Source organism: Platichthys flesus, chromosome 20 (assembly GCF_949316205.1).
Source record: "Platichthys flesus chromosome 20, fPlaFle2.1, whole genome shotgun sequence".
Classification (NCBI taxonomy): Eukaryota; Metazoa; Chordata; class Actinopteri; order Pleuronectiformes; family Pleuronectidae; genus Platichthys; species Platichthys flesus.
Window position 1 is genome coordinate 15,499,398 of NC_084964.1, and position 144,179 is coordinate 15,643,576.

The 144,179-nt window shown below is 43.0% G+C and overlaps 4 protein-coding genes across 7 annotated transcripts in view; 1 reads left to right on the forward strand and 3 right to left on the reverse strand.

Moving 5' to 3' along the window:
- The window catches only part of afap1l2 (actin filament associated protein 1-like 2), a 33,880-nt gene extending 32,358 nt beyond the window's left edge, over positions 1-1,522 (reverse strand). For 3 of the 4 annotated variants that reach the window (XM_062414302.1, XM_062414301.1, XM_062414300.1), the window contains exon 1: positions 1,281-1,521. In XM_062414302.1, the coding sequence (XP_062270286.1) occupies positions 1,281-1,296 (16 nt within the window). In that variant the 5' untranslated portion in view covers positions 1,297-1,521. Of the gene's footprint in view, positions 1-1,280 lie in introns of all 4 variants that reach the window. The other variant, XM_062414299.1, reaches the window with a different exon arrangement.
- A 6,832-nt stretch (positions 1,523-8,354) lies between these two features.
- On the forward strand, positions 8,355-61,333 carry atrnl1b (attractin-like 1b). Its single transcript, XM_062413889.1, has 29 exons — positions 8,355-9,449; positions 12,600-12,683; positions 13,253-13,366; positions 13,581-13,709; positions 13,989-14,197; positions 15,164-15,338; positions 15,990-16,077; positions 16,455-16,716; positions 17,387-17,570; positions 17,696-17,850; positions 18,280-18,364; positions 18,498-18,712; positions 18,961-19,079; positions 19,379-19,511; positions 19,987-20,174; positions 23,521-23,734; positions 23,824-24,015; positions 28,317-28,541; positions 29,515-29,652; positions 31,352-31,445; positions 37,189-37,241; positions 38,651-38,745; positions 38,903-38,981; positions 40,842-40,999; positions 44,536-44,597; positions 48,134-48,212; positions 54,285-54,392; positions 58,761-58,875; positions 59,346-61,333. The coding sequence occupies exons 1-29, from the start codon at positions 9,199-9,201 to the stop codon at positions 59,468-59,470; spliced, it is 4,128 nt and encodes a 1,375-aa protein (XP_062269873.1). The 5' UTR covers positions 8,355-9,198; the 3' UTR covers positions 59,471-61,333.
- Positions 61,334-65,867: 4,534 nt separating this feature from the next.
- On the reverse strand, positions 65,868-85,495 carry gfra1b (gdnf family receptor alpha 1b). The gene is made up of 10 exons (XM_062379000.1): positions 85,002-85,495; positions 84,401-84,709; positions 83,572-83,655; positions 74,021-74,199; positions 73,597-73,769; positions 72,989-73,098; positions 70,724-70,858; positions 70,379-70,572; positions 67,909-67,956; positions 65,868-67,414 (listed from the first exon to the last, which is right to left on the reverse strand). The coding sequence occupies exons 1-10, from the start codon at positions 85,039-85,041 to the stop codon at positions 67,262-67,264; spliced, it is 1,425 nt and encodes a 474-aa protein (XP_062234984.1). The 5' UTR covers positions 85,042-85,495; the 3' UTR covers positions 65,868-67,261.
- Positions 85,496-88,544: 3,049 nt separating this feature from the next.
- Positions 88,545-90,493, reverse strand: LOC133975707 (uncharacterized). The gene is made up of 4 exons (XM_062413672.1): positions 90,167-90,493; positions 89,270-89,362; positions 89,035-89,154; positions 88,545-88,934 (listed from the first exon to the last, which is right to left on the reverse strand). Exons 1-4 carry the CDS (start codon positions 90,303-90,305, stop codon positions 88,684-88,686), a joined length of 603 nt encoding a protein of 200 aa, XP_062269656.1. The 5' UTR covers positions 90,306-90,493; the 3' UTR covers positions 88,545-88,683.
- Positions 90,494-144,179: the final 53,686 nt, after the last annotated feature.

The following is a 144,179-nucleotide window of genomic DNA, read 5'->3' on the forward strand; positions in this document are numbered from 1 at the left end:
AATGCTTTAACACCATTTCCTCTCTAGTTCCAGTTAATACTTATTTTCATTATCGATTGATTAATAATCACAGTCTCTCAGAACAACTTCATATCACTTGTTTTATCCAACCAACAAAACAAACACAACACGATTTACAGGGATATTATATAAGGATATGAGAGCTATGTTAAATAAATCAGTTCTCAAAATGTGTGTCTGGTCAATTGTTTCAGTGACCCATTCCCTCACAGAGAACACCTCTCTGTCTGGCCGGCTCACCCCACTGACTGTTTACCCTGTCAGAGCGTGGGAGTAAACAGACCAGCGTTTCCAGTCAGCCAGAGAACGGGAATGTTTGCATCAAGATTGGTGTCTCCACTTTGACTGTCTGCATTGTTTTCACCCCCGACGCGTTGCTTCACCTATAGGCTGTAGAATCTGGGGCGGGGTGCATGGTTAAGAGCAAATAAAGAGCTGGGACCTGCAGCACTGAGCTCCAAAGATAACTCCCCCCCCCCCCCCCCCTCACTAGCCTCTGTGCAAAATGTTTTTCTTTGACAGCTCAGACGGCGAGGTGCGTAAATCCCAACACCCAATTATCTGCTGACTAATTTCAACATTTGGACTCAAGCGCTTTTGTCCACGCGCCAAGCCGGAAGTATTAAACGGCCTTGTTCATCCCTCATGGACAAATAACCACAGGAATTCGAGGAATGCTCCGAGAACAATGTTGCTGCTATTGGAAATCATCAGTGGCCGCAGTGTAAACTGCTCTACAGCCAGAGGAAGAGGCCGGTAGGATGAGGACAAACATCTTATCTGCTTGATGGAAGTGAGGTGCATTCAACATAGTTTCTGTTTGTGTGTGAGGAGTCACAGGAAGCTTCCTCTGACAGGACTGTCTGGCTAACAAGCCTATACCTATTGCTCCTTAATAATCAATATTAAAAGTATGTAACCAAACTTTAAAGCCATTATATGTAAAATGTTTTTTTCTTGACAGCACAATTCACAAAAATAGAATTAGCAGACCATGTAAAAGTATTTTAATGCTTTAGTGGTGGTGTCCCCAAAACAAAAACTCCAAACATCTGGCAGCTGGCAACATGAAAAATGAGTCAAATGCATCCAATAATATTAAATGTCCTATGATGACCCGTATGTCATTTTGACCTAGCAGGACTTTGCCGCATTTTTAACAAGAATATCATTGTTGTGTGAGTGTAAAGCAGTCGTTGTCCACAGTGGGTTGATGCATTGGCTTACAAGTTAAAAACAAACACAAATCCTCCTCTTACCTTTGTGCTTCTCCATTCGCTCGCAGCGTGGGACAGTCACAGTTTTTTACGTTCCAGTCCCTCGCTCTCCTCCGCGCATAAAACCCCCCCCGAACAACTTCCCCGTCCAAAACAAAATAAAAAGTTTAAATAAAGTTTCTGAGTGCAGGCAACTGGTTCGGATTGCAGCTCCCGTTTCCTCCAGCAGCAGCAGCAGCAGTTCAATGAGTGGACTGAGACACACTGAGATCAGATCTGACCACGGAACAACAGCGCTCCTCTTCCTCCTCCTCACTTGCAGCAGTGCCGCACCTCCTCCTCCTCCTCCTCCTCCTCCCTCCAGTGCGCAGCATCCACAACAGCTGATCAGCCGCTCCGCCGACCCCAGGACCCCCAGGTGTTTGTTCGGGGTCCCGAGACAAACTGTGGAGGGGTTTGACTTTTAACCGCTAAAGAAGAAGTTGTCACACCGACCGACTGACATTTTGGTCAAAAAGCCACTCACGTAATTACAGGGAACAGTCATCGGTATGGAAGCTCATTCCTGCCACTTTGTCAGAAAAACGTTCTCAAAATAATGAGTTTGGACCTCAAAATGGCAACTTAGTGTTTAAAACGTATGAGTAAGTATCTAAAAACAACAACATAGTATTTAAAATCTTGACGTACTAACTCAAAATAGTGAGTTATCTCAGAATAAAGAGTTATCTCAAAATAATGACATAACAACTCAAAAATAATGACTAAGCATCTTAAGCTAAATGTTTGATATCCTAAAAAAATATTGACCTACTAGCACAAAATAATCTAACTATTTCAAAAATAATGACTGAATTACTTACCAGTATTTTATACCTACTTTATTCAAAATACTGGCTTTACGGCAACGATCTCAACATAAAGAACTCAAAATCTTGTCATAATCTTGTCTCATTATTTCAACTTATAAATCAACTTACGATATCTCAGAATTTCGATTTATCTTTTTTTTTTATCACAGGAGGAATTGGGCTTCCACACTTGGAGGCAAAAATTAACACAAATTTCGGGATACTGTCTTGGGTTTAGAAACTTTTTGTTTCCTGTTATAAACCCATAATTCATTTTTATAAAGTAACAAAGTCTCTGAATTTTAAGACTTACAAAAACAACCACATGGGAAAACAATCTGAAACAGAGGAAATGGTGCCTGAGGACAAAACTGTTAACATGGGAGGTTATTCGATATTGAGAATATTGTTTGTTTGATAAAAAAAAGACAGTTTTATGCTTCTGCAGCCACTACCAATAGAAAAGTGAACATTCCTGCAGCAGCCGTGGGAAGAACCGTGGAGGAATGGGAGGAATGTCAAACTGAGTTAACATAACACACTCCGGGGGATGATTAAAATGCATGAAGTGTTTCGTATTTATCCTCTTGATTAATGGTTTTTATCTCGCTGCACACACACATTTACTTTACCTGACACTGCAGCTCAGGCTATAAGGACGAGTACGTGGTTGGGTAGAAGTAAAATGCTAAACCAGTCCCCAGAGAGCCGCTTGGCCGAGGTTTGCACTGTTCAAATCCAAGATACACAGAGTGCGGTCAAAGTGCGGGTGGTGCTGGTTGATGGTGCACTTCTCAGCAGGCAGGAGGATGAGGTGGAGACTTTCAAATGGACATTTTCTCTCTGAGGCCGGTTCCTCTTGATGTGTAATTCTTTAAATTAAAGAAAATTTAAATTGCTTGCCTTTATATAATTTGTAAGTATTTAATTAAAATAACTTTATGAAGCCTCAGGGGTAAAGTTGGCTACATACACATTTCAAGGTGGCGAAACACAAAGTATCAAAGTTCGATGAGGGTGCCAAAGTTTCAATAACAGGGTCTACCCATCAATTGTGCAGGGGTTTTCTTCCACATGTTAAGCCATCTTTTTAGTTTCCTCATGTGAACATGACGTCTGAAAGGTGAGTGTTTGGGTTTGTAATTTGTTGAGGCTTCCTGACAGACAGGCAACAGCTCTTCACAGAGATTCAGTCCAACAAATGTAATGCATTATTTTGTATGTTATATATATGAATTTGTGTGAGAACATGAGCTATAGAAGCCCAAATTCCATTGGATATTTTCTCATGTGTAAGTGTTGTGGGCAGTTTGAACTCAGAGTGATTTGTGCGTTGTCATCGTTTCTTCTCTTTGAAGAGAAGTTTCAATGGTGTTAATCTTAGTATCAGACCAGGTTTATATACTTCTCTGTGGACTGTATTTTCCTATATTAACTTTATAACGTTTGTAATGTAAATATGTGCATGCACCCTTCACTTCCTCTAATAACAATAATACAAAGAGTGTCCAAATAATAGGAACACCTACAATGGTCCTAGGGCCGCAGGAATCAATCCCAGCTGGAGGAGGAAGTGGAGAACACGCAAACTCAGCCAAACCACGATTTAAGATCAGAACCGTGCCGTCCACAGATACAGCGTAAATTAAAAAGAAAAACCACCAAGACTGGTTTGTACAGTAAATCACAACCAGAAATGAAAACAGACAAGAGAGATGAGAATCAATAAAAGGCTGGCGCACAATCATGGAGCTCTGAGATGCACGGTGACAAGAATCAGCTGAGTTTGCACCGTTCTCTCTCTTTCAGGCTATTTCAAAACCAACAGGCAAACCCGCAGCAAACACTGTAAGCTTATTTGATCAGATTTGAATGGAGGACATGCAGAAACCCTTATCCTCAAGTCCACGGGCGTCGCTTTTGGATTTACTGGGCTCCACACTTCACATATATTCAAGGGACCTTAGCGAAAGTTCAAGCGGCTTCATTTGAAACTTTAATCGTCAGCCAGCGAAGCCAATAATGTGAGGCCTCAAAGGCGCCTTTTAAATCATCCATCAAGTCCTCAGAGCTGCGTTGTGATTTGTTAGCCTGACGTTGCCGATTCAGCTCGCACAATCCCAGTCAGCTGGTAAGTGTTGAATGTGCTCATGGTTACTAAGTATGTGTGGAGTTGTGTTTGTGAGAGCGAGATGGAATCATTGAGTTATTCTGCTTTGCCACAGAGGAAGCGTGTGTTTTTATAACTTCAGCAGTTTGGTCGCTCAGCTGTTTCATCGAACATCTTAAATAGGTGAAAACATTTTTAAAAAGCAAAGTGTTTCCGAGTGATGGTGGTGCAGCCCTGCAGCGATGTTGAGCTGACTCAGGTTTTCATTTTTGAAAAAAACGTCTGGTTCTCCTAACAAACGCTGACGCAAGATTTACAGTGGGGCGGCCGTACGGTTCCTTTAGGCCTCCGATGTTTATGTTATAAGCTCTTTGTCTGGCCTGCGGTTTCAGAAAAGGAGCGATTATCGTGGGATTATGACGCCATTTTTTACTTACCGGCTAAATACATAAAGCCTGTTATTGCTGTTTTTTATCAGTGGATGGAGTTGTCCTCTCGTGACCCCGGTGAGCTGCAGGAAAAAGTTAGTGGGAGAACCGTGAAGTTTTTTTTCCCCCAAAAGCCTTAATATTGTCTTTTTTTTATGCATGAATTCAAAAGAAAAGTTGCAAATCTTTTCACTTTCTTCTTGAGCAACCACCATGAACCATTCTTTTTCTGTCCTCGGCCATGAACTTGTGATTATTAGTCTGAATCTTCACCTCGGTAATTCGTCAACAGATGATGTCACTCTTCCTCTGTGGACTCAATCATAATGCCTTGAGTGAAAGGGGACAGTGTGGAGGTGAGTCAGGCATGATGGGTCAGCATGAACTGGAAACAGGGGTGGTCCGGCCTTTCTCTCCTCCACACCAGCAGAAAAACTGCCTTGTTAATCCAGCAGGGGAATTCCTATTGTGCAGCAGAGCTCTGGAAGCCCCTGGCTGTGCGGGAGGATTCAGGTCCCTCGGATTCAGACTCAGATGATTTATAATCCCCTTGATCATCCTTGTATGCGAGGCATTCGTATGTAGGTGTGGTACAAGAGAGCTAAAAGTTCACAGTGTGGTCAGACAGACACTTGAACTTTAATAGAGTGCATTTCTGGAGTCAAAGGTGCAACTGTCGACCGGGCTTCTCTCTTGTTCTTCTTCTTCTTCTTCTGCTGCTGATCAGAGCACAAAGAGCATTCCTCCACTGTGAATCAGAGGACAAAGGTCACTGAGTCAAACTCAAATTAGCACTGGACCTTCTTTGATTCAGGGGGCTCTCCCATGTTTGCACACACATATACAGACGCAGCGCACCCTGAAAAGAGACCCCCCATTTCTCTAGGTATTTTCCTCTCGCATCATCTGAGCCACCTCTCGTGTCTGGGAGTTTCCAGAGAGAGTCGGATCCACAGATTTCTGCTGTTCCTCCCTGTTGTTTTAAGAACAGTCAGACCAAGAATGCAGAGGGCACTGCCTCCAGACACGGTGCACTCTGTGAAGATGGTGCTGGTTTTCTCTGCACCGCTGAGGTGTGTGCACCTGACTAAACGCCAACAGGCTCTCCCGTGGCTTAAGTGGGGGAGTGTTAAGTCATAGCTCAATAATATTGCTTTTAGCTGGTGTGTGATCGGGTTCGCGGTAACCTCTGTGGAAAATAAACAGTGGCTCTTCAGATTTCAAAATGTGTGCGGATGACTCATGTTGAAGGCTGAGAAAATGTGAAGGTAATACTTTTTCCTCCGCAGCTCAAATCTTGCCTGCGAGGTAGGTTTTGTTTCGGGAACACTGAGAGGAGCAGAGAGGAGCCGAGAGGTATTTAAATGATTCACAAAATAAACTATATCTTATTTTGATGCTTTCAAGACAACAGATATAGTCTTTTTATAAATATTAAGATTCATATTTTAATTCAATTTAGCTGCGTCAGTTTCAGATTTCCGATTTTTAGCACAATTCACTCCCACTTCCTCCCACTGTCCAGAAATGAAGCCAAAATAATCTGGATACCATCTTGCACTAGAGACATGATCTCTGCACTGTAGCAACGGGGCAGATGGAGCCGAGGCAACAAGGTCCAACATAATTTTTCGAACATCCAATAAATCTTGAACTAATCAAAGTCACTGGAATGCATTTGGACATGCACTAGTGGGATAAGAACAACCTAAAATGACAGAAACCACCGTAGTTTGGTCCATTTACTTCCAATCCACCAACATGATGGAAGCCGGGTTTATGAGCTATACTGCAGCCAGCCACCAGGGGGCAATGGAGATACTTTGGCTTCACTTTTTGGAGTTGTCATGTTGTTCATCTTTATTTACAGTTTATGGCACAACTCTGTTATTATTTTTAAGCTGACAATTGTAATAAGTTTTTGGTTCATTGGGCCTAAACAACAAACTTCCTGAGATCATATTTTCATATTAATATGGAGGATGAAACTTCCACAGTCACGATAGAAACTGGTTAAATAGCATGAGACTGAAATTCTGTCTGACGCCTTCAGTCTCTCACTTGTGCACCTAAGCCTTACTGCTGCTGTGCAATACTGCCACCTGCAGGTGTAGTGGTGAAATGTGTGAAGCTCATGTTTAAAAATATGACACAAAGCACACTGACGTTACATTCACACTTTCATTTGTCAGGGTTGATTTGAGCGGTTTTAAACCACGACAATTGTCTCAGAACTTGAGATCAAATCAGTCCAGCTGAAGATACCAGGCTCCATCTTTCATAGAATCCCACAGTGATTGGTGGATGCATCGTCACCTCCTGCATGATAGACACAAATGGATTTCTCTCAGCTATATCACACAGCTGCGTACATCATCAAATCCAACACTTTATCAGACTCCTCATCTTGAGCCACGATGAGGAGGGCTCTCCCAGAGACATACTCCATCTGATGTCAGAGGTCAATTACGATTGAGCCTCCTACTAAAGAGATAAATGAGACTTTATTAAAAGGCGTCTGTAACCCTTACATCTTGTCACTGACTTTTTCCCCAACCATTAGTGCTGGTTATTAAAATTTCCCTGAGATGAGCCATGACCTGATGTACGATAAGAACATCCTTGACCCGGCAGCACTTGTACGCGAAACGCAGATGCAACAGTTCAGCCTCTCTGCAATGGTTGAGTTCAGAAGGGCAATTGTACATTTAAAATCATCTCCTCTAAACTGAGCCCTGCTGAATTAATCATAGGACTGACATCCATAGCTTTTTACCTCCCTCCTCATCACTTCAATTATGACCATCGAGGACCCAAAAGCACAAGATGTGTGAACATCACTTCAGTCGTGGTGTAGTGTTGAGCACCTGCATGCTTTTGATCCGTGACTGCACACAGAGGACCCTCAGAGTTTGAAACAACAGAGCCCATGTACAACAGAAACACGGCAGAGGTGCAATATGAGGAGATTTAGAGAAATGTGTGTGTTTGTGTGTGAAATATGAGTGTTTGTGTGTGTGTGTGTACATGTATACAGTATGTACATATTTCAAATAGTTTTAGTTAAAGTTTTCTTATTTCAGAAATGTTAAGGAAAATGAAACAAAAATACTATATTATCCATTCATCCATCCAGCGAGAGGCAGGTATACCTTAGGCAATATTTTATATTATATTTTAGAGACAGGATTGTGTTAAGGTGCACACTGCTAAAAAATATTTGTATGTATATCACAGTAAGGATCATTATACAATATATACAAAATAAATGTAGATCAAAAACACTATTATATCCATATATCCATACTACTTAAACCTCTATGGTGTTGATGGAGCTGGAGCCAATCCCAGTTTGTCCAGTTTGGGCGGCTGTAAAAGACAGGCCAGCCTCCGGAGGCCTGACCCCATGTAACTATAACATATTTAAATATAAAAAGGGCCAATTTTTTCAGTAAAGACAACAACAATGAATACAATTTAGATAAAGGCACACTTAGTGAAAACATTACTGGGATTATTCTATATTTAAATTCGGCCAATAGATCCCTTTCACCTGAATCCTACACACACAGGCTTTTTAAAGGTCTGGACCCTCTCTGCAAAGTGCCTCGAGATAACGGAACGGTTAATCAAATTGAATTAAACCAGATTAAATCGAATTAAATGCCGCATTGGACGTGTGCGCTGCGCCTTTAACCGGAGCCCGTGCTCCAGTGCGCCTGCGCGGCCACTGTTTAGTTTTCTCGGACCTGAGGATCTGTGTGGAGCCGCTGCCTGTTCCTGTCACGCTTTAGATCCACCGTGGGGGGGTTTTCTACCTTTTACTTTCTACAGGAGACACCGGGACCCTTCCCCGCACACGTCCGCCCACGAACACGGCATCTCGGGGCGCGTTAAAACTGCCCGTGGGGTCGATAAACAACAGCTCGGAGCGGTTGCTCAACGCCGCCGTCCCAGCTCCCAAGTCTCCACCACATCCATGGTGACTGCGGCAGCCTCCGCGCTGGGCTCACGGCTGCCTACGGCTCGACCCCTTTGTTTCCCCCGCGGACGGGGACCGGCATGAGCCGGGCCGGCTTGCCGACTCACCTCAGAGTGTCACCGCGAACATCCCCCGCGTCCGAGTGCGGGGACTGTCGACGCGTTAAAATGGCTGCGTTCGGAGGAGGAGGAGAGCGGTGTTGAACCAGCGCAGCGTCGCTTCCCAGCCAGATGCCGCGGAGAAGCTAACGTCGCGGGCTCCAGACAGCTAGCTCCTGCTTCGGCTCCGATAGATGCTGTTCGCTGGCTTCGTCCACCCAGAGCCGGGGTGACGGTGGAGGGGAAGTCCTGCCACTTGTAATCCGTGCAGCTCCTACACTGACACTGAGCTAACGCTGCCTTGTGTTAGCCATCTTCTCCCAGTAAAAAGCGGTACAAAGGGGCTTTACCGGGAGCATGCAGACCCCTCCGCGAACATGCAGGACTTCTTTGTTGTTGAAGTGATCCAGCCCGAGTAGCCGAGGAGGCTCTCACCCCGAATCAGACCCCTAAAGGCCCCGTGCCAGGTCTTGGACTCGGGGGGTGAAAACATGGATCCAGGGGGGACGGGTGAGACTCGACTCTTTCCCTTCGGACCCGCCGCCACCCGCTGCGATCTGCGGCGAGTCAACAGATACCTGGCTCTGTACGTGCTGTTTTACTTCGTGCTGTCCACGCACGCCTCCTCCCCGGCGAAACCGTGCGACAAGAACTGCCTCTCCGGGATCTGCGTCAACGGATCCTGCGTCTGTGACCGAGGATGGGTCGGGGACCAGTGTCAACACTGCCAGGGCAGATTCAAGTAAGTGGACGTGCACCCAAAAGCCTGCAGCTGCACTGAGGTCAGGAAAGGGTTGTTGTGCAGATGTTTGATTCCAGGAGCTGCTGCAGATCAGTGGCACCCATCAAATAAACCCATGTGCACCCAAAGGTTCCAGTTATCACCTTTAAATATGCACAGATAACGATGTGACAGTTGAACCCAGCTTTACTTTACGTTTGAAGCCTCTGCAGACAGTTTTGTTTGAGATGAACCGTTTAGATTGTGAGGATCGTAAACAAAAACAACAGGGGGGACCAAGCCAAGAAAGAAGAACCAGATGTCACGTGATGATGTATTTCACTATCACACACAGTACATGGCAATGCTTGTTGTGAAAGATCTGGCTCGTTGGTTAAATAATCGTCCGCAGTTTGTTTGACTTCTTTTGATTAAACAAGCTTGGGTTGACAACAGGGAACGTGACACAGCTTTGGGGACAGCGAACAAAATACAATGAATAATGCTTAATGTTATCTTTAAATAGATTGGGTGGAGAAATGGCATCAGAGTTTCTCAAAACTTTACATGACTTTTCCAAAAATAGTCTACAACTGATTCAGCTTAGTATCACAACTCCAAAAAGCTGGGACAAGCATTTGTACTTGGTTCAGTGAGTGAAATAATGAATCCTTTATCAGGATTGGAAATTTGTGACTTGATTTATGATTTGGTAAGTTTCTAACTTGGCCTGTCGCCTCCCTCAGTTAGTTGTTAGCTGTTTATCTGTCTTCCCTGGAGATATATGGTGTTGGGGTGCGAAAGTCTGAAAGTGGTCTTAAAGTTTTGTGATTCACCCGCCATCTGGTGCTTGATTCCTCCTGAACTTATTTTCGATTTTTTTATTTGACATTCTCTTCCACAAAAACAGAGAAAGTGATTTATTAAATGTCAGCGGGTGAGCAAATGAAACGAGAGCTGTTACCTTCCACGATCCAATCTGCTCATGTCAGCGTGGTGCACACGAGCAAGACTCTACCAATGTTCTTTCATATTGACATTCACAACGATGGCAAATGAAGCCCCTCAACAAATTAATTCCTGTTGTGAGAGAGAACGGAGCTCACGCTGGCACCGGGGAAACATCTGCAGTCAGTTAATGTTTTACCCTGAAGCTTATTTGGGAATAGTTCCAGGGTATTGTTCCTAAATTTGGACAATGTGCCTGTTGGTCAGTGCAAGTGGAATGACGTGTGTGACTCTGGGGAAAAAATGCAACAACAAACTAAAAGCTGAAAGAAAATTGGTGGAACTAAAAAGGAAAAGGCAAATAAACCGAAGAATAAAGGTTCAAACTTGGAAACAAATAATAATCATATTCATCATCATCTGGATTGTGACTTTTGACAACAGCATTTCGTGGCCTTTCAGTTCACCTGAGGCGCACTTTGTGGTTTAGAAGAACCATGATCACTGTAATTAAGGTTTTGTATAGGTTGTCATCAGCTGTACCGTCAGGAAATAACCCCCCCTCACCTCAAGACAACTGACTGAAATGTGAGACCGTGACTCCAAGTCTTTCCTCAGTCAGGAGAACACAGACTAAACCTGTGTTAATGCAAACTCAAATGGAACAGCTCTCAGTAGATCAGACACAACTGCAGAGGCTCAGCAGTTCCCTTAAATTCAATCTAGCCGCATCAAATTTCACATACTCATAGATATCCGTCCCTCAAATGTGCCAGATTCTTTTTCCCATAAAGAGACATGAACTGTTCTCTGAGAAATAAGTGAACGCTTCCGAAATTGACCGGGTGCTTCCCTTACTCTCACACATCCTTTCACCAAGTATCCTGGAAATCGGATCTCTACTTTTTGTGTAATGCTTCCAGATAACAGACAAACAAACGCAGATGAAAACACAACCTCCTTGGTGGAGGTAATTACAAATTGCTGCTCAGCACCACACACGAGGTGTCAGCGTATCTTCATAACAATCTTGAACTCCTGTCCTAAAGGTACAATCATGAATTCTGTGTCTCGAGTGTGAGCATCACAGGAAAGTATTTCCCTGCAAAAAGTACAAACTGCAGCATGAAAAAATTCATCATTCCTCTGAAACTCATTGCCGGCCTCATTCTGCTAATTGCTCACACTCTGTTAGTCAGCAAAACACAAAGCTAACTGTAGTCACTGTTACTGGACAAAGAATAGAGACTAACAATCAGACACACATCAAGCGTAATGTACTGGATGCTTTTCCAATGTGAGTAATCAGAGAGAACTTTATTATTTGACGTACATGTAAAGATTGATATATATTCCCTCTCTCTCTCTCTCTCTCTCTCTCTCTATATATAGATAATATAATACACACTTTTGTAATCTGAGTCTTTAGGCCTTTTAAAGTAATGTTAAATCACGATATTTATCTACAACAATTGACATGGACATAACAGGGAATATCCCTCAGTTCCTGCGTCACTCAGACCACCCATTAGATCCCAGTTTGTTTGTGTGTTTGTTTTTCAAAGTCAGACAAAAAAAAGGATGCAGAGTTTCTTGTGGTGTCGTTAAAGACAGTAATGTTTCCAGCAGACAGATTCTCTCATTGTGTAGATTCACAGATTATTAGTCTAGACTTTAACATCCAAATGAGATTAATTAAAGAACAATCTGTTGCCCACCAGAGAACGCACCACTGTGACGAGGAAACCTTTTAAAGAAATCTGTGTCCTCGTCACTGTCGATTGCTTCCATGTATTTGTGTGGCTGCAGCGATAGATTGCTGACGTGTTGAGGCTGCATCCCACCTGTTCACCAGTTTGACTTGGAATAGGGATGGAATTTCCCCCCAGACACTTATATAATAGTTGAATAGATCATTCTTTAAGAATAGTTTTGAAACCTCACTCTCAGCCCCGTCATAGCAAGGTCTCTTAAACAGAAAGCAGAAGGCGGCCGATGTGGTGATTTTCCAGTTGTAACGTGGAACACTTCTTTCCTCAGTGCTAACATCTTTTATCTGCAGGTTCACCTTGTGTTCAAAGCTTGTAACTTACATAGTTTGATCGGATGTTTTATTCAACTTGTTTTTTGGTTCCACTGATTAAAATTACCCATCTGAGGTAATGTGAGGTCATGTGTTACTGTGTTGTCCGCTCTGAATTTTGTGATTTCTGTCCCCCCCAGGTTAACGGAGCCCTCGGGATACCTCACTGATGGTCCAATCAACTACAAGTACAAAACAAAGTGCACCTGGCTCATCGAGGGCTAGTAAGTACTATTGAAAATTCAGTGTGTTCTACTAAAGCCGAGCAAGTGCAGCCACGTTTCATTGTTCTCTGCAAAGAGAATTGATGTCATTAAATCAAGCTGATCAGAGTCTCTTTTGATGGAATTATGGTTTTTACACTATTTTGAAGTGAAGCCGGGTTTGAGGACAGACCTGTTTGGAAAAGTGGAAACCAGGATATAAATGGAGGGAACCTGAGTTCATCAGTGTATTAAACAATCAAATTTACAATGTAATCGTATATTATAAGGTAATCTGGTTTTGTCAAGTCCTCTTTGTCATCTTCTCAAATGCTAATTCCCTTTAAGTGTGAATAATTTGATATGAGAACCACAACTTTACATTTTAGGATGATCTATTAATGATAGTTGAGTTTTTTTTTGGAATATAAATAAGGCAATTTATTAGGTTTTTCAGTTGTAGCAAGTGTGTGACAAAATCAATACAATACTGTTATCCATCTTCCACCTGGTTGTCTGCATCCTGTAGATACCTTCATGAAACCTGAACCTGTTCTCATTGTTATCGCCTGTTTCTCTTCCTCCCACAGTCCAAATGCAGTTCTTCGGTTGAGATTTAACCACTTTGCCACAGAATGTAGTTGGGACCATATGTACGTCTATGATGGCGACTCGATATACGCTCCTCAGGTTGCTGTTTTCAGGTGAGAAACCCCAATGTTGTGTGAAATTTATCCGATCTAGGCCAAAAATGATGAAAGATGACATACTTTACCAATGTTTTTTAGTGAAGTACATACATAATGGTTTATGTTTTTGCTGATTTTAATTTAATCTTCAATTCACGTGTATCTGCGTAGTCATACAGATTTATCAGAGTTGTAAGAAAGTGGTTTGATGTCCTGCTTTTGTCCGCAGCGGCGTCATCGTGCCAGAGATACGAGGAAACGAGACGGTTCCTGAGGTCGAGACGACTTCAGGCTACGCACTACTACACTTTTTCAGTGATGCTGCCTATAACCTGACAGGATTTGAAATATTTTACTCGTAAGTATCCAACGTCTGCATTTGAACTTAAACTAGGGGCAAAACGTCAAATAACACCTCACATTGTTTGTGTTCTTGATGCAACAAAACGTTTCTGCAGAAATTAAAAGCCACAGCAACAATCAAAACCTGGTCAATAAGTCATCTATTATTAGTCCCTCCTCACCCTTGCCAAGAGCCAGACGATCATTAATCTTCCTCATTCCACAAGTAAAGGTCACTCTGTGGCCCGAAAGAGTAAACACCGTGTTGGGTGAATGACAATGTCCTTCTGTCCAGGATCAACTCTTGTCCCAATAACTGCTCTGGCCATGGGAAGTGCACCCCCGGTAACTCGGTCGCCAGCAGAGTGTACTGTGAATGTGACAAGTACTGGAAAGGCGAGGCCTGCGACATCCCCTACTGCAGAAACAACTGCGGCAGCCCGGACCACGGCTACTGCGACCTCACCGGGGAGAAGCTGTGCGTGTGCAATGACAGCTGGCAAGGTAAGAGTTGGCTTTGTGCGAACCTCACAGCTCAGGTAGAAGTAGTGCAGCGATTAAACCGTATTTCTCATGTTCAGAGATTATGTCATTACGTGCATTGTAATGTAAAGAAGCTATAAAGTAAATGATGCTCAGTATAGTCAACTGGCCTGTAGCCGTTTGCAAGATTTGAACACATAATTGACCAAGATATTCCAGTTTTGAAACCAGTTTGTATTATCACACCGCATGTAACCTGGAACCTATCTGGAAAATTTGGCTGTGATTTGATTGCATCTAAATCCAGCTCATTCAAATATAAAAAACATTGAATGATACAGTTAATACGCTTTAAAAGATATATTGTGGTTGCATCTTTTAACTATTATAAATTAAACCATAGCAAACTCAGCTTTTGCTTAATAGATAATAACTTTTCTTTTGGCTAAATGACCAGCAGACTGAGGGCAGAGTTCCCTACCTTCCAAACCATGAGAGTTGCACTTTTGCAATCACAGGCTGCAGAACTGTCGCTCATCCCATATGCACTGTGGCGATTATTGAGTGAGACGTCATGAAGAGTGTGTAAGCAGAATAGTGTGAACTGCAGCGTTGTGTTCCGACTGCTTCTACCTGATTAAACTTGACAGTATCATAAGCGGAGACGCGTGGCTTTCAGTCCGGTCCTCATTCACACAGTTTAACATATTCACACCTCCCTGTCTGTCATGCTCATGTAAGGAGTGGTCTAGCTTCTGTTTTGGTTTGACGATGGCATGCTTGCTCTTCAAAGTTAGTGAGTAGGGAGGAAACGATTGTGTCAGATTCCATCATTAAAGGCATTTCACATTAAATATTAGCTGCGCCGTCATAAAATAAAATGTTTATTTTTTTTATATGTTTGAGATATTGAGCTGAATTCTTGAAGTAACACATATTTATGTTAAACGTGTGCCCTCAGCCATAATATCTCCTTCTGTCTCGCAGGTCCAGACTGCTCTCTGACTGTCCCTTCAACCGAGTCCTTCTGGGTCCTTCCGAGCGTCAAACCCTTTGGCACATCACTCGCCAGAGCGTCCCATAAGGCCGTGGTGCAGGAAAAGGTGATGTGGGTGGTGGGCGGATACACCTTCAACTACAGCTCCTTCCAGATGATTCTCAAGTAAGTCACGGCTTAGTACATCAACATGTCCTGAGGTCAGACTATATTTACACCAGTCAAACCAGCAGTGTCAAAGTTATATCCCCTTCCCCCCCTTTTCACTTCTCATTTGTGTGGAAACAATGATTGTCATGAGGAAGTGCTGTTTCGCACGTCCCTTGAGAAAAATGCTCAGCTCATTGTCAGGCCGAGTTCTTTCTCTTTGTGTGGTTTTGCTTTGTGAACATGTACATTCATTTGAGCTAAATCAAGGTTTTAGTATTTACTGTAGCAGGGCGGTTCTGCAGCAATAAAGCCGAACTGACTTCTGTCCTCATTCATGTAGCGGCTCAGAGTTAATTGATACTTCTCCTCTTTGTTGCTCGGACAAGAGTTTCCCATCTGCTCGGTGTTTGCTCATCACCAGGTGATTTCACCTCAGAGAGAATACTGTATCTGCTGTAGATCATCAATATGTGATGACATGACCCGGTTCCCTGTGTTTACAATTTCACATTTTGTGAGTGGAAGACTAAATTGGTATGTTTAGAATGAAGGAAATGGTGATTATATGGGAATAATACTTACAGAGTCACAGAGGAACAAGTTAATGTGTCTTGTTTTCTTTACAAATTCTCACAATGTGTAATGATCTGTTGCTTTGCTTTGTAGCTACAACCTGGAGAGCGGCATCTGGAACACAGTACCCATCAGTAGCGGCCCCGTGCCAAGATACGGCCACTCTCTCGCTGCCTTCCAGGTAAACACCGGAACACAGACGGGCCTCAGATTGTCTTGGTTCAGAAGGAATTCAGAAAAACACTCAACTGGTGGTTTGGAGAGAAGGAGAATCAGATGGGGGGGAATGAGAAATAAGAGAGCCCCGAAACAAAAGGAAACCACAAACATGTCATCTTCCAAATACCAAAATGATTTAATACAGAGGCGAGGAAACTAATCAAATCAGATCAAGTTCATTTGTATTTCACAACAACAGCACAGCGAGTGAAATGACAACCGTATGAAAGCAGCGATAATAGAAAAGAAAAACCATGAAAGACAATAAGATAAAAGGCAACATGAAAATATTTTGTCAAACAAAAAACATGCCTAAACCAGTCTTTTCTTTTTTTTCAGGATGACATCTTCATGTTCGGTGGGAAGCTGGAGGCCGGCTGGGGGAACGTGACAGACGAGTTGTGGTCGTTCAACATGCCCAGTCGAACGTGGCAGCGGAGGAACCCCGTGGTCGGCCCGCTGGCCCAGGCTCAGATTTACGCCGTGGAGGGCCACTCGGCCCACTGCGTCCTGCTGGAGGGCGGTGATGCCATCATGCTGGTCATCTTTGGCTACTCCCCCATCTACAGCTACATCAGCAACGTTCAGGAGTACAACCTGCGTGAGTCACAGCTTCTGTCGGCTCTTGGCATCTTTCTCCAGCACCGCATGACATCTGTTACCGTTTTAGAAAATGGGGAACAGTTGGAGCTTGACTCAAACACAGCTTGTTGGCTTTCATTATTGATTGAAGTATGAATAAAATAGAAAAGCTAATTTTTTATTAATTTCAAATCTAAGGAGAATCTTGCATAAACTTCAGATGATTGTTTGTTGATGTGATATAGGGTCTGTCTTTTATATATGGATATCTATCTATATGATCGTAGACTTCTGCCTCTAAGTGGCAAATAAGTGATGAATAACCATCATTTTCAGATTGGATTAGAGTCTTTATTTTAATTAAAAATCTGTGAGAACACTGACAAAAACAACCAATTTAATTGAATTTCTGTAAAAGAGAAACTAAGAAAAGCCCTCTGTTGTTCATTCTGATGTCGATGAGTTGAAACAGTTAAAGGAAATCTAAACCTAGAAATGCACTTAACAAAACCGTACTATCACTCTGCCAAGCAGTGAATGTTTGAAGCATGGTGAGCTAAGCTCTCTCCTAATTAGCTTGACAATGTTTGAATCATTTGAGTCCAGTTCTCATTCTTCTATTAAAAAAATGTTTTATATTTTTATTGAAATCTGTATTAACAGTTCCCTTTTATACACCTTCTTGTCAGGATCCAACTCGTGGCTGGTACCTGAGACCAAAGGGGCCGTTCCACAGGGTGGTTACGGTCACAGCAGCACGTTTGACAGCTCCAGTGGCAGCGTGTATGTTCACGGAGGCTACAAGGCCCTGCCTGCCAACAAATACGGCCTCGTTGACGACCTCTACCGCTACGATGTTAACACTAGGACATGGTAAATCAACACATAGACTGTTCTGCTCTCTCAGTTCATGCTGTACTCTGGTCTGTGTATATACCTCTGCGTGCCGTGTCCTCGTCAGCTCGTCCTTGACACTGTTGTCGTGCGTTATGTTCCAGGTTCATCCTGAGAGAGAGCGGTTTTCCACGATACCTGCACTCGGCTGCGCTCCTCAGCGGCACGCTGCTCTTCTTCGGTGGCAACACACACAACGACACCTCCCTAAGCAACGGGGCCAAGTGCTTCTCGGCTGACTTCCTTTCCTACGACATCGGTAGGACTCATTATTCTTGACATGGTGCCCCAGTGTCTCTCTGAGTGTCTTTATTATTGTACTTTAAAATGCTCTCTTGTCACTTCATCAAATTTAAACCTAATTAGATTTACTCTCTTAGACATTAAATTACTTCAAGCAGTTCATTTCTAAATGTGATCAGTAAGCTTGAAGTGCCTTCATACTCATTTTGTGTATGTTATATATATTTTTAAATAACACCTTATGAGGTTTTTAAGTCTATAATTAAAAAAATACATTTAGCTTTTCCCCTCCCTCTTTCATCATCACCAGCCTCTGTGTCTTCATAATTATCCACTTTAGTCTCAGCAGAACCAGTTATTATAATTGTGGAGAAATGTCATGCATTACATGTAAACACAAAGGCAAAACAGATACTTACTGTATGGCCTTTCTTGTTGTGCTCAGCCTGTGACGAGTGGAGGCTCCTGCCCAAACCAGACCTGCACAGAGACGTCAACCGCTTTGGTCACTCTGCTGTGGTCAGCAACGGGTGAGTCTCTCTAATGGAATCTCCTCTGAGACCGAAGCTGACAACTATATTAGATCTGACAATAAACTTTCAACGTGACCTGTCAGTTGTACAGTTTTATTCAGTTTCCCTTTTCGTTTGTTTTCCTCTCTAGGTCCATGTATCTGTTTGGGGGCTTCTCCGGAGTGCTGCTCAACGACGTGCTCGTCTACCGACCCCCAAGCTGCCAGGCCTTTTTGGCAGAGGAAGGGTGCGTGAACGCCGGGCCAGGGGTCCGCTGCATCTGGAGCAGAGGCCACTGTCTCCCCTGGGAGCCCAGCATGGCCAATGGGAGCATCACACCTTCCCCATTCTGCCCCCCTAAAGCTGGTGAGGAAGACAACAATACATATCAGAGCAAATCCTTTCTTCTTATTATGCAAATCGACTTTGAATGCATAATCATAATTTAACAGCCCATCTGCTCTTCCTCACTCCTATGCGGTCACTGGTTTTACTGGTTACTTTTAAACTGGGATTATACAAATATGAGTTTTCTTTATATTTTGAGGGCTTAGAACCATTTGACCAGATACTAACTCACACACTCTTTGGTCTGTCTCTCTTTCTCTTTCTAGTCACAGTGGACGAGCGGTGCTACCGGTTCTCAGACTGTGCCAGCTGTACGGCCAACACCAACGGGTGCCAGTGGTGTGACGACAAAAAGTGTATCTCCGCTATCAGCAATTGCACATCTGTGAGTGATCCAGCAGGAGGCGTCAGAGCACTTCTGGTCTTGTGTTTTGTTTTGGAAACCACTCATTCAGACACATGCAAACATTTACACTTTTCCTCTGGATTTTTGTGAGCTGAGGATATTGAATATTTTTTAGATATTGATCTCAGTGGTTCAAGCTGTCCTCACACCATGTTGCACCACAAGACAAATAGGACCATGTTTTTTATTATGTACATTGACGAATAAATGAGAACCCAAATGCAAAGCTCCTGTTAATCGTCCTCCTGTTTCCTCTATTCTCTCGTTTCTTGTTGTAGAACGTGAAGAACTTCACTGAGTGTCCGGTGCGGAACGAGCAGGTGTGCAGCAAGCTCGCCAACTGCAAGAGCTGCTCGCTGAATCTCAACTGTCAGTGGGACCAGAACCAGCCAGAGTGTCACGCTTTGCCTGGTAAACAAAAAAAAGAGTCAAAGGCTTTCTATACACATTGTCTTATTGAATGCTTTGGATTCAGTTCTCACTCGTATACAAGAAAATGGGTCAGTCTCTGATGTTGTTGCATTAACTGTAATGCACAACAACACCGACCTCCAGACCTGAAGGGAATATTCAAACACATTCATTGATTTTTGTTGCTAGGAGTGAGTTATATGACCAGTTTGAAAAGGTTATTTTATTGAAAACTCTTGGTAAAATAAATGTTTTTTGATGAAAATAAACTTTCATACATCGCACATCCTCTGCTCCCTCATCTCAAATTTGGACTGAATCTGAAACTTACATTTTTTGTCTTCCTACCAGGAAATAATTACCTAATGTTTTGATTTAATGTTTTAAATGTTTTAATAGGAGAGTAGGCCTATGTTCTTAATAACATTTAACATATCTCAGTGTGTTTTGACATCACTTTACCTCTTTCTTCCAGCCCAACAGTGCAGTGAGGGTTGGAGCCAGGTGGGCGAGGCCTGCCTCAGGATCAACTCCAGCCGAGAGAGTTACGACAACGCCCAGCACTACTGCAAGAACCTGAACGGAAACATTGCGTCGCTCACCACCGCCAAACAAGTGGACTTTGTTCTCGAGGAGCTCAAGAAGCTCCAGCTGGAAGAAATGGTAAAAAATAAGCAAATAAACAAATTAATTTAATAATAAACTACAGAAATTAGACACAGAGTGTGCGACACCTTTGGAAGTTGACAGGAGAGAAGGGGACGAGGTTATCTGCTGGTCCCTTCTGTCAGTTAATCTGCGTTATGAATTCTTAGGGGAGTTTGATCCTGGCCCTTCATTTACCTCGTGCAGTTTTCGAAACTGCACGGTTTGTTTTGACTTTGACAGAATTACAAGAAGAGGCAATGCCAGACTTTACATAAACTTGTCTCTGAGATGCTGCAACTAATGAGTCAGACTGTGACAAGCACACGCTCACTTGGTTTTTCTTTTGTTATGAAATGTTTTATCCGCACAAACATTTTGTCAGACACAGTTTCTTCTTTGTGCTTTATGTACAAACCAGGGTCAAATGACTCACTGTCTGTGGGAACAATCATGAGCACCGTCTAAGTCTCTCTCTGCCGGGTCTGGATTTGCTTGTAGAGCATCCAGAGTCCATTACAAGTTTCCGTTTGCTAATCTAGATTCAAGCACAATTATAACAACCTACTAATGAAAATCAGGGATAAAGCTCTCATCATCTCATTTTCATCCGCTTATCCGGGGTCGGGTCGCGGGGGGAGCAGCTCAAGCAGGGGGCCCCAGACTTCCCTTTCCCGGGCCACATTGACCAACTCTGACGGGGGGATCCCGAGGCGTTCCCAGGCCAGTGTTGAGATATAATCTCTCCACCTAGTCCTGGGTCTTCCCCGAGGTCTCCTCCCCACTGGACGTGCCTGAAACACCTCCCAAGGAAGGCGCCCAGTGGGCATCCTTACCAGATGCCCGAACCACCTCAGCTGACTCCTTTCTAAGTGAAGGAGCAGCGGCTCTAATCCGAGTTCCTCACGGATGGCTGAGCTTCTCACCCTATCCCTAAGGGAGACGCCAGCCACCCTTCTGAGAAAACTCATCTCGGCCGCTTGTACCCGTGATCTCGTCCTTTCGGTCATCACCCAGTCCTCATGACCATAGGTGAGGATAGGAACGAAGATCGACCGGTAGATCGAGAGCTTTGCCTTGCGGCTCAGCTCTCTTTTCGTTACAACGGTGCGGTAAAGCGAACGCAATACCGCCCCCGCTGCTCCGATTCTCCGGCCAATCTCACGCTCCATAGTACCCTCACTCGCGAACAAGACCCCAAGGTACTTGAACTCCTTCACTTGGGCTAAGGACTCATTTCCTACCCGGAGTAAGCAATCCATCGGTTTCCTGCTAAGAGTCATGGCCTCAGATTTAGAGGTGCTGATCCTCATCCCAGCCGCTTCACACTCGGCCACCAGCCGATCCAGTGAGTGCTGAAGGTCACAGGTCGATGATCCAATGAGGACCACGTCATCTGCAAAAAGCAGTGACGAGATCCTCAGACCACCGAACTGCAACCCCTCCCCACCACGACTACGCCTCGATATCCTGTCCATGTATATCACAAACAGGATTGGTGACAAGGCGCAGCCCTGGCGGAGACCAGCATCCACTGAGAACGAAACTGACTGGCTGCCGAGGACGCGAACACAGCTCTCGCTTTGGGAGTACAGGGATTGGATGGCCCTGAGGATAGACCCCCTTACCCCATACTCCCGCAGCACCTCCCACAGTTTCTCCCGGGGGACCCGGTCATACGCCTTCTCCAGATCCACAAAACACATGTAGACCGGATGGGCATACTCCCAGGCCCCCTCCAGGATCCTTGCGAGAGTGAAGAGCTGGTCTGTAGTTCCACGTCCGGGGCGAAAACCGCATTGTTCCTCTTCAATCTGAGGTTCGACGATCGGCCGAACCCTCCTTTCCAGCACCTTGGAGTAGACCTTACCAGGGAGGCTGAGAAGTGTGATGCCCCGGTAATTGGCACACACTCTCTGGTCCCCCTTTTTGAACAGGGGAACCACCACCCCAGTTTGCCACTCCTTTGGCACTGTACCCGACTCCCACGCGATGTTGAATAGGCGTGTCAACCATGACAGCCCCTCAACACCCAGAGCCTTTAGCATTTCTGGCCGGATCTCATCAATCCCTGGGGCCTTGCCACTGCGGAGATGTTTGACCACCTCAGTGACCTCCACCAGGGAAATTGACGATGAAACACCATCAACCTCGAGCTCTGCCTCCAACATAGAGGGCGTGTTATTCGGATTCAGGAGTTCCTCAAAGTGTTCCTTCCAACGTCCGACAACCTCCTCAGTTGAGGTCAACAGAGTCCCATCCTTACTGTACACAGCTTGGATGGTTCCCCGTTTCCCCCTCCTGAGGTGCCGGATAGTCTTCCAGAAACACTTTGGTGCCGACCGAAAGTCCTTCTCCATGACCTCTCCGAACTTCTCCCACACCCGCTGCTTAGCCTCCGACACGGCAGCAGCTGCAGCCCTTCGGGCCTGTCGGTACCCTGCAACCGAGTCAGGAGTCCTCCAGGATATCATATCCCGGAAGGCCTCCTTCTTCAATCGGACGGCTTCCCTGACCACCGGTGTCCACCACGGTGTCCGAGGGTTACCGCCCCTTGAGGAGCCTAAGACCCTGAGGCCACAGCTAGCCGCCGCAGCTTCAGCAATGGAGGCTTTGAACACCGCCCACTCCGGCTCAATGCCCCCAACCTCCACAGGAATGCCAGAAAAACTCCGCCGGAGGTGTGAGTTGAAGATACCTAGGACGGGGGCCTCCTCCAGACGTTCCCAGTTCACCCGCACTACTCGTTTGGGCTTACCAGGTCTATCCGGAAATTTCCCCCACTCCCTGATCCAACTCACAACCAGATGGTGGTCGGTTGACAGTTCCGCCCCTCTCTTTACCCGAGTGTCCAAAACATAAAGCTATATTTAGATAAACAATTTTTGACATAAATAATGATGTGATCCACTATGAGAGGTCCAGTCTGCCCAGTAGGATAATAAGACTGTTTGTAAAATATAACTCATAATTTGATGATATTAATTTTGAAATGGTCCTAATAGTGTCATAATGGAAATGATAAAATTCTCATCAATATCCCATCTCACTACAGCAACAAATCCTCCCACTGAAAGAAAATTGCTCTTTTCAGAAGGATTTAATTTGCTGTGAGTTTTACTGAGTTGAATCTAATTTGTTTGTTCTATACAGAAACTTGACATTTCCCATTATAAGTAATAATATCTGTGAACTTTTAATACCATCTTTGGATTCCAGTTGTAAATGCAATTACTATGTAATCATTAAGTGACAGGCTGGAGCAGAAAGGGAGACGCAGTTAAATGTTTTATCTTGCATTTAAATCCCCAGTCGCTTTCTCTGGGTCTTTTTGTTTGTTTAGCCTTTTGTTGTGTCTCCACAGCGACTGTCCCCCTGGGTCGGCCTGAGGAAAATCAACGTGTCGTACTGGGGCTGGGAGGACATGTCCCCCTTCACCAACAGCAGCCTGCGCTGGCTGCCCGGGGAACCCAGCGACTCTGGTTTCTGTGCCTACCTGGAGGAGCCCCTGGTCTCAGGCCTGAGAGCCAATCCTTGCACCGCCACAGCCCGCGGCCTCATTTGTGAAAAAGCAGCTGGTGAGATGCCAGGACTACGTTAACATCAAACAGGAATTACAACGGGATTGGTAAAAAGTATTCATCGTCCTTCTGTATTCCCGGCACAGGAAACCCCAATCAGAGTACCCGTCCATCTTGCAAGAAGCCGTGCTCGCTGCACACCAACTGTGGCAACTGCACCAGCCAGGCCATGGAGTGCATGTGGTGCGGCAGTGCCAAGCGCTGTGTCGACTCCACTGCCTATGTCATCTCGTTTCCCTATGGCCAGTGTCTGGAGTGGCAGACTGGGGATTGTTTGGGTAAGTGTCTTTTACTGAACTTAATCTAGACCCGGCCTCCTTTTGAAGTCTATAGTCTGACATTAAAGAGGCCGGCACTAAGCTTTCCCATATTGGCTTCTGTTCGCAGTCGATATTCATCACTGAGAGAGGGAAGGTTATGGGAGGAAAATCGGCTTAAGGTGGAAGCTGTTTGTGTCTGTGGGAAAACGGTGTTAGTTTCCCATGATTGGCTTTGGAGGCTGTTTTTGGTTTGTAATGGCCAATTACTCTCGCATATAGTCGCCCCAACTGTTAGATTTCCCTGCTGACCCTGCTGCAGATGGACTTTGTTCCATTAGGTGGAGTTAAGCAGTTTAAAAACAGTCATGCATCAGGGCACTGATTGAGCGGGTGGCTCCAGAAAAACTGAAAGGAGAGTATAATTGGTGCCTGCACTGCACATACAGTGATTTCAATATTAATGGTTTTAATTGAATGTCCTGTTTTAATTGACATGTTAATATGTTGGATTGCATGACTGACTTCAGTCAGTTGACCACTATGGATTCAGAATGATTTGAGTTATCTGTGGCTCTGATCCTGGTGGTCAGGATGCTTCCTAGAGGTCAGGAAGACACAAATGCATCTCTTCTACTTGAAATGTGACATTCCTATCTTTGCATTCCACCTTTTCTGCCACCGGAAAATTCAAAATGTTAAATAGTCTTGTCATTTGATTTCTTGTCGTATCGTCAAAGGTTTCATATCACAACACAATAAACCACAATAGATGCCCCAAAGCACTGAAATTGTTTTAGGAATTTAAAAGCACAAAAGCTCAATAAACACATTAAACAATTTTAATCTGAAAGATTTCTAAATAAAGAAACATGAAGACATTGTTTCTCAACACTTTCTTTAGTTTTTGCTACACTCTCCTCACGCCACCTCGCATTATCGTTTGCACCCACGTAATGAAACGTGATAACATCATCAGGATCATACAGCGTGATGAGGCGGACACAGGAAGTGGCTTTCTGCTGCAGAAAGAATGAATCCTGTAATTACAATGGATATTAACACTTCAGGAGTTGCGATTATTGAACAGTATGTAGCCAACTCATCCAGCACACGTGTTTGAATAGTCATTCTTCATAACACACAGATTTCAAGCTACTTCGCTCCAACGACAAAGAAACACACAAAGGACAAAACAGTGAATAGAGAACAAGCAGCAATAACAAAATGCCATTGCGGCACGATACAGATCATCACCCTGCAACAAAGCACCGCCTCCATTAGTATTCTCTCGATGATCCAGAAGGGAACATGGGCACGCACAGAGGTGAAACAATATTTCCACTGCCCATTGGTAAGTTGATCAGAGAGGCTCCTTTTATCTGGAGGTCGGTTTAGTCGCTCAGGTCGGTGCTGCTGTTGCTGCGTGATGAATGAATTATACCGGCAGCCGTGTCAGATCGTAAAAACATCTCTGATCAGTTTAGTGAGTAACAAATTTAGGGAGCCCAAGGGTACAGTCTGAAATTCCCGATGTCTGCCGCTGCCTGGGTAACACCGAGGCTTTTTCTGCGTCGTGTGGATATTTGTCTTGTGGAATTTGTCCCTTTTTTGGCATGAAGGGCGGAGAAAGGTTGTCCTATTAAATTCTCGCCGTATTTTCTTCTCCCTCAGATCAAGAGTGAATGTGAAGGGGCAAAGTCAGACAGAACAAAGTTTCAATCACCCACTTAGTCCCTTCCTCCTCAGGAACATGTGGCTGAGTGTGCTGCATAAACGCACTTAAAAACACAGAGCCAGGATCAAACAGTCTTTAGTATGGCTGCCTCTAGGGGCACTTTGACCGAACAAATTGTGTCATATTTGAGACTCTGTAGAGAATCATATAATTTTGCAGATCTGAGGTGTTTCAAATACCTCTTTATTTACGGTTTTCTTCTAATAATCCAAAGCTCCTCTTCATCCACGTCTTCCCACATCTAACAGACACGTGGTTATTTGTGCCAGGAACACACTGTCCATTCGATTTCATCCGCACGGGTCAAGAAAGGTGAATTCCCCGAAGCTGCATCTGGCTCAGAAAGAATTCAAAACATTCAAGGTCAAGTTGACTTTCCCTTTTTTCCTCGAAGCGCTTTTCCCTCGCTCCTTGATTTAATCTGTTATATTAGAACCGGCCCTCTCTGGTTCCCTAAACCAACTCCAGTGTTGCTGAAATGTTTCTGTTAATTGATTAACTCTTTCATGAAGAAGGCGCAGGAGTGTGCCTTCAGTCAGTTTCAGCCCTCGGACTCCAGGAGGCGCTCTAGAATCGCTTTGGCAACTCGAAATCCATTCAAGAAGTCCTTCAACTCTAAAGGCATCACTATTCTTAACTGTGCAAGGTGACTAATGGGATTGAAGCCACAGACGTTGACAGGAACTGCTTTCAATGTGCAATGTGACCCTCTCCTCCTGTTTGTTTGTGAATGCTGGCTGGTTCTCCTCTGTTGTTTTTCTCTGTGTTTGATGAGCTGAAGACACATTTCAATCTAAAACAGAAATCTATTCCATTCTAATAGGACTTTATCTCTGGCTGTCTATAAATCAAAGTAAACACACTAAAGGGATTTTTACTGCCCATCTTTCACAATTATCTTACAATGTCTTATTCTTAATAAGAAAGATAAGATCATCTTTCTAATAATTAATTGAGGAATTGAGAAGAAGAATTAGAAGACCAAGTGATGGAAGTGTGCAGCTTTAGCCTGGAGAGAGCTGTCAAAAGTGTGTCAACCCCTTGTCATTGGTTTATGAGTTGATTTTATTGCAAATGATTGCAGTGATTCCTGTTGCTATGTAATGCAAACTAATCCTAAACTAACTTCTTCCATCATGGATAACAAAGGTTTGTCTCTAAAAAATTATATTTGCCCACATTACTGTCGGATATGCAAAACCATATGTCAAAGTGGGGACATTGTCCTTTTGCTCAATGGCCTTTGTCGTCTCGGTGCAATACAATCCAGCTAAAAACAACTTTGCAAGCAGTGAGGCGTCCTCCAGACACGAGGCATAAAGTAAATGCAACAGGAAGTTCAATAAACGGATCCTATAAAATCTGACATTGCTGAGTTTAACCTCAAAAGTCACATTTAGATGTAATTTGCTGCTGCAGATAGATTTGAATTTAAATCCATTAACATGTGAAAATGGCCTTGGAAGTTTCCCCCGTAAATACATTCATACTTGTCAGATGCTTTTTTCCCGTCTGGCTGGTGGAAACTGTTTAAGCTAGATGAAACGGGACGTCGTGACCACCATCCAATTAATGGTATAGCAGCAGATTTAGTGGGGCATGCTCACGCTTACCGATTAATCTGTCAGAATCCAACGTTAAAGATCTGCGCTCTGTTGTTGTGTGGTAGATTATGTTTCTGGACTTGCTCTTGTGTTGTGGCAAGACAAGTCCCCATCCAGCTACTTATTTTCTTAGAATGGTATGTTCCCCAAGAAATGTGCCACTCTCGGCCTGTCGTCAAAACAAACTTAAATGGCCTTACTTTGCGCTGATTGCTCTGGCGTTGTCATGGCTTCGCATCCATTAGCGGAATAGCTGGAGATTTGTCTGACATAAACCGAGGTAAAAGCACTCAACGTTTGTCTCCACTTAAGTGTGTGTCTGGCAGGCAACACTGAAACTTGTCAAGCAATTTGGTGGCCCCACAAGTTTCATCCCCTAGCCGACGAAAACAACATCGCTCCCTCGCTCGCGTGGCTTTCGTGAGTTTTGGAGCAAGGTGCCACTTCACATGTCACATTTAAACCTTTTCATTGAACCTTGTTCTTAAATCACAAACATTTCCCAGGCTCCGTTTGGCTGACACGTTTTCTGTCTCATTCCGGGGCCCTCCATCTTCCGTGTAAGGCTGGAGACTTGTTTTTCTTATGCTCTTATCGGCTCTCAAATCTGTTGTCCTGACAGCTCACTAGATAAGCATTTTGTGTCACAGTACAAAGAGCATCGAAGCGCCTTAATCTACGGCTCCTGTAGAGGATAAGAAATGAGAGTGAGCGTCGAATAGGCCGAAAATCCTACAAAATAATCCTGAGAGCAACATCCTGCAGGATTTTGTTTCCTGCTTGAGACTTTCAGGAGCTGAAAGTCTCAAGGTGACTGTAAAATAAATGCTGCACTGAAAAAAAAAAATGGATAAATGTGGCTGATAAAATACTTTGACTCCGGGGAGGTTAAATCATTTTGGAACGGAGGCAACAAGAACTGCAAAGAAACACAAAACTTGCTGTTTAGATATATAATGCAAGCTTCTTTTCTCCTCCAGCTCAGAACTGTTCGGGCCTGCAGATGTGTTCCCAGTGCTTGGAGCAGCCCGAGTGCGGCTGGTGCGGAGATCCCAGCAGCACCGGGAAGGGCCTGTGCATGGAGGGCTCATACCGAGGGCCCATGAAGAGAACAGCCAAGCAGGGCCAATCCCACGACATGATTCTGGAGCCGGGCATTTGCCCCAAAGACAAGGGCTACGAGTGGGCCTTCATTCACTGCCCCGGTAAGGCCTCCATTTCCTGTCCCTCTCACTGAAATGACCCATCACATGTCCTAAGTGTGTCTATGAGGGAAGTATCGACTGTCACATCTTCAGTTTAAAAAGATGCTCTTATCAAGGATTCCTGTTAGAGTCCCCCGTGAAACTAATCCCTCCCTGATGACTTCATGAAACCTTATTCTAGTATTAATGCTCTCATCAGTCTCTGCAACCACGACATGTTAAATGATAAAACACTCCACCGCTGGTTGTAATTTGAGAATGTGAGGAGTGGTCTGTTGCTTAGTTGTTATCATTAATGTGTAAAAAACCTGGTGATATATTTCATTTTGTTAAAATTCATAAAATGCAGAAGTTGTATTTAAAGGATCTTGGTGATATTTTGCCACATATTGGTTTACATCTCCATGCGCCTCAGTGCTATTGATTTTTGTATTTTATGAAACATTACTCTCTTTTTCCTCAGAAAGACATTTTCCCTCCTAAGATATGTGTTGTTGTTTTTATGCCGAGCTTCACAGAGCTGAATTACAGTCATTGTCATGCAAATGTCAGAGCTAGAAAAATAATGTCTGGTTAATTGTAATAATTTATGAAGGCTGAGTGCCACATAATGTACCGCGGCGGAAAGATCGGCATAAACAAGGGTTTTATTTTTAAATGTTATTTTTCATCAAATGTACAATTCTTTAAAGGCAATTCAGATTAAGTAATTATTATATACAAGTTGACATAGAAGACACAAGCCACTAAAAGCCAAAAACAACAACACTGTTTGTACGATCGTGTGACACAACCGTGAAACAGTCGCCCATGTGACCTGCAGAAGGATACAGATTGTGACAGTGTGCTGGCAGAATCTCCTCGTCTTGTCCCAGTTCATTAATAATACAAATCCCTGTTTGTTCCACCTTGTGTTGGTCTCTGCTCACCCTCTGCTGTGAAACCCGCTCTGATATGTTTTTTTCATCCTCAGCCTGCCAGTGCAACGGCCACAGCACGTGTGTGAACAGCAGCGTGTGTGAGCAGTGCCGTAACCTCACCACCGGTCCAAACTGCGAGACCTGCATGCCTGGTTATCATGGGGACCCCACCAATGGCGGCAAATGCCAGGGTGAGTGTCGCATCGCCGCACAAATTACACATTCTGCACACACACCGCTTACTTGTCTCGGTTTTGGTCGACTTGTTGAGTTGTTGTTATAAACAACATCAAGTTTAAACAACATACATCTGAAATTATCTTTTCTATTTTCTTTTTTTTTTGGCACCTGAACCATAATTAATAAGAAGATCATCCACTGACTGCTTTCTAACCAGTCTGTAGTTTGATAAACTTTCAGTATTACAGCAACACAACCAAGAGAGGGCACTGTTGTGTGTCAATTAGAATTAGTGACAAATTTTCCGTCTTGTTTGATTAATGGGAATAATGCACCATGTGTTTTTATATAGATTTCTTGTCTATTTAGATTCATTTTTGATTCTGCCAGTGAATATAGATGTATTCAAAAGAAAATGTGAAGATAATCCGTGTTGTCTGCACAAACACTCCCTGTGGGTGCAGAGTAGATGTGGTGCACTGTGGGAACTGCAGGTGAAACTGAAGGTCAAACACTCACCTCTCGTGTTACTGTGGGTTTTCATTCATTGGACTCAGAGCCCTGTGGACACACCATGTATACTTTTTTGGATTAAGGGATAAGAAAACTCAGTTGCAGACATGTCTCACAGAGCTTTGTGACAGATAAAATAATTGCTTGATTGTTTTGCTAATTTCCAGTGTGTGGTTTTCAGGTTTCATTGGACGTAGTAGTGAGATTTATTATCTGCGTCTAAATTTGCTCGAGTGACGACATGTAGCATCCATCCAAAATCTTAATTTCTATTGAGGAAGGAGTTTAAGTGGACATTAAATTTATATTAATCAATACTTAAAAAAAAAGGAAATCAATTGCAGATTGAGTGGAGACTGCTAACACAGCGTTGTCAAGAAGACACATGTCCCATTCATGAATAGCATTCCTGAGAAATTACATGTAGGCTATTCACTGTCAGACATGGGACACACACACACACACACACACACACACACACACACACATCTGGGAGCTTTGCGGTCTCAGGTACCATCTGTTAATGTATAGACTATAACCATAACCTGTAAAATGAAACTACACAGGTGATCCTCTGGGATGGGAATATTCTTCCCCTTGTTTCGGAGCCCGAGGACGAAATGACCCCAAATCATTTAGTTACATTAGAACACATGCAAATACATTCACACTTTTATCTAAAGGCGTAATCCGTGTTAATTGAGGCATTTTACCAAACACCCTCTTTGGTGTGACACATACTCAGAGAGAATCATTACATCTCAGGCTGAGAGAAAGTTGAAAGCAACTGGCAGCGAATTGAAAGCAAAAGGTCACATTTTTATTTTGGAGTCCATTTTTCTCCATCGTGTTTCAGATCTCTGAAGTTCACTCACCCTTTCGAGAAAATGAACTTGTTTACCAGATCAATATCAATTTCATGTCGCTGTGCTCAGTGCAGCATAAGAAACGTTGCTAGCCTAGCTTAGCACGAACACGGCGAACAATGGGAAACTGTTATAGCAATACATTTTTTTTTTGTTCCCTCAGGACACACACAAGGACACACAAACATATATATATATATTTTACTTTATCCACATTTTCAGCTATGTGTTATCTAACCAGTAATTCCGCTGTGCCTTTAATCTCTCTCTCTGACGTTCTCCATTTCTGTCCCCATCTTATTTTCCATCTGTGTTTCTGTGCCCCTTCCAGCCTGCAAGTGTAATGGTCATGCAAGCGTGTGCCAGGTGTTAACTGGCAAGTGCTTCTGCACCACCAAGGGAATCAAAGGAGACCAGTGCCAGCTGTGAGTACACACACACACCCACACACACACATTTTGTATGTTATACACAAGGGCATATGTCCTGCGATCATCACCTACGTGGGCTGTGTCTACATGTGCCACATCTGAGGTCAGTGTGTTGTGAGTTTGAAAGGTAGTTGTCCTTAATTTAGTCGATTTCATTGCTGCTGTGATATCATTTTGGTCCAATGTGCTAAATTAACTTCCTCCTCATTCAAATATCGTATCGACAGAGGTGAACGCTAAGCGATCCTGCAAGCTGCATCCACCTCTTTTTCTTCTTCTGTTATTTAATGCCGTCTCATACGTCCTGCAATTGGTACAAAAGTCTGAGCAATTCCAAAAAGTGTTTTCACGCTGCAAATGTCTGAGGGTCTGAAAAAAACAAGTAAAGTGTAAAAATGCTCAAAAAGAATCCCAATTCGAAAAGTCTGTGACGCCTCAAGTGCCAATCCCCCAATAAGCTGATCGTCTGCTTCATAACATCCTAACTGGAAGCATTTATAGTCAGTCGACTTGTTCCCAAAAGTTCTCATCTGCAGCACAGAGGTCAAATAAGAGCTGCACCGTCAATGTTATGACTGAAATTCACTGAGTTGAAGTAACGTCGATCAGAAGCCAGTCTCTGGGCCGCCTGTCACCCGGTGTGTAATCACTTGTGATGGAGCCCTGATGAAATGCTGGGGGCGATTTGAAGGGAGGCCCATTTTGACAAGAAAGACATACATATATATATATATGTGAAGGGAAGGTGTAATGTGCTGTTCATGATATTTTGCTTTGAGCTGAAAACACCAGTTTTGGCTCCTTTATTCTGGTAGCCGCCTGTTTTTATGATGGAGTCTTTATGGAGTCAAAAACAGCGTCTTTTATGCACCTTTCGGATTTGAACTGCAACCGACAGATTAAAATATGGATCAGATTGTCTGTTAAATTATCTTTGTGATATAATGGCAATTAATTTATTTTGTATTGAAGTGCTGACATGGTTAAACCAGAGAGACGCAAACTCGGATCAGATTTTGAATCATGGCACAGTCTGACTTTCATGAACCGTTCTATTTTAATGATATAATGGGATTCACACATGAGCTCCGAGGTTCCCACATAAAAACGAACAGCCAAAGCACATCTGCAAATCAAACAATTAAAGCAAATCTATCCCAGACACTCTGCAATGCAGTGAAGTTTCTAATAACCGTGACAAATAACAGCCGGTTTTACCTTCAATGTTTAAATTGTTGAGCTGATGAGACAGATGAGGTCTTTATTCACTTCCACAGCCTGCACACATGGGAACTACACAGATTCAATATACAAACAGTTTACATATTGTCGCAGGTGGGATTAACACGTGAGAGGCTTCATGCAATGTATGTAAACCATGTGTTTACATTAGCTGGTGTGCAGGAGTAAATAGTTAGTGGCTGTGATGACATTAAGATACAAAGTGTTTTTGGAGATCCTCATGAAAGGAAGCTGTGATGGACAAGGAGATGAAGAATGGTTAAATACTACAGATAAATATAAACTGTAGTTTGATTGAAATCTGGAAATACAAGAGGCTGGAAACACCAAAGTTATCTATGTGTATTTAATAAGGGGCTTTCTCCAGAAAGGATCAACACACCGAGAGACCTAAGGATCTCAGGGTGAAGATGGAGAACAGTCAAATACAAAGATCTTATATAGGAGGACAAGGCTGTTGCCTGAGCCAGTTCAGACTGGTTCTGTAGACGTAGTTTAAGACTGGAACTACAGCACAGGAATAAATGATTTGCATACATTTCCAGTGGGTTCATTGGACAGTCAATAAGTAATGGAAAGGTCAAACAGGTATATAGAAATGTCACACAGGTTTCAGGTCATTAACATTTCAGGTCATGTACAGGTATGCCAAAAAGGGTTAGGGTTACTCTTCAACTATAAAATAGGTTTCAACCACACTTAGCTATTTCAACTATACTTAGTTCCACTACAGTAGTTACCCAGCCCTGATTGAGGTATCGTAATCATTTTCTGTGTTCAGCGCAGTTGTTTAACTTGAGCCAATTGAACAACAACTTTCTAGGTGTGCTCAGCAGTGATGAGCACATTGCTAGAACAGTGCTTCACCTCCATGTGACACTTTGAGTTTACCGAGTTCATCACTTTGGGAAAAATTCAAGGGAGCCGACAACACAGCCTTGATAGCATCTTGAAAAATATGCACAACACTCACTGGGTGAGAGAACACACGAATATGATGAAGGGGATGAGAGGGAGGGAAGTGTTCTTCAACGCCCTCCGAGCTTTCTGTTGACTTTGACGATAAATAAATGACACTTGACTCAGACGACATAACGTCACATTCATTTCGGCCGCCAGATGGAAAGCAGCGCAGGGCGACACCCGGATAGCAGGTGGCTAACAGTTGATTCAAACGACTCATTTTCCACCCTACAAAATCAGAGTGAGATATCTGAGCAGGCCAGGCACCAGCAGGCCAATCATCATCAGCCATTTAGAAGGAGGATGTGACCATACAGCCCCAGAGCCAGATTTAGGATAATTCCTGAAAACCGTTACTGATTATCGGCTTCGATTTTTTGCCAGCAGCATAAACCACCAGAATATGTTGTTAATTCAGTCTCATTTACAGAATCTCGGTAGATGAGATTTGTCATTATCAACAATCAATAATTTAGTAAAGTCTTCAATCTTAAAATCAAGATGCATTTTCACATTTATAGTAAAGTGCGATCTAATTAGTGAACGTGCGGCCACTGGAAAAAATTTGAGCAGGTGTGTTAATCAATGGCGACCTGTAATGTAATTTCTGGTATCTAATTACATGTAATCAGTGTCTCCCCCAACCTCTGTCGGCCACTCACTCGCACCATCCCCGGCAATAACCCTTAAACAAAGACCTCTGCACAAGGGTACTCTGCCTCCTCAGCAGTGTACACAAAAAAGTACACACACAAACACACACGTGGCTTTCACACGCGCATGCACCACAGCCACCGATGCCATTAGGACCACCGAATAATAGCCGCAGTAATGAAGTGAAGGGTGCATCGGTGCAGAATGGAATTGTTTTTGAAAACAATTGATGAGGTCCACACTGCGTTTCAGCGATGAGTCAAACGAGCGGCGAAGGGAAGGTTTCTTTTTATAGTGCTCGTTTGGATATGTTCATTATTCAGGATTCTTCTCGTGCTGGAGGTAGCGGGGGTTTAGCTCCGGCCACCGTATGTGTGAAGGACAACTATAGGTTCATAGTGAATTCCTCCCGCTCACGTGTGTGTCTGTGCCTTGTGTGTGTGTGTCTGTGTGTGCATGCTGCCTGTTAAATCTCAGAGAGTGCACTAGCACAGACAAAGGTTCAGGTTGAGTGTAGATCAAATTAAGATACAGCGCAGGGCCATTGCCTAGAGTTCAGATGTGTGCACACGTGCATGTAGGTGTAGATTAAATTAAGATAAAGGGTAGAGGAGCTGCATTATACACTTCATGATGAGCGTGTGGGTATGTGTGTGTGTTTAGTTCTTTTGCCATCTGTAAATGCCAGGAAGCTCAAACGCCCCAGGAGTGATGTTCTGTAATGTTCAAAAAGCTGTTGGCGCCATTACTCCTCCGTCCTTTGTACCGTGGTAAAAGAGACCGTCCTCTCGTGTTTATCCTTAACCGGGATCTGGCTCTTCCCCAGCTCGGCGTCCTGCACCCATTAGATCGGCCGGCGTGCTGATGCTTGTCCTTCAGGATTGTCTGGTTAGATATATCGTGCAGCATTCAAATCCACCATTATCAGATTAGTTGATAATATTAATGCACGAGAATCCAGTAGTGGAGAGCAGCTCAAACAAAATGATGTACAAGCGTTAAAGATGTAACAATTCTTCATTAAAACCTCTAAAAGCGACAAAGACATTTCATTGACTATCTAAAACTGTAAGGTCAAGTTACAGTTTTATTAATTTTGTTATTTATGATCAGATGTGTTCCTTCCCCCCTCAATTGCCTGATGTTTTTTTGTGTAGAACCTTCACTGGTGATGGCGTCTGTCTCATGAATCCAATTTTAGAAGCACCCCCCTCCCCCCACCCGCCCGCCCCACTCCAGCACTGTAACCTCACTAACGGGGCCACCTCCTCCTCAGTGACATTCGTCGCTCCGTGTCCTCGCTGACTCCTCGACACCGCCTCTGATATTCTTCTCCTCGCAAGTCTAATTGGAAACTGTGAAAGAAAATCGGCGCGATAATAGATATCGTAATGTTTCTCCACCTTATTTATGGAGTTCCAGTGCACACGTGTGATATTCCTCAGCCTGGTTATTAGGTGAACGACAGCAGAGTGAAGATAAACGAGGTTCAGATCACATTGTAAACAGTTAAAATGCATTGAGAGATACATTGAGAAGGAGATGGAGAACGCTGCTGTCCAGTTCCCTTATGCTCCTCCACATAACAATGCTTTGGAACGACACACTAACCCTCAACAACAACAACAACAACAGTCCATGTTGACAAATTGTTTTCTTTGTCACAACTGAATTTAAAATGTGTTTTGGCTGCAATACACAAGTAACACTCGTGTAGAAAAAGTGTGTGATTGTTTTGAGTAAATCGCACAAGAAACACTAATCACAGGCAGTTTCTTTAATCCAAGTATGAAATAACAATCTGAAACTACTTGTTGTTATATTTTCCATTTGTGAGGACTGTGGTGACATTCAAGTACGGGGCCTTTATTTTAGCAATATTATTTGTGTGTGTGTTAGGAGAGTTATGGAACTTTTACCTCAATCCATGTTTGTCTAATCATACCTTTTTTAAATGTGTTAAATAATCCACAGACGTGGGCTGAGATTTGCAAACGTATATGTGTATATGAGAGTTTGTATATATGCATGTTTAAATTTGTAAACCTGTACAAATCTCATTCCACATTTCCAAAAGGCTTTGTCAACAAGCCTCAATGAACAAGAGGCAAATGCAACTTGTTTTCGTCCAGTTTTCACACAAGGTTTGCTCCTTTGTAAAATGTCTAAGGAAGCATCTTCTATTTTAAATGAAATTTGTAAAATTTTTAAAAGATAAAGCAACATCATATTGTATTTACAGTATATAGAGCTTTGGAATCGACCTCTCCAAGAGCCTTGCAGTGCAAGACACATTCACACAGCTCTCCTGTACACAGCACTTTTACTATTCCACTCGTTCGCTGCCCTCAGGGACAATTTGGGGCTCAGCATCTTGCTACTTAGAAATGCTGACTGGAGGAGCGAGGGATCGAACCACCATCCTCCTGTTTAGTGAACGACCCGCTGTTACTCCTGACCCAACAATTGATCAAATCCAGCCCTCTTTTGAAATAACTCATTTTTTTTCCTAAATGGGATTTAACACCTCAATTTAAAACTATAGGACAATTTAAATTTTTCCAACTACATTTACCTACAACAGATCAACTTAGTCCAATACTTTGAGTTGTTGCTCGGTGCTCAGGTGGTTGCGTTACTGTGTTGCTCTGATAAACAGAACTTTTCTCTTCCCCCCCCTTAAAAAATCCAATTAACTCAGAAACTATCAGATAATTTCCTCTTTGTCAGAAGTACCAGACTTGACGAGGAGCCAGCAGCGGGAGCTAATGCGCTGGCACTCGGAGTCCACCGCTCCCCGATAAGAGGCGTTCTTCCTCTCAATCTGTTAGCACTCGTCTTCATCTTGTTCTCTCCTCTCTGTTTTTCCTCACTGCAGATGTGACTCAGAAAACCGTTACCTTGGCAATCCACTCAGAGGAACCTGTTACTGTGAGTAATTCTCCACTGGACGGCTGCTTGCTGGAAAGACGGCTCATACACAAACACATGGACACGGACAAACACACACTCATCCTCACACTCACCCCTCCTTGATTATTCTTGGCTATTCGCTCGCCGCTTTTCTTTCTGCCTCTCGCCGTTTCTCCACTACTTCCACTCTTCCGCTCAGGGCAGATGGAGCGTCTCGGCACTTTGGCACCAGGGGCGCTTGTTCGGCGACAGAATGACTTGTCGTGGAAATGTCAAGTGCATCAGAAGGAGTGAGTGATCGAAGTAATCGAGGAGACGGAGGAGTAAAAACTCTCCACTTGTCTTCTCACTCACTCGAATCACCCGCCTACTCATTCATTCATTTAGGAAGTTGACTAAATGGCAGTTTCACTTGTCAAGTAACAGAAAAAAATTATATCAATGCGAGCAACTTAACAAAAAGCTGCATAATGAAAAGAGGAAGAAAAACATACATTAAGTCTGCCCCCCCCCGGTGCAGAGCTGGTCGCACATCTGCTCCTGTATTCCTGTGTAGACTGTACATGCCGGTTTTTGTGCTGTGTGTGTTTATTTTGCATGATGATGCCGTGTCCTTCACGGTGCTGTGGTACTTAGTGATTCGTTATCTGCGTTTCAACACTCTGCTACTGACAACACAGCCCCTGCCAAGGTTTTGTCCCCTTTTTTTGAAATGCCACAGCCTGACATCGGGCTCGACGAGCGAAAGACGGGCAAACCAAAAGCCCGCAGCTTGTTTTAACCTCTGTGCTTCACTGGGACTTCTTCTTGAGCTCTGTCACACAGGACTGTAAACACAATGCTCTCACACCATCCGAAAGGCCGCTGACCACGGATTAACATGCAGCACCCATTGTGACATTATCACATTTCCTCCCTGTGTGAAGTATCCGGCCTCTCACTGTAACTGTTTGAGCTTTGAACATATAATACAGAATGCATTAAAGATGTTTATATATATTTTGAATCTAAATATTAATTGATTATAGATTATTCATTTACATTGTGGGAACTTATGAATGTCATTGTGACAATCTACCATTAATTAACAATGAAATACCTAATTAATCTTGTAGGTAATTATTTCAAGCTCTCTGTCATGGTCAGGTATTCGTACTTGTCGTCTGCTTGATGAGAAAATTGTACCCCCCCCGATCCCAGTCACTGGATTTGATTACAGACATTTTCATTTCACTTGACGGGCTGTTGCTGTGAAGTTTCTCTTGCTCACACATTTGTATTTGTATCTCATCACTTCGGGCTCTAGGAGTGTATGCTCGGCTTGTGGACACGCCCTCAGAAAGTTGCGTCTCCTTCTTGTGTGAGATCTGCTCTCTGATAATAGGAGAAAGATACAACATCTTTTCCTGTCTGATTTATCTAAATAGACAATCTCCTGATCGACTACCAGTTCACCTTCAGTCTCATCCAAGAAGATGACAATCACTACACCGCCATTAACTTCATGGCCTCACCTGAGCAGGTAACAATTTTCACAATCAAAGTTCTTTGTTCGGTAACAGAAGCAGCAACATCTTAAATTGCCCTTCTTGTTTGAAGACGTGAGGCGAGTGCAGCACTCTGTCAAATCTGCTGCTGCGTTTAAAGTTGAAGGTGTTTTTCTTGTTCTTCATCTACAGGCAAACAAGAACTTGGACATGTCCATTAATGCATCCAACAACTTCAACCTCAATATCACCTGGTCGGTGGGATCAACAGGTACTTTCACCCAATTTTACAATTCTAAATAGAGTATTGTAGAAATTTCTTGCTCTGTTTTTCTCCTCCAGACAGATTTCATTTATTGATTCCACTCACAGTAAAGCAATTTTAGTAGTTGTAGTTAAATAAGTTCACGGATTTAACCTTTAACGCTAAACAAGACATTCTCTACCTAATTCATTTATTAGATCAAATAAACAAAGATTTTATTCTACACCTAAAAATTACTTAAGTCACAAATGCTTTTTGGGGATTGAAATCATAAGGCGTCAAATTTTTTAACTTGAGCTAATCGTCTCAAGACTGAAGTCACTTTTGGGACAATTGCACCAAAATACCCAGAAAGGTCACCGAGTAGGGATTCACACCCACAACTCCACAGCATAATATTCCATTTCCACATAAAATCAAATGCTAGTAATTTAGCCCAAGCAGCTTCAGAAAGTCATTCTCATCCAGGCTGGTTTATTTGCATAGACCAGTCAGACATTAGACTGATTAGATATACTGTCCATATCTATTGTCATCTTTCTTCCACAATAATATTGAAGATACTGATAAAAGCCATTCAGGCAAAATTTGCTTTAGCTCCTTCTTTGTTTTGTGTTATTTAAAATCGTCATTAAGTCCATAGGTATAACGCAGCGTCTCTTGGTAGTGAGTCCTGTGTCACTGTTGAGTGGATATTATAGGTCCCCAGAGAACAGACACCCAAGGACACTGCAGTGGTCCAGTGCCACTGTTTATCACGTCCCCTCCCTTCCCTCTCAAGTCATCTGCCACTTTCTCCATCCCCCCCCAACCACACACAGACTTTTTCCAACCACTAAAACACTCTAAACTCTTCTGTGCCTCTCCGTCACCTCAACCTTTGCGGCGCACCGTCATTAATATTTGAAGCCGGGTCCCCTTTAAAGATATTGTGTCTCAGAAGGAACGGGAGCCTCTTCACAATTGACGAGAGCGTGCGGCGCCTTTGGGTGGGTGGGGGGGGGATGGAGGGTGATTTCAATTAAGATAAACACGCTCACATAGCCACACTCAAGCTGTCATTTTCACTTCTTTTGTTTCCGAGTTGTGGGTTGGAATGTCAATGTTGAGGACTCACTGACACGAGGAAGAATAAGAAATGACTCGAAACATCGAGGAAAATAAACTTTTTTTAAATTTACCCGGAAAATAAATAGATTAATCTTATTATGGTTTTTAGGGATTGAATTTTAACAAGACACTCTTAAAGTTTCCTCCTAAATTTGACCATGTAGTATTTATTTCAGTGAAAATATCTTTTATTATCTTAAAATCTTGTTATCTAATGTCCCAGATGTTACACATTTTATCTACCAACTTTTAACTGCACTCATGGAAAGGGACTTGTGGCAAACAGCTCGTCTTTGCAGCTTTTGCTCTTAAAGCCATCTGCCTTCTGTCCCGAATGATAAATTCTCGGTTTCAAATAAACTAATGCACTAGCTGTTAGTGTGTTATATGGATTCAAGTGATGACTAAGTGCCAGTGTGACTCACTCGTGACCCCCAGGCGGCAGCATTTCAGTTCCTCTCTCAAGCTGTGCCTTTCACAAATGTGCCCATTTAACATTAGAACATGGATGTCGTGTGTAATTATATAATATAGCTCCACCGTTTCAGGTCAACTAAAAAAACATGTCTAATGCACATCAGACTTAATAATAACTGGCCATGAGAGCTTCCCTGTGGTGTCAACTGGCTTGATCAACCCCTTAATGGATTCGTAATAATACGTTGCAGCCGATCCGGTGTGATTTCTGCTCAGAATGTGCGGTAGGTGAGCTCAATGAGCAGTGTGCTGAACACGTGGACTCTTTTGCCTCAACAGCCGGAACCATTTCTGGAGAAGAGGTGCCCATCGTGTCCAAAACCAACATCAAGGAATACAGAGACAGCTTCTCCTGTGAGAAGTTCACCTTCAGAAGCAACCCAAACATCACCTTCTATGTCTATGTCAGTAACTTCTCATGGCCCATCAAGATCCAGGTAAGGACTGTGCCTCCGACCTTCAACCGACTCGTATGGAGCCGATAACACTGTCTCATGTGGTATCACCGACTTCTCACTGCATGTACAGTCTTCAAAACAGATCCCATTTTATAAACTAGAGGGATATTCTTTATCTCCATATTGCATTTACATATATTGAGGTCAGACACATGTTTTTAAAGTAGAAAAACAATTCCCGGACTCGCCCATTCATTCAAATTTGCTCCATAACCTAAAGGGCTCTTTCCCGACCCACACAGCCACCCTTCCATCAAGTTTAAATTAAAATCAGTTCAGTAGTTTTTGTGTAATCCTGCTAACAGACAGAGAAAACGGCGATGGAAAACTAAACTCCTTGGTGTCTGTAACAATGGGTCCCAGTTCTACACATAAAGAGAGCGGGAGCAGCCATCTTTGCAGATGCAGAGCTCTGTTGTTGCTCAGGGTGATTTCAAGTGCACTTTATTCTAATTACAGGTTTAATGACCGATGGTTAGCACAGAGAGGTGCACAGCTGTTTTTTAGCAGGCGGAAGCAAAGCACCGTTTAACCTTTTCTAGTCCCGCTGAAAGGAGGAAATCAAGGTTTTGATGTGGGGGGGAGGGAATTATAACACGGTGAGAAATAAATGCCATATGCTGTTTTAGATTTGCAGGAAAACAATTAATCTGTTGTCAGGAAAACCCTCGGTAAGGCAATAAAAACAAATGGGGCTTTAGGACACACAGCGCTAATGTCGGTGACTGCAACAAAATGACAGACTCAACGTGCAGGGATTTCAAAACAAAATCACGTAGGTAATGGGAGGAGAGCAGGCTGCTCTGTGTCAGAGCTGTGACTTTGACAAAGCAAATTTAGTCTGTGCCCATCTCCTCTTCCCGTATGCAGACAGATTGATAAACGGCGATAACTGGCCGCAAATTAAGTAAACATCACTTTAGTTTATATTAATTCCAAAGGGTAAATAATAATTAATTTCTCAAATATGTGTTTGAAACGTTGATTGGTTCTTTAACTTCTGGATACATTCAGCTCCAGTCACTGTCCCTGTCTAGTAATATAAGGTATATTAAATGTGAACAGTTGCACTAAGTTTTATATATCATGTTTAATAATTAAAGTAATTTTAGTTGTTAGTTGCAGCTCCCCAAATACTGTTACTTCTTAAAACAACTTATAATTATATTTATATTGCCAATTCAAGTTCTCTGTTAAAGAAAATAAAAAAACGATCCCTCAGCCTGTGGTGCCTACAACATTTCTAAAACTCCTGGTCTCAGCATAAAGCAAAAAGCTTTTATTGAGAAATTTGATAGATGCAGTTAAAATTTCTAATAACATCACAAAATAGCCTTTTTGCTAATTAGCCCGCTCCCACATATTGATTTTCACATTTGTTCCGTCCCTTCCTTTCACGTGGTAGATGCTCGGACCGTGTTGGGCTGATAGTGTCTGTGGGGTCAGTCCATCTATGGAGGTGGCCTGGTAATAGTTTTCTATTAGATTACCTAGCCAGCAGTCTGTTATTTATTATGGAGCAGCCTGAGCTGTTAGAGCAAACAGCTCCTGTAACGGGATCAGGTCTCCACATGTTTGTCTTTATGATGCAGGGGCGAGAGCATAGACACAGATGAGATAAGGGCAGAATTCGAGGCCGCACCTGTGAACCTTTTTATATTAAATGTCCGAGAGCTTAAAATGGATAACTGTGACATCATCACCTATCAGGATAATTGTTATCCAAGAGACTGGCTCCATGTGATAAAAGTCCACATGTAATAGAAGAACGTTCTCAACTGATGGGATCGATGAATAGAAGTCAAATTAACCCCAGATATATTGCTTTGACCTCATCTTATGTGAAAAGCAGGGGGTGCCGGCACTAAATAGAATGCTCCCACATGTTAAAAAGGAGCGAAACATCTGTGTGGTGTCTTCTTTGAGTCGTGTTAGCCATGTCAGCGAGCATTTCTTCTCAGATCAGTGATTCCAAATCTTTACAAAAAGTCTAACATGGGTTTGTGAAGGTGATGAAGTTGCTAACAAGGACAAGTCCAGTGACGACTCAATCCTGCTACATAGCTTAAAAGATATAATATGTAGAAATGTTCATTCTTCATTCTAGACTCATGTATTTTATTTTGTTGACTTGTCTACTTGCATTATCCAAAGTGTTTTCAACAATGTTCAAAACCCAGAACAGGACCTTTCTTTTTAATTCCGTCATATCTGCTCACCAGTTTTAGATTTTCTGCCACTGTTTGGATTGGTCACTCGTTATGCAGGATTATTATACCTCATCCTTCAACCTGATTTTCTCCCGAGTCGCGTGATTTTCATCAGCAGTGGTGCAGAAGATAAAAGCTCTTAACAATCCCGGCGCTATTCCATGGGTGTTTGGTAACTGTTTTGACTGAGAGACCCCTAGAGGACAACATACTCTAGCTTATCACTTACATATGATGAATGTATTCAAAAGAGGAAAATCTTATTGCATAAATAAATCATGACCTCTGCCGTTGTTTCAGCGCGACATCGGCTGAATCTTTCCTCTTATAAAAAGTTGTGCCTCATCATCGTTCTACGCCCCAAACACGATGAAAACAATCCTCCCTTCAGAAAGCACAGTTTGTACCCAGCTACCCTTTGTGGTATCAATCAGAGGAGACTGAACACTGCAGCGGATGACGTTGTGTTTGTGCGTCTGAATGCTCTCGGGGCTTAATGCCTTCAAAGCACCCACAGTAGATAATGACGTGTCACTATGATGAGGCCCATCAGATATGATTTAGCTGCCAGGAGTGTGTGTAATAGCTCATTTAATGAAAGTAAAATATATTTCTCAGTGCACCAGATTTACGCCATACGTTTTTTTGCAGCTAAGTTTATTTGAAGCTCAGTGGTAGTGTATAGTTTAATATGTCCTGCAATTATACCGGATTGGGATTCTCTCTCTGTAGTTACTGTTTGTTTTTACTTTTTAACTAGAGCTATACACAAGAACTTAATTAAAATCTACAGGAATCAATTACTGCTTATTCATCTGTCTTTGGATTAGAATAAAATGAACTGGGTCAGCCTTTAATTCTCACGAAAACTATCCAGATCTTTTTCAAACTTATTAAAAATCAATTCTCATTTTGTATAGTTTTCAAACCGAAGACTTTCTGCTGTTTGTTTTTTTTTACACCGGCAGAAGCTCTAATGGAAGATCCTCCTGATAATCTTGTCGTGACCTTTCATTAAGTGCACTTGGCTCTTCTAGCAGACCTGACCTGTCCACACCATATCACGTTAACCCCATCATAATGTCACTGGTCAACTGGGAGAGCTCAGTTATTACATGAGGCACAAATATCCAAGGATGAACATTGGGCTGTAAATATATAGATGGAAAACCATCGGTTCCCCAAAGTGAAGCTGCAGTTAAGTTGTTTAATCCCTCCTCCTCCACGTTAGTGGATGGGACCAAACTAAAAAGTCACCATTGTAGTTTTTTAATATGACGTCCCTCTCTCCTTCTTCTCTAATAGATCGCCTTCTCCCAACACAACAGTATCATGGACCTGGTCCAGTTCTTTGTGACATTTTTCAGGTAAGTCCATAAAACATTTATACAACTGAGAAATACACAGTCCAGAATTTGATCCCCCTCCCTCTTCATTCTCCGCTTGTCTCTCTGGGCTTATTGAGTTACTTGAGCCTGCTGGACCAGTTCTGCTAACCAGAGTCCATGTAAATGCTTCTTGTCTCTTCAAGGTAGTGATTTCCCTTCTTTTTTTTTTTACAGCTGCGAATGAACTGCCAGTAGCCATTTATTAGGTGCATATTGCTCTACAAGAAGCATCTAAAGAGAAGGCGTGGGCGAGCGAAAGTATGACGGCTCTTAATGATTTTTCATCCTCTGAGCAGCGATGGAAATCTTTCTCTCATTCAAACGTTTAAAATTAGTCAATTAAGCTGTCTGAAAAGCACAGCGGAGTCAGAGTAAATTTAGAGGATGCAAGTATAATTGAAAGACGTATGTTTAAGTTAGATGTTGGCACACTTGAATGGATTAATTGAAGCCAACCTCTCTGAAAGGTTCGGCTTGACAATGCCTGCAATTCTGTTGTATAAGCATGTTTTAATCATATCAGAGTGCCGGTGTTAAATTGGCTTATTCTCCATGTTTTAACTGCTCCCATTCAAAATAAATAACCATTAAAAAGACGCAGTAGGTGAGAAATGAACAATCTGGCATCATGATCATTTCTACAGTTCCATAATCCACATTGCTATTCTTGCAACAAGCCATAAAATAATGAAGAATGTGCTTTTAGTTGCATGAGTATCACACTATGAAGCTGGTTGTGCTTAGATTTGGAAACGAGACACGAGAACAAATCACTTGTGGATCTTTTTTCATTTTTTTTACTTCTCCACCGTGAATTGTTTTTAATCATTAAGCCGATGTCAGTTTGAGAGACAATAGTGTTTTCCTACACACCCTGACATAAGCCACGGTGCTGTGTGTGCCTGTGTATCTGTGTGGGTTCATCTCATTTCAAGGTGTGCTGCCCGGAGTAGCTGATGGACTCACATTATCTGCGTAGGTGTCAGGGGAAGGAATTGAAGACAGTCTTTGCCCGAGGCACCTGCCCATCATTGCCCAGTCCACAATAACTTTCCCCGCAAAGCTGTCACACACTCAGTTATCGTCTGCCTGCATCTGATCAAATTACCGTTGAACAGCCCAAATCAGGAATTCTTGCAGGGGAAGGGGAGCGAGACAGAGGTTATTTTTTTTTACTAAAATGTGGGAACCATTTTTTGTGAGGTCACACCGCAGACATAGGGCGACATATTTGATTGAGAGACACCAAAAGTTTTTCTTCTGGATACGACTTCTAGTTGTTTGTCCTTCTGAGAATTTATTTGATTTCAATTGATTGAATTCTGATACTTTCTAAATTCAAGGGACATGAATCCCATCTTTCTCTTTAGCCTTTTCCATTTATGTGCTTCATTAGCATTCACTGTATCTTTCGGCTTCTTTTGTTTTTTCCCCGTTGTCGTGCTGGTTATACAAATTTGGAGTCCGGAGTCTTTGTCTGTTGTCCTTGTCGTCCGGTTCTCACTGACCCATAAACTCAGGAAAAAGGGCCCTGATGCATTCACAAGCAGTTGTGTGTCAACGTGTGTGTGTTGGTGCGTGTGGGAGGTTTGAGGAGGGACGAACCTGCAGGAAACATAATCAGCCTGACGACAAAATGTCAAATCACCCCACAGGGTTTCGAGACCTTCTTGTGCGAGAGATAGAGGGAGAAGAAATGACGCCACGATTGAGAACCAGCTCGTTTTCTTTTGTCTGTTTATTCAAACAGTGGTTCACCTTTTCTTTCTTTTTTTTTTTACACGTTTTCAGACACCAAATATTTTTCCTCTTTTCCCACGTCGCTTCACATTAATGTGCACGGGCTGCTTGAAGTTGTAATGTAGTTAGATTATGATTATTGGGTTGCATTATAAACCCCATGGTCTAATTTATATTAGTTTACAAAATCTGTGTTTATCAAAACTGTGTGTGTTTCATGGCGATGAATTCACACAGTTTATGCAGGTAGATTTTTACAGAGCGTCTTTTGGAACGTTGCTTTATTCTGAGCAGTCTGTGGAAAGCAGTTAAAGATGTTATGATCGTCTTTCCACGGTGATAACTTCCACCAACTGTTCCTCGATCTAACGAAGCTCATATTTGTATTAACCTATAGAGAACCTGAGCTTCTGTTTGTAAATGTTTATTTTTGTCCTTCAACACCCTTGGGAGCGAGAAGTTGTATTATTGTGTAAATATTCACCGCAGGAGAAGAAGCAGCAGCAAAGGACATTTAAGCTCCAAACATCAGTCTGGGGATTTTTCACTTCTGTGCCCACCCTCACCCCCCCCCCCCCCCCCCCCCCCCCTATTCCTAAAATAATGAAATTCTGCTTCTGACGATGCTTTTATCCCTACGTCCCCTTTTAGGGTTCTTTAGAACTTGTCACCTCTTTGCTTCAATCATACGTTCACAAGAAGCTGCGTTTCCTAAGTGTTATCACGTTCCTCTCGGGCCTTATCGCCTTCTCCAAAGATCCCAGTGAATGGATCAATCAGGTGCGGCAGGCGAAAGCTGAAAGGCTACTCCGGTTTAAAATATCAAACAAGTGGGGCCATGAAATCAGAGCTAGTCACACGTCTCTGGTGAAATGTCGATCTTGGAGCAGTCTCCCCCTTTTAGTGCATGGCCCGTCCCAGAAGACAAGGGCTCACTGGTCAGGTTACAGTGTGTGTTTCACATCCTTGTAGGAGTGTTCCTGAGCACAGGAACAGAGTCATCCTCCCCTGTGACACAGCAAGGAATGATTAATTAAAAGGAAATGATAAAGGAAACTGTTTTATTTTTTAGCTTACAACATTTTATTAAAGGTTTTTCTTTTAAAATTAGAGGTTTTTCATGATTTTGTAAACTGTCTGCAACTATTTGACCTTTCATCTTTTTTTCTTGCTATTTTTCTTTGCTCATAATGCATTAAAATGAAACTGGCTTGATATACTACGGATGCCGTAAGCTTTCTTGATCAGGATTTAATTAAATGTCGTATGAAATAGCTGCCATTTTAAATCACTTGTTCAAGTTCCACATGTTGCTCTGACAAGCTCTTAAAAAAATGGTCGGAATGCCTCTTTAGCACATCAAAATCTTCACAGTCTCATCCGTCACCAGGATAATGAAGTGGAAGCTCTCGATCAGTCATAGTTTTCTGTCCCAGCGCCGCTCGGGCTTTGCTGGATTTCCTTTGACTAATGATTGTACTGTTGGGTTATTAATTGAGGTAATCGGCCAAAACTATTCCGTCTTCTGAGAAAGGAATGTGGAAATGCTTCATGTCATCTCCCCTGTTTTGTCGTATCTTTAAAGTTAGTTGTTATTTTACTATATTCAAGAAGCGGGGAAATACACAAAAATGAAAACATTGATTTTAATAAAATGGCTTCTCAACACCAGACCCATGTGGAAACAATCCAACTGCTTTTATTTTGACAAACGTGTACTCTTTTTCCTGCAGGAGAATTTATCATGTTATTTTGTCTCCCATCTTTCATTCCAGTTGCTTTCTGTCGCTCCTCCTGGTGGCAGCGGTCGTGTGGAAGATCAAACAGACCTGCTGGGCGTCACGACGGAGAGAAGTAAGTCCCTCGAATATCTGACGCTCACACGTGAGATACTGTGCAAGAATTAATTATTAATTCACCAATTACCTCTTTGGAGAAAGTGTCTCTTTCCGAAAACATGAGGACTTATCATCCCCAATCCATTGTTTTTTTTAACATTTCATTCAAAGAATACACTTGGGAATTTGATTTGATTAAGGGGAAAAGCTCATATTGATGAGAGCAGAGTTTTACAGAAAAGGTACTTTTCTGCTGTCTCACTCTTTAAGTTTATTCTTTAAAACCATCATCTGGATCAGGTTGTTGGAAAACATCAGCTAAAAAATAGCAAGTAGGTCATCTGGTCACTCCCATATGAACATCGTTATTTCTTAGATGTTTTAGAGAGGGTTTGTGTCTGCTAATGGAAAACACACGCCAGACGTATGAAGAGTTGGGACTTGGTGATTTATTCAATCAGCAAATGCAGGAGTGAATATTGTTGAAAGTAAAGATGATAATACAGATGAATTGTGGGATTTAATTAAGTGGACTCGGAGGAGATGGGTAGACGGAAGCAAGGAGAGATACCGTGAATGACTTGGGAAGGGGGGGGGGTGTAGAGAGAAACATTAGTATTCAGTGATGGTGTGAAAGATGGGGCTGAGAAAAGACGAGGATGAAAAGGGGTGAATGATGAGATGATTGGCATTAGAAATTAAAGAAGAGGGTGAGAAAGAGGCCGTGCAGGAAATTGAGGATGGGAGAGAACGTATTCAAATTCCAACGACTGCCCTCAGCCCAGACTGCTCAGGCTGGTTGCTGGGTTCTGTGAGAGCTGCCCGTCATTCTCCTCCACCGCGCGGTGAAGCCTCCATTCTGCATGATACCTCAGAGCGGAAGGTTTCATTCGTGCACATCCAGCCTCGTGCCCTGCAGTTTACTCATAAAGCACTCCAGAAATGTATTCTCCCTTTGGGGATGACATTGATAATCATTGGATGGGAATTTTTATATCCTCTAATTGATATATGAAAATAAACAAGAATGATGGGTACCACGACTTCGACTGGCGCCTATCTAAAGAATTAAAGTCAATAAACATGAATGCAGACAGATGGGCTCCTGTCATTAGAATTCTGCTCACTTTTTTTGGTGTCCGCTCTTGGCTTTCCTGTCGTCTGTTTGTCTCTGTTCTTCTCACGGAAATAAATAAATAGTCAAATGAAACCCCCATCTCGTATTTTCAGGTGAAGGAAAAAAAAGTTCCCTTATTTTAGAAGATGTGAAAGCTTTGTTTTCTGGTCAATTCCTCTATGAATTATTCACTCAATCAATACTTAATATATACAAAAGGGTCCAGAAGCTAAAAGGCTTGTATTTTCATTATATTTTAATTTGTATTCAGCTTAAGTGATGATAAATTATCAACATTTATTTATTTCTCATTGAACCCTGTTTATCATAGGTTTCTCTACCCACCCTCTTCATTTATTTTTTAATATTCTCATACAATAGATGCATTTTTTAACCATTTTGTTTAATTTTATTTCCTGTTTTATTTCCTGTTTTATTTCCTGTGGCATTTCCAGGTGCCCTACTTAAGAGGAAACGTCATAAAGAGAAGCTGTGTGTTTGTAACCTTTTCCTGAAAGCTCTCACCAGCCTCCGGGGTGTTTTTCTGCACTATTGTGGGCGCCCCTGCTTGGCAAGTAGTTTTTCTGGGGAATGTTCATGGCTGAACTAGTAACAATCTACTCGTTTAGTAATAAACAAACCAGTAAGATGTTTGGTTACTACTGCTCCTCTGATCAGAGTGAATGGCTGTTTATAGGGTATATTTAGGCTTTGAAGTACAAGCAAAATCACAGTTAAATGAGAAACTGTGAAACTTCTTTTAATATAGACGATCACTACTAAACATTTCCTCTTCCATAAAAGAGGCAATTTCTTCAGTGTCCATGTTGTTCTCTCTTCGGCTACATTTTTTTAAAGTCCAGATATTTAATATAATGTCTTTATAATATGATCAGGTGCTCAGGCCCGAGGGCGTTCATCTCAAACATCAACAATCCAACTCACAAGCTCCCATGTGACGGAAGGGCATGGAATGAATGAGTCTTAATGAAATACTGATCCAAACAAGTTCCATATAGATACTGATGGCGTTAAAAAAAATTGATTGGCTTTTATTGGTGTGAAATCTTTGTTATTACTTTTGGGTTGTCTTATATTCAAAAAGAGATGTTTTAGTATAAGCTGTTCTCTCCAGATAATTTAACGTGATCTAACACATCCGACATTAGTGTGCACACGTGGTCAATTTGTCATTGTATATGATTCCTTGACATTTCTGGTATTGATTTGATAGGAGGCTTATCTTTCCCCACACCAATGCACTAATTGGATAAGAGCTTTTCTTATTGGTTGGTGGTTGAAAGGACACGGTTCCAGAGGTGCGGCTGCTGTGTTTGACTCATTTTAGCCGAGAACAGGTGATGATACTTTGATCCAGAGTGGCGGCTGCAGCCTCCGTGGCTGTAAATGCCACGGAGGAAGTCGAGGTCTGACCTCTGTGAAATACCTGTGGGGGTAGCGGGAGGGAGGGGGCGCTGACATTTCACATGACGGCAACACAGATGTTTTACACACAAACACGTGGGTGTGTCTAATGCTCTCTTTTTTTTTATCTCTCTCACACGCTCGTACAAACAGGCCCAGAGGCGCACATCGTACACACTGACCATTGTGTTGAGTGCTGATGTTTTACCGGCACTCTGAAAGCACTCAAAAGTGTTATTGAGCAACGGTTTTCACATAAAGCACGAACCCTCACCCTTTATCTGTTTATTGAAAGCTATCGTTAGCCCGTGGTGGTTGTACTGGGAATGACACTGGCTAACAGCGGTCACCAGTATCGGAAGTGGTGACTTAAACCTGCCGGCTGTGTGAGAGAAGGATAAAATGGTGATGGATGTAAAGGCTCTTCTGTGTCGTCCATAATGGAAAGTTAATGGCTCTATGGGGTAAAATATCACTTTGGTCCACACTGCGATGGTTACCCTTTATTCTGACATTCATGGTCCCCAGAGGGTAAATCGAACTGACTTCGGTGATCCTCTATCACATCGAGCATCATTCCTCGCCTAGAAAATAATTCAACACCCACTAGATCGATCACAATTCCAGACTCATGGCTCTCAGAGGATGTATCCTCATGAGTAACACACCCATTGGTTAAAAGGAGTAGTCCATGATGTATTTGTAATCCAATACACTTTGTTTTGTAAAAATACAGCGAATATCTCCTCAGGATTCGCAAGTTTACGAAATCCATTAATTGAACTCAACCGTTGTTTTGCAAATATATCATGTTTGTGCTTCTCGGGGCCGAGCTTCTGAACTCCCTTCTCTTTTAGGACGGCTTGAATTTCGACTTTGTTCAAATGTTTTCAACGACTAAAAAAGAAAAAGGAAAGCACCACTCACCTCGTATTTCTCACATGTCCCTCTTCAGACTTGACGTAGTCTCACACCGCGCTCGTTCCTCCTAAAAGCCCAATCAGCCGTCATTGATCGCTGTAATAAGATTATCCTTCTCTTAAGCCCCTGGTCACCTTGATTGTCCCTTGTTCATTTCAAACTTTGGACTCTAATAGTTTCCACCAAAGCTACAGATAAAGGAGCGTCGCTGTGATTAGGGGTTCATATCAGGTTGTAGTTTACCCTTGGAAGCTGTCTCGCTAATGAGTAGAGCAGAATTATGGAAATCCGACAAGGTAACTTTAATGAATATTTTATTTTAAAATGTACTCGTATTAATAATATGTATGAGTCAAATCTTTTGGCGAGTTCTGGGTGTTACAGCTAAAGACAGAACGACTCGACCGTACCGACCTCATCAACATTTAATACCTGCTACCTTTCCATGTCGCCTTTAAAAGACACAATTTTACTTTTCATTTTCTTACATCTGGATCTATTTCTATTCTGCGGGACCGCGCCTTGAGGTGCAGCCAGTGATCTTTGAAAAGGACAAAGTGACCGGCTTAGGTGTGGAGTTTGCTCGGAGGCAGGAGGACACCTTCCTTTTTATAAAATCCAATGACGGGAGCAAAATGGCGTATTCAAAAGAACAGATAATTCACGCGCTCACTTGCCAAATTAATCAAGTTGCAAAGCAATACACGGCATGCCCGGCCTTATCACAACGGTGAAAGGCTCCAGCTTGTATTCTCGACAAAATCAGTCTGTCATTGTGGAAACGTTAATTGGTTTTACAGAGTTCACTCTTTCCTTTTGTCGTTAACTTAGTATTCATTTCTAGAATCTCTCTGGTATTATACTGGCTCTTTTGATGAGTGTATTCCCAGAACATTTTAGATGCATGTGGAGGACACGCAGCAAACTACTAGAATTCACCGGGTGTGCTTCATGCTCCCTCCTTATGCTTTGTTGCTTTAAATGAATTCTGCAGCATGATAAATAACTTTACTGCAGTCTGACATTTAGGATGTATGTTGTTGGATTTTAAGCTTTTTTGTCCTGAAAACTGTAATAAACCTCGAGCTCTTTTATTTTTTTATTTTTAAAGCAACCCCGCCAGGCCCTCCATTCTGCTTTTATCTTTTCGTAAAGGGCAGAATTCTTCATTTTGACCTATAGTGGCCCAGCAGCTTAAATCCATAGGTCTGGTGCTGCTGGTTTTGATGTTTAATAGTAGAGATGTACAACAATCTGATACCGGCCTTCAGATTTAAAGTTTAAAAATCGGAGCTGTGAAAAGAAAAATCAATCCAGTGAGATCAATCTCAATTTCTCCTTTGGCTGGTGGTTTTTCTTTCTCCCGCAGGGAACGATTCAAACAGAGTGACGCCTTCATAAAACATGAACTTTCCTCTGAATTCATTCCCCATCAATGAGTCCCATAGTTGGAAATGCTTCAGAATCCGCTCACACAGAACCTGCAAAAGCACTGAATATTTAAAGATTATTTTCTTATTATTGTTACATATGTCCCTTGGTAAGTCTAAGCATGGAATAGTTTTTATGTTCCCACACCATGTTTATGCCACTTCAGAGATGTGGGGAGGAAGGGCAGGAGAGCCCATCGAGGCCCATCACCACAACGGCTTGATGCGCTTAGTAATCTCAAGTGCAATTAGATCTTAATGCAGCACACTTAAGCTCATCACAAATCCAATACCAATCAGTGATGTCCTTGTCGCTAAAATGGCGGCGTGCTCAGATATTGATCACGCGGCTTGTTGCTGATGAAAGTGTGGCACAAGTTGTTTTACAATATTGATCGGTGGAGAATACGTGGGAAGCTGTTTTCTGCAGAGATGGTGTCACTCCCGGGTAGTGACCTCGCCCCAGCCTTCATGTGCACGATCTCCAAGAGGCCGTTTTCTCTGTGATAAAGAAAAGTGATCTATGTGGAAATGATAATAAATCACGTGGCTGTTTAGTTGTCGTGAGTTTAATTTGTTGAATTTGATTCCAGTAAAATCTATAATCTCAACTGGAAACCCTCAAATAATGTTGGGCCTCAATGTTGGGCACCAAATATGTCCAACTCCTCAGGGTATGGACGTTTTGTGTGTGTGTGCTTTCAATGTTTCCTCGACAATATCTGTTATTGATTTTGAGCTTCACGCTGTAGTAGCCCTGGGCCCATTTGTGCCTGAACACAGTTTTTTTCAATCATCCAATCTTTCTCACTCTTAATCCCCTTGAAGGGTTTAATAGAATGTTTCATTATTTCATTATAGACATATCCTGCACATCATGCATCATTGTTAGAATATTGATTACTGATGCATCAATGGCTACATACATGTTAATACCTTTACTTATTATTGTGAGATGTTATTTTTGAGATCAATTGGATTAAATGTTTAACACATGTATACTGATATGTAAATGATTCTTCATTTCTTAGGTGCTGTAATTCAAAATGTGTACTTTGGGTTGTATGTTACAAAGATCACTGATGTTTACTATATTTACATGTATATATTGCATTAGAGCACATTTCCCAGCTTCCTTTCCACAGTAATCTGTCATGTAATCGGACGCATTTGTCATCTGTGTTTGATATTCCAGCAACTGATGAGGGAGCGTCAGCAGATGGCCAGTCGTCCATTTGCCTCAGTCGCTGTGGCGCTGGATGCCAGAGGAGAACAAACAGAAGTGCTGCAGCCGGTGGTTGATGTGAGTCCTGCACGTGCAATAAACACACACACACACACACACACACACATATATAGATGATCAAGTTAATGCCGATACAATAAATGCAGTGAATGTATCTTAAACATCATCTCTCCTTGCTGGTACGTAAACATGTTATTAATGTTATAATGTCCCTTTACCAAATCTGACCGCCATAGCACCGATACATTTATCCACGTAACCCTCCTCATGTCGACTTCGCTCTGGCATCGGATACTCGCTCACAGAACGTGATATAGTTTTGCAGTGCTCAATAATTAGACCTCATTGTGCTGTGCTCACGCTCTCTACTCACAATATGTCAGCCCTTTATCCACTGCGCACATCAGGAGAAATCTCTCTCGGTCCATTCTTCCCATGTCCGTCTCCTTTTCATATGAATTGTCCTCCGCAAATCACAGCTGCAGACTTGCTGACAGTTTTCAAGCGATGTTGAGAAAATAAGCTTTCATGTGAGATATTGTCATGAAACCAAGCTTTTAAAGATTTGAACAGATTTTTGAAAGATCTTTATGATTGTTTCAATCTTACAGCAAAAAAAAGATGATCACTTGTGGAACGTTGTTTTTTTTGCTGTTTTATGTCCTACATGTATATTTTACCTAATTTACCCTTTTTTGTTACTTACTGGGAGTATAACTTTGATTTCTCAAACCTTGCATTCTGCATATTTTGTGACGTCCTGTTGCTGCCTCCCATATAAACAGTGTTAGGAAGATGCCTGGCAATAAGCACAGTCTGGGGCTCAATGCCTCAGGTATAAAAGCCTAGTTTAAAGCAATGTGGAGAGCTCCATCCTCGGGAGTGATTCCTCAGCCAGCTATGTGTCACCTGCTGTTAAGAGAAATATTATCACTGTGGCAACCAACAAGGAGGCACTACATTAGCTATTAGCGTAGCGCTGAGTGGGACTCAACGTGCATTATGGTATTTTCAAAGGGCAATGTACAGGGAGAAAAACAATGCTTCTTAGATCTCTGAGTGCACTTCACAGATCTATTAAAGCGGTGATGTATAATCAGAATCTGAGTGGCGCCGGAAAACGCTGCTTTATCTAATCGAGTAAATTCTTCATTGCTGTGGGGACGCGTGTCCACGTGTTCTATGGTTTGATCCCCTCCGGGCACAAAAAGGTGCACTAAGGTAGATACGTGGCAGCGCTGGCGAGTCCTGCAGTGAAAAACCGTCCCAAGCTGTTTTGGAAACGATAACCGGAGAAAGACACATTTCCAGCCTCCTGTTTCTCGACCCTTTCAAGATGCAGAGTGAACCGTTGAGTGCTTGAGTTTCTCTTAGATGTCCGTGCAGCTTTTAAAGGAAGTAAACAATGCAAGTGTGGCCGCAGCAAATACCTGAGAGCGTTGTTGTTTTTGGAAGCCATTTACACGCCTGTGTCCAACATTAGTTTCACACCTATTTGTATTCAGAATGCTTTTTCAGTAGCTGCTTCTGTCTCACAACATTAGGTACATTGTTCATTCAGTATAAACAAGCAGCTCTCCTGCCTTATTGTAGTCTGAATGTATTTCTAAACAAATTCTATTATGACTGGCTTCACGCTAAAAGGCAGCAGAAATATAATTCACCAAGAGGCTTATATTTATTTGTTGCTTTGTTAATGATTTGCCCAAAAAAATCCACATTTCCACGTCCTGTCATAGCTTTTTTTCAATATATTCTGAAAATCCCAATTTTTGAAGTGTGTAGATCCATATGTTGGACAACAAGCAGCTCCATCACATGCTCCATCACATTCCCTGGTGCCAGGCGGAGGTGAACCATATGATAGGAGCCTTAATTCTCCTTTATAAAGGTTAATTGGTCAGCATCTGGCAGCACTTAGCTGTTGGAAGTGTTCGTTGATGTCAAAGAGGACACTGGCGCCACGCTGGCATCACTGGTTTCCTATTAGCTCTGTTTATACTTTCAGGTTAGACCCACTCCTTCGCTCACAAAGATATCAGCAGGCACAACAGCTGCATGTCGTGTGTGTGTGTCAGTTCGGAAATCTGACGTAAAGAAAGAGTAGCACCACATTACCGCTCACACTCGTCCCAACACATGGAAACATTGAAGCCCTTCGTCGGCGGCTGTCCTGTCCGCGCTGATCTCACTGAATTACTTAGCACCAGCTCTCTGTCACCAACTCTTTGCAGACCCTCCAGCTGGTCTGAGGGGAAAACAAATTACCACAGCTTTTGAGCCAATTTCCTCCATTTTTATGTTGGTTGAAGCCCCCCCCCCCCCCCCCCCCCCCTCTCGAGTGATGGACATAGCTTTTACTGACCAAGATGACAGCAATTTTTTGGGCAGAGAGCCGCTCGGGCGCCAACACTGCACTGATGTCACAGCTGTCTCTATTCGCCGAGGCTGGCATTCAACATATGGAACCACTAACAGACAGCGAGTATGATGGATGACACCTGTCAGCAGGGGGGAAGCGAAAGCAGATATGTTGTTTGTGTGTGTGTGTGTGTGTGTTGATTGTCTTTGCATATTTATTTGCTTCGAAGGTTATGAATGACCATCACACGGTCTGTTTGATGAATGCAGGACGTGTAAGACGTCTATGTGGAAGTGGATTGAAACTAGCTCATGTTTTTTGTTTTCCTCTGTGTTGTGTTACTGCTGTCATCCCAGCCAGCGTGAAGAAAGAAGTTGCTTTAACTCTGCTTTTAGTGCTGCCTTTCACACAAACACAAAAGTGTTGTTTATGTTGTCGGGGGGGGGAGGAGGAGACGGCAACTGCAGCATTGATGTGACAGTAGTTTCATAGTTCTGTGCACTTCAAGAAAAAGCCGAGCAGACAACGTAACAAGGTCATCTGGTCGTGTAACTGAAAGTCACTGCATCTAGTCAACATTATTTTACAGCAGAAAAAACACAGTTCTCACCGGATCAGTGCGATCCTTGGTCTGAAGGTGGCGCTACAGGAGAAGTCGGAGGACTAAAGTCGGTCGGACCGCATTATCAAAGTCCAGCTGATAAAACACGCTCGACCAAGTCCAGAGTCGATCTCAGTTGTCACTCATGACATCTCACCCTGTTTTTATAGCATCAAATGTCTAATTATGTCGTCCATCTTTGTTTACCACATAGCCAACCCTTTACCATTCATGGTGACCTCCCATATTCCACAGTGACATGTTGCAGCTCCTGTTTTAAGAACCAGTTTTGTCCGGCTTGTTTGAGACAGCTGTAATGATTTTTACCCAATGAGTCATATCCCTGTTATTTACAGTGGAATCTGCCTAAGTTCAAATTCAGCAAAGGTTCAATCAGCTCCACTGCATGAGAGTAGCTCACATTCATTAGTAGAATCACTTGAATGGTCATGAAAGCTGGGTTCAGTGTGTCGGCTGCTGTGCTCATGTCTGTCTCTGCATCATGAGAGACTCCGGTCACATGCATGTGAATATTGTTTTCTAATCGTGCGGCATAATTGTTTTGAGTAACAACGCATGCAAAACAGCAACATGTACACTTTAATGTACTACATGACTATATATATTTTTAAAAAACAAGATTCCACTTACTTTTAAAGAGAGAGGAGCTGAAACCAGACAGAGGCTGAACAGAGGAGCTGCAGCAGTGGACAGTTTAAGGAAAGTTTCCTAAACATTGGTGCGTTTAAACATTTTCAAGAAATAACACAAATTAAAAATGATCAACCTGAATATGAGCAGAATTTCCAGTTGAACATATTAATACAAATGTCTTGTGTTTTAATGAAAGTGCTGCTGCGTCCCTGTTGTCTCCCATTCCACTGCCTCTTTCATCTCCATTCTAGATTCAGGCAGACACAAAGGAGTCACTTCTATTCAGACATGTTGTTATTCCCCATTTTCTCTCCCATCATCCAATCCATGCTGTGAAACCCTCGGCATTCATTACCAGGATGACATGTTGTTCACGCTTGAGACGAGCAGTTGTGGCCATTAACTCCGGTGGCGGGTCGTTGCCCCCGCACGTGGGTTTGTCTGACAGGGGGACGCGCTCAAGTGTTTTTGTTGTGTGACCAATCAAATCATCTGTCTCGGGAGGGAAAGCCTCACCGCGTCTCAAATGCAGCGACTTCAGCAGCGAATACTAGTGACCATGGTTCTGATTGATCCAAACGAAAAAAACAAAAAGGAATATCAACATCTCAAGGCTTTTCAAGTGTGACTGTGTGACACCACGTTGATTTAAAGCAGAGGTACGACAACCAGCAGGTCCTGGATTCTTACACATATCGTGCCATCATAAATCTGAATAAACAGATGGACATTCTTCTTTTCTCCCTTTGACTCTCTTCCGTACAGAAGTGGTAAAGACTTGTGTTTTTTTCTCTCTCCGTCTCTTCAGGGTCTCCCTAAACCTGTAGCCATGGAGCCGTGTTCAGGAGGGAAAGCCGCCGTGTTGACCGTCCTCATGCGTCTTCCGTTTGGACTGTCGGACTTACCTCCACCGGGACAGTCAGGTATCACTATCATCTGTTTCTCTTGTTATGGCTGAAATGTTTAATTCCTAAGTATAAATTTGAATTCCTCGGAATGTCCTCTTTCCCGAGTTGTGAAGTAATCGAGCCGAAATTCTGAACAGTTTCGAATAGAAGCGACTGTTTAAAGCTGATTGTAAAATTTGTAAATTATTTATCTGCAACTTTCCGTCTTCTTGACTCTTTTTCCACTTTATCGCACAGTCAAGCAATAAAAAAAAGAATTGAAATGCAATGTCTCGATTCTAATTTGAATGACTTGAACTTTAATAATTCAGTGTTATGAAAATAGTGTTTTTTTATGATTCCTTTCAAAGCAAAGAGATTTAAACGGTTATAGATTCTCTGTAGCCATATGGTGAAACATGTACCTACGTTGTCCGTTTGTGTTTTCCTAACACACAAAACAATACTTTCATATAAGTTTCTTGTTTTCTTCTCCTCCTCTTCAGGAATCATCGTTGCCAGTGCGCTCATAGACATTTCCCAGCAGAAGCCCTCAGACTTTAAGGACAAGTGCCAGGCTCTAAAGAACAGAAAAGCTCTTCCCCCCACACACCAAGGCACCTGCGTTTGAGACTCGACTCACCAATCCAGCGGCTCCCTTTCTTACGCCGCCTGAGGTCACGTTTCTCCAAATCCTCAACGGTTCCTGCCGCTCTGGAAACCTTTCCCGGAGACAAGAGACGGCCACATGTAGAAGATCTCATCCAGCTGCTACCACTGAAGTTCAACTCGTCTCCTTTCTTTTCGCTCTACTCTGCATATTACAGCCTCATAAATCCTTCTCCAACCGGTGTGACGGCCTCCTCTGGCTGCTGGGCTCTGACTCCTCTCCTCGTCTCGGCACCATCGCAGACAGCTTCACCGGGGGGGGGGGGAAGGGGGGTCTGCACCTTGTGACGCCTCACTGTCCGTCTGCTCTGTCAAACTGATTTCCCTCACACTGCGTTGGAAATATAATCAGAGGGTTGGAAATGGTAGATTTCCAGATCATCCTGCCTATGAGGCTTTTTTCTTGTCTTTCCTTTTTTCTTGCTTGCCAACAAGTGGTATTCTACGGTGCTAAAGCATTTACTTTCTATGACGAGCCTGACTCTTAACTCTAAGTTTTTTGCTGTATTGACTGAATCCATTCTGCCTTTCTGTGGGGGGGAAACCTATGCGCTAGGACACGACTCCTTTTTCTAAAACCACACGACAGTGTTTCGACAACCAAGAGTATTCTGTCTCACCACGTTGCCGGCTCCCATCAGCGATCTCTCTTTAAGCATTTCCCCCGTGCGTACGGATCATCCAGCCAGCTGAAGCGAAAGTCTGTATTACCTGCGGAGGACGTGTTCAATTGCTGCGGAGACACGAGGCTGCAATCAACCCAGGGGCGGCGCGTGGGGGGGGAGGACCAATGGTCAAAGTCAGGTCATGGGAGACGCTATGGAAAGTTGGAGGTGACGAAGAAGAAGAACAAGTTTCATAACCCAGGACGACACTGAAGTTCTGGTACATTCTTTGCTGTAGTTTGTAATTGTGTAATTTGCTGTGCAACTCGGACGTGAGGCTCTTTCCGGACTCGCCTTTGGATTGATGTGGTGGTTCTGAGGCCGTTTGGTGGGGGGGGGGGGAGAAAGATGTCTAAGAGCGGGGACTTCACGCTCCTCTGGCTGTTTACTCGTTTTTCTAAGCTACGACTTTATTTCCACCTTTTGAGTACGAGGAGATGCGCTACCTTTTCTAATGCCTTGGCTTTCCATGAACTCCTCTGGAGGAGGCGGGGGTGGGGGGGGGGGGGGGGATTGAGGGGGCTTGTTGATCTGCAGAATTTTCGAAGTTGTCGATCATTTTGAGCCCCCCCTCCATCCCGAGCTGTACAGTGTCTTGTTGGAACAAACGTCAGAGTCTTTGTCACTTGAAGGTTTCGTGTGTTCGTCAGGTTTTTAATGACAGAATGGCAACAGATGATCTTTTATTTCAGGCCTTGTCCCCCCTGTTGCTATTATACCCATGATAAACTGTAAGTCTTTTGCTACACTTGTGGAAAACAAAAAAAATCGATATTTCTGTTGATATTTTGTTTTGATATTTAACAGATTCCTGTGTAATAGCGCATTTAACTCGATTTTATTCTTGACTTTAACCATGTGTTTTTAACGTCGCCTGTTATTTGTTTATAAAACGTCTTTGAGGACTCGATGGGCATTGTCTCGCTTTTTCGTTGTGGCTGTTTTTTTGATGCATTTCACGAGGAGCCAGCTAATGTGTTTTCCTTTTGTGTTTGTTTTTGTAATCCTATAACAGTGTCATTACACAGGAATCCGGGTCTCACTGTACCGTGAATAAAAAAAAAAGATGAGAAACTGCATATCAGTAATTCTTCAGTGTATTTTAAAGATGGACAAGATGCCAGAAAATAAAAAAATAAAAAGAACAGACCTGAAAATCATTTGTTCTGTCAAGTCTTCTCACACAAATCAAGTGTTCATGGGACAGGCTTTGATTTCTAAGATGCGGTTTCATATCTGTCCTCTGCTCCCGTGTGTCTGCTGCTTCCTCTGAAGCTCAACCATCCAGTTTGTAATTGGTGCCCACTGTTGAACTGTGTGTTTGTGTGTCACTGTGCATTTGAATGAGGATGCAAAGAGAAGGGATGCAGGCTGCCAAAGTGCTCCTCTACATAATCCTCACTTATACACAACATTATATTCATCAGCTGCCGGCGCTCTGTGGGAGAAAAGCCACTCGTGCCCTAAAGCGGCGCTCGCCGTGTCCGGCCCTGATGGTGACAGCAGCAAACCTGTGAAGGTCACATGTTTAGTGTTTTATTCTTTTTTAATAAAGACCATTTCTTCATAATCCACACGTCCCTTTCAGACCGGTTGTGTCACACTGACGATGAAAGGTGTGATTCAATCTGTGCTTGTGACCACAGTTTGTTATAAGTTGATCTCCACCTGCCCTGTGGGAACTTCCAGCAGACGTCAGACAGGAAGTGACGGGCGGTGCTGCTGCTGAGAAGAGACGCTGTGAGATGCTTTTAGAATTGGTACGTCACTTTTTGCCACGTGAGCCTGAACATTCCTACATAATGAGTAGATGGAACATTGCAAATAAAATCACTTGAGAGACACGAAGAAGGGTTTAAAGAACTGAATCTGTGTGTAAACAAAAACGTGTTTTGTAAGGTTTGTAATTACACAATATGAAAAATATAGATTTTGTGTTTGTGTAGCATTTCTTACTATTATTAACTAATTATTTCCACGTTGTGATGCATCTGCAACAGAGAAGACAGAGAGGTGCATTGTCAGAGCCACTTTTTTTCCAGCATTGTGTGAATTATGAAAGTTATTATATGATTATTTAAAGATTATGTTTTTCTTCTTCAGTGCATCAACGTCAGGTGGGTTTCCCCTCCTTGTTAAAAGCACGAGCTAATTCAGTTTCCTTCAAATTAATCAGATAAAGTCGGGTGGGTGGATGGGGGGGGGGGGACTTGACCTTGTCCTTTTTAGTGTAATTTGTCAGCAGGAAATTAATTAAATACGCAGGTGGCTCTACGTAAATAAATCTGCGTCACACACACACGATACAGTGAGTCTGATTTCAGAAGGAGGCCCAGTCTTAATCAGGTTGATGGTTCGTAACAGACGAGTGAATGGAGTAGATCTTTATTCCTCTTTGTCTCCTTAACGCACAGAGATGGAGGCTGATGTGTCACTTTCAGTCATAATAATTACAGGGGGATCAGAGGACGTATCTGCCAAAGCAGCCAGTATCACACTATTGGGTTGGATTCTATGCTGTAAATCAAACTGATCTTAAACAATATTCAAGTCATTGTGTTTGTGAGGCAAAGGATCAACAGGTGTTTTTTTCTCCAGATCCAGGTTCTTCAATCCTCTGTATAGGGAAATACAATAACAAATCAAACAACTCCCGTCCCACTAAATAACAATTTGGACAGTGGTTGCTTTTCTGTTTCAACAAAGATCCTCCTGAAAATAGAAACTCCCTTGGGTTAAAAACTTTAAAATCTTACACATTTAGCTTCACTGTCAAAACTGAATATTAAGCTGCAGAAATGACTTTACACTTAAATTCACAGTTCTCAAGGATCTGGCTTCTTCTGTTCTCTCGGTTTGATAAGTTAGATGATTTGTTTCCTAGCTTCGTTTTTTCTTTTACTTTTGGGCTTCTGCTGAATTCAATTAGACTTAATAGAGCCCTGAAGATCCTGTAGAAATTGACACTTATTACAGCTTCTGTGTGTTGAATCTAAAAAAATAAGTATTTCCTACATTCTCGCCCCCCGGCTCACACAGAAGAGTCCATTAGGCAGTAAAGTGAGCTGCAGCAGAGGAATACAAATATAGTCTAAATTTGTAATTTTTATCATGACACACATTTGTCGCCATTCTTTAATAACGTAAACCACATACAACTAAACTATGGTGGCCATAATATGTGTATTGTAATGAACCGGTATTGGACATGTGTTTTGGACTGAGTGAATATCTTTTCAGGCCTGGTCACCGTAACACGCCGGCAGCGTCGGGCAACACAACAAGTCGACGTCTCGCTCCTTCCACGTTGTGTTTGTTTGCCCGGGGACGTCTCACGATGCTGCTCCGGATGATTTTACAGATGTTTCGACATCTGCTGCTTATAAAATGATTTTTATGATCGCCCCGCCACATGAAAACGTGCCGGTACCTGGATTTCTCTTTTTGTGACTGAGCTAATTTTTTCTTTGACTGTTTGGTGAAAGCGCCTTTATGGTTTCATGATTCACAGAGCGGTGAGTGAGTGTCAGGAGTGTTGTGGCCTGGATGTGGTGTTGTGTTGTGTTGTGTTGTGTTGTGTTGTGTGTGTCGCCCACCACAAAGCTTATGATACAAAAATAACAGTAACAGCAGTTATTTCATATCCTTACGTTTCCTGTTCTGTGGATTAAGTGGCTGCAGTTTTAAAATGTATCTGTAGAACTCAGAGTTTTCTTTGTTAGCGTAAAAGTGTTCAATTAGTGATTAGACCGGGAACAAGAAGAGAGACTTAGAAAGTAAGTGGTCGGCAGTAATTTCTCTCTTGTGACGGAGTCGTTACTTTGAGAACAGCTGTCGTCCGACTCTCACTTTCACCCCCGGCCGCCCTTTGTGGAGACGGCGCTCTCCATGGTGCTGAACACGGCTTTCTGCTTATTATTAGTCCAAGACTCAAAGTTCCTTCATTTGTGAAAAATGTCGAAACCTCTTTTTCATCACAGGCTGAGCAGGTGAGTCATGGAACGGCGGGTCATTAACTTAATTAGAACATTTGAATCGACATTTCTAAGCATCTCAAGCTGAAGACTTAAGTTTGGTGTGTTTATGAATGAGGATAATAAAGGAAACTAGTGGATTTATCACAACAAACCTTACAAATTACAGTTCTACTTTGTTACTAGATCATATTTTGCAAATGGCAGATGTAGAAAATTAATGATATGAAGTAGCAACAATACGTTTACAAGTCTGACTACACGTCTTCGCTTCAAATTCTTCTGAAGTCCTCCGATGACTGCAGCCTCACAGTCTAGATGGTTTTCGGACCATTTAAGAGTCTGTGCACCGAAAGGTCAACTTCTCTCTGTTGTTCTTAATCCGTCCAGGGATTTAAAAAGTTCTCAGCACCGTCTGTGTTTACAGCTTATGGTGTTTTTTTTTTGCAATCAAGGCCGTGAATCATTATCTCTTATCGGTCGGCCCTTGCACCACTGTGGCGATGAAGTGAGGGGCCGGCGTCTCAAAGAAACCGATGTCACCGAGTGTTTACTGACATTTGGACACAACAAAAGAAACCGAAATAGAAGGAGAAAGTAATAAAGTGAAATTGCTGCTGCTCTCCTGGTTAATGGAAAAGTAGAAATCCAAGGAGGTGCTGAAACAACAGAGCCAGAGAGGTCAAGGTTTCAGTAATTAGACGAGGCCGCTGCCGGGCAGAGCCGCTGCGATTGCTCTGTTTTATCAGGATTCTCTTGTGTCGGTGAACACGTGGACCCGGGGTTTGTATTGTTGGTGGGAGGTGGAGTCTCGGAGCGATGTCTCCTGGTCCTCGGGGCTTAACAGCAGAGGGACACTAAACCTGTGGAGGTTTAATGACGACTAGTCTCGCCTCGCAGCCTCAGTCAACAACTCTTAAACTGTTCGATTGTAGCGTCTGTGAACGGACCGGCAGCTCGATCAGATACCACCGAGAGGTGTTGACTCCAACAAACAAACACAAGGACACGGAACAAACAATAAGCCCAAACAAGAAAACAGGTCTGTTTAAAATATTATTTTTATGATCTTGAGATAAAGAGAATGCATCAGATCGGTGTCGCATTTCAAATTGTGGATGTAAGGCTGGTGTTTGTTGCTTTAAAAAATGTAACCTCTCTGTTCTGTCTGTGGTTTTCAGCTTCAAGACCATATGTTCCCACTGATGATATTAAAATAGGCGATAAACAAATTAATATTAAAGATAAAGTTGACTTATGTCTTAATGCAGCTCCAGGGCACTCTAGTTTTTCAACTCAACTCAGCGAACGGTTCACAGGATAAAACGAATAACATGCAGAGAATATTTTGTCCCTTTATTTTTTGGGGGGGGGGGGGGGGTCTTCTGTGACACATCTAATAAATCCTCGGCTCTGCGTCTAGGTCAAGTGCTCCATCACGGTGCCAAACCAGTCTGTCCTCCATAGGCTGCGTCCTTGTCCGCCTGTGTCACTCCACTCCGGGACTGATGTGCTCTGACTGACAATGGACCGTGTGTGTGTGTGTGTGTTTGTGTGTGTGTGTGTGTGTGTGTGTGTGTTTGTGTGTCTGCCAGGTGCCGCCGTAGAATTCTGCTCTACAGGAGAGCGGTGGCCCGGTTGCCGTAGGAAAAGAAATGAGCCCAAAAAACAGACTGTATCATTCACTGTTGATTGTAGAAACCAGCACGAGTCACTCTTCATTATTTTTATTACACCTTTTTTTTCTCCGCAAAACACTGAACAGATAAAACCAAATTTGACTTCTACCTGTACATAAAGATGTCCTCCACTGAGACGTGTTTCCACTGCCTGTGATCTGACCTCAGATCAGACAAACAGTTCTTTTTTGAAATCATCGTCTCGATCGGTTTTAGCTGCGGACGTCAACAGGGATTCAACCACACGCACATTCAAGACGTTTCTTCAAATGTGAGGATGTTTCAAAACAAGTCGTCCGTGTTCATTACAGCTACACTCGTGGAATCTCTCTGATAATTACAGTGTCATTAAGTTGATGAGAACCATGTAAGTGTTTTCATCTATTCCCTCCGTTTGCATCCGCAGTAATTGCCGTCAATTAACGTGAGCTGGCTTTTGTCTTTGGGCGTCGCTCGGCTCGTCCCTGATTCGTCAGAGCTCCGTCCTCTCGCTCTTTAACGGGATATAATTAGGTGGAAAATCTAAAATAAAACATAATAGAAGAAGTCAAATGATTCCAACAACACATTTGACTTTTTTTAGCCATTAATTCTAAATGTTCTCACGGTCTTATACGGATAATTCTGGTGTCCCTGGAGGGAAACTCCCTTTAAGATAACATTAATGCACTTTGCCATTAAAATAGAATTACACAATAAAGTCGTATCTCCCGTCACATTTTATAAATCGAGGCTACCACAGAAGAAGCAGAGACGCCTCGGTCACCGAAAACTAACGTTACAGACGATATGTTACAACCTACCAGCAGCAGACTGTGGCCCGAGTTCACTTTTCACGTATTGTATGTACAAAATGGGTTCCCACAAAACCACCGTGACAATCCAATGGATCTACAAAACGACTCTACGCTCGACATGTGGAGGAGAAACGTGTCGGGTTCTCAGGGCCGATCCCTTCAGAGGGTGATGAGGTCAAATGTTTACCTGGTTCCACAGAGTGTCACTGATCAGTCGTCCCAGGTGTTAACACTCACAGCTCAAGGTTTTCCTTTTGGAGGAGGACTTTGGAAGCAGGCGCTCTCGAGACTCGTCCGCTTTATCCTCAAAAACACCGTTCAGCACGTTGGCAGTCAAACTCACATTTCATTTCAAAGAAGTGGATCAAAATTAAATCAGATTTTTTTTTTTTTCTTAAGTCAACAAACTGCTCCCACGAGGCAGGGAAGTCAAATGAGCTGATATCTCAGCAGCAGCAGCAGGTTCAGTTTCAGCAGATCAGCTCCTCAGGTATAATCCACTCTTGATTCCAGTGCTCTCGCTCTTTTCCACTTCACGACAAACAAAAGAAACACAAAGGTTTTCCGCTCTCTGGCAAATGAAAGTTCATGAGTGGAGTCACGTCTGGAGATGAGAGCGCCGGGTCGAGCCTCACTTCCTACAAAAGGTAGAACTCTCTTCCTTCTCGCACTAGAGGTGTGAAAGCAAAGGCCAGAGCCAGGAGCAGACTGGAGGTGTGCAGGCAGCCGAGCTCGGCCGGGGAACTTCTGGCGACGGCGTTGGAGTCGCTGGACTCGTCCAGTTGATGGTTCTGGGGATGGAAAGGAAAGATCGTTACAGCGACTAGAAGAATAACAAAGATATTTTTGATATGGATAATTTATTTATTTTTCTGTGGGATCCTGCATAAATCGGAGATTCGGCTCAATCAATGGAAATCAAGAACTAACTATAAGAAGGTCATAGAAGTAGAAATATTGTCAATATTAAGTTGATAATAACTGCATTTCTGTCAGACTTAAGAGATCTAAAGGTGATGCAATGACAACACAAAGTGCAATGGAAACAAACATAGTTAATAAATAATGTTGTGACTAATCAAAGTATAAAACTACTGAGCTTAGTTCATTTTTTTAGTAATATCCAGATTTAAAGTATCTGTGTAAAGATAAATGTCTGATCATATGTTGAACTGCCCTTGGTGTCTGTACTGATGTTTCTCTCTCATATATAAGTCTGATTCTCCTCTCAAAAGTTTTTATTAGATCTCATACAGGAAGCGCACAACAATACAACAAGTCTCACCACACACTGCTCAGCATCCAGCGTTTGATTGGACACCAGCTTCTGGGCCTTGAGGGAAAACAACAAGAAACGAAAGCAGAGAGAAACGTTACATTACATTCTGTGTGATCGTCTCTCAAGATCACTCAGTGGCTCATGATGGGGCAAAGAAAAACACACAAAAAACACACACAGCGGTGGCTGCTTCTTCCATGTCGTCATCATCAAGTTAAACTTAAATTTCCTTCGTTCCCACTGGTTGCCGTAACTTTGACCTGCAGGAACATCCCCCCCCCACCCCTCCAGCAAGACGTGCACAAATCCAGTTGGTGCACGTCTCAAGTGTGTGTGTAAAAGTTTGTCTCGGTGAGATCCCGGGGATTGTGCAGCCTCAAGGTTACGACGATTTAATGCGTTGAAACTTTTCTCTGGCTGCTCCGAAGCCTCTCAGCCGCACGCAAACACACACACAGGCATTTCCACACTCGCAGACACACAACCGCAGACACACACTCGCAGACACACACTCGCAGATACAGAGATGGACCACAGAAAATGATAAAGTGAGTCAACGGTGGTTTGGGGAACAATAATAAACAGGGCACACATTGGTTTTAAGTAGAGAGGATTCCATGACGCAGGATTGTGGAGAAGAATGATTAATTGCTCTATAGGAGGTCTTTCCTCCTGCAGGAGGTTTCTAGCGGCGATAAATCATATTATCACTATTAAAATCCAATATGATAGATCGTCTTGCTTAAAGTTTGTGATATCATCTCATTTTAAAAAAATAGCCCCGTGGTATTTACCCGAGGAGGAGCAGCAGAGGTCTGGAGTGTTGTTAGTGAGGCCAGAGAGTAACAAAGCTGCCGCAGCACATTCCAACACAACGTGTCATTTTACGATGTTAAATGTTTTACGTCAGCGTTTTTGCTACAATTGAATTTGATATTACAAATGTTTATAGATCAACTAATTATTTATGAAACGTAAGAAACGATAATAAGCAGAAATTGGTGAAAGCCTTCTTCTTGGACTTGAACCAGTTCTTGCAGAGTCGCCCTCTACTGGTCATCGAAGAGAAAACAGGTTTCAGGCACTAACTCAGTCTACGTCCATTTTTTTTTAATATTATATGTTATATATTATTGAGATACTGTCAGTGGTACTCAGTTCGTATATGACACATTTGAATTAGTGATTGTATGATGTATTCAGATGCAGGGGGTGGAGGTTCATTAAAAGGATGAGCCTCATGCTAACAGCCATTATTTACATGTTTATTATATAAGTTATATTCTATTTTATATAAGGTTTTAGGTAAATACAAAGTTCAGTCTTTCCCTATCTCATTAACACTAATTATTTTCTCTCTCTCTCTCTCTTCTACTCGCACTCCTTCTCTCTTTTACACACACACACACACACACACACACACACACACACACACACACACTAGCTCTGTGGGCCTTATATGATGTTTCTGTGGCGCGGTAACCTATTAGCTTTGACACAACAGATTTGGAAAGCCTGACTTTCTGCCCGGGGGGGGGAGAATCGGGGGTGGGGGGGTAGTAGACTGTGCACGCCATCATAAAACCATCCGTGATCCATCAAGGTGACAGAGCCTGACGTGTGACGCTCAGACGGATCTCAATTTGGATTCGGGTTCTTTCTCTCAGAAGGTTTCTGCAGGTTTCTAACGATGTTTGTTGGAAAGTATTTATTCTGCTCAGATTCAGGGTCCACATTTAAAATTTGGGTTATTACTTGAAAATGTTTATATGCCCTAATGTTCAGAAAACCCATCACTTTCCTCAAACACTGCTGCAGCTCCTCTTATCATCCTGTCTCTTTAAGGCTCCCCTCCTGATAAAGCCTGGTCTGCTCTGATTGGTTAGCTGGTCTACTCTATTGCGATTGGTCAACCACTTCCAGCACGTGTAGCATCAGCTCTCACTTTACCTGGCGTGGTTAGGGGGCGTGTCGTATGCAAATGTGGGGAATTGTGACGTCACAATGATGCCGTCACAGTGTTGACTTACGACTTTACTACTTTAACTTTACACCATATATAATATGACACACTAGAAAAAATGTAAAATATTTAAATGTTCAATATAATGAGTAATTTCTTTATTTTTTTTATACTATTTTATTCATTATAAGTGTTTTTTTAACTGTGGACATGAGGAACAGCCACTAGCTGCAAACAAATACCCCCCCCCCCCCCCCAGCAGCACTGCAGTGTTGGCATGAAAATGTAGCTGATTTCTAGATATGAATTGTTTGTAATGTTTTCTGGAGGCTCCTAAAGTCACACTGGTAAATGGTTTGGTGCAAAAGTAAATAACTTAAAATACATGTATGCTTTTTTTTTATATTGTGGAGAAATCTGTTTTCAAACCTTCTCTCACATCTACATATTTAATCAATGACATTTCGATGACATTTCCACTAAATAGATAAAGTGTATTTTATGAAGATTCACCTGTAAGGTTCCGCAGATGTGATATAGCGAGTCCCTGTCGAGATGCGGTTTGGTCATGTCTGCGTCCAGAGCCCCGGCGGTCCGCTCCTTGGCTCTCCGGCTGATGCTTGGATCTGCTGCCGTGGGCTGGATGGGGGGTTGGGGTTGCCAAACTCCGACATCAGTGCCGTTACCAAAAGCCTGGATGGCGTTACCTGCAAGAAACACAGAAGGAACAAGATTAAATGAAATGGTGATACTATTGAAACATGAAACTATTCCTTCCATGGAGGCGTTTAAACTCAGCGGTGCAAAGCTGGGCTGGAAATCTGTGTCTTTACAGAACTCCTGAACGTGGGGACTCACGCAGGCATCTGTTCTTGGTGAAAACCTCTGAGAATTTATCACAGTCCGGTTTGCCGTTCCCGCTGCTGCTGCAGTCGCACCACGGCGAGAGGCTGATTCCAAGAGATCGCACGTAATTGGGCGTCATCACCGTACCTGCGGCACAGAAGAGAAGAGAGCCTCAGTGAGTCACAGCTGGAACCTCCAGGACTCGTCTGGACTCAGCCGCACACATTCAAGGCTGTGCACACTTAGAAATCTGATCAGGAGCCTTTTAAACCCCATTTACAAAGTCTATAGAACTTGCACTGAATTGCAAGGGGCCTCATTAAGGAGCAGTGTTATCATGCATAACTATCACTCTATCAATGCTTCCCTTTTTAATAAGGAGCCCATTGACTCTCCCCTCTGCTTTGACATTGACGCAGCTACCTACTGCATCGTGGTTATAGAACCCAGAAATACAACTAAAAATCATATCAAGATAATTATTTTCACTTCAGTCGATATCGACAATTATCACGAAAAATGTCTCACAACTATTTTTTTTAAAGTTTAAAGATTAATTTACGCGTGTGAGGGAAGGTTAAGGTTTTAAACTCTTTATAAGAAGAAAATGGCAAATATTTGATAAACAGATAAAATATTTTTACATGCTATTTTATGTTGCTATTGGAGAGAATTATATTCTTATACTTACAGATGTTGTTTTTTAACCCCACATGGTTATTATGATTGACTTATACATTATTTCCAAAATGATATGTGTTCCTGTCTGTTCCACAACATGTAGAACATTATACAAGATCATTCTGATGTAAGTTGTCCTCCTGATGTAACGGAATGAAAGAGCTGCCTTCCTCTCCATCGCTGTGCGGGGACACAGACAGGTTTCTTTGTCGTGGCGACACCAGGGGGAGCCATTAGAGGCTGTGACCTGTGTGTGAAGTGCTGCAGATTAAAATGTCCGCCTGTTGCGTTCGCGATTGGTCACTGTTGCCCCGCGTTCAGATCTCATTATGAAAACTCAGTGGGACGTCATTTTTCCTCCTCCACATAATGAAACCTGCTGGTGGAGGACGGACTGATCAAAGGGAAGTGAGCGGTGCGCGGCACACGGGGATTGAACTGTGACGCCGTGTGCTCCCCACAGATTTGCAGGTTATTGACTGTGCTCTCGTCTGTCTGGCTGCCTCGTCAATCCGGTGCACATCAAGATAAAGTTACTTGAACATCTGTGAGGGAAGGGTGTGGGTTGGATTACACACCGACAAATCAGCGGTGCCACAGTTTAATCTATAATAAAAAACAGAGTACGAGCAGTTTGTGTGTGATTTCAGATTCCTGATGAGATTTCTGTCATGTTTTCAACGCTTCTTAACAAAAAGAAAAGACATAATTGATTCAAGGCAATTAGAACTCTATGAAATATGAATGCCGTGGTTCTATAGTGACCAGCAGTGCCGGATGAAGGAGTTTTCTAAATCAGGGGCTATAAAGAGGCCACAATTTACATAAACAAAACTTATTCAAGCACATTGGGTTTTTCAAGAAAGATTAGAAAATAAAAATTCTTAACAACATTTAATATAGTAAAGATTTAGCAAGTGTCTATTTCTTTAAAGACTACTGACAGGAGAAGGCACTTCAGGGGCCAATTTCAGCTGGGCCCTGTGCCTTCCTGGTCTGGGATCCGGCCCTGGTGACTACACAGGTAAATCCTCTCTGTGCTTTAAAGGAACATGCTGTGTATTCTGTGCAGTTATAGAGGAAGAATCTACGGAGGCCTTCAAGTGCAAACACAACAGCAAATCACAACACAGCATCTCAGCCCTTCTGTCCAGTTCAAAAGATTCACAGTGAACCCGTCCAATCAGCTGTGAGCACCACCTTCCTACCTTTGCCATAAGAAGTTGATGAAAGTTAAATCAATTCCTTATTTACTGTTGTTATGTCCAGTTGTGTTTTGTTATTTTGAGATTTGCAGAAGCTTTGTATTTTCTATTGGATTTGGAAAAACAAAATCAAATAGAATCCATATTCATCGCTTTTAATTAAACAGTCGAAAGCTTCACGCAATCAAACGTGAGAAAAACTGAAGATAAAAAAACAGTACAAACAAGTTGGATTGGAAAAATCGTGTTCATGATTTGAAAACCTGATTCAGCTCCGTCCTCGTTTCCCTCGAGTTCCCTGATTGTCACCGGAGCAAATCAAAAGAAGCACCGGTAGCTGTGCGACTAATTCTCAGGCCATTTGTGAAAACCTTCCGAGGGAATCACTCACCGATGAGTCCTGAGTACGACAGCAGACAATCAGCGTAGTTCTCCCGCAGACAGCCGGAGATGGAGCGAGCTTCTGGCTGACAGTTACTGATGAAGTCTGCCAGCCTTGACCTGGAAAAAAACAAAAAAACAAAATAGAAATGCAAAATACCCCTGATACTGATATTTGATTTCGGGCTCCTCGGGAGCGAAGCGCTTTGTCACATTTATAAGAAACGGTTCAACGATTTAAAGACGCGTGAAAACAAATCAGTGTTTCCTGTTCAACTCTGTTAAAGTTTAAATTGTGAAAGAAAGAAAAAAGAGTAGTAGATCCTTCACTGAATGAAAGACCGAGGTCATAGTGACTGGTCTTGAATTAAACTCTCAGTTTTCAGTTTGCACTTGTCATGTCTTGGATAAGAATCTCTGCAGGTGATGTGAAATTATTATCTATTTGCTATGAAGATGACAAGAGGAGGCAAAGTTATTACATTCCATTCGCTCCAATCTTCATGATTTTACACTGTGGGAGGAACCTGGAGGAAACCCATTAACCATGTGGAGAACACGCCAACTCCACACAGAAAGAATCCTTAATATGTGCACGTGTGTGCATTGTTTGGTTACCTGCAGATGTAGTTGGTCTTGCAGGAGCTCTGCAGAGACAGACAGTTGGGTTTGTCTTTGTCCTCGTAGGAGCAGACGGGCACGATGGTTTGTCGTCTGCGTTCCGCGCAGGCCGTCTGGTCCCCTGCTGGACAGGAGCAGTACAGCATCCCGTAGCTGTATTTAGCTGGAACCTTCATTTTGGGGAAAACAGAGAGAAGAGAGAGCACATGTTGACTCCGGTGCCCGTTATTCCCTGGAGGGCAAACTCAACCCTGAGCATTTTCACCTTCCAAGACCAGCTCCTGTTTATCAAGATCCTGTTGTGCAACTAAATGTGAAATTACACTTTAAACACATCATTGTCACGGCTTGTGTTGGCGTCGAAAACCACAAAATCCCACTCAGAAAAAAAGAAGCTTGGAGTAACTCGCTGCTTGATTACCTTGTCAAAGAACTGTCGGAGGGCCTTGTGGCACTTGCGCTTGTTGCACGCCTCGGAGGCAGACACCCTGCTGGTGCAGGGGTTGATGTACGCCGAGCGGTACTTCTTACACGTGTCGTTCAGGTTACAGGCTTTGGCAGCGTTCAGGCAGTTGTTCTCCTTCGTGGATGCAGGCTCGGCTGAGAGAGAGAGAGAGAGGAGAGACGGCAGGTGTCAGGACGCAGGAGATACTTGCTTGTCCAACACACAAAGAAAACAAGAGGGATCATGAGGGAAATATTGTCCTGTATTGGAATTCAAGGGGATTTTCTACAGTCATCCTCGTTATCAGGATCATTTCCAGCGTGTTACCTGGTTTCTTCACCTCTGGATGTGTCACAGACTTTTTCCATCCATTATTTTGCATCCATTTAAAAAACGTCACCTTCGTGGAAATTACACAACTCCATTCAAATCCACATTTCTAAGGAAGCTTCTTTATATCTCTGGAAATATGACTTTTGCTATATTTAGGGACATTTCATCGGCAGACTCAGTTGGTGAAGACACGTGGCAAAGGGCCATGTCGGAATCGAACCTGCGTCCTATACGGGGGGGACTTTAGCCTCAGTGTTGTGTCAATATTGACATTAAATAATCCAAAATGATGGGAAGTGAATATTCATCCCAGACATACCACTTGAAAATGGTCTTTGAGATATTTTTAGTTATTTAAAACCAAATTCTCAGAATGTAGTTGAAAAGTTACTTTGAACGAAATAGCTAATTCATCAACAGTGTTAGATGTACAAGCCTTTTTGAATTATCATACAAATTGTGTGGATACAGAAATACAATTTTACAGGGAAATATCTTAAATTATTGCTAATTTGTTGTTGCAGTTGCTTTGCTTCACATTTAAATCCTCATATCAGATTCTTCTCTCAGACTTCATTAGCTCCTCGAGATCAAGTCCTATGTGTCTCTTCAATATAGACAAAAGAGTGTATCACATGGATGCATGTTGTTGGTATTTGTGCGTCTGCTGCTGTTCTTGTATCTCAGAGCAGACACAGAAATGTAGTTTCTTGAAAATCCAACACAGACACCTGCAGAGTCGCTCATTTCGCTTCCCCCCAGCTCCCTGAACCAAACCAGCCATCTTTACTTCCATTCCCGTTTCCTCCCAATCGGAACAAAAGTGCCCTGCAGCCGACTTAATGACGCTCACATCTCATTTTCTCATTTGTTGTAGTTAAAGTCCTTCCCGCTCCACTGACTCCCCGCACGGCAAAACAAACTGTATCCTCGGCCGCGGCATGGAAGAATGAATTCTGTAATTCTGCCTTTTGAGGTGGAATTGAAGTTCACTGCGCTTTTTCATGCACCGCAGAATGAGCCCTGATTAAATCTGAATTCATTCCTGAACCTTGGGTTAATCACATATTACAAAAGCCATTACTTACATCTGACAAGTGCCTGGAGATGTGGGCTGTGATCCTGCAGTGGCCGTTTGTGGCTTTTTGGGCCATAGGTGTGACAGATTCACCTCAGAATGCTAAACTTGGCTTTATTAACTCATACTCTGAGGGATCTGGGTTACAACGTGGCTTTGTTTGTGTGTGGTTATGAGGCTGAGAGATAGAAGGTTTGGAGCTGTAGGTCAGGAGTGTGACATCACCGACACCCGCTTGGCAGGAAAAATACTTTTCAAGGGCACTTTTGCATTTAATCAGCTAATTGTGTGGTCCTACTTTCTCCTTCTGGGGAATCGCTTCGGCACAAACCATCTTTCATATCTATCTTCTTATTCATCGGGAGGTTGGTGACGGAGCAAATTTCAGCAAATACGCCCCAAGAGCACGTGAAGAGCATCATGTCGGAAAACTGCGACAAATCACAAATGTGATTCAGAGCCATGAATTCAAAATGACATCACCAGTTACATAAACAGGGTCGTGGTGAAGGTTGTTGTTCATAGTCGTCTGTGCCGTGGACTGTTTGTAAAGGTGGACGACACAGAATTATAATTTATGTGTGTTTGGACCTTTTAAGTTCTGTCCATGTCCCGTCCACTAACATGGAGGAAGCCGGATCAATGACCCTTACTGCAAACCAGGCTTCACTTTTGAGAAGCTGCCATGTCGTTCATCTTATTTATAAACATTCTATGGTCTGTGCGTATGTGCAATTTGTATAAATTTGTGTTGCATGATCTGTTTGTTTCTATAATCCTCTTAAAGTCCTAAAGTTTCAACTAAATAACGCAAAGCCTCTCATTTGATTTACACACAAAGCCCACCAGCCAAAAAAAGGTGATCTGTAACCTGACATCATTTCCTGTTAAAAGGCCAGTGGAGCTTAAGGAAAACAAATCTCCCTCAGACGTCTTGGGTTGCACCCCCCCCGGGCGAGGCCACCGCGCTGTCACTGGCGCAGACCTGGTAACAAGCCGGTCTAGGGATCCGACCCTATGACCTCTAACAGGTTGATACTAAAGATCCCAGACAAGAGGTAAATGATCGTGTCCTGGGGGCTGCTCACTGGTGAAAGTGAGAAAAATAATTCTATGGGTTTTATAAAACCCTGAAGGGGGGGGGGGGGGGTTGGGGTTTGGGTGTTAGTGGTGGATTTAAAGTTTTAATAGATTAATGAGTAACTATGTGAAAGAATTAGTACACATGGATGTATCTGTGCTGGAGAAGAATCCGTTGGTCTTGGATTTTTTTAAAGAACGAATGACATGTGATTGTATTTTCTTGGCTGTTCTGCTTGGAAACGATTGTTGATGGTTGATCAAAGTTCATCAGTTGATCGTTTTTCAGTTGACTAGTGAATAAATGACATTTCAGCCCGTAAAAGAGATTGAAGTACTTTAAGTCACAAAAGCAAACAATTCTGCAGAAGTGCTTTTATGTCTGGGGAGAATGAAGCTGAGAGAACATGTTAGAAAAACAGATGCAGTGGTTCTCGTGTCTCAGGGACATCCACATCGGATTCTGCAGCCCCCTCACTTCTTTGACAATCGTTCTCAGACAAATTAATCCTCTTTTTGAGCGGGATGTGGAATAAATAAGAGCAATAAAACTTCCTGGAGTGAAGCCACCGTTTAGCACAGAGGGCAGTGAGGTCAGAGGCGGTCCTAAAACCTCTCGACTCCTGAGGGTTTAGTTCCACTGCAGCAGCTCTGGATAACAAGGTTCTGACGAGAAGTCGCTCAGGCCACTCGTTTCTTCTTGGCCTGTGTTCCACGACTATAGGAAAAGCAGATTACACTTATATGAAGTGCTCCAGTGTGATCCACTAACTTAACCTCAGGCGGCTGCTGAATGGAGATGTAGAGGCAACAAGTAAATAAGCTTTTGAGGTACATATTGGTATCTGCCTTTCTAGTTGCCGATATGCACCGATGTGAAAGCTTTTATTTTCCACAATAATCGATGCAGAGATGTGATATCATGTTTATTTCTTATAGTGAATATATTTGGTTGTATTTGTGTTTTCGTCATATTTATAGTTATTTATGTGGAAGAATGTTTTTCTCAAGTTATAAATTTCAACACAAAATGTTTGTGTCATTAGGGTTTGATAACAACATATCATTTCCAAATTTGCTTAATAATTAATAATGTTTTCCAAGTACAAACAAGCCACCGACTCTACGCAGACGATGTTTTACTCAGCAATGCTCCAAACAGATCCTGAGGCTCAAGTCCAGTCTGAAGTGTGGAGGCCTCTATTATCTACATTTCACATATCGTGTTTTCCAGCCCCCTCATCTCCCTTTAGACCTGATTCCCCTTCATGTTCTCCCTCGCCCGGAAACTTAAAACCATTACCCAGCCCCCGTTTACTGTCGGCATAGCTGTCCAAATTAAAAGTCCTTCGCCATGTATCACTGCTTTATTTAATCCCTCCACTTAGTGCCTGCCCTCTTTGTCGTCCCCTTACAAAAAGAAGGAAAACAGCAGTGGTCAGAGCCGTCTCCTTCATCTACTAGGCGTCCTGCCAGCGTCACTAAATCCACGCCGGTGTTTTCGAATTTATGACCAGACCCGAGACCCATTTATTAAGTGCACCCGTGTAATTAGCTAAATCTTACTTAGCTCCAACTGCTCCGGTTATTCCATCCCTCCATTTAATCCTCCAGACAGCCATTCGTCCTGCGTTGACTTTAAAAGCATTGCTGGAGTTTTAACACACGACTCTGTGCGAGGACGCTGCTGCAGAACCGAGGGACTCGTGTGGTCGAGGCAGCGACGACGGGAGATTAGAATATTTAGCAATTGCGACGAATGAAAGTTGCTCAGATGTTTGATTTTTCACAATTTGCAAGCCACCAACTCCCTTTAAAAGTTTCAGGTTGGGGGGGGGGGGGGGCATCATGCAATAACATCTCTGCTGTCAGATAGGACTCGGTGGTTGTGAATGAGGTAAAGTAATATGACATATGGAGCTACTGTGCCTGCAGGACACAGGAGGGAGATGAGGAAATTCAAGTGCAATCCCAGTGGATGCACCTATTGATGCCATGCAGGAGTTGGGGGGGGGGGGGGGGGGGGGACTTTGTCTTGAATCCAAATTAAATATAAAACTTTCCCGACATGTAAATTAGCTTTCTCCCCATCCGCAATTATCATTATTATTACTTAATGGATTTTCTTCATTGTTCAGAACAACTTTGTGTGTAAAATTATATGTATAATCTAATTAGCACATTTACAATCTATAAATGTATATAAATGAACATACTTCCCCACCATTAAGGAGAATATATTTAACAAATTATTCTCAGAAAACTGGATTTTAATCGATGTACATTTACATGTTTATGTAAATCAAACAGACTTTTACACATTACTGAACATGTCTATTAACCCTCCTGTACTTTGGGTGAGAAAACCTTCCAGGATTACATGTCACTGCTAATGTATGATAATTTAAAGGTACTGGATGATTTGCATGTATGAAGCTTTCCATTTAGCCCTAATGCACGTGTCACATCGCAGCCGGAGTGATTATGTGCTTGTGTGTGTGCGTTTGTTTGTGTGGGTGCAGCGTGTGTGTGTTCGGGGTCACATCCAATGATTTAATTCCTCCTGCATGTCACCTGCAGCATGCAGCGTTTCATTTTCCATCTCAAAGCTGTGATTAGCCGGAGCCTGCATCATCGCTCATGGTGGCGTATCCACTTGGCTCCCCCCCCCCCAACTTGTCATCGTGGCTAAGCCATCGGCTGCACTCAACTTTGTGAGGATCACAGATAAATCACAGGTTGATTTTCACAGTTTTCTTTTATCGGCTGTAAAGTGACTGAATTGATGTTGTGCCACAGAAATTTGTCTTAGATCAAAACAAATTAAAAAATCTGATTCGATTTTGATTTTAAGAAATTTAAGAATTCCAATAATAAAGAATGTCTTTAGCTTTAAATTGTAATCCTAATTGTAATTGTAGTCTTCTTTCTATATCGACATTGTTTATATGTTTATATCGTTGTTTGTATTGTTTGTACTGTTTATAGGTCGATGATGTTGCTCTCATATTTGAATGTTGATATTAGGTTTGGGTTTTATTCTTGTAACCTTCTTGTGTTTAGTCTTTTAGATTTGTCGGTTCCTGTTTTACTTTGAAGCTTTTTTCCCTGTGTTCCTTCCCTCTACTTCCTGCCTGGTTTTCCTGTTCCTGTGATGGCCGCCTGCTGCCATGTGTCTCACCTGAGTTCAGGCTCCTCTGTTTGTTTGTTATCTGAATATGGATTTGTACTTCTATCAACTACCAACTGAACCGTGAGTCTGATTGTGGTGAATTAAATCCACCGTCCTCTTTCTGCTTGTTTTGTCCTACAAACCCCAACCTCCTCACCTCAACACTTTAAAGGTCACGTGTCACGTTGAAGGTTGAATTACTTTATATTTATTGTATAAACGCTAGTATAACTGTGTCTACCACTTTTCCGATATACTTTATATTGTGAAAGTAAAACTCTGAAATCCAGAACGTTTGCCACCAAATACAATGAAGTTTTGTCTCTTTCACTTCCTGCCGGCGAATCCTCAACTTTTCGAACATTTGATTACGAAGCATTTAAGTGAATTTCCAACCCTCGGCTTGTGTCTTATTATCGGCCGCCGAGCTTCCTCTGGTTAACTCGGTTGGAATAAATTGCTTTATTCCGCGGTTGCAGACGGGCCGAGCAAAAACAAAGGCGACGCGTGGGAAAGGAAATGCCTGGAGATGAGCTGCTGATATGACTGAGAGCAGTCTTGTGTGCAGGGGCTCAGCAGATTTAAACATTTTCTTCAACCGACGAACTGTGATGTTCAGCTGCGGTTTGTCTGCTCGTGTCTGAGCAGCCGACAGAGGCGACCCGGCCCGAGGCGACAGGACAAAGACTGCTGAGGATTAATCTGTTGCTTCAGGCGGCGAGACCCACGGAATTGTTCTTGAGATCTTTTGCGATGGGAAAAAGAATCACCCCGAACTCGATTCTCTGTGAGACTGGTGATGAGCTGAGAGGATGGTTATGGGAGGAGAGGGGCGGGATACTGGGCTCAGTGGTGAACCAGTGCGGGTCCTGGTGAGCGTGGCTGTGTCCATGTAAATTGAGTTTGATACTGAAAACATTTTAGGAAATATGTTCCAATTTAGTATATGTGTAGAGGAATTGCTGCATTACACAAGAACTGAAATAAAATAAAATAAAAGATTTCACATATTCCTCACTTTCAAATAAGATATAAACCGATTTTTGTCCTTTTCAGAGTAAAGCATTGAGAACCTACAGAAGGAAACGGTGGATTTTACTTCCTTGCTCATTCTTATGTACAGTATGTGCTCCTCCCCCCAAAATATCCTCTTGTGATCTAATCAGTCCTCATACCAGTGGTGCCAGACTCGCTCTGAAGAAGGAGAATCAGTACATCACGTCTTGAAAATCAAAAACAAAGTTGCTTATAATTATGAGTTGAGAATGTGATGTACAAGCAAATACATTCTGCAACAACCCTGCTACCTAAACTTCAGCTGCAGGATTGTGAAGAGTATAAACACGAGGCTGCAGGTACCTCGGTTACAATCCCATGTTGTGTGTGGAGCAGTATGATTTAGTGATGATCTCGAGTTTTGCTTGTTGCCCCCCCGGTGCTGCAGTAAAGAATTATTAAAGGCGTAAACAAGGAGTGTGTGTGTGGTACAGAGGCTACTGTCTTCCCATCTTTCTCCCCCTAGTCTGCACAGCAGCATTGTGATGCATGTGGTTCACTGATCTATAAAAGATGCAGAATTGAATATCAGCTCCAGCTGGAGACCATGTTCCGGGAGTCACGATCTTCAGGTTTGGTATTGATGAGGATATAAATACCTCATAAGCGAGCGGCTTTAGTTGGAGCCATAAATAAAGAAATGTGAGTCTGTGAAGGTGGAGCTCAAAACAAAGTGGGGCCTGCATGAGGAGTGGGAAACCGAGTAGCCATGCTAATGTCAGGGCTCCGTGGCTTTCAGTACTGGGGTGATAGGCATCCATGCATCACTTAGGATTCTTAGAAATGACTGAAAGCAAAGTCAAGATTGTGAACATGGTAAACATTTCACATTGTACCACGGACTATATATGAAAACAGCATTCACCTAAAGAAAGACGACTTGATAGTTCTTTAACCGTTTAAGCTAAATCATCTCAATCGCCCCCTGGTGACTGGCTGCAGTATAGGTCATAAACTCCACCTCCTCCATGTTAACAACCTAAAAAGTCCAAGTGCACGTGAAATAAATTCTTCTCTTTCAGCGAGCAACGTCACGTGATTGACCTGAGACTAACTCACGATTGGCCAGTTACATTTCTGTGCAGTGATTGGACACATGAACATCAACGTGTCACGTGTCTGTGATATTTCAGCTTCATTCCACTGCAACAGGAGGAAGCGGAGCTGCATCATCCATCTTTATATCCACTCTATATGGTTAACACTGTCGTTGTGAGTCTCTCTGAGCTGCGGATGCTTCAATCTTGATTTCTTGTTGCGAGATATCTTTCAGTTTCATCATAATTTACGAGAAGTCAATTGGGGGTAAAGAAAATCTAATAAGTAGGTCTAATAACCTGGATTGGTTAATCATTGCAGTGATCATCACGTCTTAGCAGTTAACACAGGAGACTCAGATGATTCTATCCCGGCTCACATGAGCATTATTCCACGCAGCCCACTGCCTGAGGCCGGGCTTAGTCTCACACGGGAATGAGGTCACTTATGGCAAATGGATTTCTTATATCTAACCCATTAAGTGATTTATTTATTTTCAGAAGCGCCTTTGGCTGCTTACACGCTTCTATACATTAAACCGTATGTTTCCTTAAAGTAGGGGATGTCTTACACTAACGCCACCTTTTATAATGATTAAAACCACGAGGTGCACATAATGTGAGTCACTGGCTGTGGTAGATGAGTGTTTTATCAGCTGATCTTTTTTTACTGGGATTTCTTTAGATTCCGGGCGCTCCGTCTTATTCTTCTGGGCCTTTTTAATAATCGCTGTCTTATTGTACTTCAAGAGCCATAATCCGAAAGCCTCACAAATCCTCCCCTGCAATTCGTCTTCGTCTCACATTGCTAGATCAGGGCGGGGAAATCAGGTTGCAATAACTTTTTCTTTACCCTCCGTTTTGAAAATACAGTCAACCATTATGTCATTGCACGTGGAGCAGGGGCCACAGTGGTACGCTAAGTGGATTCAATCACACAGCGAGGGAGGGAGGGAGGGAGGGAGGGAGGCAGAAAGAAAGGGAGGAAGAGAGGGAGAGAGAGAATCAAATAACCATTTTTTTTCCTACACTGAAATAGTAGCTGGCCAGTGCAGCAGACGTCCTCAACATTGACGAGTGCCAGCGAGAGAGAGAGAGAGAGAGACACACACAAGCAGACACACACACACACACACAGACACAGAGCTTTTATTGGTGCCATTGAACACAGACATGTGGTGAATTGCTCCTCTGTGTGTGTCTGATCCCTGCAGATCGAACATGGGCCTATGTGTGCTCCCACTTCACCTGCACTCCACTGACGTCTGAGGACATTCCTTTCCATTGCTTTTCTTTTTTTTTTTTAAATCCATGCATTCAGCCCTGGACGTCTCCCACGTCTCAAACAACACACCCTCACCTCTAAAAGGCAGATTCATTAAAAACCAGCTCATACTGTAACTGCTACCTCCAGCCTCCGTGCTCTGAGGGAGGCTGGGACACATGCAGACCTCTAATCGCTCCGAGAGCCTCGAAAGCGAAACACACTTAATGACTCTGCTTTGTGTACGGTGGGTCACAGTGACAGATAAAAGCTTTTGTGATGGATAAAGGGCGTTGAAAGCTGCAGCCTGAAACCAGACGGCAACAGAAAAGAGCGGGTTGTCAAACTGTGACAGATTTATTTTGCACAGTGATGTGGACGACTTGGGGTTTGAAGCATAACAGGAAAATAATGGCTGTGTGTGGAGTGACTTAACTTTTCACACAGTGTCTAAACTTAAACCTGAGGAGTGGCAGCAATGTTAAAAAAAAAGAAACAGCTTCTCACCGGCGATGATGGGCGCCAGCCGGAAGATGTCTGACAGGCGGCTGTTGACTGGTTCATATGGAGAATATTCCAGCAAATCGTTACCTGCATGGGGGGGAAACAGAATGATAGTCATGTGGTGCAGGTGGACGTTATCTGATCCTCTCTAACATTATGAAATCAATTACCCTTATTGACTAATTGACTAATCCCCCTTTAATTACTCACAGCTAATACAGGAGCTCTTATGTTGTATGCAGGAACCTGTGCACTTTCCAACGAGTGAGATCGGGTTCTTATCGTGGTACGTGTGGCGGTGCCATAAACCTCTGGCACCATGGAGATGGTGCTGGACATGTATTTGTTCCTGCTTGATTTTATAAGCAGACCTGCTCATGTGCAACGTGACTAATATTTACACTTCAGTGGGTTCAGGGTTAAACGTGGTGAAGGGTTATAAATAATGTATTTGAGTAGAAATCTGACGTCCTTCTCTTTTGAGAGTTTTCCCTTTAAGCTGCTCTCTCTGCACTCAGATGTGATTGTTTATGAATTTATGAGATTGAGATTATGAAAATGCATGATTTTAACTACTCAAATAGCTGGAATGATGCTCAACACACATTAATGAATCTTTAAAAAAGAATCCCTAGCATGAATGACTGAAAGGGATATTTTGCCTGCACAATAAAGACTTTAATGCTAATGTATGTCTTCTTGTATTGTAACATTTTAAATGCAGTCCTTTATATTTGTGATGGATTCTTTTTAGACAAAGGAAAGTCATTTGACTACTTTTTAAACCAATTCACATAGAGGTTAATGGCTTTTCTCTGAATCATTGCATTACCCTGTAGGCTCTGAAAAATGCTCCAGAAGATCCGGAGGCAGTTCTTCTCCTTCTTCATGCCTCTCCTGCACCTGCAGTTGTTCAGGGGGCTCTGCTTCATGGCGTCAATGGCGTTGCGGCACTCGCCCTGCGCTTCCAGACCGGAGACCGCGCTGAAGTTGCTCTCCCTGCCCGCCACACACTGCCTCATCGTCCGGTATTTGGTGCTGCAGGAGTACTCCTTCAGACACTGCTCGCTGGCCCGCACGCAGTCCAGGCGCGCGCTCCGGGAGGCTGCGCCGCCGTCGCCCTTCAAGGTGACCACCGAGTCTGGTAGTCACAAGAAGTGCGTTAGTAAAGATCCGTGCGCGCGACTACACTTTCAATCCCTCAATCATCAATAATCCAATCGATGGAACTTCATTTTTAGGGTTCATAAAAACTTTCCGGACCCGGGATGATCAGTCAAAGCAAAGAAAACGCAGCAGTTTTACGCACGGCAGAGGATGCGTTTTCTTCTCACTGCCACTGTTTGCTGCGCTTATTAAACCGGATTATTATAACCATCAAACATATCACACCCTGAACATTGTAGAATTCAACAGATGACGTCGTTACTTACCCAGGAAGAACAATAAGATGGCGAAAGTTGTTAAAATCATTGCGCCAAAGGGTGGTTTGGAAAGTGGGCTTGAACAGGGTTGATCCGAGGATTATCTCGAAATGTCAAGAAGAATATGTCACACAGATCCACGTCGGTTGCTCGAGCTGTGGGTTGAAGTGAAGCTGCATCCTGTAGATCCAACAGGGACGATCCGGCAGCCGAGTCCAGCCGCTGAAACCACAGCGCGCAAATCAGCCAGGATCAGGGGTTTTGGAGGAAAACACCAGTAGCGCGCAGATGGAGCATTCCCTCCTCTCTCCGCTCCCATCAGCCCCCTCGGGGAGACGCAGGACTAAACTTTACAGCCGCAGATTGTAAAGTATGAGAGAAACCGTCATGAGCCAGATCAGTTTAACTTGATGAAGGAATTCACGTTTTTCTGTTGTAAATCCTCCAAAGGCTGGAAAAAATACGTTCCACGCGCGTAAAGCCTGAACATCAACAGCGTCTGGTCCGGACTCGTCTGAGTCCACATCAGAAACTGAGGCTCGGGATGCTACGCCTCAGGGTGTGACGTCATACCACTGTGCGCACGATAACCCCCCATAATCAACCAATTATAACTCTCGATTTACAGCAAACTGCGAGGACGGTCACAACAACTCGATCGCAATCAGCGAGCAGGTTAAATCTGTGACAACATCTCAACTGCTGCAGAGCTCATCCGTGAACTGTGTGTGAGAGAGCAACACTTATTATGGCTTATTATAGATTTAGCATTTTCTAAGCAGTTATTTGGGATGTTTAAAAGTTTCAAGTTAATTCATTCCCTGAGATTAAAACGTCAGTTTCGTCATCTTGAATTCTGTTCTGATAGATGAAGTGATCCCATAGAGCTTCCTGTGTTACAGCAGCAACACACATGCACAATATATGAAAATATAAGAAGAACACTTTTACTGTAATGGGAACATAATCCATGCATTTCCTTTCCCCATGGGCTTGATTTGGATCAATTGCAGCCTCCCGCAGACGTCACTTAACCTTTGACCCACAGACGTACATCTGCTCAGCCTAGGGGACATCCGAGATGTACGCTGCCTTGCTCAAGGGCACCACTTGCAGCTGCTTCACAATAAATATCTGCTGATATCTGCTGAACAATATATCAAAATCGAGGGAAAAAGACGATTGGGCCACCTCATGTGACACAGCAGATGCCATAATGATCGTGATATCTACACAAACGATATGGTTCAAAAGACGAGTTGTTCCACGATCCGGTAGCTGAACAAACTCCTTGAAGTGGAAACCATGTTTAGAAAATATAAAAAAAAGACAAAGAGATGTCATGGCAGCCGTCAAATCGACAGAACAAGGTCCTCTCACACCTTTTCACTTATTCATCATCCGCTTTGTTCTCCTCACTTTGCCTCAAGGCCCTCTGCTGCCCTCAGGCACCGCCCACTTGGTTTCAAGATCACACAAGTCAACCGAAGAGTAAGAATAGCAGAGCAGCTATTTCAAGTTCAAACACGGGTTGATTTATTCATGTGGAAGGGAAATCAAAAAAGAGGAAGAGTGTGAAAAAGTGCAGTTTTATTTGAATATGAAAGGATCAGAAACAAACAGAGGAACATGGAAAACTCATGTGAGGGAAGAGTCAGTTTAGAGATGAAAAAGGAACATGGAGCCGTGGATAAGGCCTCAGGAAACTTCTTATTAACTAATTATTTAGCCTCTTGGTTTCTCGTCGACTCCAGCGATGATCACCGCAGGTCATTCATTTTGCAGTGTGTCGTGGTTTTTAATGGTTATTAATGTTAATACATTCGTTTAAACACTTTACACTGGACATGAATAACCCGCCGAGTCAAACTGACGGAGAGTTCCACAGCAGATTGAATCGATCGGAGCGCGACTGACGGATCAATTCCTGAGTGCCCAGTGGATTACATTAGAATCATAATAGAAACTCATCCGATGACACGTAATTCATGTCACATCGTCCCCGTCCTGTAAGTAAAAGCCATCGATTTGTCCGTTTGTTGTGGAGAAGAACGGATGCAGAGTTGAGAGGAGGATCGTCTGCAGCTTTTCGATTGAATTTCATACTTTAAAATACATATTTTTCTCCTTGTGCAGTTTGCATCCTCCATGGTAATTCGCCTTCGCTAATGAATTGATGGCAGATTAGTGGGTGACCCTGGCGAAAGCACTCAGCTATAAGACCAATGAGTCAATATCTTTCTATAGAGCTTCAACTACAGTCTATTGTCTGTGTCCTCCAGCACATAGTCAGTGCCGATAATTTGACAGTGTTGTATTTTGCTCGCACTCAAACTGTCCAAGGATCAATGATGGATCATGCGAAGGCAATATAATTACATGTATGTTCATTACTTAGTTAACTGGCAGCATCAGTTATGTCTACTATAGGTGTTAATAAACCCGCTCGTGAAATGGTATCGTAGCTTTAAGGAGGTGATTGATTCCAGTTGATTAAAGGCCCCACGGCGGAGGTGAGGAAGCCATCACTCACGTTTCCAGTGACAGTAGCTAATGTTGTATTTCCTGCATATGATACGTGCTTCTTAAACAAATGGAAAATCTATAGAGAATCAGGCAACAGGAAGAGACTCCCCGACCCCCTCGCTCATATTCACACCGGGGGCTCTTTATTACCTCTCCCTCAGCATTCTCCATCTCCGGGACGTTAAAGCGATCAGTCACTTGGTCCACCCCCCCCCCCCCCCCCCCCCCCTGCTGCACAAGCAACACTTGCAGGACGGGATTTATTAGCACCTAATCGATATCATTGTTCTGTGTATATCACAAGATCCAGGGCCGGCCCAAGCCTTTCGGGGGCCCTAAGCAGAATTTGATATTGGGGCCCCCCCTCCCACCTAGCGGAGTCATTTGCGCTCGACGATTATTGACAAAAATGTCACACTACAATGATTTGACAATGAATTAATTGACATTATCAATTGTATTAATACTGAATTACGTAGATGTGATTTCCTGTATTTTTTATATGGCCAGCTGGAGAAGGGAAATACCTAAATTTAAGCATATTCATAGCATTTTGCTTTTTGACTTATTGAGATGGTGACTTAGGCTTGGGCTTCAGTGCCCCTTGACCTCTTGGGCCTGGAAGGCTCATTCAGTTGCTCTCATGCCAAAAATATTCTAGACTTTTGTCCCTTGATAGACCCCTGTATTATTATAGTCATTATTTACACCAAAACAGTCACCTTTTAACCTTAGAGGGCACTTAGATCACAGATTTATTTTAAACTTTCATATTCAAAGTAGAGCATCAAGTGTGGTTTACTGAAGTTAAATTGTAAAATAATTAAATACAACAGCATTTGTATTTTTTTTTAAAGTATCAGTTTAATTTCAACAGATTTGTAAATGTGCAATCTTAAACTGAAATCAAAATACACAAACATTGGTATTATCAAAAATAACATTAAAAAATAAAAAATAAATAATGATAGTGCCTCTGTATTCCAAACAAACGATCACAAACATATTAAATACATAATTTGCAACTGTGCAAATGCGTATTAAGTTAGCAATTTCCAATTACAAAATAAAACCAAAATAGACAAGCATGAATATAATAAAAAATAGAACGTTACATAGATACATAGATTAAATAATGAAAGTGACTCAGTATTCAATTAACCTTTTAAACCCCATTAACTAATTGTCTACACGTATAATGGTAATGAAAGCTTCGACCATTAGATTTTTTGGGGAAGGTGAAGGTGTCACTAATTTGCACTGGCCCTCTTCTTACCAGATCAGTCCTTTCTGAGTCAGACAGGAATGCTGACCATTCAGCTGGGTCAATTGGAGGAGCTGTTGATCCACCTTGATAGCTGGTGCTTGTTGAGGGAGTGGATGGGACATCCATAGCAGTGGATGCTGTAGAAGGACCTGTAGGGACATTAGATACAAAAATAGAATCATAACATAACACAAGATATTTCACAGTTAAGTAAGGCAACATAAAACAAAAACTGTTAGATTAACTGACCTGTTATGCCGGCAGAGGTTGAAGTCAGTGTATCAGTGACTGTCAATGCTGGTAACTGTTCCTCAATGGGTAAAAGTTCTTCCTCACTTTCAGGTGACTGTAAGTCTGCTGGGGGTGAACCTGCAAAGATAAAATAAATAAATCAACAAATAAAAAAAATGTAATTATTTTTTTTTAAATGTGTCATGTCATATTAAAAGACTATGTAGCCATTTGCCATCAAGAAAAACCTCACCTGCTGTATCATCAGCTGTGGAGGCACTGACACTTAATGACACATCGGGGGCAGGTACAGTTGGTTGTGCTCCAAAATACTTCAACAGTGTTCCTGAAAAAATAACATTGCAAAAGTGCATAGTTGATAGTGAGTTTATGAAAAATGAGTTTATTTTGCCATCATTACTTACACTCATCAACAAACAATTCCACACCTAACCATTCCTATTCTAGTGAGGCAAAATAAGGCACAGCCTAATTGCAATGTGGTGAACACTTAACATCCTAAATATAATATTAATACAATATAAGTATATTTTTATCACAGACGTCTCCTCACTTCAACATGGTGTTTTCTCATGAAGACCAATAGGCCATCTCTCAACAAAGATCTTAGAGCAGAGCGCACATTGTGCTCCATCTTTGGCTGAGATGTCACTTTTACTAACGTGCACAAGCACAGCAATGCTAGCTTGCATCCCTTACACCTAGAAGGTTAAGTTCACCTTTGGCTGTTTCCTCCAATATAAACCGATATCTCACGGACTAAGACTCTGCACTTAGTCGCTGTCAGACTCACCACTATGTCACATTTATAAAACAGTACTGTTTTCATGTAGCTAGCTACTAGTGCTAATGTCCACCTCAGTCAGCGAGCTAACGTTAGATTAAGCCTGGCAAGAGCTAGCAGTACATGTTTGATTGAACATCCTAAACACTGCCAATATCGTTGACATGAACACCTAGATAAATGTATATTAATGAGATACATACACTGTTGATGAATATAGCTCATGTGATGTCAAATATAAGATGACATTAACTCGCTAGCTAGCTAGCTAACTCCTATGATAGCTTGAGCTGCTCCTCCCTCAAATGAGTTCAAAACATATTTTAAATAATCATGCAATCATACCTTTATCTTGCTCTTTTTTGTCATCTTCTGTCCTTTTCTTTTTCCGTTTTTGGGCACCAGAGAGATACGTCCTTTTAGATGACATGCTTATATATGTCCCTTCCAACTTAACCTTGAGTATTATGCAGTGTCTGTCCATGACCGCGAGTTATCTGTCAGCAGATTGAGCACGCAGTTGATATGCATGACTTGAACGCTGGCAGATATATTGATCGTAAAATCAGAATTTTCTTGTATAGATGTATTCTTTATTTCATTCAATCAGGTCACTTGTTTAAGTTATTTAATATTATTATTATTTTAAATTATTTTTAATTATAATTTTTTTTTTCCGATAGGGGGCCCCCTGGCGGTCAGGAGGCCCCAAGCTCCCGCTTGTATCGCTTATGCCTCGGGCCGGGCCTGACAAGATCAACACTAACCAATTACTCCTTCCCCGGGCCGCTCTCTGCGCCGCTGACAGGAGGCGATAACTCAGTGCACGTTAACAGGATTTCATTTCTGGTTAAAGGCCCCCCCCGGTCGAGGCAGTTGAGAACTTTCCCTCTTTGGAGAAGATAACTGACTTATTCAAAGTTGACCTTCTTCAACTTTAGATACCTCTTATGGGAGTAAATTCATCCTTTTGGTGTCAATTACTTTGCTTCCTGTCAGTTTGAGGCGGTTGGCAAACGCCGGATTGTCGAATTGCGATGTCACAGAAGTACGGAAAGCCTCAGTGTAAACCCGTCTCCTGCAAACATGATCCACTCGTCCACCGTCCATCTGTACGCGCTCTGTGGGCCGGGACAGGAAAATGGCCCAAACAAACCTTTTGCCAAAACAAATGTGAGAGGAATGGACGTGCATGAGCAACAAGGAAATGGAGGCGTGGATTGTTGAGCTATGTTTTGACTCCATATGGTCCAAACGGTCGTATTTAAGCCAAACGTCCAGTTGCAGTGTGTCGACGACATACTGAGCATATGGAGGGACAACGTGTGTTCACCCACTTCAGCCAAATCAAAGAGCTGGACAACGGAGACTCAGGATGGTGAGAGTTTTGTGTTAACATATTCCATCACCGTTTGAAATGAATCGGAACCTGAGGTCACGACAGCTGCTGTCCTGGGACATTTTTGCATTTGTACGTAAACGATTGGTAATTCCTCCAATTTCCAAACTTTGCATTTAGCAAATTGTAAGAAATATCCCAACAGGAAACATTCCTTTTCATTACTGTGATTTATTAATATTCTGCCTTGTCTTTTCTTATCTTCACACTTGTCTGTAGCCTATAGACTGATAAACTGGTTGACTTTGAGAAAGCGAAAACCCTTTTATCTCTGCTTGTGTCTGTTCAACCCAAGAGTGACGCTCCGGTCTCAGCTGGAGCGTTTTTTTTTAGATGCCTGGATACAAGATGAGATTGTGCACACACTAAACATGTGTTTGTATGTGGTGTGAACCGCAACTATTTGTGAGGCAGAGATTCTGTTGTCGGTAGTGGTGAAACGAAGACACGACAGCGCCATCTGGTGGAAAACATAAAGCTGTACAAGTTGGTTTTGACTTGCTGAATCATAGTCTGCTGGTGAAAAAAAAAGAGAAATAAAGAAAGAAGCTTTTCATGACTCATAACACATCAACACCAGGAGACAAACAAAATATTTATGTGGAATTTAATTATGATGTTATTACAGGTTACTATAGATATGTATCTTACAAGATTGTGTAGATGTACAATTTGCCTTCCCGTAGTATTTCTGGCAATAACACTGCGAACATGAACACTGTTATTACTGCTTTTCTTTAGTATAAATGCTCTACACATTGATACACCTCCATTTACATTAGACTCTTTCTCCGTTACGCAAAAAATATCCATTGCACTTCTGTGCTCCCGGGATTCTTCACTTTCGACTCCCCCCCTCAGTCTAGAGTATTCGTTAATATGGGCTACGCAAATAAAATTGTATTTAATACATGTTAGAGCCACCAACCAGTTGTCCCCCAGCTTTCTTGCATATTTCAAGAAGTTGGCATATTTAGATTCTTAGGCCTTAAGGTTTCAGAGGAAAAATATGTGATTTAATGTTGGACCTGGACAAATTGTTGCTGTTGGTTCTCCTGCCTCACATTTGACATTAACATCACAATGTGAAGCCTTGCAGCCATCGTTCTCTTCGTCCTCTTCCTCTGTTCAAGCTTCTCGTTCCGTCTGTGACCCACTGCGACTCTGTGATGGTTCACTTGCTGTGCAGTGATCCCAAAGCACCCATTTACCCTTCCTCCCCAGCTTCACCTGACTAAACGCTGCCATATTTCCAAAGTAGCCTTCCTTTAAGAAATGAACATTTATATGAATTGGAGAAAAACGTATTAAATCCCCTCGTGTGTCTTTAGACTCATTCCTCTAAACACATGATCTTGAACACTTCAGAATAGAAACTCCTCCACCGCAGGTTTCCCTCTGGAGAACTGGTGATCTGATTAGATTTTGGAAAGCACCTTGCTGCATTCATTTGCATATCAGAGATACACACAGAGAGGAAAAAGGAAATCAGGCAGGTCATTATAAAACTCCAAAGCCTCGCTACCTCCCGAGGCAAGAACAAGGTCGGTTTGAGCACGAGAGGAAAAGGTTGCTTTGATTAGATTAAGTAATGGGGAACAACAGTGAGGTTGGGGCTTTACAGCGTCTGGACAAGAACAAGACGACAAGTCGAGTGCGTCTCGTTTCCTCTGTGACCCAGAAAGAAAAAGTTTTGTGTTGTCACTTCTCTCCCTGTGCCGGTAATGGAGGACACGGGAGAAGCCTCACTCATCCCACTCTTCTGTGTCTAAAAGGGAAAAACATGACATCAATGATGTCACCTGGAAAAAGACGGCTTGGGAAACGGCCGGCGTGCGAGTGAACGTGTATGGCTGACGTGGCAGCGAGCGGTTTCAGGTTAATGCGTTTGTTCTGACCTTCATCCAAATTTAGATTTCCTATAACGCATGTCCTGGGCTTGTGTCACTTAGCACAAGCCCATCTCCTCGATAGGGGCCATCCATTTTCAATGAAGTGTTATATAAAGAGTCCCTCGCTACCTGCTTCTACCTGCATCCCTCCACTTCAAGCTGCTCTGTGGTCGGGGGGGGATGTTGCTGTTAAACAAAGAGGAGCAAGAGAGAAACCTCCAGGATGAGCTCTCAAGTTTAAAGGACCAGTTTGTAGATTTCAGAGGCAACTAACTGAATATTTATCCCATCATGCATCTGTTTCTGACGGTGTAGAAGATCCATTGACTGTATGGAAAGATGGATGATGCGTCTCCACTTCCTCCCGCTGTATGAAAATGAAGCCAGATTATCCCCAGATATGGGTGCTGCCATCTTGTGCTGGTGATGTAATAGGGAGCCAGAGTTTGAGCAGTAGCGAACGGGGGGCGGAGCCGTCGTGTCGAGTTCGCGTCGAAACACGCGCTCAGCCAATCACGAGTCGATCTCAGCCTTCAATCGTGATGTTTCACCACGGTTTTATGGCATCGTTTAGCTAATTAAACCAAACTTAGCAGAAACTTGAATCATATTTGAAATGTAAACATTGTCATCCGTTGTTTGGTCAAATACACAAATATTTTTTTCCCCCAACTGTACTGCAGAATGCCACCATGGGCCGATCAAGACAATTTGGCTTCATTTTTAGTTTGGCTTCATTTTTAGGAGTTGTCGTCCAATTTTATATAAAGTCTATGGGGACAACAATACTGTAGCAAAGCCCTGTGTGGGATTAAAATGTAACTTTATAGACCTATTTCAAATTTACATGCAGCTTAATGTCATCATCAGCGTTTCTTTAGTATGAAATAAAACAAAAGAAAAACAATCCTTCCTCTAAATAAATTGTGTGGAATTTATTAAATGCAAATGTGCTGCCTCCGTGGATTGTCTTATTTCTATTTGAAAAGTGTGATTTACTGCCCATTTCCATAAGACCAGTCAACACAGGGCTACATGCACACACACACACACACACACACACACACACATAATCGCACACATCCAGCTGCCAATCAGATCCGAGGACGATCAGCAAACTGCTTTATGGTCTGACTCTGCTCCTTCAGCAAATACTCTGGTGTCAGCTGGTTGTAACAGTGCATTTGATTATTTACTGCTTTCATATTGCAAATGGAGCCGTCCACTCACACACACTGTGTTGCAGGGGGATCTGCTGTGCACGGACACAGCCACCAGGGGGCAGTGTGGCCACACCGTCGCGACAACGCAGAGGCTCAGGGGCAGACGACTCTGCATTTCATAACAGCACAGTGAGGATAATCTTAAAAATACTGCCATTGTCTCGTTGCCTCAGATGCTCCCGGAGAATTTAGCCATCGTGCCACAATCTCCTCCGTGGAGATGTGAGCGGTGGATTTTGTGAAACGATAGACTTTTCTTTTTTTCTCCCCCCCTGCAAACCATAACCCTGTGTATTTATGTGTGTATTTTCAAACTCTGCACATATGCACGGAGACAGTGTGTCGGCAGAGTCACGGTCCTGGAGGAAAAAAGCACAACCGAGCTACATGATCACCGAACAAGGCTGTAACCGGTGCTGTCAGACGCTGGCGTGTTCATTCAAACCCGGGCCAGAACCAGGTGGCTCCTGCACCTCTGCTATTGTTTTAATTCTCCACCAATCTGCTGCAGTGTTCGCCTGCCGGAGTCGGCACGTTAAAAACACAGTGTACGGTTTGGACCGGGCCCTCCGGCATAGCTTTCCCTCCCTTCCTCCAGTAGCTTTAAAGTGAGCGAGACACATTTGGGCTCGTTATGAACTTGCAGCGTTCTTGTCGAGCAATTAAAACGAGCAGCTAGCGGTTGCTCCCTTTTGGGATGCAGCCAAGGTGGTTATATAAGACAGTGTTTTCTGGGGATTGCATACAATTTCACAGGGATAGGGATATATTAGAATAGCCTGTTCACATCATTTTACATGATAAACTGTGTATGACCGTGCTGTGTGGCTACCTAAAGCCACGGGCAGGGTGTTTGACTGTATCTATAACACGTGCAAATACATTAATCATATTCACGGGGAGCTTTCTGGAAAAGAAAGCCCGACACAATGAGCGGTGGTAGTTTAAAATATGAAACGTCCTGTCAGCACTTTATAAGTTCATCCTCTCGATAACATGACACAAGGAACACAGCGTCTTTGATGACCTTATTTGTCTTGTTAATTCAAACTCGTCTCCCTGCAGCAGTTTCATTGTACAAAGGATAAAGTGACAGAGGAGACGGAGGATGAGGAGGAGGAAGAGGAGGAGGAGGATGGATTTAATCTCAATCTAACATGATATTTTTGTCAGTTAAACAATCACAATGTGTAAGGATTCACTATCTACCTCTACAATATCTCCTTCTTTGATTGTAGATCCATATTAGAATCTGGATTTTCTCAATTTAAATCTGGTTGAATAAAGGGGGGGGGGGGGGCTGCTTTTGGCCTCGGCAAAGCAGTCCACTGAGTGTCTCTCTAGATTTCTAATGTGCGGCGCGGTGGACCAGTGGTTAGAACTGTCGCCTCACTGCGAGAAGGTTCCTGATAGTATCCCTGTGGGAAGTTCGAACGCTTTCCCGGTGTCTGCGTTGGTTTTCTCTGATAAGCAGCTTAGGTTGGTGACACCAGATTTATGCACCTTAGGAGTAAAGCTCTGTTTTCCTCTGTGTGTTGGTGGAATGATCCCATGAGAACCGGTCCAGGGGTGTTGGCCTCCTCTGACTCAATGTCTCCAGCTTCTTTGCATCCCTTAACGACAGACGCTAAAGACAGTGGACGTACCTTTCTACTGACAGGATGAATTTGTTATGCTGAATAATGTGTGGTGTCCACAGAGGCATCACGTCATACCTCACACTGGGATTACACTGCACCCATACTGCCTGGATATTGTTCTTGGCTCTCACTGTTTTTCCTTCGCCATCATTTTGTCCTCAGTATCCCCGCTTGGTATTCCCTCCCACGCTTCCAATTATCCTTGACGTGATAACACGCTATAATGTGACACACAAGGGCAAACGGCTACTCTGTCTCCAAACACATCTTCCCCCGGACCAACTTTTCCCTCCGCACATTAGGTCGGAGTGAAAAAAACCCACTGACTGAGTTTCTATTAAGCAGCGGATCGTCCAACATTTGCATCATCGTTATCTACAGACAACACACGACAGCGCTGAAATACCATTTCATTTATTCAAGTATTTTAGCAGGGGGCACGGAGAGAATCTGACAACTTGTGCACTTCCGATAATAACATATCACAGACTGTTGGATGCCATTTAAAGGCAGGAAAGTGAAGATTCACTGGATTCGTGGTTTTTGTTTTTTTGATCTGCACTGAATAGCACACACTCATAAGTACCAGTCCTCTAAACACACATTTGTTTGAATTATTGGCAGAGAAATCAATAAGAATGTTGAAAATGAATCATCTCGCAATGTTTTAAATAAATAAAAAGAAGGTCTTGGATCCGCCCCAGAATTTATTGGTTTCTTCCCTGAGCCATAACGCAGCCTTACACCAAGAATTGTAATAATCCCTCGTCTAGTGTTGCGAAATTTTGCTCACAAACAAACCAACAACACACAGAAAAACACAACTTCCTCTGCAAAGGTAATAAAAGTTCAATTTGATTTTATGTTTTTCTCATCTAAAGAGTTTCCTGGATGCATTGGTCAGTAATTGAGAACAATAAGCATCAGACACTTGAATATTGTCCCATCCGCCACTAATGGGAATTTAATGGTGTATTTCATTAACTAATGCACGTTGTATGGAGTGACCTTTGACCCTTGATGGGGACAATGTCCAGTTCTCGCCAGCTGAGCCGAGCAGAATCCCTGCTATTTGCTTGTTTGCAGTGTTTTCAGCAGTGCAGCTTCAGCAGGTATAAAGAGCAGCACATAAGCCAAAAGTGGCTCCTTAAGTAGGATCCCTACATTTAAACTTCATCGGTTGTGTGTCTGTTAGTGTGTGTGTGTTTGTGTGTCCATAGACGGGGATGGAAGCTGCATTAGACGACAGCTCATGTGTGACTCCGAACCCAAGCGGTTTATTAGTTTCAACACCTGCCTTTTCTGATGAATTAAAGGCCGTAAAAAACTGCTGCATTTTCATCATCACATCACTTTCACCTCCACATAAAATGTCACCAGGAAAATGTCACCAATCAGAGGCAGATCCTGATCGAGAACTCTCCTCCACACGAGGGTGTGGAGCAGCGACTGCACAGGAGACGTTTAATTAACACACACACGTCCGACATAGAAGTCGTGTTTGTTCTGTTAATGGTGTCTGTCTTGTTTCCGGGGGATGGGGGGGGTGGGGGTGGGGGGGTTATCTGAGGAGAGGAGCGTCGACTTTGTCCTGTTCTCACACTGGCACTATAATGTGCACTTTATATCACCTCTCAAGATGATACACCTCTTTAATAGGGTGCATTTAGAGAATAACAAAACATGATGGCATTGAGGGTTTTACTTATTTATTCAATAATACAACTTTTAACATTTTGAGACTTTGCTTGTTTTGTTTAGTCTGAGATGTTTTTCAAAAGCAAATATTTTCGAAAATATACATGGTGAAAAATCTAAAAAATAAAGCTTCAAAAAGGAAAAGTAAGGAAAACATAAAACATTCATGTCTCTATTTTGTGGCCAAACATCTTTTTCAAACAATTTGAATGTATTTGTTATAAAAACCCATCTTTTATTCGGCACACACATTTTTTGTTAAGGTCAACAAACCTCAACAAACTACAAAACCAAAACACACAGAATTTATTTATAGCTACAAGTGCTAACATCAAAAGCACTTGGACACACCGAGACCTGGATGACTTGGAATGTCCACAGACAATTTATTTATAGACCCCGTGGGCGCAAAGTAAATATCCCTGTTCTCAACCTGATGACAACTAAAAGTGCTTCACGGCACAGTTTTGCCGCTCATACATACATAAATACAGTGTTTCTATGTGCAGCAGTTCCTCTATCATGCATCTTTCATACATCGCCGGCAGAGGCCTACAACCATTTGTGTGGTTGACCCCTCTGGGCTGTCATTGGCTGAAGTTTTTCACAGTGAGCCAGGATGGAGGAGACCCTGATATTGAGTGTCGAAAATTTGACCCTAACCCTTCCTCTGTTATTTACATTTTTATGTAACGCCCCCGGAAAACTGCTCGTCCAACAACTACGACTGCAAATCAAAGTGGTCTACGAACCGTTTCCAAAAGTGGAAACGGTTCGTAAGAGATATCGTACTAAAAGTTATGTCAACATTTTCGTAAAGATCATACGAATTTTTCGATACATTTTCGGACCTCCGCAGCGCTCTGATCAAGCAAGATGGCAGTGATTTCTGTATTCCTTTGTTCATTAATAACCCAATTTCACGAAGCGAGAGAAGCACATAGGTCACGTGACCCCAGCCTCCTGACTCACAATTTAGTGGAATTCATACGAATTTGAGTGCATTACTTTTAGTAGCATTTCCTACGAAATTGTGATGAGACCAGCCTGTGCAAATATACTGCAAACAGATTTCCTTGTGCCTACCCTCCTGCACTAGGTAATAGGTAGTTATCAATCGTATGTGTTTCCATACCTGTGACCAACCCTTAAACTGGGACACACTTTGGTCCAGACTCAAAAGTTAGTTTCTTTCTTCCTTGAATTGAACCAGAAGAAACTTACTAAAGTTGGTTAAAGCAAAGTTTACAACGCTATTCAATATTTGCTGTTGAGTTTATTAAAAAGAAAGATTTTTTTAGTGATTGACATGAGGAGACTCCTCTGCATCATCACTTTCTGTATTGGAAAACTTCATGAGATTAAAAACAAACTATCGCAGCTCGATGGTTCTTCTGTATTTAAATATGAAACTTTGAGCTAATTCGAAGTTTATTTCCCATTTCTGATCCGATGCAGCCTTGAACAATGGGGTTGGTCGCCTCCGTTTCACTTTGATGAATTGCTCTGACTGACTGAATTAGATGTCTCCCCGCAGTGGCTCTCTTCCGCTCCAGGAATCGAACGAGCCGAAGGGGTACGACAAAACAGATTTGACCGCGCTCACGGTCATGGTGCATGCACGTAATTATGTCGCCATTGACTTTAGGGAGAGCAAAGTGAAAAATCAGCAAAAATATGAGGGTCTGTAGACCTGAATCTGGGTGTGGAACCACTGACAGTGTTGTTTTTCCTCTCTGCTTCTTTTCAGTAAACGGTCCGACTCACTGAATGAGTGCGGACTCGATTGTGCAGCTTATGTTGCTGCTTCAGCTGTTCTGCTGCTCATTCATGGGGGGAAACTTGCAAACAGGCCCCTTTCATCCCCTGGTCTCGGTCCAGAGTCTCTCCTCATACTTTATCACTGCTCGGGGTTCATAAACAATTCATGAACATGGCTTGTGTTTCAACAAACGTTGTAAAAATCAAACGACCAGACCGAAAACAGCCCTGCGACATCCTTGTCACTAAACTGTCGTTCTGCCAAAGGGCAAGGTCCGTTAGTCTACCTCTTGTTTAATTGTCAAAAATGATTTTTAACCTTTATTTGTGGAATCGAGGTGGAAATGTTTGTATGGGTTATAATTGGAGGTTTATATAAAAATCACAGGAATGTCTGTGGCTTGCAACCGTTCATCTTATCGCCTTGACGCTTGGCATGAGTATTATTGAGGGCTAGAGGAAAGACGATGTGGCAACCATTATCACCACAGGACAAGAAAACAACCCATTCCAAAGAGGCAGGTTAGCCTTAATAATACCAGTGTAGTTAACACAAGAAAACTATGTTTTTTGAGCATTTCGGCAAACAGCAAATGTTCAAAATTAGGTTTATTTTGTATATATCTAATTTCTTAATTTTTAAAGCTGTATTTTACACTGAATCTCCATTATTTACTTATATGCAAACAAACTTGCTTTTCATCCTGGTTAAGTTTCCCACATTTCGGGGGGAAAATACCATAGATGCATTTGAGACACAGCTGGTGGGCGACAGGCTCTCACCCATACAAAGACTAAAAGAGAATTAATGTGGGTCTCTAAGCCTTTCCCTGTGTGTTCACCATTTTGCTATGCAGCGGATAGCCCGTGCTATCAAGTGCTGAATTAATCAAGGCAACAGAGCACATCACACTTCCCAGCGTTGTGACTTTCCTGGAAGGCCTGACCTCTCCGTCTTCACTGCCTTCACCCGGGGAACGTGCAGGGTTTATTGGCTGTAGAAGCTCGAGCCACTGCCCTCTCAACCTGTGTGGAGGGACCGAATTCAAGGATAACTTCAAATATATATGGAAAAATAACTGTTATAATCTCAGTGTTGTTGTTGCAGATGCTGCTGCAGGTATATAAACGTCTTTCCTTAACACATTCTTTCTTTTTTTTGCTGTTCTCTAGCAGTGTACAGGTTGTTTTCTTGAGCTCAGTTTGTTAAACCTGTATTTCAGACGTATGTTTAAAGTCAATCAATCAATCAATAGTGTTAAAACACAGGGCATTTAAATACAGCATAATGCAAAATCCGACTGCTCTCTGGTGTAACTGTCTGATTTAAAGATCCTGCAGCGTTTCCTGTGCAGCACTGGGGATTTTTTTTCCCACTGCAGATATTAATCACCTTACTGAGTACATTTTTGGTGTCTGACCTTAAAACCCCCCATGCCAGAGAGAAGAGAACACAGACTCGATAAGGGATCAATAAGACGTTGTCATCGGGGTCTTGTCAACTTAGAACTTGGAACCTGAGAGCAAGTGGACGCTGCAGGCTTCTCTTGTGCACCGTGTCAGCGTTACTGTCAGATGTCAGTTTCCCAAATAATTGTAGAACTCGTCCTTCCCGTTAAAGGGGAACTCCCGTATTTTTTAACCTGGGCCATATGTTTAGAAACCTGGAGGTGGAAATGTGAGTGAGAGTTGGACAGAGGAGAAACTCTTATTACTAAAAAGGCTGAATATCAATTTGAGCCTCTTATTGATGGAAAAAAGTACTTATAGTGGACATTTAATGGACTGTCACAGTTGCCCCATAAGATTACATTGACGCCACTCCTGCCGCGTTGCAGTTGCTAAGAGAAAGTTTACACGTATGAAGAAAGGACCCAGCAGGTGGAAAAATGACAGAAATCCCCATTAATACCACAGTAGCCAGTTGGTACTGGTCAGAGCATTTTTTTAAAGTATTCATTCTGTCAGTGTTGGGAGGTGAAGCACATAACCTCCCTGTAGCCCTTCGCAGCCTATCCTGATACTTTGATGCCCTGTGATAATCTGCATCGCCACATAAAGCTGAAAGGGTAAATCCTTCCCCTCCGCCTTGAATGCTATTTGCATATTATGCTGCAACAGCTACAAAGCAAACCTCAGTATCGTACGGATGAGGCAGATTGTGGAAGGTGTCTGAAGCGATGAATTCCAGATGCCCGTGTCTTATCACACTTGTCCACATGGTCCCCCCTCCAGGCGGAGTGTACATTATACATACAGCTAGCTCGTACTGCGACCTGTCACGAGCCAATACAGCACCATCTTTTATTGAACACTTATGTCAGTGCCTGTGTCCAACTTGTAGATATTTGGATAAGGGGTGCAGGCATGTGCATAATTGAAGACGACACTATCCGACAAAAGCAAATATTGTTTTTCCACCATTCAGATGTGACGGACTCTCCAGGTATAAAATGTCTGTTTTGTGCCTTTGTAGGATAATTACCTCTTTCAAGAAGGTGATGTTTTCATCTGTGTGAGTGTTTGTGAGCAGTATTACACAAAAACTAGAGAACGGATTATGAGACTTGTAAATATGCAATATGAGTCAGGAACGTAACCAATAAAAATCATAATACTGAGTACATTAGAAGTATAATCTATGAACAGGTGAAATTCAGAGCCGCTGGGGGAAATTATCCAACTTTAGTTCATATTTTTGGCGCCAAAATCAAATATTCCTGTCAACACTATCAGAGAGTGGATATTTTGCCTGTGATTACACAATGTTTGGAGGCAGCTGTTTTTATTGCCTCACAGTATCTACAAACAAGCTAGTCTCCTCCAAAGCTTCCTTGTCATTTTCACCAATAATCTTTAATCCAATAAAGTTAAACATCTGAATAAAGGGTATTTTAACCTCGTCAAATTGTGTAAACTGCTCCGGAGTCATGAGCTGCGGACACTGCAGTTACTCCGCGAGCCTCCACTAGCTTAGCTGCTGTTACCTTTCTCTCCATAATGATCGGATTTAGCTGCTGCCTGATTTATGCGGTTTAACAAACTTAATTACTAAGGTGTCGGAGGAGCACAACTGAGCCTTGATTCACCGCAATTAGATTTTTACCTCTGTTTTCTAGACCCTGCAACATTTTAATCACCTTTTACCCCCCCACACACACCCCTTATAACACATTTTTACGGCACAATTATTTAATATGGTTAAAGACGTCCAAAGAGCGGATGTTTGTTTTTTGACCGAATGTGTATTTACTTCATCGCTGCCTTGCAGTGGAGGATTCCAATGTCCACAAGAATCTCACAATTCGCCTGAGTTCATTCACTGTAGGTTGATTTTAATCAAGATACCCCGACTGTGACAAGGTGTCAGTCACAAGCCATCTCGCCACAGACAGGAGAGATGGCTGTTCACGTTTCACAAACAATACAACACTCATCAATCAAGCTACCACCACACAATAGCTCCGCTTCTCTTGAAGTGATATAATGCATTTTGTGATGTCTGATTACACTGTGTGAAAATGCTCAGGGCGACTTGACAGATTCATCTCTCAACATTCAAGTAGCATCTCTAGGACTGTAATCTCTTAAAGGCTCCCTCTGCACGGATCCAGCTGAAGGTACCTCAAAGATCCCCTGTGCACACACCGTAATAACAATAATAATAATATACAGCAATCAATGCGTTTTGTCTTAATGCACATCTGTGTCTTCACGGCCTAAAAACAAATAAGTGTGCTTTATGCTGCCTATCTGCAAACACAGGGGGACTGCGCGGCCGTGTAATTACAAACCAGTGACAGCATCTCCAGTAATGTGTTTGTGCTCCACCACCATGCATCATGTGCATGTACAGGTGTCAAAGAGGCACAGCAGATATGGAGATATCCCCCCCCCCCCCGAGATGGATGTTTGTACACATTTTTCTTTCATTTCTCTTTCACAGTGTGTTGTAAAGTAAAGTGTTGGGTATCAGCCTGTGTGTACATTGGCCAGTTTTAACAACTTGTTCTAGTTTGCATCAGTTTTAATATCACCTCAGCTGCCAGTGACGGTAAATTCACCAGATCCGTGTTTTTATTTGAATCTGAACCAATCGGCGTGTTTTGTTTCTTTCATCAAGATCTATACAATTATCACATAATAATTATTTTCAGAGTGGAGCTATTATTGTATAAGGTTTTGTTTTAGTAAATTCTGCCTCATGCGTCACATACTTGTTTGGCCAGTGATGCAAGGAAAAAGACCCAAAAGTAAAATGAACAAGTGAAGAATAAACATGACGTCTTAACAGTGTGAAGATGCTAAACAGGGTTTAATTTGGCTCTACACATGCAGAAGTGCTACGACACATTTATACACATATATTACCCATGGCTCTAAATCACTGGCTCGCATCTAATGTGCTTTTCACTGATGTCTGTGAAGCTTTTGGCCATTTTCCCTGTGCTGATTGCACCGAAATGTGAATTGCGGTGACATTTTAGCAAAACAACCGTGAGGCTGTGCAGCAGATCAGAAGCCACGTGAGACTGGAGCAGAACCACGATGCTGCTTTTTGCTCAAACCTCCCAAACCGTTTATGTGCAATCGCCTATGTTGGCTTTACAGATGGCAGTTGCATATTTCCGCCGCGGGCGACGCGTCATCTCGAGATGCTTTCGCTCATCACGATGATGGACAGGCGTCGGCGAGGATCTTTACCTGCTGTGACCAGACAGCTGGGGCCTATACTGTACTGTGTGCAGAAACTCCAAGCTGCTGCACCTCTGGCTTCACACTGTGCAGATTAAAGTCTTTTTTCGGGCTGAAAGCCTGGTTCCAATCACGGGGAGCTTGACTCATGAGCTCCTGTGAAAGCCGACTTTGATATATTTATTAGGAGCTCTGAAACGTCGTCCATTTTTGTTACAGACCTTTAAGTATTTGGACTACTGTTTTCTGTAACAGGAGCCTTACTGCTCATCAAACATCTCAATGTGTGTAATTTGCTCGTTAAACACTAATTCCAAACATATGTTTCCACTAATTAACACAATGCCATGGGCATCCATACGTGGACGGACGCCCGCTCCGGTTTTCTGAGGTTTTAAGACCGAGGGGAAAAGGACAGGGACGCCATTATGTCCTGAACAAGCCGGATATCCTCCAATGTTTTGGTCAGCGGTTCAATTTCCTTGCGTTTCCTCTATGCTACTCCTTGACCCAATTTTTTTATCAATCAAACTTTATTCATTTAGCACCTTTCAGACAAATCAATTGCAGTTAAAGTGCTTTACCAGAAATTGACAAAATGTTCTAAACGTATTGGTCAATTCAGAGGCTAATGCACCTTTGGCAAAGTATATCAAAGTAAAAATGTTGAATATTCCCATAATGTCCACTAAATGCACAATAACAGGCTTCCCGTTGCGTTTCTCCAATTGCACCTAGTGACTTTTTTGTTTTTCTTGTCATGATACACCGGCATCGTCTCCCATCTAGAAGGTTCCCAGTTGGGATCCCAGTTTGACGTGGGATCTTCCTCTGTGCAGTTGTCATGTTGTTCTCATGTGTGCGTGGGTTTCCTGAGGAAACTCTGTTATATTTGAAAATACTTTTTATTTTCACCTTGACATAAAAATTGCAATCAACACGACTGGCGCCACAAATGTCACCTCCCTCCACACTGTGATCCCACAGGAAGTCGTAAACCACTGATTGACTCCATTAAAACTGTCTCTTTTGTTTAGTCCTCATCGGAAGCCACACATCCACACATCGAGGCCCGACTGAGAGAATAGAGCGGGTGTGACACTTTGAGAGCGAGCGTCAGGCAGAGGGATCGGCTACATTCAGCCCATGATCTCACTTTGCAGATGAGTAAGTTGTTGCAGGTCTGAGCACCTGCAGATGCTCGAAGCCGGAGGGAAGTGTGATGTGCTTCTTGATAAAAGAGACGAACGGCGGCGCAGCGATGTCGCAGATACATAAATCAAACGGCAGATAAATGATACGGGATCCTGCCAGTTCAGCAGATGACACTTGCTACTTGTTTCGACTACACAACGTGCACACAATGCAATATTGTCAAAAGGTGGAATGTGTGTTTATTTGCATGTTCGCTTGCTCACTAGGCTACAACCAAAAAATGTGGGACTAAAAAAAAAAAAAACAATCCTGGCTGTCATACACAGGGGATATTAAGCTGCTTCAAAGCTTTTGGCATTATTTTTAAATCATGCTTATTAAATTAAACAAAGGCCATTGCCAACAAGCAAAGCTCAATGGTTCCCACACACCTGTTCAGCTTGGATGGAACATTGAGTTAATTTTGCAGCAATTTGGCTTCACGGGCTCGTCTGTCAATCTGCAGTCCACAGAATAAACTGCTGCTTTGTAACATTTGCAGCAATTTTTTCCAGCATTTTTAAATAAGGGCAAAAAACCAGAGAGCCGACTGGAAATGAGTGGAGAAGTGATATTATAGGTTGCGATGGATGCCGTACTTTACTGTACGTTGTATTTGTTCCACTGTAATGATGAGATGTGCCAGTGTTTACTGACCCAGGGGCGGGAGAGGGCCGAGCAGAGTGGGAACATGAGTCACTACAGCGCTGCCGATGAATTACAAATGAGCGGAGAAATAAATAAATAACAACAGGGAAGGACTTTATTACTTTTTATTTTATCTTTCATCACAGCTTGCCGGCATTAAAAGTAGATGCCGTAAACACGGTTAATGGACGCGCCTCCATCGCAAAACACATCTTGTGCGGTTTGTCTCACGAGGGCCTGGTGCTCTGCCCAGAGTGTTTCCCTGGAGAGGAAACGGAGCGAAATGAAAATGTAAGAAGCTCTGTTTGCCCAGCACATCGCACATGAGACGAGTGCGCAGATCAAAGTGGTGGCGGAGTGCAACGCGTCGGGTGGTGTCAGGCAGCCAGACAGAAGTTCAGCTGGGGTAAGAGCCCTATTCACTTCCTTCCAGCGAGTCTGAGTGGCCTGTTGAGCATTGCTCCCACGTCGGGCCCTTGATTCTCACCTCCTCTCGTCTGGCTTTTTCGCTGCGGCATATATTCTAATTCCAATCTCCGTGCAGCAGCGTTTTTTCACATGCTTCGACGATCATTGTTCCTCTATCCACTTTGGCAATATCTTTACCCCGGGGGATGGGAAGCTGCAGGACTCAGAAGCAGCAGATCCTCCTTTCGCAGAATCTCCTATATCCACACAGGGATGCCTGAAGTAAAGTAGCTGACAAAATGGGGCTGAACATGTCACCGTGCATCACGTCTTCAGCAGTGGTGCAGTCATTACAGTATCACAGGATCCAAGTGGAAAGCTTTAAAACAGCACCAGCCAGGTTTAAGATGTCATGCAATCGCAGAAGTTATCAACACCCATTCCTACAATTCTTAATAATTCATGCGTTTTGATGCATGTTCCAACCCAGGGGGACAGTGGTGGAGAATGGACTGATCGGAGAGGGGGGACAAACAAAGAGCAGAAACACAGAAAGGCAGTTTCGATTCTCCGGTGACTTGGCTCTGGCACAACCGGTGGGAGGAAACCCGGGCCATCGCCCCAATGCTGCTCCTCCTAAATACATTTGTGATGTAATTATGGCTTTTGCAAAAACCAAAAACAAAACCTGGAGATTGAAAGACATTAAGGACTCTAAATCACCACGTGTAATTGATTGCCTTGGGACAAACTGCATCTAATTAACTGTGCTGCTTTTCTTCGGAGGATTGTCATTTTTTATTTTTTTGAACCCCGGGTCTTGTTTTTGTTGTTTCGGCCATCACTCACTCACACTCACGCACTTATTATCCTCATTAGGCTTGTTTCACTGGCTCGGTCTTAAAACCCAGTTACAGCGGTTTATTAAGTTCATCGCCTTGGTCTGAGACCCAAGGTTTAACTGTTTCCGGAGCCGAGATCTTTTTCTCAAACTTTATTCAATTTTTGATTATCGTGTTAAACTGAGTTTATTAAACAGCATCTTTGTAATTACCTCCCCCAACCTGGTTATGTTTATCTGTTTAGTGGATAACACACAAACTACTGTGCTGAAACTTAGTTAGAAGAGAACTCTTTCTCAAATATATATTTCAAGGTTATCTTGATTATAATAATTTGCCATATTCAAGTGTTCGATATCGACGAGTGTGTTATTTGTGTTTGAAGAAATGTGAAGAAAACCATTTCAATGTTGGTGAAGATCCTGATCTGTGTTCAGATTTGATTTCTCAGAGAATAATTCATGGATCTTGATGAAAACATTCGGAATGTTCATGGGCTTGATGTTTCCAAGTGTGTGAAGTTAGTGCAGATCCAAATCCAAATTGGGATCTGGTGAATTTAAATGTGGTTTTGGCTCTGGCAGAGCTAGGCACTCTACTGAGGGCCCTTCTAGTTTGGTTTTCTATTGATTTGGATGGTGACTGTTAAAATCAAAGTGGATTAAACAACTTTGCTTGGGCAGAGAACCTGTAAAAGAAATCCAATATTACAATGTGTCCTGTCAAAAACCCCAGGTATCTGCTCATTGTCTCGTATTATAACGATTAACCGCTGGTGGCGTCGCATGAACTGAAAAGTAAGAACTTCTTATCTGATGCAGACAAATAAAAAACGACTGCATTGTGAGTTTAAAGTTCCTCAAAGGCAGCAGATATGACTCTCCATTTATCTCCAGCCTCCCTGTGACTTCAGCCTGTTTGTCAAGATGTTTGGACTTTTTGACAACTGCAGCGACGCCCTGTGCACATCAAACACCGTGCTCGACAATGAGCCGACTGCTTAGGATTCAAATAATGTTTATCCTGGGATCTGATACAAGCATTCTAATCATATCTCGGTGGAGGAGATGAGCCCAGAGTTAAAGTGTTGCACCGCCGCGTCTTCTTATTTCAAAGCGGTTTATTAGTTCACCTAATGGGACTCTGTCAAGGTGAAGTACACAAAAGTTTACAACGTGTGGCTGGATCAAAATATGCCTCCTTCCATTTTCTATACCGTTAATCGGGTCAGGGTCGCAGGGAGCCATCGGGGGGGAGAGGGGGGTTCACTCTGGACACTTCGCCAGCGAATCACTCGGACTTACAGAGACAATTCACATAACTTGAAAGTCTTGAATTCACCTTATCCCAATGGGAATGTCTTTGGAGTGTGGGAGTAAACCAGTTATCCCAAAGAACTCCTGCAAACTCAACACAGAATTGCATTTTGGAAAGATGCAATCTTATTAAACAGTCAATATCTGAATTTCCCACGGGATTAATTAAGTATCTATCTATCTATCCATCTATCCATCTATCCATCTATCTATCTTACATACAAAATAAAAATGATGATAATAATAGCACAACGCTCATTTAAAATTGGTTTTGTTGAGCACATTCATAATTTGGCCCTGAGACTTTTAGAAAACTGTGTCCACCTTTTGATTTTCAGACACAAAAGGCACCAGAGGCGATGGAAGCTGACGCAGACAGACGAGGACAGACCCCGGCAGGAGCAGGTGGAGAAAGAGTCTCACAGGAAGAGACAATCTGACGCAGACAGACGCCACAGGACGGCCGGTGCAGAGAGGAGGGAGGACGATCCGTCACACATCTCCTGATCGGCCTCGTAATGAGTCATATTAGAGTTTCGTCTCGGAAAGTTTTTCTATTTTGATCTCACAGGATTTCACTTGTGCTCTCACATCGTTTAATGTTGTGCACTTTAGCCGTCAGCGTTACCTTCCTGCTACATCTCACCACCATCCACCTGCAGGCTCCAAGTCTGCATTCCTCTGGGCGGGGGGGGGGGTGGGGGGTGGGGGGGCTGAGATGTTGCCGTCACTTCCCACAAACCTGCTGTGCCGAGATTCGCCGCATCCTAGTTGGGAGTGACAGGGTCGGACAAGGTCACACAGTCGTCTCCTCTGCATGCGAGTTGCGTGACCGAGTTTCGAATTTCAAAAGACTGAAAATTAAAAAAACGAGATTGGAAGGTTTCTCGGTTGCACTTCAACTGGAACCGGGGGAGATTACCAGGTAGTGCAAGGGAAGGTGCGTTTGAAATATGATATCCAGCATTCAAGATGATTATAGTTCACTCATGACATCTTTTTTTTTGTCCAAAAATCTGCATGAATTTGCAAAACATCTGAATTGGAAACCTTAGTTTTGGTTATATTTAAAATGTCATATGTGATTAAAAAAAGCAACATCTAAACTAACGTTCTATATAAACCAGTGATTTAAGGGCTTAAGGTTGTGACCTAACATAATAAAAATCGCTTTACAGCCTTGTATACTGTTTATGCAAATGGCTGTGGCTCTGTGCACCACAATAAAAACACGCAGGGAGATGGTTTAAATATCCAGAGTGCAGAAAGAGAAGTGCAAACAGAAACAGGAGCAGAGATATTAGTTCAAACGGCATCAATCTTCTCAACAAAAGCAGTTAATAACGTTTCTCAGTGGGAGTTCACTGTGGTAGAGTACGTGCTCCTCAATATAGAAAAGCAGGTAATTCCGATTAGTGGCGCTACGTTAAACAAAAAAAGATCAAAATGGTGTCTCGTTGTGTGGTATCAAACCTGTGTCGGCCCAGCAGGCAGTCCTGGGCCTCCGCCTCTGGACCTTTGATTGCTTCAGAGCTTATAATGTAACGTGGACCAAAGGTGCTTAAAACGTTTAGAGATAACTTGTCGGCCTGTGAATTGATAAATACTTTTATCGTGCCGTCACTCAACTTAAGCTGTTGTTGCGATTCCTGCTCAGGATTATTCCGGTATCTCACCCCTGGGAGCAGCGACTCACTTTTGCTGGATTTCCGACTGACACGCACTCATGCACCTGCTTGTCACAGGTAGCATCAAACATATGAGCTGTGTCTCAATCCAGGGGCTGCGTCCTTCAGGGGCTGGGGTTGAAGCTGGCTCCTTGAAAGTGTGTCCTTCCATTCCCAAGCAACAAAGGTTCCATTGCTGAGGCAAAACCTGAGCCCGATCCAGTGCTCGCTGGGGGACAAAGCTCGGTAGCTATGCTGGTGGCCGAGCTGCCACAGTAAGAGCTGGGGACGTAAAACAGAAATTCTCAACTACACCATCTTATTCCTTCTTGGCCTTCACGGACCACTCGGTCTAGGAAGGTCATGCTCAGTCCGCCAGTTGATGTTTGACAGAGCTATAGAGCTGTTAAAGGTGTTATTGTCCCTGTTATCGGTTGAGTGTTCATCTAGTTCGATTAAAGAATGTAGAGCACGACCTCTCGTGACCTCTTTTCAACTGCCACACAATTAAAAGTTTGATCGTGTGCATTTCCGTCCTCCTCAGATCAAACGGTAAGGTCTCGGCTTGTGGGGTCATTTTGTCGTCAGTATTCCTTTCTGCTCTCGGTCTCTGACAACCTCCTTTCTGTAAGTTACACCCTCTGATGCTTCAAAGAAACCCGTGACGAGCCCCCCCCCCCCCCGACTCCGACCAGTGTGTGCAGTCTGGGATTGACACTTTAAATGAAATAACCATCGAACAAGTGGAGAAGGGGCCATCTTCTGTCAGCGGCGAGGCATCGGCACCCGCTGAGCGTTAGACAACAAGGAGCCATAGGGGGGCCTTCTTGGGGGGGAGGCGGGGGTGAGACGCTCAGAAATGTCACGTCTACGATTGTCTGTGGCGTTTTGTGCCAGAGACGCAGCCCCCCCCCCCCCCCTTCGTAAAATCGTTGAGCACCCGTCAGCCGATGTAACGCCTCTGGTTGTGTTTCCGATGTGTTCACAGCAGCGAGGGGAGTCGGAGGAGTGGAGTGTGAGTGTCTCACTGCCGGGACGACAATGGCAAACTGTCACATTTACAGACGGTTTGAAGCTGCACAGCTGAAAACCTTGTTAGTGGACAATACAGCATCTAAAAATAGCCGTAAAGGAAATACAGTGTGGCAGTGACGAGAGGACGTGCAGCACCAGTGTCTTCTCTTGAGTTGCTTACATGAATATTTTCCATCCCTCATGAGTGGAATCAGCTTTCACTGATCATTTCCAGTCATGAACACTTGGCCTCAGCATGATTTCTCATATATACACACATCTATGTTTCTACATGCTACGTTTCCCACTTATCACTCAGCGGTAAATGCACACTGTCACGAGCAAATTCAATCTGCACTCAGCTGATTGAGCAATTTGCTCAGCAATTGAGCACAATAGACTTTCAACATGTAGGAATACTAATGTATATCAAACACCGAGAAATAACACAGGAGTTCCGAGAAAAGGATTTCCTGCAGCAGTTAGACGCTTGGTGCAAAGTGGTTATTCTCAGGTAGGTTGTGTCTGCAGGTATAATTTGAGTTCTGATTGTTGCCAAAGCCTCAAAATGCTAAATCCGGCTCTATTTTTTTTAAAAGGGTAGATTGCTTTTATTTATCTTTTAGACAGTGAATCACAGATCTTGAAAAGAAGCAAACAAAAATGGGCCCTGGCAGGCAGGCAGGCGGGCCGGTGGTGAAGAGGCAGGCACTTCAGGGTGAAAAGGCCGTAAAGCAAAGTGACAGCGGTGTGTGCCATCCTTTACAAATGACAGAGAGCTGTTGCCTTCTACGCCGAGGCTGAGGGCGCGGGTCAGGTGACGTGAGGGAACGCAGGAGGCCGGGAGGTGACGGCTGGTGGACAGGTGTGGAAAGGCAGCTGCAGATTGACAGGAAGGGTTTAGCATCCGGATGGCGTGAAAGAGAGTCGGCGCTGGGAAGAGAAGGAAAACAGGTTCGACATCTGTTCTCTTTTTCTTACTTTTAGAGAGACGGCGTCGAATAGTTTTATTTCCGTAATACATTCCAAGTTAATATAAACTCACCCACGATTTTACGCTCAAAGCTGCTGCATAACTTTGAAAGAAAATACACTAAAAACATCAAGTTGAATTTAGCTGAATTGCATTCTTAAAGTATGAATCCCAAAAAGCTGCAAAACGAATGAAACTAAATTACACTTTAACTTAAACTTTATAGAAGTCCTGAAATGTGGAGGATTTCAATTCGGAATCCAAATGAAAACAAAACGGAGAAGAAAAGGAAACTGCTCAGCTGCTCTCCAAATAAATCCACCTAAGTGTACAAACACATACAATATGGTGGTTTGTTGGGCTGCATATCCTGCACACATGCGCCACAGCGGTGAGCATATTGTTTTACCTGCAACTGAATAACATTGAGGGAGACAGGAGACCTCCCACTCCATCTGGGCATCCGAGTTCGTGTCACCTAGTTTGAGGGAAAGTCAGACACAAGGCAGGGAATGGCTTTTTACTTGCACTGCAGCGTCCACAGGGAGGGTAGAGGGTTTCTGATATGAATACTGAATGGAAAAACACGAAACGAGACATCCAGGACTCAAACTGTGGGAGTTAAAATAGGTTATTGGGCGCACACACACCCTCCGAAGGGATGAATAATGTAAAACAGGCTGGTTGTCAAAGGAAAGTCCTCCTAGGTTTGGGGTTGCGGCTATCTGCTTAGTAAAACTGACTTTGTTCTCATTAACAGTTCAAGGCAAGCAACCAAATTATAAGTTCCCGTTTATTTTCACCGTGGCTCCTTCACTCCTCTTACATTAGCCCTGATTTCAAATGGACCCGAAATGAGAGGGGAATGATTTCTGCACGAGGCCTGACCTACATGATCGGAGAGAATAACTAGACCAGGCTGAGCTTTGATGCAGAGAAACACTGGCTCGGATCCATTTTATTGTATCATTAAACTGTTTTGAGCATCTGCTTGAGTGACCAGTGACATCGAGTGGTCGGGGGGGGGGGGGGGGGGGGCGGTGAAGTTGCTGGACATGTGTGCGCATAAATAAGTCAAAAGCTGGAAGGAGTCCGCAGATATATCTGGTTTTAACCGAGACGGAGCAGAGCTGGTAGGCAAAAGGATTTTGAAGCTAAGATTGTGCAGATTTCATTACATTGGTCTTGTGCCCTTAAAAGATGTGATTCGTAACAACTCTTCATTAAAATGTCACAAAACAACAAGACCTATTTTATGTACTCAGTTGACTTGTGTCCTTAAATTATCCAGAATGTTTACTACAACTTTGAAACTGTAAGAGACATTTCATTTAATTGTCATATCTGCTTTGCCTGTCGTGCTTTATATAATAAATATAATTTACAGAACAAATTAGGTTTATTTCTCCTTCTACTGTTTGTGTTGTTCACTCATAACAGATCACGGTTATTTTTTGCTGATCGCTTCATAAACATGAATAAAACCTAAATACATCTGTTAACATGATTTTTACCCGAGTCACGTCAAGTACATTTTCCTCGACTCCCATGATCCCATGTTGCTTCATGACATCATCAAACTAGATTCTTTGCTATTGTTTTTAATGGAAAGACCCCAAATATAAAGAACCAAAAGAGAGAAGAGGGCCGTCTACCATTTCTGTTCGGCTGGAAAAGAAGAAATTCAAACATTGTCATTGTCATTGTCTGCAATCTAATTACTGCAGTCAAAGGGGAGAGAGTTCATCCAGAATCTATCCCAGATGACCCTAGGAGAGAGATGGGCTACATCCTCAAAATATTGGCTGGTCCATAGGGTTGACACATAGAGACAAACAATCACTCATACTCTCATCCATCCTTGGCAGTTTAGAGTCTCCAATTTACTAACCAGCCTGTAGTTGGACTGTGGTATGAAGCCGAAAGTAGCCAGAGGAAACTTGTTTCGGCACTGGGAGGACAGCTCTGCACAGAAAGTCCCAGAACCTTGGTGCTATGAGGCCGTGAAACAACAGAGCAAACTATTGCACCACCATGCTGCCCTGTTGCAAAATCAACTTGACATTAATTTGGGTGACCAGGACAGGGGCACCTCTGAGTCCAGGGCTCCTGCTCCCCTACACCCACCATCACTCTCGATCAAATTAAAAGGCTACAGACGATGTCCTCCCTCCGCACGATGAGCCCCCTCATGTCAAAACGTAACAAGTTATTTGCTGAAGGTTATTGTTATTGTGTGACATTTAATCCAAGTCATGATATTAGCATAATTCCCCGGCCACTCTCTCTAACCTTTCGTGGCCTAAGTGGTCGCAGCCATGTAATGCCGATGTTTCACTTTGCACTGAGTGTATTTCTTCTCATTACAATGGCTGCTGCTCACTGCTGCTGCTGGACCCTGTAATAGATAGTTACTGCACATGACCATAGAATAGAATAGCATGAAGTTAGCAGTCAGAGCACAATCATATAAAAAATAGTCTCCAGAGTGAGAAAATGGATTGGGTTGTAACTCGAACACGCTCCCCCTTCGTGCTCATTACCGTCCATTGATAAAAGCAGCCTCATTCCTAAAGCACTGTGCAGGATCCAGAGCAAAAGTGTGTGCGTGTTCTCAGAAGCCAGTGATGTGCGCCAAAAAATAATCAGGTTCATTAAAACCATGCAAAGGCACACCTGCGGAAAAGGTCCACCTGGAAATGTGCGCTTGTGGCTCAGCCTCATATTCCAGACTTGACTTGGCTGCTTAGAATTATAAATGTCTGATGCAAAGGAACTCGTGGAAGCTGATGCATGGAAATGAGCCTTCAGATTATTTACGGTGAATCGCAACAACAACCCTCTGATCGTGGGCAAATCTGTTCTGTGGCTTCATTCCCACGCTTTGCTTTATTTCAAGCTTTCCATACGTGCCGGCGGTGAAGACGTTGCCAGGTGAGGTGACTGGAGGAGGCCGAGTGCAGCTGCAGCCAGGAGTCTCGTGTTCACTGCAGCTGCATTTCACCCAGGAACTATACGAATTATTGCTTCTCCACGATTCCTCAATCCTAGTTGACATTATGTTGGATTTCTTCAACCACTGAAGATTATAAGGAAGCCTAGTTAATGCACCTGAAGTGAAGAAAACGTTGAGATATTGAAGAAAGGCATGTGGGACTTTCCTAGCACGAGTGTCTGTCAGTCCGTGTCCTCTATGAAATATTAAGCAGAATGTGATGTGCTCACTAGCAGAAATAATGCTGCCGGTCCAACAGGATCTGCCAGTAACCAGAGATATGAAATGAATTGTGCGAGAGGCAGCAAGGCTCATTCATTCTCAACGTTAGATATGTGGATGGAAACTGACGGCGCCTTCTGTCTGTAATCTGGGTAACTTTCATCTGTGATTGTTCACGTCAACACTGGAAACCCATGGGAGGCAGTGTAGCCAATGAGCATAAGCACGTGGGCAGTTACATCGTTTGAAATGTCTGGATCTCTTTTCGTCGTTATGATGCATCTCACGTTTAACTTCTACGATTTAGCTTCCATTCACCACCTTGTTTTCTCCTGTCTCCTGTCAAGTTGCTCCGTACGCGTGGGTCAGACTTTCTCCACAGGCGCACACGTTCTCCTGTTGTCTTCCTGCGTTCACAACAGGTAGAAAAGAGGTCTCTGTTAAGCGTGCACAATGCGGCACCTCAGAGGCACAAAAACAAGCCATCAGGTGAGCAACCATGTGGGTCGTGCTTGTGAGCAGCAGATGTGATCAGAGACACGTGTATGAACCCTGCAGCACCTTGGTGTGCCTGAGCCCCGTGCTCCTGTCCTCTCCCCGTAATGGTGTCTTGGAGATGTGTTAACTCTTGCTGGCATGTGTATTGTGTGGTGGTTTGCAGCCATGCTGTGTCAGCCAGGACCCAACATGTCTGCTGAGGAGAGGGATCAGTTCTTTTTTCTTTTTCCACACAGCACAGACTCATGAACACTGGACAATATGTGATAATACAGATTTCTGCAGAGTTAGAGCCTGGTTATTAATCGCCAAGAAGGGATTATTGTCAGTATCCATTGGAAACAATCCTAGAATGTCATGTCTCTTTCTGTGCCTCTGCTCTTTCTCTTGCTTGCTTCTATATTTAGTGTTCTTAATGAGACGCACTAATACAGCAATCCTGATGAAAACCATCTAAAAGTAAACTATCACGCTGGAGAATCCAGACAATAATGGCCACAATCATATCTTAGTGTTCAATTCTGATTAAATGCCACAATTTTTCAACCAATAACACAGAACGCTCTCGAGGCTCATGCAGAAATATGTTGTGTGGGAAGTATAATTGCTTTCTTTGCACCAGATATGTCACTTCAGGTTCTATTTGCTTTGAAGCAAATCTGTGACCTTCCTCTTCCTCCTCATCAGACTGGGGTCATATCGTCAAGGCTCATGCAGTGTATGCTGGACGTCCTAAATCAAAATTGTAAATGTCAGATTCAAGCATGCGTGAGTCATGTCCTCTATGGGGGGGTTCTTTAATTGGAAACCTTTTTGTGGGTAAAATATAGAAGCTATTTAATCTTGAAAGACTTGACTACATCCTGGAGCCTTATAGCAGGGGAGGATAATATTTCCTATTAAGGGGCATTTGAATCTTTATGCACCAACATAATCCACTAAATAATTGAACACATATCAAACTAGCCTCTAAAGCAAAGGCTGGAACTGCTTCTCTTTAGGGAGCTATATGATGTCAGATGGTAATGATGATGATGCTGATAGCCGCAGCTGGTTTACGGCTCAAATGGCTCATAAGGAGAATAGTTACTCTCGTAGTAAACTTGGCACAAGCATGGCAACTTGGCCGGTGTTTGTCATGTATGTTGTCTCATCGCAGGCCAAAGAATAACCACGCAAATCATTGTTCTGCATTTTTTTCTATATCGTGTTCCAAGTCAGTCTCTGCTCTGTGCTCGTACATCGAGATAAAGACAATTTTACGTAGTTAGATCCAGCTCCTCATTGGCACTGAGGCAATCATCTCCAGATGCTGCTTCTGAAGGATGTTTCAGCTCGATTGCCACAAATCTTGCCTGCTTCACATCGCGGTTTGACTCAATCCAAAAGCATTTGTCTCTGCAGCTCTTCTAGTTCAGCTGCATGTTTCCCACAAACTGGAAACAATGGTTTGTCTTTTACTTTGACAAAAAAAAAATACTAATCTGCTCATTTCTCTTCTGCATCTGCTTCTCTTGAGAGTCAAAGGAGTTTTTGATAACCTTGGAACTTGTGGTTTTTCATATTGAAGAGTTAGTAAATAGACGTGTCCTCCACCCACTCTGATGATTTCTGTGACTTTGTTTTAATGTTAATGCAAATCCCCTGTTTATGTGAAATTGGCATTTGCATGAACACAATGTTCCTACAAACAACAACCTAACATATGCATAGTGTTTTAATATTAAAAAGATATATAGAGAGAGATTTTTTAGCGTCTGTTGCCGGACTATAAACACCTTCAGTAATGACCTACCTTATCAGAGTATCCCCACTCTTAAATTACTGGGTAATACACTCTTCTATGCGTACTGAACACTGTCCCTTCCATCTATTTAAGTAGACTATACCCCCCCCCCCCCCCCCCCCCATCTCATTTGCCAAGCTACCACTTAATAATACTACATCCAAACAGCAGGGGCCACTTCCACATATCGGTTTCCTCAGACGAGTGGAGAGCCTCAGTTGGTAATTGACCTTGGAGTCGGTTCTAGACTTTGCTGACCCGTGTGAGCGATGCTGACTGCAACTCTCACTGTTGTGCTGGCAACACGTTGACAGCCTTTGTGCTCTCGTCTCATCTCATCCAAAGCCGACTTACCCATAAAATAGAACAAAAGGAGGCAGTTTTTTCCTTACACTCAAGAAACTACAGTTTTTAAATCATAGCTACCTTATAGACTTTATCTTTTTTTCACTGTAGAAATTAGTCAATAAATAAAGTCTATTCCAGAAATCTTTTAAAACACACATTTAAGGTGGAAACTAGGGCTTTTCATTTATCACTTATCTTGATTTAAACCATCAGATTTGAATCTAAGATAAAATTAGATTTGTAACCAGAGATTTAATCCATGGTTGATTATTTAACATTTTAATTTTAGGCCTGATAAATATGATTCCAATTTCTTCCTCAAAAACGATTGCTCCATCCATTACCAAAAGACAGTTCATAATATGCACATGTATATATATACACTTACGAACTCCAGACTGGACATGACACTTTCTCCCTGCTGTTTGTCTTAAACCAGTTCAACACATTTAGACGGTGCATGATGATTGCTGCGGATGTCCTTGTCAATCATTTGAAACCTTGTGCTTGGGTCTACCAGGAAACCAATCAGGTCCAGTCTGCGGTCGGTGATTATTTTAGTTCGAGCGGTTTCATGTTCTAACGCTTCAGTAGCACTACTCCTCCAGGATATTGTTTTCTTTGAGAAACGTAGTCTATTTGCACTGAAACGAGCCTCAGCGATGCAAGCCTCTCTTCTGATTGACTGACTGATCTGTTGTCTTGCCAGGGAGAAGCAGGAGAGAGGAGAAATGAAAACTACACTGAGATGGATGTTTTTTGGTTGGAACCACAATATATATATCTCATGGTTTTCAAAGATTCAAATGAAACACCCCGAAATATAACAAAATACATTGTTGTTTAACCATGGGGGGATTCTGACAATTCAGCTCTGTGGAGCAGCAGAATTCAACAGAGATGAAACAGCACTCCCGGAAATTTGTCAAAAAGAATTATGTAGCCAAAGCTCTGACATTAACAAGTGTTCATTTCCTCTGTGGCTGGAAATAAGCTGAACACCGTTGATGGTAAAATTACTGAGATTCCAGATGGTCTGTGATGGCTACAATAGTTTTTGACCAATGCCACTGGCTGTTTGAGATTGCCGGTACAGATATTACTGTGTCATAAATCAATTTAACTAAGCCTTTTAATCTGGTGGTGAGGGTGAAGGGAATAGTGTCGTGCTTTGGTTAGCCAGAGGGCTAATGGTGTGATTACAGTTTCTTCCCATAGGTAAAAAGCACTAAGCCTCATCACACTATCAGTAGATCATACCTGTTTTGCAATGAGAGTTCAGTTGGTGAAATGAGCCTCATGTTTCATTGCAGCTTGTTTGTCTTTGACCAGAAATATTGAGAGTGGAAGGAAGAACTCAATTTTAGAGCAGATCTGAATAAAGTGACGGATAATTCGTTAAAATTGCAATAAAAGGTGTTTTGGTGTATGTATCTTAAATAAAAATAAATAGAATAGCGTGTTAGTTGTGAAACCCAATCGAATTACAATAAGGAGATAAAATATGTGCTCTCACATTGCTTTTCTAGTTACATTTACTTTCCCTTATCTGCAGAAATAATTCCACCATATACGTTTTTGTGACTGCCAATGCAATTCTAACACTAGCTCAATAGAAGCTGTTGTGTAACACAAGCTGGATGAAATTTTGACAGTTTAAAAGAGACTTGGAAATATTACAATTTTTTAGATTAAATAAAGCAGGACCCTCTGAAAAATATCCTTTTTTTTGAAGCACTCTCCAATTTTTTTTCCATTCAACGGTTTGTTTGGCCTCAACCAAAAACGAAACATCTCTCTGCCCAAAGGTAACGAGGAAACCTTTGAATAAAGAATTTCAATGGGAAGTCTCGTGAATGAAAAGAAAAAAAATACCTCAATTACAGCATTTCTATTTGGTTCCTGTTCTCCTCGTCTAACACTTCAGTAGAAACCCTTCCTCTCGTTCCTCTCCATCTGGTGAACACATAATAACAATCACATCCATCAGGTTTTTCTGTCAGGAGCGTGAAATGTGACAATTTTCTGGTCAACACCAGTAATGTCATTACTGTCGGGTGAACAGCTTTGAGCCCATATGCACTTGGTCACTCCGTGTGTCGTGGGTAAAGTGCAAAGCTGTACTGGAACAAACGAGGGGAGAGCGAATCCAACAGGCACTTGAGATTGATTGAAACCTCCTCCAGCGGTGGTCAAGTCTGATGCTGAAAGGATTGTGAATGCACATACATTAAGTTTGACTAGCAACAGCTATACAGGAAGCATGTAGCCTCCACCAGGCCGGCCCCTGGCGATAACAGCAAATCATTTTAGCCTGAAATTACTCTGACATTACACTGAAGCGACTGGAAAAGAGGCATAGGCCCATTTTGAATTTCAATGATTTTTTAATAGTGGATAAATTTGAGTCAGCCATGTGCTACCAACCAATCCAAGATACAGCTAAATGGATGCTATCGCTGTTAAATCACTAAAGGGCACATGATTTGCATGTAGCCCACACAAAAACCAAAATAGATTGCAATCAGATTTGTGATTTGGCCAGTGGAGCCAACTTTGTTCAGCAAATATCTAGATGAAAATGTATTTGAATTGCTTGTGGGGTTATATTCAGGTGAGAGACACTTTCAATGACAAGTGTAAATTACGCCAAGCTACAGTGAGAGTCCAATTTGTTGAAAGTAAAATATATTTTTCATATTCAGATATTAACCACGTGAAGTAAAACAAATCAAACTGAGTGGAGACACACAAAGCGTCTATGGGTAAAGATCTATGGATTTTAAAGTGACAGCAAGAGTTGTGTTAGGTTACAAGGAATTCTTCTTTTGTGTTGTTCAAACTTAACGCAGGAGTCACCTGCTGCAAAACCTCCAGCTTAGGAGAAAGAACAGACGCCGCTGCAGGGCCCAGTGAGAGGAGAGAGCGGTGATACAGGGTCTGGAGGGAGAAAAAAACATGGAGCTTGATATCATGGCTGAGAGCAGTACAAGGAATACCAATGAGTGACCTCAAAGATATTTGTCATTGCAGGAGTAAAGCCCATCTGTTAGCTAAGCAGCTATACCAGGCCCTCACCAGCGTATTAGCTCCTGTGCTCGGTTGAGGAAGCAGAGTATATTTCATCAAAGCTCGACATAGAGAATCGTTTCCTCGTGGAGATGCTCGCCCTCCGATCGTCTCGGCTGCTGTCGTGACGCAATGTGAGTGATTTCGGGAGGATCCTCTCAGTGGTTGCATCTTGTGTGTGTGCAATGTGGCGGCAAAATAACCATTCTGGCCGTCGATACCTTTTGTAGCGAGATAATGGCATTAAAGCCTTATGATCCCCGCACACGGCTGCCGGGCGCCCAACAGAACTCGGCCACATCGCTGGTTCTTTAGCCCCATCCGCTGTGATTGAACTGGACGAATTAGATTATTTTCAGCCCCTTGAGGGTAGTTCTTTTCAGGGCAGGGAGACGAAGAGGGGAGGTGCTGCTGCTGCCTTTCAGAGGCTGTAATACGGGGTTGTGGAGCCCTGCAGCACAGGTCACCTGAGATTATTGCCTCTGCCAAGGAGGTGATGTTTTGGTTGGTTGGTTGTTTGTCTGTCATTGAGCAGGATTACAAACAAACTGAAAGCTGCAGGACAGATTAGCATTAAATTTGCCGTTTTCAGACATGACCCACGGGGGAAAGTCTGGAGAATTAGGTGCACCCTTTATCCGACTTTGCCTTTCACTCATGCACAGCTCAGCGTGAGATTCTCTGCACAGACGCGTTCACGACAACATCAAATCCTCCGCATTACTCAGGCGAGAGGTGGAGCAGCCGGGGTGTGACAGGAAGTGACGTATTCATTCTGCTAAAGAGATCTGGTGATCGTGTTTACAGCACCCGACACATCGTCAGCTCTCCTCAGCAGCACTAACTATCATCATCATCATCAAATCAAATTCTCCTGACTTCCCTCTGACTTTATACCAAGGATATGATATGATAAGGACAGGTTTAGTGGATTTCTGTTCTGTGTGGGAGACCCAAGTAGAAATCATAATCTATGATTATGGTTTCATAAGGGGTCTGCTGGGCCTCGGTGTCTCCTGGTTTCACATGTCTACGCTCTAAAGCAACAGGTTGCACTCGGAGGCCGCCCACATCGTCTGCACCTGCATTTCTCTCCTCCCACACAGCGTCTCATCTCGGAGCAGGAAGTGTTTTTCTAATGAGGAGAAGGGAAATGTATTACAGATGGCGGATGGATGTGTGCAGAACTGGGATGAGGCTTGTTTCAAATGTTATCGTCCCGGATATCGGTGTCGATTACTTGTCAAGTGATGAGCCCTTCGCTGGGCCTCAATCACGTACAAGAGTTTGACATTAAATCTAGTTTGACTTTTTACAACTGTGATGTAAGTAGCCCTCGGATGCTTCGAGGGTAATCTCAGCTTCATCCTATACTCTCCCTTAATTCTATGTTTTCTGTGACAGATGCATTCTTGAGATGCAGTAACTCAATATTAGTCTTTATTCGACAGCTGTTTATTTCTAGAGTAATACGCATCCTTAAAACACAGTGTGCCAAATGTAGGTCAAGCATCTTGTGTGCGGTGGGGGGGGGGGGGGGGGGGGGCGGCATTGGCTGTGAAGCTACTGAAAAGGTACTCCCAGGTTCCCTGTGACAAAACCGCTGTGACAGATGCCAAAGCATTTGGACAGTCAGCACGATGGTGGGTAAACATCGGTTTCTGAGTCACAAAGTAAAGTTGCAGGCGGAGACGAGGGAAGGACAGATGGAAGGACACCGGAGAGAAGCGGCCGCGTCCGTCTTCAATTAAAAAATGGTCAAAACGGATTGCTCAGGTAAATATTTACCTCTCCGGGGCGACAGTAATGCTCGCGCACACCAGCCCGGCATGAACACAGATCTTTCCATGTCCTCACCAGGGGGGGGGGGGGGGGGGGATGTCGAGTGTTTTAGCTCCACTGCTGGAAATGCCTGTTCAAACATATCCCCTCGGCAGAAAAAATAGTTTCCCACGTCAATGCTCTTCATCTGGTCAAACACGAAGAGCTCTTTTAAGTGTTAAGTTTTAGAGGTTGGCTGAATTTATTCTCTCTGTGATTTCGGCTGAGGAGGAAGCAGAGATTTCGCGGTGGCTGAAGAGAGACAGAGGTTAGAGGAAACAAAAAGGGAAAAGCAACAGCTCAGTGGCTCAGGTCGAGCTGCTGCTGCTGTAAATCCGTAAGAAGCCTTGAGATGATTCTTTGAAAAATGGCTTTGACTAATTTCTAATGTTCACCTACCCCAATCAAAAGAGCCATTTAGACTTAGTGTTATATAACTGCTTTTGCATTGTATTCTCTCCTGGAACAGGTGTATTAAAAACTAATTTCTAAGTAAAGTAGATCTGCTGAGAGGAAAAAAGTGAGTCAAAGCACAATAGCCCTTTTGTATGAGGCGGTGTCGCTGCCATAGCAACCGCTACCTGTATCCACTCTCGGTTAAGTAGTTCTTCCCCCCCACCCCCCACCCTGTAACCTGCACACATTCGGTCCAGCAAAAAAAAAAGACCGATGTTGTTATTCAAGTGAATCAGAGTCCGTGGATGCAAACAAAGACGAGACGCTGAAACCTTCTGAGGAGAGTGAGGGGAAGCGGTTCAGCCAGGATTGTCTCGTGGGGAAATAGGAGCGGTGGTGGTGGAAGCAGAGAGAAGAGGAGGCCTGATAAATCTGGTTTCATCCATGTATAGTGCAGATAATGAGAGGCTGTGGCCCTGGATCTCAGTAAGTGAGGTTCTGCACTGATTGTATGTCCTCAATTTGAATCAGACAAACAGACACGGCTTGAGGGAGCCGCGGCGGAGCAAGTGCAGTATCTGTTCTCTTTTACACGTGTGTGAGATATTCCTGTTTCTACTTCATCAAAGAATCGTCGGGGAAATGCACCCATTTACTTCATCGCAGAGATTTGCACAAAAACCACTCTGCTGACATGAAATATTGAGCCACAGCCGGGATGGGAAATCTGGCCGCAGGCAGAAATTGAGACTATAGCAACACACCATTTACTAGATTTGCTCTGGAGCTTTCACCACCTCTAAGAGCAGCATCGTTGACTGGGAGCTAGTTGTCTGGCCACCTCCTCTGATATAAGAGTGCAGCAAGACGTGCACCCTGCTGCTTTTAGTTAGAGCTCAAAGAATCCCTAACATTTGTCACAAGCATCAATATTCCTGTGTATTGAATTAAAAATGATGTAAAGCTTCAATTCCTCAGCTTAAGCTGTGTTTGACCAGAGGCCGGGCGACATGATTACTTTTAGTTTTTCTATTATTATTACTGAAAGGAAAGGAACATTAAACATATATTAACATTTATACTAACATATTTGAAATGTTACTATGTAGGACATTGTTTTTTACAGACAATCACCAAATACAACGTATAATATTCTGTATTACAGAACAATAACAGAAGATGTATAATATATATATAAATAGGAAAACTGGAGACTTGGGGACTATCTGCAAGTTTGCGTTTCTTTTAGCCCGATGACATGATTACTCCTCAAAAGTCAAGCCTTAGCATCTTGATCGCCACCTGTTGGCTGGCTGCAGTATAGACCATAAACTCTGCCTCCTCCATGTTAGCATGTGGGAGAAATTTGAAATGTCCAAATTCATGCACAAATGAAGTAGTAATTGGTCGAACATGTGTGTCAGTGGGACTTTGCTACCGGCTCCCTACTGCATGGACTCCTGCTCTAAAGGGGGGGTTAGGCCTCATTTCCGTATAGAGGGAGGAAGTGTTGATGTGATTTGTCAGTTCTTTATAAAGATGGACAAGCTTTATGCTAAACCCTTCCACTGCATACTTTCCGTAGACAAGTTGGATTCCTTTCGGTCCGCTTGTCTACCTCTAGGAGAGAAACCAAATAATTGTATCCCCCGAAACGTAGAACCTGCCTTTTGATAGCAGGAGGCTCCACAGTGAAGTGTGCACTGATATTAGAAGAAAAAAACTGACTGCCTGCAGCAGCGGAGGGAGAAGCTTGTGATATTACTCAGAGAGATATAACCACAGAGCACACAGCATGATGTCTAACAGACGGCTTCGTGATCTTGTTGTCACACGGTGAACACACAGAGGTCATGTCAGCCTGTGTATTCTGCTCTGATCATTTAAATGATCAATGAAACGTTATGGTTACCTTCCTGTAGGCACACCGGAGACACTCTTGCCGTGAGTGATGTTTCTTTACCCTAGAATGGGCCTTTAATATTGAAATACTTTATATTTTTAGATCAGGAGCGTGTTCTCTCTGAGAAGGACGCCATGTTATTTACAGGAGTCCAGATTGGACAAACTAAACCACCAAACTAAATTCTACATGCTACAACCTTTAAAGTGCTGTCCCTGCTGGTAACTCAATGCATACCGGGGCTTACATACCCCCATGCCTTTAAAGTGTGGCTTCCCCCCCGAAGTTTTGGCTAAAGTGCCTCTCATGGGAAGTTCAGAAACGGGCCTTTTGAACGCAGCGCCGGCCGGTGTGGCTTGGCCTTGTCAAAGGCAGCCTCGGTCTTGGCTGTCGGGAAACTCCGGAGGCGAGAAGCTCTCTACTTCAAAAGACATGTCTGTCCCGAAGGAGCAGCTGTGACTGAGAGGAGGGGCAGGAGAGGAAGGGGCACGTCTCCGAATGGTGGACGTGCTACTTTCTGCATAGATTTGAAAATGAGCACGGCTCTCCTCATTCCTACACTTGACTGGTCACTGGTGGCAGGGAGCTGCACACCTTAGATAAAGGGTGTTAACACATTTTTTATATATATCTATATCTATATCTATAGATATATTACATGTCATGAGATGGAGACAATCCCAAATGGTTGACTTTACGAAAGCATCGGCCCTGCGACATGCAAGAAGGTTTAAAACACCACGTGGTGTAATGTAATAATAAACATGATATTAAAACCAATTTCTCTTCTGCATTTTAGACCATTTTTTTTAACCCCTTAAAAAATAAATAGTTTTCATCCCTGTCACGTTACCTAACTGCAAGTATCATATAATAAGGAGACCAGGAGCTATGGAGCTATGTATGCATCACATGTGTGCCGCATGTAAGCCTGAATCTTGAGAGGATGTATAAACACCATCTACTGCATTCACAAGCACCTCATGCATTTATATCAAAGAAGGAAGTGAGCATGTGTGCGCATGGAAATCAGATCAGTGCTGGAGACATTCAGACTGAAATATTGAGGCCTCGCTTCGCTGGGATACTTTTATGGAGCAATCTAATATATTCACTTATCAGTTTCAGAAACTGCCATTGAACATCAACCGAGATAAATGCTTTTGTAGTGAATTATGAAGGAATCGCATTAGCGATGTTCAGATGCGATTTCCCGCTCTTTCAAGCCCCTTTAAACTTTTGGAATTGGGACTTTCAATAATTTAACAACACAACCAAGGGGGATCTTTGTTTTCCATCTGCGTGTCAAAGCCTGTCGTTTACAAAGGCCGGCGTGGATGGTCTAGATGGAGAGGACATCTAAGACGTCCTCCCTCGCCTCTCACATTTCCACTCTCTTGTCTGCAAGTCGCTCCCTGCGCTCATCCATCCATCCACCCACCTCTCGCCTTCACACACATCCAGCACTTGCAAAATGTTGAGAATAGGCGTTGATCATATACACTGTGATGCAGATCTATGGATTAGTCCTTCAGGGTGCAATCATATCACTCACTGTAAATAGAAGACCCATTCACACCACGTTTCCCCTAGATGATATCAGAGGCGTCATCCGTTCGTGCCGTGTGCGGTGCCTTCGGAGTGTGTTTCTCTGTGCATCCGGGGGAGGCCGGGTTAAACAGGTTGAACAGTGAAGTCTTAAACACATGGCGTGACAAACAGAAGATGAATGGAAGCGGATGGAAGCGCAGGTTAAGATACAGCGGCGCACGAGAAGCAGACATTAAAGATAACTATTGCAGCAGCAGTTCACTATGACGCGGAACAGGCTTAGTTTGTGTGTCGTTAATCATAAAAAAAAAACACTGAGCTGTGCCGTATTTTTATTTCCTAATTACCTGGAAACGTGCCATTGATCTTTATTCGTTTTTTTGTTTTTTTTGTTTTTTACTGCGCCATTCGGCCTCCGACAGTTTAACTACTCAAGCCTGATTACAAAGGAGCTCTTTCATTTTGGCAGCCGGCCATTCCGAGGAATTGCTAATTAATAGTCCATGTTAACCTCCTGAAGAGTGCGTGTGCTTGATCCTTCGGTGTAGGGGCCTTGGAGTTATCGGGGAAACTCAGAGTTTTGTGCGTCGAATCAACACACACCCACGTCTCGGTTTGACTTTCGACTTCGCACAATTAGAACGTGCGCTTTGAACAGAAACTTGGGTGACATTTAAAGTGGAAACCTGCACGTTGGCCCGACTCAAAGTAATTTGGAAGTATGTTTTCCCGCCCTGCCGCTCAAACAGTGTAGGTCAGGGTTGTCAAAGTCTGTGTCTGAGAGAGGGGGGGGCACGATGTGGAATGGAAGATGGCAATTAGACATCCGTCTAGACTGGAATCTTTTAAGGTGGATGATGAGAATATTTTAAAATTTAGTCTGGCCCACTAAGAGATTCAAACATTAAGATTTTTTGACTCCTAATTCATTTTTTCAGCAGGAGCCTTTGAATATATTTATGTTCTGCTGTAAGAGTGTGTGTTTTTTGTTCTCACTGGCGAAGTCTGTCATTCCTCCTCAGAATTCAATTTGCAGACCTTTGCATGTGCATATAATGTAATGATACTGTTTTTCATTTTTCCTTAATGATCTCACCCCGACTCCCCGATGTGCAGCCGGCTGATGCTGTATCATCAAAGATGTTTCAAATTACTGCAGATGTAAAATGAACCTTTCTGCTGCTGGGTCACATTTAAAACATTCAACAGGTGAAACATGGGACGACTTTTAATCGAAAGAAGTCACTTTCAGGTTACTGCAGAAAAGTGACTCCTCATCAAAAATATATCTATAAAACCAATATATCCAATTCTTTACACATGTGTTCCAGCTCATTTATGCATTAACTATCATACACCTTCCTTTTGAGGTGCAGGATGTTTTCTGGATGCATGCAATTCATAAGATATAGACGAAAGAGCAATGACAGTTCCCATGAAGCAGATCATACAGCTCTGTTGACATTTTCCCGGTAAAACCACATCGTGCATATTGACGATGTTTACACAGGAGCCAATAGCACAGCGTGTTCTCATAAATGTTCGAGCCCAGGTACCATGTCTGCAGAGATTGACCCTGAATTTGAATATCTGAAATAACTTGATCAAATAGTTCTGATCTGGTATTTGTTTTAATTCTATATGTCATTATTTGTAATGTATAACCAATTTGTGATGGTTTAAGTGTCAAGTTATCTAATAAAGATAAAACAACTGCTGAAAGTATCGCATAAAATATTAATAGCAACAGTTTATGAAATACAAACACTATATCTTTGGATTTTCAAGAGGTGAAGATGATGACATGTCTGGCAGCATTTGAAGACAATCAGTGTAAGAATATAATAACTCTCATTAAAAAATAGAGACAAAGGATCAACTGAAATCCAATTAATTAAAGTTGAATTTCCAGGTATATGTGCTGTCCCTGCTGCTTCACACCAGAAGTTCCCATTGACTGAGTAGCACCTCGCACACACACACACACACACGCACACACACACACACACACACACACACACCCTCACACATGGTCTACCGAGTGAGAGCCGGCAGTAGATTTGCAGATCATGTCACTCGATTTGCTGAGAGGCTCGCTTTGACCAAGGGTGACGAATGGGAGGCATGGCCAATCATTGCAATCTGCAGGGGTCAGTGGATGCTAATGACTGGCGGCCATTTTTCATTAATCGCACGTTGCGGGCGAGTAATAAATGCTCCTGGCTGCGGTGCTGCCGGCCGGTGGGCCGAGCAAACAGCCACGGTCGTTGATCAGACTCCGAGGATCCACAGCTGCTGTTTTTGTTTGCATGGTTGCCCCCCCCCCCCCCCCGCCCCCCGTCTCATCTTCGTGGCCCTGCTTAGATTTCTCTGACCTTGGGGATTCTGTGTTTGCTGGTGTCGGTACTGGCGGCTTTTCCAGCTGCCTTGTATTCATGAAGCTGTTTTTGTTATTGTTATTATCAAAGGGGCTTCCAGGTGGCCCAGTTAGCGGGGGGGGGGGTGTACCGCGTAACTACAAATGGTGCTGGGATCTTAGGTGGACAGCCTGCCTCTCTGTACCTCTCTAATGAAAGGTGAAAAAAGGTCTATCCCTCAACTCCAGTGTCGACTTTCTAGGACAATGATTACGTACTTAAAGGGAAGTGCAGGTAATGTTGATTGAATTTCCACGTAGACTGAACTCTGTCGCTCGGGCATAACGAGCCGATGTGCGACAGGTGGCTAATGGGGCGCCGCTCAACATAAACCTCCACTTAATAACACTCCCTCCCCAAAACCTCTCAACACAGAGGCATCAAAAGCTTGATCGAAATGCTCTGCCTCTTCAAGGACGAGCGATAAATGACTCATTTGCCAGTTTTCTCGTTGACGTGGCAAGTAATTAAACCTGTTTAAAAAATGTTAACATGCACGCACAAAAGAATCAGAACATCCGACTAAGCTCTCAGTGAAACGTGGAGGTCGTCCACCAAAGACCTCACACGTAGGGAAGAGATTTAAATGTACAATCTGAACTTTCTACAGCTGAACAGCACATTTCTAGGTTTTTTTCACTTCCACAGATGGACTCAGTTAACTTGCTGCTCCTGTTGTTCTGCTCATTGTAAGTTTCTAGACTGATGCTATCGGAGTTGAGATTAGTCTTGCTGTTCTTCTGCTAATCTCCCAGGGCCCAAGGCTGAGCTTATCAAGCCGCTTGATAACAATTTAACAGGAGAACCATTTGACTATCATTCTGTCCTCCTGGCCTCAAGATATTATTGCTGCGAAAATGTCTTAAAAAAGTGATGGGGAGTTTACGGCTCAGCGTCTGATGTCATAATAACTGTATTTCGACTATTTCAACTTTCGATTTAAAGATGGCAAACATTCGGTCTCTTTGATTGATTCATGTGGCCGCCAGGCACCGACAGAGATATGTAACAATTATTCATTAAAATGTCCCAAAAAACGATTAGACCAATGTTATATTGACCTGTGTTGTCACAATCCAACAATATTTCCAACAATATTCTTACATTAATTTGAAATGTACAAATAAGAATCCGATTCTAAACGGCCTCTTATAATATTTCCGACCACGTCCCAGGTATTTAAATCCCTTCTCTCATAATAATAGTGGAAATACAGTGGAAATGTATATCAGCCATGTATTGAATTATTTCCCTGTGTCGCTGCCTCAAGTCGTATTAGACAGACAGATTAAGTCGTATCGATCCGTCGGTTATTTATAAAAGTATCAAGATGCATCCGTTTGCTGTTTGTGTATTGAAATGTGGATCGAATCGTCTCGGTGGGTGAGCGGCTACTCCCCCGCTCCCCGCCCCCCCACCAGCGGCTCTCAACCGTCCCTTTAATGTGCTGGTGTGGCCCTAAAAGCCTGCAAGGTTTTCCTAAGTGTTTTTGTACACCTTGTGATTTTATTGATTAGTGTGAGCCTGGTGTGAGGTGCTAATCAGTAAAAACATCCTGTACGGTCCTGTGTAAAGTTCTATGTGTGGTTTGGTTGTGCAAAGTTGGCAAAAGTAGACTGGTTATGCACACTTGTGCATAATCGCCTGCTCAGTCAATGACCATAAGGAAACACTGTAGTGTGGTGATGCTGTGGAGGGGGGGGGGGGGACCTTAAACATACACACACAGCACGAATGGGTTTTAATGGCCAAACAATTGAATGGTTCAATCTCAATCTGATGAGAGCAAGAGGGAGATGAAGATGGCAGGAGCCTGTTGACGCCCGCGGGGGCTGCAGATTGTGAAGCAAAGTGTGATGACAAGTTTGTTACCATATCCAATTACTTTCTGTCTTTCCGGAAATCTCAGAGAGGGTGACTGAAAAGCCTCCAATTAAAGTCAACAGTTTGCTTCTTATAGGAAAAAGCTCTACGCCGAATCTATTGTGCTGGTGAACAGGGCAAAAAACACAGACCAAAATAAGGAATTAAGTATTTTAAGATCTGGGATTATTGTCTTGCATGATGATGATTACAGATGCATTCAGGGCGAGTCCTCATCCTGAGGTATTCGTCCAGGCGCTCTCACCTGAACATCTGTGTTCTCACTTGCATCCCGTTCTGAGAATGTCCGGAGGTTCCTGGAGTTCCGTGCATGTCTGAGAGCAGCTTACGTTTTATTCTTATACAGCTGAAGATGAGGAAAATATGAGGAAACACAAGTTTTCAAGCAAACAGGCCAGCGTCCAGCTCTCTAACTATATATTTGACCGAACCACTTCTATATATAGCTGCAGTAACCTTGGATTGGAAGATTAGCACACTGAACCCCTGTGACACCGACACCCCTGTTTAATTTCTGAATAAGTAAGCGTGTCAGAGTTAAAAGTGCATCGGTGAAGCTCTGCGTTTTCCCTCAAACAGAAAATGAGAAGGTGGGGACGGCTGATAAGGAGAGAAGAATGGCTTCGAAATTACACGCTTCATATTGAAATCCTTTTAGCTTTCAAACGCTATTATTACTGGTTGTGGACCTCGGATGAACCTTATTCAACGAGATAATAAAGAAGAAGGCTTCCTGAGAGTTGACAATGAGAGTACAGGTGGCAGGCAGGACTGTTTGTATTGTTAAAGACATTTAACCCAAATGGGATCAACAAGTTAAGACTCCTTCCAGGATAGTCCACCAGGAAACTTGGCTCAGATTCAGTTGAGTGGAGCCTCCGAGCAGGACGAGGTTTGAGGTTTTGAGAAGAGAACACACTCGACCCGATAGGTTTTTATTTTGCAGTTTCACTCGACGTTGAGAGGAAACTAAAGAAAGAATCAGAAAGCGGCCGTTTGCAGCAGCATTTTTCATTGAAGATAAAGTTACTTTGCAAACAGCCTCTGAACACACTTCATCATGTAGGTGCTGGGAGCTTTGACACTCTGTCAAGTACGTTATTGACCCAAGAGGAAAAGGTGTTTGACGCTGAAAACAGATCAAGGTCTTGTTTCTCATGCTGCTCAGGATTTGTATTGAGTCTCCGGCTGGAGACAAACACTTGAATGGATTAAATCTGAGGTTCAGGTGAAGTGTTTTGTTACAAACAAGGGGGGGGTACCAGCCAACACCTGAAACAAGAACATCAAGACTGTTGGAATTAAACAAACATTGAAGCAGTGTTTAAATGGAAGAGTTGGCAATTTTTAATTGGCATTCCATGGAGCTAAATACTTCTTGGAGCCAGCCCCTGCTGGATCTCTTTGGTATTGCAAGTTTCAAGCACTTCCACATCTTTAGCTATGTCTACTTTTTATGCTAGGCTATATGACTTCAAATCATTATCACAATTAATTCAAGCTTTTTACCTTGATTCAAATCGTTGTATGCTTTAACCCTGATGTCCTGGCTGCGTTTTGTGTCTCGTCTCGTGTTGTGTGTGTGTGGCAGGTGAACTGTGTGCACACAAAATGTTAGACTCTGTGTTTAAAAGCGTGTCTCGAGGACCGTATGTGTCCTAATAACTTCTGAACTGGCTTCCATGTGTCGCGTCCACTTGGGTACACGTAGCTAAAACAAATGACGTGTATTACAACTGTCCTTCAATAAATCCCCCCCCTCATTAGGGTACAATGACCAGTTTTTGTTGAAGCTGCAGTACCGCAACAGTAAAAGTACAGCTGGCCTGTAAGTATACACCCACCTGTCATTGCTCTGCACTGACAGGTGGGTGTATGCATTATAATAAAAGACCATTTGGCTCAAATCCACTTTAACAAGCCTTCAGCTGACAGCTTGAAATCACCATGTATGTAACTATATAAGTGTTGTGGTTTTTGTATTCATTTCCCCTCAACGTTCAGGAAATTGTGGCACTCTTCTCAGACTGCTTTTTATGTATTTTTCTGCTGGAGAAAGACAACTTCACATTTTCAGACTTTTGTTATTCAAGGTTAAAGCTTTGTCGTTCCCACGGTAACACGGGATATAAAATACTTTGTCATTTCACCACATTCTGTCACAAAATCCTCTTAAAATGGTGACTCTGCCATATTCTAGAGCCATATGTGCCTAGAATCCCCTCAAAGCCTGGGAAAGGTATTGTTCAGCACAGCAGGGCAGGTCTTTGAATATTACATAAAATCAACTGTGGGTCAACTGGGATGTAATTAGGCTGCCACATCCAACCAACCTGCACTCGGCTACTTTATTTTCTTTTTACGTGTCTTTTTGAAATAACCCAGCATCCTCCTACATGCAACATTATGGAAATAAAGTCGCTCAGCCTCCGTGCAGCCCCTGGGTAGGATGCCTCTTTTCCTGATGCTATCATCGGCTTTGCCACGATTTCCAGTCTGTGTCTCCCTCCCAGGAGACTCGGATGTCCCCCGCAGCCGCCCGTCTCACCCGCAGCCGTCCTCCAGCCTGGCCTCTTTTCATGCTCGGGGGTTTGAAGCATGGCTTCCCCCCCCCCCCCCCCCCCCCCCCCCATCAGAATACTTCTAGCACCAAGCCCCGAGGACAGGTCTAAGGTCAGGAAATCAGGAGGAGAGAACTCTGTCCCCCGGCACCGAGACGAAATTCAAATCACGCATCATCTCGGCTCATTGTGTGAGTTAAAGGTCCATCGTCTCTGTCCACCTCGTTCTGAACACTGACTTCTCCCTGTTTATGTTTTTGAGAAACAAATAAATGAATGCTGGAGCAAATGAAGCAAGTGACGTAAAATCCTACTTCGGCCTTAAGTTTTTAAATGACTTATAAAATCTATGTTTAGTATTTCAATCCAGAATGTGTTTATTTTCCAGATCACATTCATGGTATGTAACCGGCAGCAGTCGTCCCGTTTAACCGTGAATATGCTTGATTATGTCATTTCTTTCTTCTCGGGCGTGCACCAGAATGATAAACATGCTCTGTGCTGTGAACTCGTCTCTGCAATGCAGTGTCTCGTTCATGTGGGTTCACGTGAGGCCGTGTATTTTAAACACTCGGATCAGACCCGTGTGACAAACACTGACTGGTGCAGCTCCACTGGAGCCCAACAGGTCCCGAGGGACCGCCAGAATGGAAGAAAACACTACATATGGCGAGAAAAAGGTCTGAGCTTCAGTTTGTGAACGCATCACACTCCACTGTGTGTGTGAGAGGCTGAGTCAACACCGGGGCTGGTTTGTAGAAGAGGGAGGAAAGACGGGAGAGGGATTTGCCACAAGCAACTAAAGGGGCGTGACGTCAGAGCGAGCTAACTTAACTTCACCTGGGTCGCTACTGGTTAACGCTATTCTCATCGCTAGCTCCTCCACGTTGATCTGGTAACATTTAAGATAAGACTGGATAAAACTTGATTTGTCCACAAGATAATACGATTTTCTTTTCAAAGCAATAGAGTTAAAAATTAAAAAATCATAAAATATTCAGAGAATGTACATTTCACTGCAGTGGTTTGTATAGATATGCAGTTATGTGGTGGCACAGGATGATTGCACAACAAATAGAAACTGCGGCTGAACATAAATATAAGGACATATTGTGATATTGTGTAGATCACACAAATGTGCAGAAAGTAATTTTACGTCCCTGGAGGTTATGGGTTAATGGCATTAAGCATATTTAAGGTAGTAACAACTCATAAAGGTAAGCATTAGTTTTGGGTGGATGATCCATTTATTGGCACCTTCTTTTCACCCTGCCTCTGTTATATAGAGTTATAATATATATATGTATATCTATAAATTGTATCTCAGATAACGAAGTGTTCAAAGCAGGACAGTACCTCTGCTGGCATGAATGCATTTGTGCAGATCTACACAACAAACTCTGACATTATTTACCTGCTGCACTGATTCAAACTGCCTTCCCAGATAATTCTCATCAGCGCCGCTCTTCCACCAGATATCAAAATGTCTGTCCTAAATAATTTTCAGCAGCATTTTTTAATTTCCAAATCCCATTTTCTCCGTGGTTCGCCCGGGATGGAGGGGTTGGATTTGAATAACGTGACATATGGATGTGAATATTAATGCAATACTAATAGAGCTGCACATGTGCACTGAATGTGATTTAAATCTGTGAGACTGTTCTGCTGTGTAAGTAGTTCGACGCTCCTGAACCTCTGGTGCATTCTCAGTTGAAAACTGCGGGTAGCTACTTGACAGTTTGGCAGGATGATGCTCTACTTAACTTCAGTGGAGGAGAACAAAAGTAAAAAAATAACCCCCCCAAGTAAATAGACTTCCTGTAAGGCAGCACTTCAATTAAGGAGAGGAAGAACTGTACCAGGTCGGGCATCTCAGCTCAGGCTCACCAAATCAGGATCTTCTTTTTCTAACACATCTACCTCGTTCTTTTCTTTTTAACTTATTATTTGATGTGGGTTATTCGGATGTATATGTAGGTTAGTACACAGTCTGTATGTAGGTTATATATTATACATGCAGAACAAAGGAGAACCCCTGCATGTTCTGAACACCAGGTAACATCAGCCTGGGCTGTGGTTGTTACATCCGTCATGATTTCCAAAAGTCAAAAACTGCTTGAGTTTTCTATATACTTCACCGACACATGCTGCTTCTAGCATTAACTCTGGAAAATGTGCTGGAAAAAAGTAGGTCAGGACATTTTATGAAGTCTCACATATAAAGAACTAGGCGGGGCGGAGTCGGGTCGGACGTGTTCTGTTCACAACCACAGGACAACGACTGGTACGTTTAGGCGAGGTGGGGGGAGGAAGGGGGGGGTACGATGCAGTATGAGTAGTTTTTATTTACAGCTTCGGCCCCCATCACCAGAAGCTTGAGTCTTTACGAGGTGACATCATCGCCGGCTTCTTTCTACGTGTGTGGCTTCTCCTCTTCCTGGAGAAGATCCTGACATATTTGTATTCACCCACTCGCTTGCAGTGAAGTCTCTGGATGTCTTCCTGCTGTATGACTGGCTCACTTGACACTTTACAAGGCAGGAGAAGTTCTATAAAGTGTCTGGAGCAACTGACTCGGACATCTCACATATATGACCCCCCCCCCCCGATATACTTTTGAACAAAATCAGGTCAACACGTAAACGACCGGGACAGACTAGCGGTGGATAAACCGTCTACAGTTAAACCTTTCACTTGTTGGAGTTGTGTATTTTTACAATCTGGGCACAACGGCCTCACCTGAAGTTGTGATGGTTTGTTCACTTTCCCTCTGAAGAGCGTGTGCCAGTACATCTCTTCTGCTTGGAGCACATCTCTGAGAAAACACCGAGCAGGACGCAGTTATTTCCTCGAGCGCTGTCTCGGCCCCGGAGCGTCTGCTGGTGTTGTCACAGCTCTGGTTGAAGGCTGTGTGGAAACACGAGCAAGAGAAATTAGATTCAGACTTTTTATTTATTTTGCGTGCCTCGTAATTTATCCTGGGAGGTTTTTATTTCTTTGTCTTGCCAAAACAATATTGTTTTTTCAACGGGAGGCCCGACTGATGAAGTGATCCTCGATCTGCGCTGCGTTTATTTTGAGCCTCATTGAATGAAGAGCGATTGCAACAGTGGATGTGCGAGCTGCCCACTGGGAGAGCTGGTGTGGATGGTGGGCTGGAAGCGTGTCGAATCCCGTCGTGATGAATGGCTCTGTCACACACACACGCTTACTAATGAGCGTGTGTGTGTTTTAGTTGATGCAAATGTTCATGTGAGCTGCATGTGTTCTTCCTTTCTTCTTCCACGTATGACACGCGCAATGATGAGCAACATTTGTCAAGTCCCGGCGAGTGTGCATCTCCCACAAAGAAGAACCCTGTTTACCTTTTGAGATATTCCTATTCTATCCGTTTCGAGTCCATCTGACATTATTCCAGACTTGCAAGAAACGTTCCCCTTCATAAAAAATGTCCAAGCTTCCACGTGTGCCTGAGAGCAGCATCCCAACATATTGTAACGAAGAGCAGACTGTCACTGACACAAATACAGTGTTCACCCGTGCTGAAGTTCATTAATTATGAACCAGGGGCCATATTCCTATTTCTGTTCAAGAATGTGCTACTTTTCTGTCAGATTTGGTTTTGACACGAGGGTCAAAACCAAATCGGTCGAGTCCGACTATTTCAGGGGGCATTCATATAGTTTAACAGTGTGCCCCTGGCTCGTAGTTTTCATCACACCCAAGGATTAGTCCCCTCCAGAGGTGTGGGTGTTAACACGTTAGCGCTCTGCAGAAACGTCAACACGACTCACTCTTCCCCTCTATATCTCTGCGTGACACCACTTGTCAGCTCTTTTGCGATCGCGGTGCCGCTCATTTATTCCCGGCCCTCTCTGAAGACACTTTAGTTTACTGCCCAATTGATGCTCTGACTGAATAAAGTTTAAAAAGATAAGCGTCACTTCATCCTCTGAACCCGCCCCTGGATTCTGTTCCTCTCAGTTAAATGGGAACAAAATGGTAATTGCAGTCAAAGACAGGGCTCTCACAGTCATCAGGCCAATACTGAGCCCACGGTAAAGGCTGTTCACACCAAGATGCTCGTTCCTGAAGGTGGAAAACGTTTATTTCCTTTATAGCTTGTATTTTTCTGGATAAATTACTACTTTAACTTGAAATAACACTTCTAATGCTTCCAAATTAAACACTTGTAATCTAAAGCGTTACTCAGAAGAGGCGGATAATTGCTGAAAACAACAAAATGCGGTGGGATTAACGTGATTAAGATATGAACTTTTAACCAGCGCTGTTACAACTTTATTTAGTAACTTTAGATTTATGCTTGAATCACATCAGACACACCCATTTAAAATACATTTATACTGATGTTGTGAATGCTTGAATGTGCAAATGCATTTGACAGTAAACACGGAGGATCTTAATTTTAAATTATGAGCTTGTCAAAAGAAAACAAATAAATAAACAAATGAGAGTATGAATCTGAATTTCAGGAGTTAATGAACGGAAAGACGAACACAAAAGAAGCAGATACATTAAAGTTAAAAAGGGAGAAGAGAGAGAGTGTGCACCTTCCTCCCGGCGTAAAAGCCTCAGCGGCAGAAATCACAGAGGCTGCTCGAGAAAAAACGAAAATAGCGAATCTACTGAAGCACCGTGCGTGAGAAATGAAAATAAGATATATGAATGAGATGGTATGTAGGAATTGGAAATGCAAAGTCTAAACAAGTTCTTGAAAGATTCCAAAAAAATGAATTTACAGTGAGATTCTGAATTATGTAAAGCAGGGATATCGTGATAGCTGGATGAGCAGAAAGGCAGGAAGCCCGACACCTCGCTCCTCAAAAAGAACCAAAGATTAGTGCTGTCAGATTTAAACGTGGCCCACGGTTCCTCTCAGGTGTGAACGTGGCGGCTGCTCGGCACGTTAAGCCGCCCCGGCAGCCGCCCGGCTCTGTCCTGGAGGTTTCCTGCGACGTGAGGACGGGAGGCTACGGTGGGATTTAGAGTTGAAATTGAATGTTGTCCTTTGTGCCCCGGCTGAGTCGCTCGGTGCGACGTTCGAAACAAGAGATAAAACAAGAAAATAACCCAGCAGGCAATGAGCAATCCTTTTTTTTTCTTTATCATCTATCACAATGAGAGATCATTTCATTCCAATTTGTTGCTGGAAGGAGGAAAATAAAAGCGTGAACTCATCTCAAAGGAACTTCCTCGTGCTTTGTGAAAGACGTAGTTTGTTGTCTGGAGCAGAAACAGTGCACACTGAGAAGTTCTTTTACCATGAGACGAAACAGCTCTAAATCCAAGACGGGAAGATTTTAAACTGTGAATACAAGTTTGACTGAGGAGTAAAATACAATCCAAAGCTCCTGGGAACTCAGTAAATGAACAATAGCACAAGTTACATTAATCATATTAATGAATACGTCCATTATTCTTGAAATTAAGACCTTCACCTTTTTTTTTAACTCTTAACGGGGGGAAACCCTTCCAATTAGACGTAGCAGTGAACTAAGCCAATCACACGGCCTGAAGGCTCCTCCCCTCTCCACGCTGATAAAGGGGGAACCGGCCGTGCAGAGGGGGGGGTGTCCTGTGCAGATACGGAAAGTTGCCAAATCATCTCAACTTCGCCCGGACGAAAAATTAAATCTACAACTTCAGTGAACGACCTCATTGTGGTTGTACGACCTGAAGGACTTGTTGAAATATTCAGAAGCAAATTCATCAGATTCCATTAGTCGCCTCATGCCCAGGAGTTTGCATGGGTAACTAATGAGTTCCGTGTGGAAAGTCGAGATCAATGTCACAAAACTCATTTGTGTTTTAAGTTGAGAGCCAGCGTCCAGGAGACATGATGGAGTCATCCATCAGTTATTTATTATTTTCAGTAAGCAATTAAAATTCTTGTGTTTTAAAAATGAAAAGATTCAAAGTTTTATCTTTGACTAAAGCAAAGAAATAGTAAATTCGCATTTTTTTCGCGTTTATTTTTAAATGGACTAAAATGATTAGTTGATTATTAATTTCATATCGAACTATCATCAACTTCATTATCAACTAAAACTACTATTTCTTTCCTGTGAAGCATCTTTGAGTTCATTGAAAAGTTTTATTTATTAGTATCTCCGCCCAGGAGGAAGCTGTCAATCGTCCATTTGTTGGTTTGTGAGCAAGATTACATAAAAACCAGAGGACGGAATTCAAGGAAAATTGTTTGAAAGAAAATTCTGGTGAGGAGACATAACCTTTAAAAATTTGATGTATTTTGATGTATTCTGATATCCTGCAGGTATCAATTCATAGATCTTGGTAAAAAATAAAATCTGACATATTCACGGGGCTGATATGAAAATTGCTGCAGCTTGATTGAAGTTTCGGGGACTGTCGGGCCTTGGGGGAGAAGTGCGCTCCACTGAGGTCCATCATAGTTAGTACTGGTGTCATTAAAAGTCTGTATACCCCACGGTACAAAATAATAATGTGTGTGTGTGTGTGTGTGTGCGTGTGTTTAGAGGAAAAGCATTTGGAGTGTCTTGTCTTCGTCAGTTTATCACAGCCTGATGGATAAAATCTCTAAATACTCTCCGAGGCTACTTCCAGTCCCCCCCCCCCTCGGCACTGGCACACCGCTATGGTTGCAGGCGGCGTTCAAGGCCGTGTGGAAACCGCCTGAAGGAATACACTCAGTTTACTCCTTCACACGCTGGTGTTCTGATTTCACGAGGCTCGGCTGCAGCGTGCACTCGTCTTCTCACTCTCCCGGTGCTTATTGTACTTACTGTCTCTGACTCAGCCGAGCTGCTTGTGTAACCGCACGTTGATTTGCCTCGCTGACAAAAGATGGAATTAATCCCCCCCCCAAAAAAAATATTGCACCCAAGAGAGGGATGATTTTTTTTGTATTTTTGTTCTTTTCTTTTGTCCGGGGCCTGATTAAATAAAAGCGTAATTAAAGGTTATCAACCCCTTTTACATCTATTTCTGTCAAGACGGTTTTCCATTCAGGCCGATTCACTGGCTGCTGCTGTCGGGGGATATCTCACGTCGGCGAGTCGGTCTATACTTAGGAGCCATTTGTATCCTTGGTTCACTGTAAGTTAGTTTAACAGTGTGATCCCGGCTCGTTGTTTCCATCACACCCAAGAATTAGTCCGCTCCAGAGGTGTGGATGTTAACAAGTTAAAGATCCGCTGCAACTTTACGCGTGATCACGACTCCCCGCCCCCCCCCCTCTTCAATATCTCTCTCTGTGACACTTCTTTTCCATCAGTCGCGGCGCTGCTCATTTATTCTCGTTCCCTTTGACAACATTTGCTGCACGATTTACGTCGTGAGTGAAGAATCAGCTTCACTTCATCCTCAAGTCTGTTCCACTCGGTTAAATGTGAGCAGAAAAATGGTGATATTTGGTAACTGCCGGCGAACACAGGCCCTGAAGCAGCCCGGTACCACCACAGGGCAAATGAATAACGGAGCCATTTTTGTTTTTGCGTGTTTTCACTGCACAGTTTTTGCGTCACGCTTAACCCTAACTAACCCTAAAACAACAGTGTTAAATGACGTGTGAAAAGCTCACAATGCGTAGACGTGACACACAACATCAATTTATGTATAGAGGAGACCATTGAGCCATTACCCTGCACACAGGAAAGGCCATTCACGCCAAGCTAGTCATCCATGTCCCCCCCCCCCCCCCCCGGACTCAACGTCAAGCTGAATCTGTACTGACGATCCAGGAGTCAACTTTCAATTTAAAACCTCAGCTTTGTGTTCTGGTCGTTTCAGGGACGAGGAAGCCATTCAGGGCAGCGAGTGTTAATCAGCTGAATTTGTCCTCGTTCAAACTATCTGTGCTTTAGACTTGTGCAGTGAGGGACTGGGCGAATGAGATCGGAACAAGCCGAGGCAGAATCCTAGAAAACATCAACCTTGAGCATTGGAAACTCTCTGTGAGATAAAAAAAACAACTAAATCCAGTCCAACTCTCCCTTGAAGCGCCGAGCTTCGTTATTACACTTTAGTTTTCCACCATCATCTCAGATCATTCGGTGTCAGTCCCCGGAGACTCTGTGTTTCTGTGCCTGCAGCTACGCCTCTGATTTTAATTGGAAAGGCTTTAAATACTTCAGGAGTGAACGATTAAGTTTGAATTAAACAAACGACAAATTCAATAGCTAAATATCCCTGTTTCAGAATATCATGGCCGTGGTGCTAACGTGCATGTGGGGCGACACTTGGCTCTTGCAATGCGTGCGCCCACCACAGCTCCACGCGAACAACACCCAACATAATCAAACCCTTGACCACAGGATACAAGTAAAAACCAGTAAGCAAACCCTCTGTATGTCCGCCCCTGTGCGTTTCCGAGGTATTATTCCTCCTCAATTCGCTGGTTGACTTATCGACTCGCTCTCCGTTAGCCCCGCTGCGCTGTTCACTCTCGGGTCTCAGGGCTGCGGGGGAAATCTATACGTCAGAGAGAACAGAGGTGGACCCCCCCCCCCCCGGAACCAGCCGCTTGTCCTTGTCAATGATTCAGACTCGACAGTTTTCATATCCGCACTCAGGCCCTGGAATTCAGCACAGCTTGCAAACTGTTCTTCACTCCCCTCTCCTGCAGACTGTGCTGGTATTGTTGGCTGACTGGATGTGATTAGTGGATATGCTGTCATGTGTGTGCCCACACACACACACACACACACAGACAGATATACACTGTACACACACAGACACACACACCGATCCTCCTCTGTCTCCCTCTCATGTAAATTAGCTCTGCCTGTCTTTACTGCAGATGCATTTGTCCCATATCTTAGTGTGCAGCCCCTATCTCAGGGAATCTATTCATCTTGGGTCTTATTTTTCAAACCCTGTCGGATGCAGAAAACTTAGATTTTCATTTCAGTTATGCAAATCAAATGATGCTGAATCAATGACATTTGTATTGGGCTCTCTTGGGAGGTCACTGGCAGTGGGTTGGTTGGTCAGGCACTTTGATAAATGCCAGATGGAGACTACTTGCATTTTTCACGTCTTATATACCATTCACTTTACAGTGTGAGTCTCATTCACACATTCACGCACACATTCATTCAGCTTCATTCATCCAGACTCACACATTGTCAGTTGTCAGGGGCCATTTTGGATCCAGTGTCTTGCCCGAGGACATTTGGGAATTCAGATATACTGACTTTTGGACAGATGTTCATTCAGTCTGGTAAAGATGTCCATGTTTCCCTGGTCATGTTACCAGGGAATGCAGACATCTATTGTCTTTGGTGATTCCCTGGCTTCCCATGTGGCGCCACCATCAGGCAGAATTATGATCAAATCCCTTTGTGTTTAAGGCTAATTAGCACATTTTACTTTGTGAACACATCAAAATGATGAACATAGCAAACATCCTACCTAACATCATGATGTTAGCATTTAGCTCACAATACCCTGCCCAGCCTCACAAGGCTGTTAGCATGGCTGTATACCTCCTATACTCTCAATGCTAATCTTTAAAACTCATTCTTGGTTATCTCCTGTGTTAGAACTTAATGGATTCAGTTATTTTTTTGAGCTAGAGCATTTTTACCTTGATTTACCCTCCTGACTCACACATTTTTATTAATATTATTTATGTTATTCAAGCAGCTGATTTCAAAACATGAAATTCAAGAAAAACAAGACTGGAATTCTCCTGTAAGAAATCATGTTTTATTAGTCCAATAGGAATGTTAACACTCTGTATTTATGTATTTGGTATATGACTAGGAGCTTGTGCTATCTTCGCCCTGCCATCATATGGTTCCTGGAATAGTCACAAGATAGATTTCCATATTTTACACTCCAGCTGGTATCTTTTCTTTTCTATCAGTCACTGGCTGCTCCTCTTGGCTGCTTCAGAAGTGTGTCTGTGTTGTGCTGTAATCCCAAACCACAAATCCCTGCAGGCGCCCGCTGCTGCTGCTGCTTCAGGCTGCCGCGATGAGCCGGCAGTCCATGAGGTCCAGGATTTTTCCGGGAATCTGGAGCTCTCAATTAAAACTTAAAGTGTGGTTGCTACAGAGTATCTGGGATGACAATGGCGCTGCGGAGACGCGTGTGAGGTCACCTCGTTTTGTATGTGGGTGTCTCCTGGCTGAGAAAGACCCAGTTATCTGCCTCCAAGGAATTACTGGTTTAAACCCATCTTTAAAAAAGATGGATGTATTTCACTTAACTCGCACTGTCACACAAACACTTGACAAGATTGAGATGACGCAGTCGAAGCTGTTTTTAATTGAGTTTCCTCTTGACATGAGCTCACCATATTATTAATTCAAATGAATCATGAATAAGAACATTTAAGGGAGGCAATGACTATGAATATCTCATTATTGTGAAATCTGGGAGTGAAAGATGAACTGACATTGCTGCGTCACAGGTTAGCCCTGACATTAAAGCACAGAGGCAGGGGATTAGCTTGTGTTCCTGCAGAGGAGCTCCCCCCCCCTCCAGCAGATGAAAGGCTTGTGTTATTGAAGTTAAAAATCTATTGGAA

What these genes read in the sequence shown, in the direction of transcription:
- atrnl1b (XM_062413889.1), top strand. Translation starts at nt 9,199, where the DNA reads ATGGATCCAGGGGGGACGGGTGAGACTCGACTCTTTCCCTTCGGACCC. An exon ending in CTATCAGCAATTGCACATCT is followed by an intron (nt 19,080 to 19,378) that starts GTGAGTGATCCA and finishes TTCTTGTTGTAG; the next exon opens with AACGTGAAGAACTTCACTGA. An exon ending in TGCTGCAGCCGGTGGTTGAT is followed by an intron (nt 54,393 to 58,760) that starts GTGAGTCCTGCA and finishes CCGTCTCTTCAG; the next exon opens with GGTCTCCCTAAACCTGTAGC.
- gfra1b (XM_062379000.1), bottom strand. Translation starts at nt 85,041, where the DNA reads ATGATTTTAACAACTTTCGCCATCTTATTGTTCTTCCTGG. An exon ending in GTCGTACTCAGGACTCATCG is followed by an intron (nt 70,859 to 72,988) that starts GTGAGTGATTCC and finishes TCTGTGCCGCAG; the next exon opens with GTACGGTGATGACGCCCAAT. An exon ending in TGGATGCTGAGCAGTGTGTG is followed by an intron (nt 67,415 to 67,908) that starts GTGAGACTTGTT and finishes TTCCATCCCCAG; the next exon opens with AACCATCAACTGGACGAGTC.
- LOC133975707 (XM_062413672.1), bottom strand. Translation starts at nt 90,305, where the DNA reads ATGGACAGACACTGCATAATACTCAAGGTTAAGTTGGAAGGGACATAT. An exon ending in CAAAAAAGAGCAAGATAAAG is followed by an intron (nt 89,363 to 90,166) that starts GTATGATTGCAT and finishes TTATTTTTTCAG; the next exon opens with GAACACTGTTGAAGTATTTT. An exon ending in CACAGCTGATGATACAGCAG is followed by an intron (nt 89,155 to 89,269) that starts GTGAGGTTTTTC and finishes TTATCTTTGCAG; the next exon opens with GTTCACCCCCAGCAGACTTA.